Genomic DNA, 110,388 nt, shown 5'->3' with positions numbered 1-110,388 from the left:
AACTTATATTTGAAGTTTCACGTATCACTGGACATCTGGGATATATGTAATGTCGATTCTAATATTCGCAAATTCCGAATATTTTACTGTGAGTACCTTTAAGAAATTCCATTCGTCAAGTGAAATACTTAGTATTATTAAATCGTGTCAGAATTTTCAAAATAATGTCTTCTTAAAATTTTAACAGTCGATTAGAAATCTTTAGATATGTCTTCGTTATTTTTGAATTGTTACTTATTATAAAAATAATAATGTTTAATTAACTAAATTAAAATATTCAATTTTTCTTAAATTAAAGACACTTCTTTTTATCATTTCATGAGTTCCTCGTTGCAAAACTATAGTTTACACAACAATAGTTATTAGATATAAGGCAAAATGATTAATGCTGCCTGTAATTATAAACCAGTCTATTGATCCTACTGGTCTCCATTGCCCTTTCTCTTCTTGGTGTATCGTAATATGAACTGTCATAGCTTGCATATCGTCGATGGCTGGGTTGAATATCAAGATGCAAATAATCGCCTTCCTCACGTCTTAACTGACCTTGACTGCTGCCGTCGTATCTCGGATCTTCGTAAATTGTTATTGTTTGTTTTCTTTGGGCCAAAACGGGCGGATCCGAAGGAATGTGTGCTACCGGTTTTGCTTGAGATTCATCGAAGCCATATCCGTAGTTTAAACCATAACCGTACCCGTTATCGTAACCAAAACCACGATCATCATAACCGGGATCCCTATAATCCGCATTCCAACCACGATTCCTATCCCACTTAGGTCGTTCCCATTGGTTTCGGTCATCCCAGCTTTGCCAATCCCAACCTCGATTTTGACTTTGTGGCACATGATATTCGTGACGATTGCGACTTTTATCTCTTCTATGAGTTCCATGATTGTTTCGATGTTTATTGTAATTTTCATGATCATCTAAGTAATGGTTTTTCGCGTAATCTTGATGTTCTATTTGTTTGTTGCCGTTATTTTTGTAATTATTATGACCTCTACTGTTGTAATTGTCTAGACTATATTCTTGCCCGTTGTTATGGCCTCCCTTATAACTTCTACGACCTTCATTATCGTTGGTATTCAATCTTGTGTTATAAGACGACTGATCATTTTCATCGTTAAAATCATCGTAATAAGTACTTTTGTTTGATGATTCGTCCTTGTGATACGAATTTTGGAATCCTTGTTTATGGTGACCCTTTTTGTGGCCTCTCTTAAATCCTGTAGTTTCATTATCTTCAGCTTTGTCTTGTTTACTATTGTAGCCTGCATATACATCATTATCTGTTGACTTTTTGCTGTCATGTTCTTTTTTTGAATACTTAGAATCATCAACAGCTTTAGCGTATTGACTTATTTGACTGTCATTAATTTGGCTTTCGATTTGATGATTCTTATCGCCCTTTTCTTTATCGTGTTTTATTGATTCTACAGCTTCATCCTGTGATATATCTTTTAAATGATCTTCTAAAACTTCCTTAAGCACTGATGCTCTTCCTGAACTAATTATTACCACACATAGAACAACACAGACGTAATCTTGAAATCGAACAAACATTATAATGGTATGCAACTTGAAGTTATTGCAACTCGTTTAGTGTTTAAAAGATTAATGAGTCAAACTTTTATTACATAAGCCATTTTATAGTATTTGGTTTTACTTCATGGTTATTTACAAAACAATAACAGGAACTACTAATACTCTGGGTGCATTGTAACGACAATGAATAATTGACACCATGGTTATCCTTGACGTGACGTCATTAAAACGAAGTAGCATCTAGGCAGAGTAGGGCAGACGAATCGAGGTCAATGTTTGGGTTTAGGACATTGACTGAAGCTTGTTTGATTGACCAGATGGACAGGTATCGTCTAGACTAGTAAATTACTCAAGATGGTTGATACTTAGTGCAAATGCAGTCGTGAATAGTCGTAGAATGTGGACGAAGCAAGAAAGGTGACAGTACCTCGACAAATGAGCCTCAGGTATGTGTCTATCCTTCTGCGTACGAGCGTGAAGGTTGACGTTGTTTCAATTCACTATAGATGCTAATAATAATCAAAATCTGTATCAATAATTATAGCTAATTTTTTAATCGAATTTTTCTCAATTAGTACACCAATTCGAGCACAATAGCATTAAACTCGTTTGTATAAGCATGACTATGAGTAAAAGACATTTGCAATTGTTACTGCAATTTCTCTTTCAAATAAATATTCAATCACTCAAATTTACTAAATCACTGCTTATGCTAATCATTTTCATAAGCGAATTGAAAACTTTGTATTCCTTCTTTGTTAAATTGCGTGAACTGATGAAAGTAAAAGTTAAAGCATACTTTTAATGAAAAATTAAAAATCTTAAATTATGAATTGATGTAATTTAATTTAATTTATGAATTATGGATGAATTTCGACGAATGAGCGAACACTTGTAAATATAATTCTATCCTTAAGCTTAACCCACTGAAAATTGTTGAAATAAATAATACAAATATAAAAACTTCATCTGTTTATTTAAATAATTGCACACATACAAATAACGGTTGATAAAAAGAACGATAATTTTTAAAAAAACGAGCAGAAAATTCAAAGAAAACTAAAAAATTTAACCATACTTCAATGTTTATTCTTAAAGAAATTATACTAAAAATAAATTACTATATGATACTAACTCAATTAAATACTATTTAGTTTTGTATAGGAATTTCCTACTGAAGGAAACAACCTAGGATTTTCCTATTGAAGGAAACAATCTTTAAAATCAAGATTTCCATTATCAAAGCATTTATACTGAAACATATTATCTTTTTTTTAGTATCTCTACAATAATATTTTTACATTGGAATTATCACTCAATCTCAGAATATTGCTTCATATACAAATAACCTCACAACAAAAATGCAGTAAAAAAATTGAATTTGCTACTTGCATGTTTGTCTTTTACCTACTTCAATCGTTCGTGTAAATGCCTTCACATTTTTTGGAAAAACATAAAAGATTAAATATTTCATAGGACGACAAACCACTTACAGCTAATTTGTATTTTGTATGTATTTTTATCATATACAAAGAGTACTCATGTATTAAATAGTTTTACTTAATTTGTTAGAAAAAACTAATCACATATTTGTAGTCCTGCAAAATTTATTTTATGTCTAAAGAATGTCCATTAAAAATGCATAACCAATAATAACTTAATCCGTTGATATCCACTCTATGGTAATTAAATAGGCTTTCATTTTTAAATAGCATGAACTAAATTGTAAAATAATAGTGAAAAATATACCAATAGGGTCATCAAATCAAAGATTATGCAGAATTACTTATCCAAACTCTTTCGTGGACATAGATTAAACATTCTGCCAAAGTAGTGGAATTCTGGCCACTGAGAACCTTCGCCTTATTTATTACGGAAAAAAGATGAAAAAAATATAGGAGTATCGCGCGGGAATTCGAACAGTTAACAATGAGATGAAGTTGTTATCAGAGTTTGATGGAATTATTGATGTAAATGTGCAGTAGAACCTAGATATCTAGACCTAGATATATACTGAATCTTCGAATTTACAAGAAGTTCAAGATATAAAATATTTGAGGGGGAATAATTAGTAAGACATCGTTATATTTTACTAACTTCAAGGTACACAGTCTGATTTTTTAAATACGAGTTATCGAATATAAATATGTACCATAATGCATATACATAGATATAACATTTTGTTAGAGTTAAAGTCTAAAGATACTAAGTATTGGAGGTTTTAGAAAAACGGAACAGCATTTTTTTTTACTTATTGAAAATTACAAGGTTCTAGTAATAGGGATTTTACTGTAAGCAGTTTTATAATTAATATTCAAACAACGGAATAAATTAATTTGGGCTGCAGTAAGTTTTGTAAGTTCTCAAATCACCTCTTTGTATATGCTTTGTTATATTCACGCTGAACCGTTAATCTCTTTAACATTTAAATCATTTAATCTTGTTCTTAGTTCTTCTATAAGATTGTCCCGTGGCACTTCTTGTTCCTCTCTTGTGGTAATGTTCCTGATTTTGACAACACCTCGTTTTAACTCCGACTCACCAAGTACTACTGCTAAAGGTATACCATTCTCCTCACAGTGTTGTAATTGATTCAACATTTTTGGATTCTTCTTGTATGATTGTTCCGTCTGAAAATAATCGTTTCAACAAATAAATATAAAGAATGCATGGAATAAAAGTGTTGAGGTTATAGAGGTAAGGTAAAGGACCTTACCACATAACTGTTTGTATTAAACAATTTTCCTAGGAATAGATCTATCATTTAATTTGCTGTCAATAAAATTTACAAATATTTCTCTTTATCATTTAAACTAAGCTAGACTTATGCTAGGATATAGATCACGATAATAGTCTTTTGTCGGGAATAGAACCCACGACTGTTTCGACGTAACCATCAGACTATTGTGTCAATAAACTGATGTAATTAAGACAATAAACTTAGTATTATTGTAAGTTCGTATTTGAAGACTAACCTTAATCCCCGCATTCCATAGTTCAGCGCAAATCTTCATGCGTTCCTCGAGGAAGTTCTTCTGTGCGGAGGCGACGTAAACTTCTATATCATTTGTACGCACATTTATATCACCGGATGCCAACTTCGCTTCTAATATTGAGAATATTCGTTCAACACCAATACTGACACCTACACATGGCACCTGAAAAAGCAATAAAAAATAATTAATGAAAAAAATTTTAGGTAACAATTTACAATTGTTTTAAATAAAAAAAAAATTATGAATATTTTTTTAGTTAGCAGTTACCTGTTTGTTCTTGGAATCGAACATGCCAACAAGGTTATCGTATCTGCCACCCCCTGCTATCGATCCTACTGCAAGCTCTTCGTTGCCCACTTTAATTGGTTCTGTAATTTTAAACAAAAACAAATTACATACAATCAGTTATTATCATGTAATGATTTAAATTACAAGCAATTAACTTGTAAATGCTAGTATTTTTCATTTAAAATAAAAAAATAGACATGAAAAAATAAACTACGCCAAACCGACAAAACAATAGTTCTTTACAGTGAGTTACTAATGCCAAAACGCGTGTGGAAACGTTTGCAGTTTAACGGTTCAAGATCATCTGCGCTCTGCTCAATGCCCTCCCCCGCATCCCTTTTCGCCCCACTAAACCTAAAATTTTGTTTTGTCCAGCAATACATGCGGAACTCCGAGCCCTCAAGATGTTTGACCTATATCTGTTTTTTTTATATATAGTAGAAGGGGGCAACCGACCAACAGACCGCCTAAAGTTATTTGATCCGACGCCCATGGACATCCGCAACGCCAGAGGAATCGCAGATGCGTTGCCTGCTTTTAAGGAAGGTATACGCTCTTTTCTTGAAGTCTTATTCAAAGACTACCTTATGTCCGCAACTACATCGGCGAGGAACAAAAAAAAAGCTTGTGAAGTAGCCTATGTGTTCTTCCACATAGTATTGTAAATCTATATCAAATTTCATCCAGATCCATGCAAACGGTTCTGGAGATACCTTCTAACAAATATCCATCGATCCACACATCCAAACATTCGCATTTATAATATTAGTAAGATTTAACGTTTATATATATAGATGTATTACTGAAGGTTACGTTAACATGATAGAAAAGCAAGTTAATGAAAACGTATTTACTTTGATAGTCAATGTGACATAATTTGTAATTACTCGATTTTTGCTACCGGTTATGTGGCAGTGGAATAATGTCCATGACCAAACAGACTGGCAAAATTGCGAAACGTAACCGGTTTCCTAACATCTACTAGTAAGAGGGCTTGTCTAGTTCTAGTCGGCATTGAAACATAAAATTCAATATATCCCGTTATTCTAAACTAGTTTGTACACGATCTTGATTTTCGTAATTAAGGTTTTAAGTTTGAGAAGAAAAGATAATGTATGAAACTTGACATTGAATGAAAACCACAATACGCCGAACCATACCAAAAACAAATCACTAATAATATAGGTAACATGAAACATATCGAATTAAGAAGCTTTGAGTATAATTTTATGAGTAATAACAATTAAAAAATTCAAGAAGTTTTCATATTAAAAAGTATAATGTAACTATTACATTATGAAAACATAGTTGTGTTGAATTCAACTTGCTACAGTCGACAAAAGTGAAAGTACATCGTCGTAATCCATCACAATTTGTAAAAAGTGTAACAATTACAACACGATACAGCAATGACATTAAAATAAGATTACCTACTCGATTTCACTATCTGCCGTATTGTCGTTGACGGAAAGCAGTAATCGTTTGGTCCAGTAAATTATTTATTATTTAAAAAAATAATAGTGAAATTCGAGATATATATAAAAAAAATATTAATTTGAGACAACTTTTGCCTATTTTTTTATAAATAAAAAATCAATCTTACTTAATATTATAAATGGACAGATGGATGGATGTTTTTTAGAAGGTATCTCGAGAACGGCTAAGCGGATTTTGGTGAAATTTGGCATAGATGTAGAACATAGTCTGGAAGAACACATAGACTACTAATTAATTTTTTTTAAATTCCACGCGGACAGTGTTTATACATTTATACTTTCTACATTTCTGATGGCTTTGCTCTGAGAAAGTTTACTAGTTCATGTTGTTTATGATTCTGATGTAATTAAAAATGAAAACAGATTAATAAATCACTTACGTGTCAAAACTGCTTCATAAATAACTCCAGTGTAGTAATCCAATCCTCTCGCTAAACTCAAGTCAAAAGAAATCTTTTCCTTTATACCCATCAATTCACTATACTTCAGCAGTAACTTAATACCTTCTAACCCTTCCACTGCTGCTTTGGATTTAGACAACTTCTCGTCTTTTAATAATTTCTCAGCCAACTCCGCACCACCATTCAATCGTACATATTCTCCTATTCTATCTGCAGCTTCCGGAGTTATGCCTTTCTCATTTATCATTTCCGTTCTAACTTCTTCCCATGGTGACTAAAAAAACATTTTAACTAATTACCAGGAACGAGGATTTCCGCTAATTACATCCACAAAAGAATATGGATAATGACTTTCAGTTCAGGTATTCAAGTTATAGAAAATATCCTTGCACGTCGCAATTCAAACAAATGTAACTTTAAAGGTAGAATACAACCAACAAACATGACTGTACATCAACCTTGTCTGTGATTAAGTAATAATTATAACCTTGTCCTATTTAAAAATAAAACTATTTGAAACTTAGTCAATATTATGTTTACAGATTGAAAATTTACCTTATCCAATTTATCAACAGTGGAACATGTTGAACGGAATTTGTCAACAGGAACACCGCAAACCTCAAACATTCCATCAAGCAGTCTCCTATGGTTGACCTTCAGAACATACTTTCCAATATCAAGGGCATCTAAAATCTCAGTAACCACTTTGAGACATTCTACATCTGGCACCATCAAATCATATTGACCAGCAATATCAAAATCCTGAAAATAAATCAAACATTCTAATCTTTAATTCATCTCACAATATCATCTCAATACTGCATGATTAGTTAGATGCACAATTTTTTTTATCACTCAATCATTTATCATAAGAGTCACAAACTCAATTTGCCAACTTCTTTTTTTTATTAAGCGACAGCTGCCTGTAGATATCTGTAACTGCATATACATTGCCTACCTTCCAATGGAAGAAGAGACAAACAAAAAGGGATACTTCATCTTCCTATGCACCCCTTACTACATCAAATCCACTTCCCACATTTTTTTTCTTATAAGAAAAGGGTGAGATGGGAAAGACAACTAAAATAAGGCCTCCAGCATACACCCTCATCAGTCAAATTACAGTAAAAATAGGTCTACTTGATAAAATATGGTTATATTGTACTTACACATTGATAAAACTCTCTATATCTGCCTCTTGTCATAGCTGGATTATCTCTCCTATACACTTTAGCTATGTGATATCTCTTTAGAGTGTTGATCTTGCTCATTGCCAAATATCTGGCTAAAGGCACAGTCAAATCATATCTCAAGGCAAGGATTTCACCGCCCTGATCTTTTAAGTCATAGATTAATTTTGAATCTTCACCATATTTGCCTGTAAGGACTTCCTGTAATGCAAAAAAAATTAAATAGTCAAAATATTACCAGCCTTCTTAAGCACCCTCATGACGACAACCATGGACCTAGCCTGGGGTGGATGGGGAGGTAAAAATGCCCCTAGCCCCTTAGAAAATTTTAATGGTATTAATAGTAAAAGGCCATATTTATGGTAGCTGCCCCCTAACCCCTGGACCTAGCCTATATTGTTGGTTGGTGAAAACCCTTAATGCCAACATTTTGTGAAAAAGATAATTTTCAAGAAATACAGATGGATGTTAATGTATAAAAAACATTAATTTTAATTTTTTTTATTCATTCTTGTGCCTATTAACAATTTATTTGAAATTGTAGAAGAAAAAGTAACAAAAGTAGTGTCTTAATTGTAATAGGAAAGAAACTGTCACTAAATTAATAGAGTTTAATTCAATTTATTCCATAATATATAATAAGATATTTTAAAAAGTTACCTTTAACTCAAAAACTGGTGTATCAATACATTCAGCTCCGTGGTTTTTGAACACTGTTATAATTTTTTGTAATACATTGTTTCGTATCATCATTTGTTGTGGATTATAATCTCTTGTTCCTTTCGGGGTTTTGAGAACAAACTTTTGTGTTGATGCATCTTCAGTTCCAAGCTGTGCTTTCAAAGCCAACAATTTACTAACTTCAATTTGAATCTATAAAACAATAAATTAGTTGTAAATATGAAGAAAACTGAAAGTTAAAGTATTATTTAGTTTTTGTCTTCTACAAGCTAGCTTTCTAATACCTTGCATTGAGATGAAGTTGCAAAACATTTTTTGTAAACATTGTTGCTTAGCAAATGGCACAATTGCAATTTCATAGCTTTAAAAAACATGTTTATATTTGGCTTCAAATTAATCCACTATGGTTCCTTGTCACCACTGATGGTAAACATTTTACAACCGGAAAAAGAAATATTTTAAGAATTAGGTTAATACTCATTTAAGATCAAAAAAAAAAAACAATAATGTTGCCTATCTATGGTAACTCAGAACCATATGGGGAGGTTCACATTAAAAAACGTTTAGGGCTAAAATATGGTGCAAGATGATAATAAATAAGAGTTAAAATATCTCATGTGCTTAAAAAAATAATCTACTATAAATATATCTGCAACAACACAAACCTGCTGATCATAGGACTTATCATTGCCTATTTGCAGATTTTTAAATGCATTCGGAGAGCAAGATACAGGGAAAAGATTTATTTCTGACTCATTGAAACTCCGCATATGGTACCACCACCTCTTTATGTATTTATATTTTTGAAAATCTATATCTTGACCTAATTTATTTAAAATCTCTATATCTAATTGGGTGGGAGTATATCCACTCAAGTAACTAAACTGAGACAAATGTTTATCTATATCTTCAAGATTGTAAATACATTTTTGCGCTTTCTTCTGCTACAAAACCAATAGATAAATTATTAAATAATACATGATGCAACTCATAGACAACTTACATGTGTGTACAAGTTGAAGTTTTTACGGACAAACATTACTATTTTAAGAACAATAAAATAATATTTATAAAACAAACCTTATCGCCAGATTCTTTCGCAGATTTCAACTTCCTTACTATATCACCCTGTTCCTTAATTTGTTGAAGCAAAATTTCCTGAGATTCAGCCATTATAGCACAGATAAAATAAGTGTTCTAAGATTTTAGTACTTTCAGTCACAACCAGTCAAGGCTAGTAAAGTAAAAGTAAGAACGGTATCTAATAAATAATTGTAGGTTAACCTCACGCTACACGGAACCTTTCATTTCGTTTCTCTGCTTCGCAATTTGTCAATGACAAATGTCAATCACAAATTGGCGATGTTTTGGTTTTCGGCAAAGAGTACGGTTTTAGGTGTTTGAAAATCACATCAAAAAGTCAAGACTAAAGTACAAAAATTATTTTCAAATCTGTTGTTGAAATGTTTTTGCAGTAATTTCTAATTAATTGATTTCAAAATCTTTTCACTTTTAGGTTTCAACGCATTTTTTGAAAACTCAAATTGTTGACATTAGAACAACAATTGTTGCATTTGAATGACATTGACATTTGATATCTGAAAACACGAAAACATAGGAAAAAGAGCCCAAGAAACAAAAATTGATAATTATTAATTTACTGTACTAATTTCATTACAAATAATTAACTTCAGAGTATTATTGAACTATGGACAGATTTGAATACATTGAAGCTCGACTATTTGAAGGGGAAAACTATTTAAAACGAGAGAAAAATGTGAAAATATACGATGGCGAAGATAAGGTTTGTTTTCACTTGTATATTTTCCCAAAAAATTAGCTTCTTATTAATCTTTTTAAATTTTTTAGACACAATATGTTGATGGCGAAGTTGTACTTACATCACATAGAATTTTATGGGGCAAGCCGGGAGACATACCAAAAGGACTAACATGTTTATCTCTTCCATTATATTATGTATTTTGTTTGGAAGAAGAGAGTAGTGGTGTGTTCGGTCTTGGTGGACCAAAGAGGATTATTTTGCATTTAGGTCCAGCACTTCCAGGTATAGTTACAACTTACAAGGTTTTTAATTAAAAAAAATAACTTCAAATCTCGCTATTATATTAGAGTTCAGAGATGATGATATTTTACAGGTAAAAGACCAGGCCCTGCAGTAGTAAGTCCATACCACTTTGTGAAGTTCTCATTCAAAGATGGTATAGACCCTCTTTTTTATAAAGCATTGTCTGAGGCTGTGAATGCTAAAGCATGGGAGAGATCAACTCCATTGACATCACCAAGCTCAGAATCTGCAGTAACATCCACAAGACCTCCGGTGGCACCTGTGAACTCAAAGATTCGGTCAGGTATTGTTGGCATTGAAAGAAGTATAGAGGAACAGCATAGAGCTACAGATGAAAGTATAAGTGTAGCATTTCAAGATCTAAGAAAACTTATGGAGAAGGCTAAGGAAATGGTGTCAATATCGAAAACCATATCAACTAAAATTAGGGTATGTTAGTATTGCAAAGATATACAGTATCAATTTTAGTAAACTAGCTGTCGCTATGACTCTAGTTTTTTTTATTAGTAGCCTATGTGTTCATCCAGATTGCTCATTCATCTATGCCAAATTTCATCAAGATCCGTTCAGTCATTCTAGAGATACCTTCAAACAAACATCCATCCATCCATCCAACCAAACATTTGCATAATACTAGTAAGATGTGTCTTTAACTATTGAAAACATCTACAAAATCGAAATTTACTTCTATGCAAATTTATCTGATGATATTTGAGTCACTGCTGAAACAATTTTGCTGAAACATTGTTATCTCTGTTTTGTACAAAGAAAATAAGAGAGATGACTATCTTTTTGTTAAGAGTTTTAATCACTGGAAACCAATAATAATAAGGTTGTAATAATCTTGTCACTATTTACAGGAGAAACAGGGAGATATATCTGAAGATGATACAGTTAGATTCAAATCATACCTCATGAGCTTGGGTATTGATGATCCAGTTACTAGAGATACATTCCGATCAGACTCAGATTACTATGTAGGCTTAGCCCAGCAGATTTCAGACATGATGGTTGCAGTATTAATGGTAAGGATTTAAATATCAAATTTATTATGAATATTCCAGAAATCTTTCCTTGCACATTGTAATGAAGTCCTAAATAAATTCCGCTCTATAACTTCTAAACTAAAGCTTATCTCAATTTATATTGTGTTAGATAGATTATATGAAATGTAAAGAATTATGCCTGGTTTACATTTTACTAGTACAGTTAGAAAGTACTGCTCTATATCAGCACTGGAATACACCTGGCATAACATTAACACTGACACTAGTGTGCCCAAAGAGTTTATGTCAGGCCAGCTCAGGCGTAATGTAAACCAGGTTTTAGATTCTAATTTTAAAACCTAATTGACAGTATGTTGATAGTCTATGCTACGGTACTGTACTCTTTTATGATTGTTAAAAAAAACATTTTTGTTCTTAAAATATTATTCAATAAGGGAAAGATGTAAAATGACTCTGCTAAAATTAAATTAAGTAAAATTATAATACATTTTATTTGTTTTTCAGGACTGTGGTGGTATTATGTCACTTGCCGATGTATGGTGTAGGGTTAATAGAGCAAGGGGTTTGGAGCTTGTATCACCGGAGGACTTATTAAATGCTTGCAAGTATGCAATTTATCATAGATGTTAGTTTTGTAGTGTCGGTGGCGAAGTTGCTAAATGCTTGACAGGATTGGACCAAAATCTATATGCCCAAGTTCAATCCCCGCCATGTACTAAAGTTTTTTGAATTTCACATATACATTTATCTGAGATTATTCAGCGGAGGAAAACATCGTGATTCAATTCAAATTAGTGAAGAAATTCAAAGATATGTGTAAAGTCAACCAACCTGCATTGAGCCAGCGTGGTTGACTATGGCATATTTACCCTATTAGGGTAGCCTCCCTCTTAGTGGGGAAATATATGAGCTGACAATGATTAGTTTATGATTTAATTCAGTGTTTTAATGAAAGGATTCAAAATTTTAATGTTTTTCATTAAGATTTTGTACAAAATGTACCTTAGGCCTTTTATAGTGTTTTATGTTTTTTATAAGCTTATAAAATACATTTACTTCATACTGATAAAAATATAGTTTCCTCCTACATTTTCAGGTTACTACAATCAATTGGTGCTCCAATGTCACTTCGCAAGTTTCCTAGTGGTGCATGTGTTCTACAACTGAACAGTCAGAGAGACGAGGAGGTTGCTAGAAGTACAAGTCAATTGGTAAGTTCTATGTATGAAATTAAAAAAAAAAAAAATTTCATCTAACACTATTAGGTAAAAAGAGAACATAATATATGCCATTATGATATTTATTTTGTGAAAGTTCTGGTATAAAATTAAGTTAGATCGTAAAACTAGCTGTTTCCGTGCGGCTTCATCCACGTGCAATTCCATTTTAGTTAAATAGAAAATCTTTGTTTTATCGTTTACATCGCGTAACTTTCAATTGCAAATGTCAAAATTCAAATGGCAACAAAGGCCTTCACCATTGGCTGAGAATTACCGTTACCATGGCAACCATCCATCTTTGCTGATTCCTCGCATAACAATTTACTAGACTTTATGTTTAATGTGAAAATACATAGCCTATATTGTGACGAAGTATAAGGTTTTTTTTTATTACAAAAAGGATTATTTCAAAAGTCATCTAATATTTAATTTTCAGCTTGAAGAAAATGGAAATCTTACACCTGTGAAGTTATCCCAGCTAGCCAATGTTTCTGTGTTACTGGCTCGAGAGAGACTGTACACTACGGAGCGTCTTGGCCTAGCATGTAGAGACGAATCTATCGAGGGACTAGCTTTCTATCCGAATTTGTTCCTAACTAAGTCATCATAAGTGTAATTATACGTTAAATAAATAATATTAAATCAATTGTTTTGTTTAAATCGTCGTTTAAAAAATGTACTAACAGTACTGGATTCTAACACCTAGTTAACTATACCACAAATTTGAAATTCAAGATAAACGGCGGTCCGTTGATCGTATATAAAAAAACATAACGAGATAAAGCACAAAATTTTAATCATCCAGCTTAATACTTTCACAAAATTCAAATGTTATACCTATATAATTGTAAGCAATTTAGCAACGTAAGCATCCTTCACTTAATACTCAATACTGTAAAAACCATTTCTCAAAATATCTCACTCTTTATTATTAATAGCAAATAGATATGAGCAACTTCTAATACAATTATACGATTAAAGCCAAACTTTTTATCATTCATACAAAAATAAATATTTCAAAGGTTAAGTTAATTATATAAGATAAAGGTTTTGAAAATATATAATTATTATAAATGGGTAGAAAAAACAGTCACAGTGAAAAACAATTTTCATTCAAAAGCATTAAGTATTAAATTCACAATCAAATCAGTGCTCAAAGCTATGAGAAAGCATTTATCACCTCTAGTTATAACTTTTAAAAGCATATCAAACATTAATACTAAGTTTTAAATGTCAATCTATGGATATTATGTCCACAATTAACTTCACTTGTACAACTTCCGAGAAATAGCAATTGAATGCTTTCCAAAGTAGTAGGTTATCTTCTTCTTTCTGATGTTTTCAAATGTCATATCCCCAAATGTTATGTTTTAAGTACATCAGGATATAACATAAATTGCATAGCCTTTATAACCAATCACGTAAGTACATCATCGTGATAAAAAATGTGGAACTGTAGCTTCTCAAATGATATTCAATTTAATTAGTTCCCATACACCATAGAGGGTTTAGAAGAAGTCCATAAGTATAAGATTACCATTTTGAGGTCTATCTAAACCTCATCTAGTTTTTTAACATGCAAATACCTTCTCAAATGTCTATGATTCTTGTCACTTTGTTCTCTTTTTATTTTATTTTGTACATGGCAGAAACACGCCACCTTTAGTCACTTTACCTTCTAGCTTTAGCCTTTTTCTGTTCAGTTTGTGCTGTTTTCTTCCTAACATTCGATTTATTGAATTGCCATTTAAACATACCAACCAACCATATAAATGATTGCATAATCATTTTTTGTGTATTATTGTTAAAATTCACTTATCCATGGGAGTAATGTTCCAAAAATTTAAATAAAAACTCCAATAAGAAACTCAAATCTGAATTACTTATAAATTATATAAAATGTGTGAAAACAAAAGAAGATTTAAAACAACATAAAGTGAAATTAATAACAAAAAGGTGCTTTGAAAAAAAAAAAAAAAGAACTATTTCTACTTTTTATTACTCTGTGGAATGTAACCTAAAAGCATACAAACATTTAATACTCAATTGCACTTTTAAAATCCTTTGGTGTTTGCTTAGACTTGCCACATAATTCCCAAGCTTTGAAGTCATCACATGCTCTTATATTTTCAATATAACATTCTACACCTCTTTGGAATGGTAACATCATTTCATCATTAATCATTTCTGATAGACGGTGTAAGAATGCTATGTTTTTAGCAAGGTTTTCTTTAATATTTGTGGATAATGGCCTTTCAGTGCATTGCACAATATCAAGCTGAAAAATTTAAAAACACCTTAGAAATATTATAAACATATATTTTTAATGGATAGATGTTTCCAACTAATGATATTATATGGTATCACAATAGCTCCGGTTGAAATTTGGTAGAGAAAAATTAGAGGACTCATTTCTTTTTATTTAATTCCTTGCAGACAAAATCACACATAATAGCTTGTTAACATTATTTATATAATTGTAATTAAATTTTTAAAATGATTACCTCTTCAATCATATTATTTTTAATGCCAAGATAAGTAGACAGACTTTCTGCCAATGTTTTAACAGTTGTTGGTATGCGGCCAGATTTGTTTCTTGACACAATGAGATGTCCAACCTGAAAAGTGAAATAAACCTAAATATATTTATCCTGTTTCATGCAAGTTTTAGCTAAGATTGTTATTATTTTATTGAAATTCAGTTTTTTTTTATATCAAAAGTTGGCAAACAAGCAAACGGCCACCTCGATTCGCTGAAATAGTGAGGCAACCATTGCCTATAGACATCCACAAATGCAGATGCATTGCCTACATATAATCAACAGAGAATGCACAGAAAGAGGATATTTCCCCTTCCTATGCGTCCCCTTTTCTGCCAAATCTACTGTAATCCAAATACATCCGAATTGTTTTCACTGTGTTTTGAAAAGTAAAACAATAATGATTTTATACATACTTGAGTATCAAATACTGAATTCAGCTTAACATTATGTTTGTGATACAAACAGTCTGAAATTTTCCTGCAGTCATGTACTATTTTTTTAGGGCTTTCACATTCTAGTAATTTCTTTAAGCCAGCATCAAATGCATGATATTGCATAACTTGAACATCAAATATGTAGATTTGTTGAGGAGTTGATAATACAATGAATGGCATTTTACACTTTCTACCCATGTTAGCCCCATCTGTGCTCAGTGCAATATAGTTGTACTGTGCCAAATCATCAATTGCAGCATGAAAATTCTTATCAACTTGATTTATGTAAATATATTTCTTTGTAGTTTTAATTATTTCTTCACATTCTTTTTGTGTTAATTTCAAATATATTTGCTCATTTTCTTCATGAATTTTAGTTATGTTTCTGACTTCAGAATCATAATAGTGGCAAACACCTTTATCCCCCTCACCTTGAGGTAATTCCTTAACATTGTATAAAGATATTTTAGATTTGTCTGTAGTCATACTGTAAAAACGGCCTTCAATAACTTCTGAATTCTTTGTTTGTATTTGTAAAAGTTCTCCTTTCATGTAAAGATTATCCATTTTTAAAGTTTATCTTATAGTTAAAATAATAAGTTATTGTTATGCAATTTTTAATCTTTTTTCACTGGCTTAGGTGATTTTTCTGCCTCACCATACGCCTTATAAATATACATGCCTAATGTAACATGTAAGGCAATTACTGCAACTATAGCAGAATAGACGCTGCTTGTAACGTTATCAAGTCTCAACACTCCATCAAATACAAGACTTTTAACAAAGAAGAAGGATACAACGGGTACTACAATAATAAAGAGACAGTACTTGATCACTGTCTGAAAGACAAGAAAGTCTGGTAGGTCCTAAAAAAGATTAAAGTATAAATAAGTACTTGAGGTGTCTGCTAAATCAATCTATTAGGCTATTAACGTTTCAATCGGCACTTACATTGGCTCGTCCTTCGATCATCATAAAGTAAAAAAAAACAAATGGTAACAAATTTAAGTTAAAAAGCACACCCACTTCATCAGTCACCTTCAAGCTAGTCAAGTTCCTATTCGAAACGGATTTGAAACACTTATCGACTTATCTTACGAAATAATGCATGACAAAATTTCTCTCACAGGATTTTTGACATTTGCGTTCCAAAGTTGCCAATGGTCGAGTTTCGAGTTGTTATATAAAAAAAAATTATAGACGACTTGGGAACCACCTCCTTTTTAGTCGGTTAAAAATTAAAATAAGCTGTTGACGAAATAGAACTTAAGAGTAAAGTAGTAGTATTCTCTTGTAATAAAACATCCACACAAACACCTAACGAATCGTTAGTACCACTTTACCTTTTAATGAAAGTTTAAAAAAGAGGAGGTGTATTGTGTTCAGTATTGACGTTTTCAATGTGTTGTGGTAAGTTATAAAATATGTGGGTAGGCGAATTTTTAATTTTTTTCATAATCCCTTCAAAGATTTTCTGTTTACAATTTAAAAAATGTTATTTTTTATATAAGAGAAGGGGCAAACGAGCAGCGGGAACACCAAGGTGTTCATCGACGCCCATGGACATCCGCAATACCAGAGGAATCGCAGATGCGTTGCCGGCCTTTGAGATGGTGATATGCTCGCTTCTTGAAGGACCCTAAGTCGTAGCGGTTTGGAAATACCGTCGAGGACAAACCATTCCACAACGCGGCGCTACGCGGTAGGAAGCTACGCGAAAACCGCACGGTTGTGGATTGCCAGCCATCGAGATGGTGTGGATGGAACTTGGCGGTCTGTCGTGTCGTCCGATGATGGAACTCGGCGGCAGGAATTGTTCCAAACAATTATTTTGAGCACTCCCCGTGGTAGATACGATAGAAAATGCAGAGGGAACTAACGTCCCTCCGCAACGCCAGAGTGTCGAGCCGATCAGTAAGAACTCGGTTGTTGACGATTCGAATCGCTCTCCGTTATATGCGGTCAAATGGAAGAAGCTGGTACTGGGGTGCTCCAGCCCAGCAGGATGCGAGCAGTATTTATTTCCAGACTTCTTTAAATCAATGTTCAAACTTTCACCAAAAGATTTAGTAAAAAAAACTTGTATATTGTCACAAATAAGGCGTCACACTGTTATGGTTATGAATAGGAGCTATTAAATATCCGCGATGACCCTATACAATAGAGGTGCGAAGTTCATGTTATTACATTTAAAATCTGACTCGTATTCGGTCATTTCAACCCAGCACTTTGTTGAAGTAACAGCAATAATTAACCTGTAGAGCGGTACTCATAGTGAAATTGCAATGAATAAAATTCATTATGGATTTATATTTACTTTTCTTGTGAGTTTTTTCTTTACTGTCATGAATATAACAGTTTGAAATTGTAACTTCAAATTTAATGAATTTAACAGATGGAGATAAACGCTACCTTTGTTGATCTTAAAGAAATACAAAAAGATATTTTGCAGTGGAAGAGTCAGAATTCATTTAATTTTGGCGAGGTTAGAGATGATTAAAAAAGGATTAAAAATATATGTTAATTTTAACAATTTCTATCCATATCAAAATAAAATAGTTTACGTTGTTATTATTTTCAGATTGGTGTTACGAGTAACGGTATATTTGATTTCGGTGATGTGAAAAATAAATTGTTACAATGGAAAACTCACAAATTATCACAATTGTGTCCAACAAATGGGTAAGTAATGGGAGTTACAGACTTTGTAGACAGAGCAAAAATCATGTTTTTTTCATAATCGGAATATTTTTTGTAGACCACAACTGCAGAATTTATTAAATTTGGTTTGTAGTACAGCGCAACCCACTAATGTTACTCTAAGAGACGGATGTATAACATGTTTTTCAAGAGTCACATCTATGCCTGAGGTTGGTTAAAATGTTTGATATTAATGAATGAAATTTGCATAAATATTATGTGAATACGTTTACTCATATTTCAGGGACCACAAGAGCTTAGTGCATTAAGTGCATGTGCTGTACAATATTTCACGAACACATCTTATGCGAGCTGTGCTACGGCGTTAATGGTAAGAATCATTGATTAATGCCCCTAGATGGAGTTTTTAAGAACAAAAGTGACGCTAGTTAGAAGGCTTCCGATGGTCTTCTTTGGGGTAAATTTCCCCTGTTAATTGAATACAACTTCTTCTCTTATGTTTATTTGTTAAAGTTTAATAATGGAGTCGTGATATTTTTAAAACAATAATGCCTCGGCCATAGGTGGGCACAGTTAATCAAAAAGTTAACTTCGTTAATCGTTAATTCGTTAAATAAAAATTTAACTTCGTTAATCGTTAAAGCGTTTAATTTACGAAAATTTAACGCAAGTTAAAGTTAACAGTTAAAGTTAATTTTGGATCGAAGTTCCTTATCGCGCGTTGTGAAAGGGGGCTAGACGGAAAAAATTCTTACGAAAAGTTGTCACGACACTTTTTGCTATAGTAATTATGTTAACGACGAATGAGCGCTACTTCACCATGGCAACGACGTGACAATATATAAGCGGGAAACGGCCATACGAATAATCTCCGAATCGTATGGACCGATTTTGTCGAGATTTTCAATAGAACTTAGGCAATTTTTTTTACTGCGCTTACGAAATCTCGGGCGATCGCTAATTCTATCTATAGTTTAGTTATATAATATACTAAAATAAAATTTAGACAATAGGAGCGATGTACTAATGCCTGTACCATAATAATGACATAGCATGCACTAGTTACACACACTTATATACTACACTGACAATGATGGACAATTGACTTTTTCAGTCAATTTTTTTATCGACAATCCGACGTCACGGAATTAGAGAGCTAACTAAATTTAGACAAAACAAATTTTCTATTAAACATTAAGACATGTGATAATATTCAAAAGAAAACAATCAAAACTTTTGTGCAGTATTTACATTTATCTGTTACTATTTGCACCCGGATATTCATTTGCTCATACTCCAACAACATTTAAATTTATGTATAATTTGGTAATGTAATATTTTTTTTATATTTTAGCTAAGGACCCACGAACAGACTTATCATTTTTTATTTACTTTTTATTTATTAATATACTCGTAGATTTATTAATAAAACTTCTAACATCAGAGGAAACTTATTATAACATTGATAAATAAACTATATAACCAATCCAGTGATACATCTCAACGCATCAAACTATACAACTGAGATGCCTTCGATAACTTCTATCATCTAATAGTCTATCGTCCGATCTCTTGTTAAATGTTAAATCAAGTTAAATTACTCTCAGTGCATAGAGCATACGTTACACGACATAACGAAAACAACCGATCGCGGGTGATGTCTTCTCTTTTTATTATCACCTATAAAATCGTTATAGTTAATTAGTAAGAATATGTATTGAATTATTTTCAACGACATTCGATTAATTTTAAAATAAACTTTCGATATACGTAAAAAAACACATATAACATTTCACATATTAATTTTAGTATAACACAATTTAACATTATTTCACTAACATAATTATTTTATCTTTTTCCTCATTCTTTCTCGTTTTGTCGTATACTTTTTTTTTGTAAACAAACAAATTATCTTGGTTATTGTCTTTGCGCAGCGCACGTGCATCCCCGACCATTAGCAGGGTTGGGGCCATAAATACGTGCGGCTGTCCATTTCATCCTTTGTTCATATTTTTGTTGTTGTTAAAATTATTTTTCGTTGACTATGAAGAAGCCCCAAAAAAACAAACGACGGTAATAAACACCTAAATCCCTTTTGTTTTAGAGGAACGTTTATTGCGTGCACATTTCGTCTTTCGAATTTTTAAATTTGTTTTTCATTGTTTGTTTCTTATCTACGCAATGACAAAAAAATCCTATTTGTACGCTTTTTCAAATGAACCATAAACTATATTTTTTTTTGTTGTCTTTAAACTCCAACCAAAATAAACATTTTTGTCTGCAACAAAGTTTAGTTGTATTTTAGGTACGACATTGAAGAGTAATGCACACTCGATTATTTTGATTGCAATTCAACGCAGTGTTTATCTTTTTTAATAGATTTTGCGTCTCCCGTATAACAATTATTGTATTAAGAGTAAAGTGTTTTCGCACCTTATGTTGATTTTATAACAAAGTCTTGTTCTAAAAAAAAAGTGATGTATAAATAAATGAAAACCAGTTTTAATGTGAATAAAATGTAATAAAGACTTTTCAAGATATTTGTGTAAATGTGAAATAATTAATAAACTTTGAAGGTGTCTAACGCCTAAACTTCGCAATATTTGATAGAGGTAAGTTTGTTAAGGATTCTGTGGTACTCTTTTAATCATCACGTCTATCCCGGCCGCTTGTATAACATGCATCACACTCGCTCGTTCTCTCTCGTTCTCGTTCACCATTCGACTCGCCGACGGTCGCCGAACATAGCCGAACTTACGAATGTAGCCTGATGCATAATTTAAATAAAATTACAACAAGTCAATAAGTGTCTATTGTAACAATTAACGGACTAAATTAACGGAAGTAGAATTTAACGGTAGTTAACAAGAGCGTTAACACTTTTTGAATTTAACTTAAAAGTTAATCCGTTAAGGAAAATGTTAACTTCGTTAATTAACGATTAACGGATTAACGAGTTAATGCCCACCTTTGGCCTCGGCATTATTGCCGCCCCTTCTCTTAAAAAACAACTTTTTAACTTATGTAAAACACAATCTTGTGTTCATTAAAATTTTCTTGGTTTTTAATTTGTTTTAGGTAAATATAATAATAAAATAACAATAATTCTCATTTTAACAATTGTTTTAATTTATTCTACTTTTTTTCATTTTTCCGAAGTTTTTCATTAAACTGGTTATACATTTGTGTCACACTCAATAGTGACATTTCGAAAACCGTCTTACGATAAATGTCAAACTTGTTTGAAACACTTCATCTAGATGTCTTATATCTATGGTAAAAATTTTATCATAGTAAAATTGATTACCACACATTGATCGTTTAATTAAGCGAAGTTTCTTTGCTTTTTACTCGGTCAACATTTCTCTTCTCACTTTTAACCGAATTTACTGTACTTAGTAATTCACGCTAATAACAAAATTTTACAGGCATTGTCAACATCTGCTCTTAATGTTCAACCATCGGGATGCTACATGGGATATTGCGATTTTGTACGGTGCTTACGAAGAGTTAATTCTATTAACTTGGTAAAAATAAATATAAAAAGAATAAATCCTTACGAACAATCGTTTCAATACTTAACAATTTGTAATTTTTTAGGTAACGCAATGCACCCGTGAAGCGAGGACTGGCGTAAATATAACTTTAGATAGCGATAATGTTCGATTTTATACTAATGTAACGTCGTGTATTCTTGCAAAAACACGTTGTGGACCTTTTAATCCTATAACCGGAGAACCTCAAACTCCCGGATACACTGCATCAGGAGCAAGAGTTAGTAATGCCCTTCAGTTTTCAAGTACAGGTGAACTTAGGGTATTAGCCTTTTCAACGTCTACACCTGTAAAGTCATCATTTTGTTCAACGACATCGAACTTAACACAAACTAATTGGTTAACTAACGTTTGTTAAATTAAACTCTTAACTGTTGACGTTTTCATGTGACTATTTTTATAATTTTTTGTTTTAAAAAAGTTTTTCTTTTTACCTGAACTAATAACTTTTGCTTCTGCGTGGCTTTTAAAAAAGTAAGTTTATGTCAATGTCACTGTCATTGTCTTTTTTTTCAGAAGTATCATTTTGAAATGTTTACATTTTATTTAAATTAATTTTATTTGGTAATTTAATCTTCGTGACTCTTTTTTTTATGCAAATCCTGACTCCTGATATAAATCGTAAGTAGTTTTTTCTATTAGTTTAAAATGATTAAAATCCAATTTATGAAAACATTGAACCAAAGGTCTTTCCCATAAATAATGACTTAATCCCAAATTTTTTGCTGCCTGTTATTGGGATTAACCTTAAAGTCTAACTTATTATAGACTTAAAATTATTTGAGCATTACTATAATTTTTTTATGGGGTCACAAAATAAAAGTAGAAATTTTCCATTGCTATATGTTAGTACAACATTTTGCATATAAATAAAGTTATTTGAATAATCGGTGGAAAACTAAAAAAAAACAGTTTAATTTTAATATAAATTATTTTAAAACCAATTTTGGGTGTTTTTTTTATTGTAGATTCTAGAACTTATTTATTTTAGTTGCAAGGTAAAAATGTTAATACTTTTTTAACATTTTACTAATTATTCCTTACCTACATTAGTACATATTATAACTGAGGGTGTGTGTTATACTATTTTTTTGTTATTATAATTTAACTACTGTGGCTGCTTTTTGTAATTTATTTTTTGTGGTTTTTGATCTTTTCTTTATTTTTTTTCTTGCATCAATTAAATCATCAGAATCAGAATTATCTGAAATTGGAACAGAATTGACTTTGCTAGTTTTCTTATTTTGAACAACACTTGCTACAAAAACACTTTTTCTAAATGTTTTGATATTTTTGCTTTGTGTTGGATTTGTAATTCTAGGTATATCCGTGAAACTTGTATTATTGATGTGATGTAGACTTTCTGACTTTGCATGTTTTAATCTGAAAAAATAGATTGTGTTAAATTATTATTTAAAAAATGTACTCAAGCATAATGTATAGAACTCCATTAGTTATACTTACTTTCCTTTCTTCTTGTTACATTTTACAGTCTTACTTTCTGTTATATCATCATTATTTGGCACTTTTGTTTGAACCTTTTTTATCTTAGATTTTTTCTTTTTCTTTTCATCTTTCGGTTTTTTTAAATCACTTTCCAGTACTTCTAATTTTTTTGAACAGGATCTGGATAAATACAATGTAATTTAATATACTATTAAACACATAATATAGTATGTTAGAGTTTTTTGAATTATTTACCTAAGTAATGATTCACTATCAGTGAAATAGGAGTTCATGGCAAAACTTGAGATCCCCCATGATAATGGTCCCTTGTCATCACTCTGTACACCAGTCCATACATTTTTCTTTAGAGAATTCAATTTTACCTGTAGCTCTGATGGCTGTTTGTGTTTATTCTTTATTTCTGATAGATACCTTTGATAAATTTGTCCAATTTTAGAATAACAGATTTACTCAGACTTCGCAAGAAGAAAGAACTATTAACTTACTTAGGTGGGGGTAAATGTCTGAATTGATGCCAAGATGCTGGACTCAACCTAGGTTTCCCAGTAGAATCATTAAACATGGACACACTACGTGGCCGGCTATATTTCGAGGATTTCTTTTCCCGATCAGAATTATATGGAGAATCACTTGTCTAAAAAAACAGATTCTTTCAACTTCCAACTCAATACATGTGTTTATATAAACTTAAAGTATATTGTATAAAAATAAATTTACCAGCACAGGAAATATTTTTAGTTCCGGTGGCATTTTCTTTTTTCTCTTTGGGTTTACTTTGGCAGTTGAAAGTAATTTGTGGACTCTCCGCACTGGGCTTAATTTCTCTCCAAAAGATTCATCTGATGAGCAATCGGTAATTGCGTCTGACGTAAGATCAACAATAGTTCTGGATACCTGAAATTAATAAGTCAGTGTTATTTACCCATGTTCTGATGAAATCCCGGATTTGGTATGTAATTTACTTGCACACCTGCATTGTTTCTCGTTTCGTCCTTCTCTTGTCTATATTTAATTTCTCTAACCTGATGCGTTGTCTAACTGGTTTCTGTAAATTGAGGTTTATTATGTAAAATATGACTATCTAAAGTTAATTAGTCCACATACTTTCCTTACATTATACTTAGTTTTGATTTCTCTAGGGAACAAAGGCGAGGGAGGTGGTGCCATTTGGTTTGCTTCAACTCTATCTCTACTGACTCCAGCCTCTGAACTGCTGCTAGATGTATCTCCTTCATCACTGTCAAAGTTAATAAAAAAAAAATGAATTTTCCAGTATTAGTTACAAATTTCCATTATTAGAAGAAAATCAAACCTCGAATAATCTGAAAGTTCAATATTTGTTGGTTCGTCAGCATTCGAGCCTTCTTTTAGTAATCTGGTAACGATTTTATTCCTCAATCGTTCTTTACTCGGATCTTCGTCATAAAAATCTAATAGCGTTTCACAAAAAGTCCGTCCAAGACTTTCGTAATCTTGAACTGAAAAATGCGTTGACATTCTGCTTCCTAATTCTGTTCCGCCGAATGACGCTTCCATTGTATAACTGTTGGAGACTCCAAGCATCCAAACCACGACTCTGCCAGTACCTTCTTTGCTGCGTTGTATACGAAATTTACAATTTTCGAAGGAAAACTAAAATAAGATTAAGAGTATTTCGAAAACTGTTATATCTGCTATTCTAATATATTTGTAAGTCCTAAATTTACCTTATCTGCTGCGTTTTTATGTAGCATCAAAGGAAAAACCTGTTCTTGCAAATATCTATCCGAATTTCTTCGGCTTTCACAGCCATAAATAAATACGTTGTGTTTTCGTGAATGTGCGTGTAAGTCTACATACATGGCCACTCCACATTCTTCCTGTAATCTGTTCGAATTAAAATGAAATTGTCATAAAAATAGTATCAAGCGAAATTAAAAATATTATATTAGTAATTTTAAGTTTACAGTATCTTACCTCCGTATCATTACTTTGGTATGCCAAACCGGAGGATATGTTTCTCTTATCACCGTCCTATATTGCCTATTCAGGTCTTTTCCGGTCAACGAACAACGGTTGTTGCCGACAATTACCTTTAATAATAGTAAAAATAACTATTTTCGAATAACGCTTATATTAAAATGTAAAATATCTAGAGCGTCACTTACACCATCCGGATTCAGCATTGGCACTAATTTGAAAATGAATTTTTCCCTTAGTTCGCGTGCTTGATTCGTATCGCCCGTCAAATAGTCCATGAAACCTTTCATCATCCATGACGCTGGCGTTTCGCCGGGGTGTACTCTGGCTGTTATTATCACGGCCTTCTTTTTCTATAAAATTTTACAAGTTTTTAAATCATGTGACTACAGGCATGTGTATGGAATGTGGTAATATTTTTATATCGTAGCCGTATGTAGTCGCAATGTGTTAAGGCTTACTCGTTAACAACTTACTTTTTGTTCCATTTCGTTAGTATTCTGTGGAGCTGTGATTGTAAGGTAGTAGACATTATTTCCAGCTAATGTTCGACAGAGCAGCCTGAGTTTTGAGTAAGTCGACTTGACGGGATGTGCTTGTAGCCTGGACAAGTATTCTTGTAAATCCGAGTACGTATAGGGATAGCAGTGAGCAATGTAAACGGCATCGTCAGTGTGTGGAAACTCTATGTTGAATGTTAATGTATAGCTTGGGAATTGTTCATCTTCTTCGCATCTGTGAAATAAATAAGTTAAATAGTATCTTAGTTATAGAAAGAATATTGTACCTGAATGTTTTGTCTATTTTATGTACTTACGTAGAATCGTTTTTATAATAAGCAATGTTGTCGCCACATCTTCTCCAACCAATTGAATGTAGCTGAGCATCTTTGGTAGAGTACAACAGAGGTCGCATACCTTCGTTATATAAACTCTCAGCTTTGGATAAATTAACGATTGAAAACCTATAAAAAGACTTTGAAACTTAAAGTAAATCCAACTTTTATACGATGCAAAAAATGAAGTAAGCTCAAACAAACCTGTACATCATTTGTTTCTTTGTATTCGTCACTCGAAAATAAAACCATTGCATGTGCCTGTTTGTATAAAGATCCGTTCGTATATGCAATTCATAATATGCGGATGTGATACGGATCGCCTTAGCCAGGTTGCCGCTTTCAAATCTAGATTCGAATCTTAGCTCATCGCCACAGCTCGCACTGGTGCAGGCGGACAAGAACAACCTTGAACCGCCAACTGTAGAACGACTAAACTGAAAATTAGTGCATTTATGTCACCAACCTTCGCAGAAATCATTCGGATTTAAAAACCATTCCTGACAAAGTTATTACTTAATCCTTGCAGTTTTTCTTAATAGTAGTTTCAATTTACTCAAACTTTTGTTTCTATGTATCTTAATTTAATATGTTACACAAATCGAAAGTACATAAGAAACTAACATAATTAACTGCACTCATAGGATAATATTGAAATATCACTGTGCCCGCGTCTTCTCCGACTGGCTGGGGCCGCAGTTCTTTTCCTGTAGGTACGTAGTATGGTTCAGGGCTGGCAGGGCTCCACATCAAGTGTTGTATTCTTTCTTCAACAACCTTTAAAAATATTTCTGAGTGAGTCTTAAAAATTTACTGTTTGGTGTTACAAATAAGCTTGGTATTTTTCCGAACATTTTGCAATTTACAATAATGTTTGTATTGAATACAATCAATTTTTCATCTGTGGCCTCTATGGCTCATGTCTTAAACCATGTAAACTGGGTTATATCTGGATAGCGATTACCATGTGTCTGCGCCATAATAATTTAAAAAGATATGAGATTGATAAATTATTCTGACTTGACATTCTGACGGCCATCGTGCTGCTTGTTGCGGGCAGTCCAGCTCTTTGGGCAGCGCGAATAAATCACGAGGCTCCTTTAGCTTAGCAGTTGTACGAAAAGTTTTTATGTCAGTGTTTATTTCCAACTGGTTCGTCTTAATATTATTATGTAGAAAACTCGATATGAAAGTTCCTGAAATAAATATTTTTATTTAAAATAATTATCCATTATTTCTTATTCATAGAGCATCAGAATATCTAAATAGTTTTTGTAATGCAATAGTGTAAAAATAAAAAATGTATAAAAATCAAAACGAATAGTATTTTAATTATTGTAATCGTGAAAAGAAAAGACATTGGTCTCTAAATTTGAACAAGTCGAAACAACAAATTGTGGTGAAAGTTTTAAAATGTTAATTTAAATATTATTCTACAAATTGCTTTTTTCTCTCTAATTTGTGCCAATTACTTGAAGTTACTTTTATGTAAATGTGTTCACGTATAAATTTACCTTTATTGCATATGGGAAAGAGCGACGCTTGTAGTGTCTTAACTTGATCTAGATTGGCGATCAGTAGATTATCTTGCAACACTGGGTCTCTAGTAGGGAGAGTAAGAGTGATTGTAGTGTTGTCGGTGTACTTGTTATTCTGTTCTTCTCTTTCGAACATCATCACATACTCTTGTGCACACTCCAGTTGTCTCCACCATAACATTTTAGAATATTTCAAGACCAATTTACATTGATGCTACTTTCATGTTACTATCCTTTGTTTCATTTAACATTGTCTCCATGGTTGCGTTAGATTACGATCGGAATTTTGGCAAGGCGTGAGGAGCAAGCGGGTCGTACGGCGCTTGGCAGCGGACTGGGGTTGTCGTGCAACTCCCTAAAGTTATGGATATTAGGAAACTGATGCTTCACTGATGTCATGTTCGATTAATTTCTTATCGGCTGATTGGTGACGTCAGAGAACAGCCGTTCTGAAGTGCACTGAGCTTTTCCGGTCGTTAATTTATGTACGGAGAAATCTGTAATTCGGATTTTATTTATAATAACTTAAATTAAATTTCGCTGAAAACATGAATAGCTTGATATAATTATATATTATCTTTCTTCGAATATCGAATCGATTTATATCTTGTTCTTTAAGTTATTTTTATTCTAAAAATGTATGCCTTTATATTTTTTAGATATTATATTTTAAGTTTGATAAGATGTTTCAGAGTTTTATATACTTCTTTGTATACTTATATATCTTTTATGTCTTTCTTGTTCTTAACATGTTTTCACTTTATTCTAGTTCGATATGTTTATCGGTTACTTGAAAATTCAAATTTAAGTTTTCGCTTGCCTTCAGCTAATGAATGTTTTCTTAGTAAACAGAACTAACAATTCCGCGAATGCTTCAAAGGTGACTGCACTTCCACGTAATGTCTGAAACTTGTGAAGCTAATGGAAGTTCACCGCGGCCCCTGTCATGGTCGAAAAACTTTAGCATTATCAAAGACTTTGATATACCGATGAAAGGCATGTTTCTTTTCCGTTTGCTGTTGGCGTGCTTTATTCTTTGGTAGGAATTTAGTCTGATAAAGAATTTTGTAACCCCATTTTTTTTTGCATATTGTATATTTTTTCGCGACTCCGTCCGCGCGGAATTAAAAAAAAAAACTTAATAAGTAGCCTATGTGTTCATAGTAAAATTTCATCAAGATCCGTTAAGTCATTCAAGAGATACTGTCAAACAAACAAACATCCATCCATCCAAACATTCGCATTTATAATATTAGTAAGATTAGTAAGATAAGAATAAAAATATTTCATGTGATTGGCCTAATTTGTGTCAGTTGGGGTTTTAAACAAAAACGTACAAGAGTACTAGAAATTGGAATTGAAAAGAAATGTCGTGTTCGAAATTGACTAGTAGAAAATAGTTCTATTGTATAGACTTGTAATTTCAATGTTAAGACTTGCTATCAGGCTTTCCATTAAAAATTCAAAATACAAAATCCGGTACCATTAAAATGATTGCTAAAGGCACGCAAGTTAACTATTTTTTTATAGTACTAGTTGTCGCTCGCGACTCCTTCCGCTCTGATTAAAAAAAACTTAATAAGTAGCCTATGAGTTCTTCCAGACTATGTCCTACATGTGTGCCAAATTCAAATTCCAAAAGAAAATCATCAAGATTCGTTCAGCCGTTCCGGAGATACCTTCAAACAAACATGTATTCAGCCATCCTTCCATCCATAAAAACATTCGCATTTATATTAGTAAGATTAGTAAGTTATTAGTAAGATTACTGCTCGAGATAGTTTTAGTATTTCTATTTTATTGCTAAAACATAATACAGCAAAATTTGCTACCAAAAACGTGATGTTTTAATTTAAATTTCATTCGTTATCACCCGCTTGTTATAGTACGTAGTACGTAGTAGGAAATGGAACATTTATTGCATTGTCTCTTTAAAGGAAAACTAAATAGTTCATTTTCATTATGACTAGCTATCATTTCTTATACGACATCGGTGTATCGCCTGTATCGTATTTTGAAAACTTCGGTAATTTTATTTCCGAATTTATCTATTCACCTTGATATTTGACATATCAAGGTGAACAGAATGGTAAAACTATTATAACTTTAGTTGTTATAATCCAAATGACTACAAGTGACATCTAAGACCACTACCACGTTATGGAATAAGTAGAGAAAAATTGAAAAAAAATATGTAATTGGCAATCTTGATAGGAATATCTACTAGATTGGTGGCAAACAGCGATATGTGACTGTAATCGATGTTTAGAATATAACCATATCATAAGTAAATAATGATTACATTATTTACCGTTGGTTTCTGAGACCAAAATCTCTGTATAAAACATATCGTCATCCCTCTCATTATCTATAATAAAACAGAGATAACAATATGTTTTAAACTGTTATCTTGGTCACAGAAACCCACTATTTAGTATCACTAGTGACAGTTTAGGTTATCTGTATTTTAGTTTTTGTATTGTAATGTAAGTAAATTTTCGTTTTAATTAGTATATTTAACTTTATGGTAGGAAGTTTAGTTGTATTCGATGTTAGTTGTGTGAACATGCGTTGCCGTAGTTACGCAACCTGTTAAGTCGATAGTTTCCACCAATATCGTCGTGTCAGGATTGCAGGTGAGATATACATTCCTACAAATTGTTTTTACCGTGACTATAGAGATATATTTTTGTATTTTAGTAGATGTTATATTGCTTATTTCATAAAGCAACTTAGAAACAATCGATTTATGTATCACCTGTTTTGTATATTTATACTCTGCCTGCTTTTTGAAATAATTTTATGCTGCAACTTTATCACTTTAGATTTTTTTTATTATGTGTGTTTACTTTTTTGCCATAAGTATGTAGGTACAATTTTCAATACTGCTTGGCATATTTATTAAAGAACAGCTTGTGCCCGCGATTTTGTCTACACGGAATTAAAAAAACTTAATAAGTAACCTATTTCGGACTATGTTCAATGTCTGCGCCAAATTTCATCGAGATCCGTTAAGTCGTTCTGTAGATATGTAGTAACTTCCATCCATCCATCCATACATGTTAACTTTTGCGTTTATAATATTAGTATGATTTCTTTGGTCGACAATTAGCCTTTGGTGTTGATGAGATGATGAGATTTTTTGTCTACTCAGAACTATCTTTTCCTTTTTTTTTAGTGTTTCCATATTTCTACATTTTTCAAGTTTATTTTTGTTACCTAATTTAGCCTGATAGATTTCTTATCATAGTACTATCTAGATGCCGGTTTAAATATCTATCATGACAAGAGTATTCCTAGTTAAAGTGTTTTTTTAGGTAAAATCTTACTTTATATTTTACCATCGAATCTTCTTATTATATAATAATCTAATATTCTATCTAATATTATCTAAATGATAAAGTAATTTAATAGGAAACGTAATTTGTATAGGAATTTGTCCAAACACCTTAAAACAACACGAAGCATCAGTTTCGTCTTTCGCGTTACGTGGGGTCGCAACTTCGTGGTCGGCGACGCAGGGTGATTGCCCTGCTCCTGGCACTGGGTACCTCGGATCGATTCCCACTTGTACACTTGTGCACGTAGCGTGTTATCCATCAATGAACTTTGTAGTAACATTACTACGCAATCCTCATATTACTTACAAGTTTCTAGCATGGTTACTGGAACTTTATACTAAAAAAATTGTTTAAAATAAGTACTTGACATGTTAATTTCATGATAAACCACTGAAATCGTAATGACAATGATTTGAAAATTGATTTTGACTATAAATCTTTCACAAGATAAATACTAGTTGCGTTCCGCGACTTTACTTAAAAGGTTTCTTTTTCTTTGGCTCTTAATATAGTAGCGTTAAATAGCCTAACCTTTTTTCGAATCCCTTCGTCAAAAAATTGATTCGGATAAAATGGCGAATGATCGTCAAATTAAAAAAAAAAGAAACTAAGAATGCTATTAAATTTTAGGATAGAAAAAAATGGGGCGTAAAGTGGTGGTAGCGGTGTGCACTCTGAACCAGTGGGCCCTGGACTTTGAGGGCAATTTGAGCAGAATACTCCAGTCGGTGCAGGAGGCGAAAGAGATGGGGGCTTTGTATCGAACTGGTCCCGAATTGGAAATATGGTAAGTGATTAATATAAAACTTTTATCTCCAGGTTTAAAATGGTTAATCATTGCTGAGAATCAGAAATTTAATTTAAGAGATTCAAGAAGGAAATACTGGAAAGACTACTACTACTGAGTACTGTGGAAGGAATTGAGAAAGGCCTATGCTCAACAGTGAGCAGATAAAGGCTGTTGATGATGAAGATTATGAATAAGTAAATGTATACGTATATGTAGTAAATGTATAATAATATTCAATGTGATTTTTCTTAAACAATTAAAAATAACTTTATTTTTAACCTCGGTACTTCCTTAGGTATTTGAACACAAGACCCAATGTTTGACACATTATTTTATGGCTTAATTTTCAGTGGCTATAGTTGCGAAGATCATTTCCACGAGCCAGATACATACTTGCACAGTTGGCAAGTATTAGCAGAGCTACTAAAGTCGTCGACTTGCAAAGATATGCTCATAGATGTGGGTATGCCTGTACAGCACAGGAATGTATCCTACAACTGTAGAGTCGCATTTCTCAATAAGAAGATTCTGCTAATCCGGCCTAAGATGATGTTGTGTGAAGATGGAAATTACAGGGAGACTAGATGGTTTTCATGTTGGACTAAGGTATAAGGATTGCAGATTATTTTATTGGTTGTTGTTATATTTTAATAAGAATTCGAATGGAGCCACTAGTTTATTATCCATTTTGATAGGTACTTTGTTTTCTTGAATGTCACCAACTGTTACGAGGTAACTCCGATATGGTTAATCGACTCGGATGCAATTTGTCGCATACATAGAACGTCATTTGTAAGAAGTTGACTTCTTTTTGTTCCGGTAAAATATACAGTTCTTATGGGATTTTTATATTGTTTTTTGCATTTAGTTTTTCAAAGACGTATTCAGGGGCAACAGCTAGTATTACAATAACAATATCTTATTCTTATAATATTAAAGGAGCGTCAAGTAGAAGATTACTATCTGCCTCGGATGATAACTGCGATCACGAACCAGACCACAGTACCCATCGGCGACGCGGTCATCGCGACCAAGGATACTTGCATCGGCTTCGAGATATGCGAAGAGTTGTGGAATCCGCAAAGGTTATTCACTCATTATATTATCCTTACGAGTAAGTGTTCAGTCTTCAAAATCAAGCACAATATCGTAGATGAGCAATATAACATTTATTCCTTTAATGAAAAGTTATAAAGTACCACAAACTTAACTGACCCGAATTATCTTGTCTTGTGTGTCTATCTCTATAGAACACTATGTTTTCTGGCAGAAATAATTGCGATAATAGTGCGATTATCACTGACCAAGATGTGTTTGTAGCACTATAAAGGGGTAGACCAGAGAATGAAGCTACCTTTATAACTTTATTTTGCAGTCGGCATGTTCCCTTAAGCCTCGACGGAGTGGAAATCATATCAAACGGTTCAGGAAGCTACATGGAACTGAGAAAAGCTTACGTCACAGTGGATTTAGTAAAGAGTGCCACATTTAAGAGCGGCGGGGCTTACTTATTTAGTAATCTAAGAGGTTGCGATGGTCAGAGGATATATTTTAATGGTTGTTCATGTGTCGCTGTTAACGGGGAAGTGGTCAGTCGAGGACTTCAGTTCGCTTTGCACGATGTTGTAAGTACTCATATTGTAAGGACTTTTACGAAATACGTTGTTATCGGGAGTATTTAATATTTTAATAGTACAATTTTTTTCGGTTTTGAAATTTTTGTTGTGGAAAGTCAGCTTAGAAAAGTGAAAAAAGGATGTATGGGATTGTATGATATGATAGTCATCTTTCTTTACTATTTTTTTTAATAATCAATTACGTTGATTATTTTTTCAGGAGGTAGTTACAGCAACAATAGATCTCGAGGATATCCGCTCTTACCGCACTCAGATTAGATCCAGGTCTCACTTGGCAGCATCTAATACTCCATTTCCGCGGATAAATGTTGACTTCGCATTATCTGATGACGAGGACATACATTTGACTGTAAGTCAGCCTATAGAATGGAAATATTTGACGCCTGAGGAAGAAATTGAATTGGGTAAGAAATCTTTTTTTTTTATAGACGATAGGACCTTGAAACGATGCGAAGATGATTCAACTGCGCGACGTTAACCCGTTGTTCAAACAAGGCCTTGTGGGTGTAAACCTTTATTTCTCATCTCCTTCAAATAGATATATCGGTGTATTTTTATATTTAAAAAAGTCGGTGGCTCCAGGGGTTAAACTCTTACTTGTATTCTGCAGGTCCTGGGTTCGAATTTCGCTATGTACCAATGTGTTTTTCGATTTACATATGTACATTTATCCGTCGTTATAAAGTTAGTGAAGTATTAACCAACCCGCACTAGGCCAGCATGGTTAACTAAAGCCCAATTACCTCTAATTTAGGGTACTTTCCGAGCCCCTCAGTGAAGACGTATAGTGAGCTGATGCTATATATTATCTGGTGAAATGTTCGAAGGTCCCGCATGTTGGCTGTGGGATTACTTGCGGCGCTCTGGTCAGGGCGGCTTCTTCCTGCCGCTGAGTGGGGGCGTGGACTCCACCAGCACCGCCTGCATTGTCTTCTCTATGTGTACGCAGATCTGTGACGCGGTACAAAAAGGAGGTGAGTCAATTAAGAAAACTGACTTTTAAATTCCATTAGTTTCTTTGGGTGTGTATAAATATATAACATGCGGAAATTAACTTTGGTAATTTTTGCTTCTTTATCTCTGTTTAATACAGTGGCTTTTGTTTTTGCGAAGCACAGTAAGAAATTCTAAGTCATTTTTTTTCTTTAATAATTTTTTTTATGATTTATTGTCAGAAAGTCAAGTACTATACGACGTGCGTAAGATACTCTGCCAGTCAGATTACACGCCGTCAGATCCTATGGAGTTGTGCAATCGTCTGCTTGTCACATGTTATATGGCCTCAGAGAACTCCAGTCAGGAAACTAAACAACGCGCTCTGCAAGTACGAACAAATATGTTATACTAGCTGTCGCCCGCGACTCCGTTCTACGTGTTCTTCTAGACTATGTTCTACATCTGTGCCAAATTTCATTAAGATCCATTGCTCCGTTCTGGAGATACTTTCTAAAAACATCCATCCATGTATCTAAACTTTCACATTTATAACATTAGGATATCATAGGACTCTCTTCCACGCCCTATTTAGCTAAGCAAAAAAATAAATAAAATGATCCATAGATCTTTTTTTAATTTGATGAAAATGGATTCAAAATTCTACTTTAGATAAATTAAAATGAAATTGCTTATCTTACATTATTAATTTAAAACAATATGCAACTAATTTTTGTCGTTAAATTTTATTTATAGGGTTTGAAACGTTTAATTGTTCAATAGGGTTTTTTTAAATAGTTTTTTTTAACAGCTTGCAAGTGAGATCGGAAGTTATCATTTTCCGATAGTAATCGACTCAGCAGTTAGCGCAGTTCTAGGCATATTCACTACTGCAACAGGTCTTGTGCCTAAGTTCAGGAGCAAAGGTGGTTGTCCTCGACAAAATCTAGCCTTGCAAAATATACAGGTGGGAATTTGAACTTTTCATAAATATTATCTTAATGACATTTTTTTCCAGTTTATGTGCATGTTTTATTCTAGATAATTAGTTGGATCTAGAATTACACCAGAAAAGTAGTTGAATACATTAAATTTAGATACTAAATATTAGCATACGAATGAAAACTTTGATGAGTACCCAGAATATTATATTTTGATATTTTTCTCGCTTATTTCGCTCGCAGAGATTTCTCTCTCGCTTATAGAGTTTCTCGCTTACGGAGGTTGTCTGTCGAAACTGGACAGTGACTCTCATTTTTTAGGTTCGACTGTAGATATTTTTAAAATTATGTACTTACTAGCTGTCGCCCGCGACTACGTCCGCACGGAATTAAAAAAAAGCCTTTGTGTTCTTCCAGACTATGATCTACATCTATGACAAATTTCATCAAGATCCGTTGAGCCGTTCCGGAGATACCTTCAAACAAACATCCATCCATCCAAATATTCGCGTTTATAATATTAGTAAGATTAAGTTTGTGCCCATATTGAATTTTTGCTTTAAATAGATTGTAATAAAAAAGAAGTTATAATTTTTTTCTTTACTGTTGAGCATTTTTTTGGTGAATAAACTTGAGAGGACTCATAGATATCAAACCAGAAGCAAAGACAAATTAAAATTACCAAAACCTAGAACAAATTTTGGTCACAAAAGTGTAACATTTGAGGGAGTGCAGTTATATAATAATTTGCCTAGAAATATCCGTGATATAAAAACAATGTCATCATTTAAAAACAAACTAAAAAAATTTGTTAGTAAAATGTAAATTTAATATAAAATGTGTATAGAACTTAATATGCCAAATTAGACTACTGGTGTAATTTGATTTGTAAGTTATAATTTTGTTTTCTCGTACAGTGAATTTTGTAAATTCTTAGAGAAATAAAGATCTTAAACCACATTTTTATAGTTTTTGAAATGTAATGTCCATTTTAGGCTCGTCTACGTATGGTGCTATCGTATTTATTCGCCCAGTTAATGCTGTGGGCGCGAGGCAGGCCGGGCGGCTTGCTAGTGTTAGGCTCGTCTAATGTTGACGAAGCACTGCGAGGTTATATGACGAAATACGACTGTTCCAGTGCAGATGTCAATCCTATAGGCGGCATATCTAAAACTGATTTGAAATCTTTCCTACAGTACGCTAAGAATAGGTCAGTGGAATTTATGTATTGATTTTTTGTGAAAACTATATTACTATTTATGTATATTACTTCACTGCAATGAATTTGTTGTAAGTAACAAGCAAGAAATAAGGTTTTACCTATAGTTGATGTATACTAAATTTTATGTACAATGTAGATACTAAATTTAACAAAGAGTTATTGGTATACTAGCTCTCGCACGCGATTCCGCTTGCGCGAAATTAAAAAATCATTTCGTTGATTATGTGTTCTTCTAGACGAGAGATCCCAAAGTGGTCGAACTTAAAGTATTGCTAATTCTCACTTTGTCTTCTTCTATTGACTTAAGTCAGAATGAATAATAATAATTGATCTTAAAGTAGGTAATTTGGCCATGGGGGTCTAAGGTTACAGTTCATTTTGGAAAAGGGGTCATTTGTCCAAAATAGTTTGGGGATCCCTGGTTGAGACTATGTACAACTGTGCCAAATTTCATAGAAATTTGCTCAGCCGTTTTGAAGATACCTTCTAACAAACATACATACATCCATCCAAACATTCGCATTTATATTATTAGTAAGACGTAAGATTAAAGTATACAAGTAGGTGTACAAATTGCAGATTCTTCTTACCATCTCTATCGGAGATCCTGCAAGCGCCGCCGACGGCTGAGCTGGAGCCGCTCGCGGACGGCCAGATTACACAGACCGATGAACAGGATATGGGCATGACTTACGCGGAGCTCTCACAGTTTGGTCGCCTCAGGAAGACACACCATTGCGGACCATTCAGCATGTACCAAAAACTGGTACATTCCTGGAGCAATAAGTGTACACCGCAAGAAGTACGTATTACATACAGACTTAGTATGCCACGTAGGAGACTATATTTTGCAATTTTTTCAAATTAATAGTTGAATTTACCTTCATTTTACTTCCCAAATATTACCTTATTAAGGCTGTAATCACACAATTATTAAAAACAGACTTGTTTGTATCACATTTTATCTAAATTAATATCTAGTATATAAACATCAAAATTTTTCAAAATAAAACCATAGACTGTTAGTCGGTGAATTGTGTAAATATGATTTTCCATTTTCACTGATTCAACACAATTGGTTTCATACTTAATGTGTGTTATTTTATATGTCAAATACTTAAAAAACCTCTTTAATAGAAAATTGAATAAACGACGCAGTTACCTTGATATAAATAAATAATCCTAATTGTTAATTAGGATATTTTTCTAGTAAGCTATTATCCGTTGACTCTGTAGCCTCAAATTAGTGTTATATACATTGCGCACAGTGGAAAAGTGTCTTATGTAACCGTTGTGTTGCCGAACTTTGCATGGGACAAAAGGGATGAATATTAAGAAAAATATATATGTCATCATCAGCTCACTATACGTCACTGAGGGGGTAAGAGCCTACCCTAAGTTAGGGGTGACTAAGCCATAGTCGACCACGTTGGTCCAGTGTGGGTTGACTTCATACATATCACTTATTCTATATATACGGATAAATGTAGGTTGCATTTAAATAGAAAAATACATTTTTACATAGTGGGATTCGAACCTGCAGATTCTCTCTCTGTGTCGGTCCCTCATTTCTGAGGATCGTGGTCAGCATGTATAAGATCGCCCTGCAGATTACAAGATAATAGGTTTAGAGATACAAGTGAAATGTGTTTAGGTTGCGGAGAAAGTGAAGCATTTCTTCCGTTGCTATGCGATCAACCGTCACAAGATGACGGTGTTGACTCCGGCGTACCACGCGGAGACTTACAGCCCCGACGACAACCGCTACGACCATCGCCCCTTCCTCTACCGCGTGCACTGGAACTGGCAGTTCAAGGCCATCGATGACGCCGTAAGTCATACACCACTCATACACCACTCATACACCACTCATACACCACTCATACACCACTCATACACCACTCATACACCACTCATACACCACTCATACACCACTCATACACCACTCATACACCACTCATACACCACTCATACACCACGGAAGCTTGCGGCTCCCCTCGTAGGTTGGAAAACGAATACCTTCGACGCGGACACATTTCACGCCGCATTAGATTGGAACAGTAAGATTGAAGGTAACACCGCAGAGGAGATGGCAGAGAACATCATGACAAAGCTGGCTAGGGCGTGTGATTGTGCAATGGTAAGAACCGGTCACAGAAAAAACAAAAGAGATCCGGTCCACTGGTGGAGCGATAATATCAGAGAAATCAGAGAACAATGCATAAAGGCCCGAAGGTTAGCACAACGGGCAAGAAAGAAAAATTCATTTCCCGCGTTGCAGGCTACCTACAAAGACCTTCGAACTAAATTGAAAAAGGCGATTAAAAAACGAAAAGGAGAAACTTGGACTGAACTACTGGAAGAAGTTAATAATGACCCCTGGGGTAGACCGTACATGGTTGTCATGAAGAAACTAAGGACCACACAACAACCTCGTGAAACAAAACTACTTAGAAGCATTGTCACCACATTATTCCCACAACAAGAAGAGCTGGACTACGAAATACCCGCAAACGCCGCCGAAGTCCCTGCGATCACGAACGAGGAATTCGTAGGCGCATACAACGCAATAAAGAATAAGAAGGCACCGGGTATGGATCGCATTCCTAACGTAGCTCTGAAGGCGGCAATGAAGGGAGAGCAAAATGGGTTTCAGGAGGTATTTAACAAGTGCCTCCAGGAAGGTACTTTCCCCAAAATCTGGAAGAGACAGCGATTAGTACTTTTACCCAAGGGCAATAATAACCCGGAAGACCCAAAGTCTTATCGCCCCCTATGCATGCTGGACACAGCGGGGAAAGTACTGGAGAGAATAATCCACAACAGAATGGAAGCCGCAATCGGAAACGTCATCCACAACAACCAGTACGGTTTTAGAAAAGCCCGCTCTACCCTGGACGCGGTAGAACGAGTAGTAAACATCGCCAAAAACGCCACCAGGGGCCATCGCTGGAAAGGTGGGGGTAAAAAGTACTGCCTGTTAGTAGCGCTCGACATCCAAAATGCCTTCAACTCGGCAAGATGGGACATCATCTGCAAGGCTATGGATAGATTGGAAGTGCCGATGTATCTCAGGAAGATAATACGCAGCTATCTGAGTAACAGGGTCCTTCACTACGACACGGATGATGGACCGGAAAAGTACAAAATTACGGCTGGTGTACCACAGGGCTCCGTGCTCGGACCGCTTTTGTGGAACATTATGTATGACGGACTGCTGAATCTCACACTTCCTGCTGGAGCTGAACTTACTGCTTTCGCAGACGATGCGATGATCTCAATAGTCGCGAAGCACACAGAAGAGATACGAAGAATATTCGAAGAAACGTACCGCCGTATACAAACGTGGATGACATCGACCGGACTGAAACTAGCAGAGCACAAGACAGAGGCAATGCTGGTCACGAGTCGGAAGAACGTAGAAAGGATCACGCTAGCCGTGGGATCAAGTTGCATCACATCTAAAACACAAATTAGGTATCTTGGAGTGTACCTAGATTTCAGGCTAAACTTTAACCACCACGTGGAGCAAGCAGCCGTGAAGACATCGAAGGTTACCATGGCACTCGCCAGGCTCATGCCAAACGTGGGTGGCCCACGGCAAAAGAAGAGGAACCTGTTGATGTCGGTAAGTAATTCCGTTTTGTTGTATGGGGCTCCCATTTGGGCGGACGCTCTAAGTAACAAAATAAATAGGAAAAAGATGGAGTCAGTGTATCGGGTAAGTTCGATCAGAATCATCAGCGCGTTTCGCACTGTATCGTTAGATGCAGCCAGTGTAATCGCCGGCGCTATACCCGTGCATCTACTTGCAGAAGAGAGAAAACTGTTGTTTGACAGAAGAAGTGATCCGAGCGCAACGCGGAGAAAATCACAAAGTATAGCCAGAAGACAGATCATCACCAAATGGCAGCAGGAGTGGGATCACTCAACAAAGGGCCGCTGGACCCACAAACTAATTGGGCAAGTCGAAAAATGGATAAACCGCAAGCATGGGGAAACGAACTTCTACCTCACCCAAATGCTGACGGGCCATGGATGTTACCGTGCGTACCTACACCGTTTTGGGCACGAAATTCTCCCGGATTGTCCACACGGGTGCGGCGAACCAGAGGACGCAGAGCACGTGTTCTTTGTCTGCCCGGCATACTCCAAGGAGCGCGAAGAACTCGAGAACAGTATCGGACCTACTACGGTCGCAAATTTGGTGGATAACATGCTTGCAACAGAAGAAGCATGGAATAAAGTTAGCGAATACGCCGCCTCAGTACTAAAGAAGGTACGGCGGGTCAGCCGTACCTTCTTTAGTACCCTTCTTTAGTACCGTCAGGCTCTTCGCCGTATTTGTTCAGACAAATACGGCGAAGAGCCAATGCAATGGACTCAAGGAGCTAAAAAGCGCAGAGAGCTAGAAGGGAAAGCATGACTGCTGAGACCACCCCTCCGAAGTAATACCGGAAGGTAGTCCCGGAGGGGTACCTAAAAGTCCATAGAGAGGGTTGTTTTAGTCGGTAACGGGACTCATGTTAGGATAGGTGAACACCAATGAGCCTGAGCCCGACACACCAGGCATGTAGCTCCCATGTCTGACGGTGCCCTAAGGCATTTTTTCCCTCTATAAAAAAAAAAACCACTCATACACCACTCATACACCACTCATACACCACTCATACACCACTCATACATTCATAAATAAATAACTGCTTTATTGTAACACTCATATACACAATTATGTGGGACCTTTGGATCCTTAACTAGGGCATAGCCCTGTGTTTCAGGAGCGAATCCTTTCCCCCAAAAGAAACAATTATGTATTTATAATTTTGAAAATGAAGTTGAAAAAAAAACTAACTTTTTTTTACTTCGATTTTTTTTTGCATTTGTTTGTTTTAGATTGGTATAGGTGTTTGCGTGTGTGTGTGTGTGTATTGTGTATGTATGAGCATTTTTGTGTGGGAATATCGCCTCCGATTATGTCCGCGCCGAATTAAAAAAAACTTAGTAAGTAGCCTATGTGTTCTTACCAAATTTTATAAATTTCCAGACAGTGTTCTATATCCATATCTATGTAGATGTTTTCCTGATACCTTCTAACAATCCATCCATCCATCCGTTCACATTTATATTAGTAAGAAGTTTTTTTTTCAACGATATTTTAATTCTACAGGTAGCACAAATGATGAAGGACAAAAGAGCGTCCAGTGTAGATAGACCTGCGAAGGTTGACTCAATGGGAAGCAACAACTCCATTACGTCAACACTGTCCGCACCCTTCAACATGCGCAGAGATAGGAAAGGAGTATTAATTTAATTTGTATTAAATTAGTATTAGAAGTAGTTTAGTACCAGTAGTTAGTATTAAGTATTTCAGTAGTATTCAAAAATCTTGTTTTTTTAATATAGGTTGACCAAAAACTGAGCCTTAAATTAAGACTTAAGCATAAATATTGCATTCAACAGTAGAATTGAACTTTGATTTTTAATAAGCAATCAATGCAATTAATTTGACATCAACGGTTATCCTTTTTTTGTTTTTATTTTTAATTTTGTTATAATAAATCTTAGAAAATTTGCACAAATATTAAATAGATACGTATATAGGTTTAAGATAACATTTTACTCACTCCCATAAATCTTTTACTCATTTTTTTTAAAATGTTGATATTAGACGTTTCACTTCTTCCGTATACCGTATAGCAAGAAAAATATATAAGCAACTTAGTATTTTTCTTAGGATAAGAAAATACTCGTTACACTTTAATTAGTACAATTCACGTAGATACAGACTTAAAAATATGCATAGCTATGTTTTCACTTAAAAACGGTTAAAATATAATTATTGGTTTCAACAATAGGGAACCAAAATAAAAAAAATGTTTTTTTTTTTATTTTTGCAATTTTTACTTGACAGTTGTATATGTGATTTTTGAGTTGTGACTTGTACGTTCTAGTGTTTTTATTAAAGTTTCTTTTTTCTTTACTGACAAAAATATACTGTGAAAAGAATAACGCAAACCGAATAACTTTAAATGCAAAAAGTGTAGTTTTTTTTTGTATAAAAAGGTGAGATTTTTTTGATTAATTTTTAATAATTTATCAAATGCTCATTTTGGTTATTGAATCTAAGTTTAAATATCCTTTTAAATTTTTTTCTTTTTTTTTAATATGATTTTAATGTTTTTTTAATTAGTTTATACATTTTTTAAATAGTAGTTTAAACTAGTTTTCATAAAATTATTTAGTTTTATAATCTTAACGTTTAATGGTTATTATTTTGTATGATAAATTATAAATCAGAAACATTATTGCCACAAATCACAGGGTATTAAAATTTTAGAGTAATCGAATGGGAAGAAAAACTGTCTTTTGCTCACTGTAGATGTCGGCATGATCAGGAGTAACAGAACCAGTAAATAAAGACATACAAAAAAACATTTTACTTTATATATAAAGTGCTCTATGGTCGGTAGTGACAGCAGACTTCCGTAAAATTTCACTCGAAATAATAAAAAATAAGTAATTTTTCAATTATAGTTCATAGATTATAGAAAAAAAGGCTGTTTTTGTATTCTGGCTTCGGTGCTCGTTTCAAACTCCGGCAAAGTTAACAAGGGACAAATTTTTATTAAAATATCTAGAGTGACGTATAAAAACTTTGACAGATGACAGCGGACTCTTGACGCTGCCGATACCTACTTATAGCATTCAGTTTTTCTCCTCATTGATATCTCCTTATCGTTTTTTGTCTTGTTTGTGGGTTCGTGGATGGGTCTTGGGTTTCGCTATCTCTGTCATTTTAAATAGAATGTAAGGGATGACAATCCAATTGTCACAGCAGTGAAAACTCACAGTATATATTGAAAATTTTGAGAGACATGTGCCTAAAATGTTAGTTATAATTTTGTAATTTCTTCTAATTTGTTTTAAATATACAAAGGCACAAAATAAGCTTTACTATTTAATGATCCATTTGTTAAATCAAATCATTATAAGGTTCATGTAAATTTACTTAAAAATATAATTTTTTTTGAAATTTTTCAAACCATTTTTAATCATAAATGAAATTGTTTTTTTTTCATTTTGTTGCTAAGAAATAAAAAAAACAACTTGAATCAGCAGACTTTTATTCTATTAAATAATTAGCGGTTGCAACTTCGCCAGCGTAGAATGAAATAAAAAAAACTAATAGCTTTTAATATTCCCACATACATAAGATTCTGTCAAAGTCCCTTCAAAATGGGCCCCAGCCGTTTTGAAGATTACAAAGAAATTAAAAAATGTTTTTTCGTTATTATCTACGCAAATACGTGTTCACCAAATGTGGATATTTTTCGATTGTCATACTTCCATTTTATTAAATGTAAAGATGTAATTTAAATAACATCTTTACATATAATTTAAATGCCTCTTGTTTTTTTAATTTTCAACGAGCCATTTACATGTGCTTCAGATATAAAATCGGAAGTATTAAATTAGCCGTTGGTAAGATATCTTTTTTTTTAAGTCAATGTGGATAGTATTTGTTTAACATTTTTCTTAGGGTCTTAAAATTAATTAATAAAACTAAAAATTATATCTTCTAACCGTTTAATTTTGTACTATAACATATTAAATTACTTACAGCTGCTTTCTATTACCAGTTACCTGAAAATAATATTAACGTTAAAGCATGACCATTAATATTGAAAATCAATCTGACTAATATTATAAGAAGGTATGTCTGGAATGGATCAACGGATTTTGATGAAATTTAGTCTGGAAGAACACATAGACTACTTAGTAAGTTTTTTAATTTTGCGCGGATGGAGTCGCGGGCGAAAGCTAGAGATAGAGCTAGATAAAGAAATTAAAAGTATAAGGATATTATTAAAGTGGTTCATACTGAATTGGACTGATTTGGTTTGAATTGCCTTCCTGCTAAACTATACAAATATAATAAAACGTAAACACACATTTATAACGTAGAATCGTAGAAATCACGGCATACTTTTGAATAATTCTGTTTCAAAAAGTTCTATACTTATGACACGCTTTAGGGTATATATTTTCACGCCAATAAACTTAGAGGGTAAGTAAATTAAAAAAAATATTGTACGAGAAAGGGATAAAAGATGGATGGTTGCCACGGTAACGGTAATTCTCAGCCAATGACGAGCCTTCGTTGTCATTTGACGTTTGCAATTGAAAGTTTTATAGTTTAGTTTTAGCTAAAATGTCAACAATAACGGAAACTAGTGGAGTTTCATGCGGATGAAACTGCATAGGAACTAGCTAGTTTATCATACATACATTATTATTTGATGAATTAGAATAATTTCTTACCAGGTATTAATTTTTCCATGCCGGTGGTCCAGTCGGCCACGGCCTTTCCAAAGTAGGCCATCGCATTCGGCGACTTTGGTGGCGTGGGCGGATCTTTTTTGTCACCTGAAAAAGATAATATTATTATGAATATTTAGAAAGCAACTCGTTTGCTATTGTTTGGAAATAAAACAATATAACTTAGCCTATCAACTCGATATTGTTCCTATTAGGGGTTATTCTATAGTGTTTGAATTTTTACACCGCAAATAAATATTTTTGCTTTATGATATTAGTTTAAACAGTTTATATTAAAACTTATCGTTGGTACAGAGATCTTTGTGAAAATTCTGTACACTGAAACATCATCTCCCTGTCCTTATCCTACTCAAGTGGGGTCGGTAAGGTTTTATATTTTACGGCCAGCTGCTTGCCTGTTGCCAACCCTACTTGGGAGACAAAGTAAATTTAAATATGTATCTCAATATAAATCAAAAAATATTGTACAAAAACATTAGAATAAAAGGAAGTTATATTTGAAAAGATATATTTTTATTAATTTAACAATATTACTAAAATCACTTACCGTCAGCAGGCATAGCAAACTGAAAAAAAAACAACACAGAAATTAAATCATTGAATTCAATTTAATATTTCAAAAATAATTTTTGTAGCTTCGATAAAATTGTTCATAATTTTGATTGTTAAAAAACTCACCATGCATGCAAACAGTGCCAAGATTACCAAAAAGCAAAGTACGTGTTTCATGGTAGCCAATGAGTTCGACAACCACTAGTCGAATACTAAAAGAATTCGAGAAACAAACATATTATATACTCCTTGTTTCTGAACAAAATCGGACACTGATAAAACACCTGAACTAATATGCTATTGCGCACGAAACCTTTGTTATTCAAATTCGTTTATTTTGCCGCGATGATCAATGACTAATTATGGAGAACCATTTGAAATACTCATCATCTATTGTGTAATTCTTTTTAAAATTATCTATTATATATTATTATTAAATTTATCTTTATATATAAATATTTATGTTTGGTTATCCACCGCTGCAACTGGCGTGCGGATAGTCTTGAGGGTTTTCGCGGAAGATCAGCGCTGAGTGTTCCAGAGAGGAGCACCCAGCATACTAAGCTGAGTGAGGACCCTATCCGGTCAGCATTGCAACGTTAATTATAAATGTTTCTTTATTCTAGTGTAATTTTAATTTTATTCTGTTTTATGTATTTTTAATTATTTTGTAATATGTTAGTTTTTGATTGCGTTGTAATGGTGCGAAGGATTAAATGTTATTTTATTTATTTATTTATTTAATTTTGACTTCCAATAAGTTTTGTATCTTTTTTGTTAGCTACTTCAGCTTTAGCGTTAGTGTAATTAAAAACGCTTACGAAGCGTTTAAGTTTAAGCGCGTATTTTGGCTTAACTATTAGAGGGATCCGCATGAAGGCATTGCATCACAATGACAGCTTACCACATCGCCAAATGCATGTTCCACTACATTCGCACGTCAGCATATGACGCGCCGTCAGCACTCTTTTTTTAAGTTGTTTGGACCAATGTGCAGAGTCAAGGTCGAGTCAATGATAGTTTTTCTAAATGCCATTAAGAAACTCCTTTGAAAGGCGTGACGATTCGTTAGAGTCACGACAGCGGAGAAGTTTGTAACTTTAAATGTGAGAAGGTTTAGAAATGAATCAGAACTGGCTGATATTACTTCGTTTGTACCCAAAATGATTGAAACAAATTGATGGCATTAAATATATTTTAAAACTGTCACAACTGAAAACGAAAAATTGTTTTGAAGAAATGATTCATGAAAACAAAATATTCGAAAACTTTCTTTATTTAAAAACAGTTCTGAAATATGTTAAGGTAGTGTGGTAGACAGGTCGGTTCTATTTTCTTCTATTGCCGGAATTAATATCTGCAGTTGAACAGTGATGTAGACGAAGCTTGAAGCGGCGATGCGCAGTACCAAGCCAGTGTTCATGTAATACATCCCGTACAAAGATAGTCGGGGATCGCGAAACTCTAACGTACGTAGAATTCTTTTGGTCAGTTCCAAAATATCATCTGAAAATTATTACTCTTTAATAAACAACTATTTTGTGGTCAACAAAGATTTTGAACGAACTCGATCTATGAATAGCAAATAACAAAGCATACTGTTTTTAGACGGCATGTTGTCTCGTAACGCTATTATTCTTATGAACAATAACCTTACTGTAATGTATGTGGCTATGTTGGCAGTACTGTTTACTGCCTAGCAGTCCTATCCGAGTCACCAATAGGTTGTATGCTTGTACGCCTGTCAGCATACAGTACACTTACCACTACTGCTCGGTTTGAGTTGTATATAGGAGCAGACTAATTTGGTCTTGTCTATTTGTCGACAAAACAAATCAGTTTGTTGGCTTACTCCGTATTCATATATCCAACCTAAAAGGACCCAGCCAACAATGCATACTATTCGCAAAGTATTGAAATCCTGTGAAGGAAATTATAACAAAATTAAATAAACAGTTCCGTATAGTGGCAAGATTTTTTATTTTTATACTTACCGTAGACTTGTCGTAGGTAATAACAGATGGTACACACAAAAATGTGCCTATTGTGACCGTACACATGCCCACAAACACCTGGAAATACATACACATATCGTAAACAGCAAACCTTAAATGTAACTAACTAGCTGTGCCCGCGACTTCGTCCGCGTGAAACACTGACTTCGAGTACCATTTTATATTGTCATGTAGACAGACAGACGGAGTTACTTTTGGATTTATAATATTACTAGCTGCCACCCGCGACTCCGTCCGCGCGGAAGAAAAAAAAACATAATAAGTAGAATATGTGTTCTTCCAAACTATGATTTACATCTATGACAAATTTCATCAAGATCCTTTGAGCCGTTCTGGAGATACCTTCAAACAAATATCCATCTATCCATCCATCCAGCCATTTAAACATTCGCATTTATAATATAAATAAAATTAAGGATTACATTAATAACTTCTAACATACAACGTACCGTGAATCGATAGCACTTTTCTAACTGTCGTAGTATCTTGAAGATAATTTTAAACCCTTCAACAAAATCATCCGAACTTGCAAAATTGTGAAATGTTACCAAATTGTCGAATTCCTTCTTCCATATTAATCCATCGAATAAGAATTGCTTTGGAAAATGTTCTGAATTTAAATTAGCTCTTTTAATAATAGCTACGTTTATATAATGGACTCTTAAGGCGAGAAAAACATAAAGTGTGAGTAAAAAGCAAACATCGTAAAAGATAAAGAATAAAAGACCAAAGTAAACGGTACCCACAACGTGGATAGAAAACGGAGTAGGATAGGCAAAAATTAAGACAACCACGGTTACACCTTGAAATGAAGCAATAAAAATGGTTACTATTAGATAGGCTTTATCCACTGTATCTCTCATAAACTTCGTCTCCAGTACACCAAAGAGTATATCGATTTCGTAACAATAATCAAGAAGTGTTAAACCAGAATTTCTGTTCGGTATGGCAATGTTTAGTAAAATAACATTTTGTAATAAAGCAAAAAGGGTTAAAATGATTACTTCAGCTATTGTTAAAAAATTAGTTTTCAAGTAGCAAATATAGAACATGTAAAATGCTGAAAAGTTGCCTGAAATTATTGCAAGTACAGCCCTCAATATGCTAGCTGAAGCTTTTTTAGGAGTAATTCTTCCATTTTTCGTTGTGAAGCGAAAAAATCCCGCGAATTTAATAATCCAAAGTAATTTATTATCGAATTTAGTACAGTATTCTCGAGCAAGAATGGACTTAGGATCCATTGTCGCGTTATAACTGTAACAATACTGGTCTTAAATAAACGTTATATCGTTTTTATATCTTATCTATAAAAAAAAACTAATCAGCTATTCATTCTCTAGAGAAATTATTGAATCAATTTGTTTTATTACCAATGTAATCTGATTGAAGTGGTAGATTAAAATTTTATGGTAATTTTCGTTCAGACTCGTTTGTTTAGATTTATTGTATGATTTTAATACACAATAATGTTTTTTCAATTTGATCTGTCCTCAATTTTATGTGAGCTACAAATTCATTACTTATTTTATTAATTTAAGTAAGTTTTTTTCTTCTTTTTGAGTGAATAACTTGAGCACTAGGTATTTATATAATTAAAGTTTTAATAAAACAAAAGAGATATGTTTAATCATGATATATTGCTTATCAGTACAGAGTAACAAAATGTTTGTGTCTAAAATATGAACTTAAGTTTGATAATTCAATGAAAATGCTAGTAAATGCAACTGACAAGTATTTAGTTAGGATCGAGATACAGCGCTACTATTTATTCGTATACAAACAAAACGACGATAAGCCAATATATTTATAATTTTCAGAAATTATGAAATCTTACAAATCGTAAAAAATACATTAACAATTTATTAATTTTTTTAAATCTCATAAACACTAATTAGGTACTACTAAGAAAAGTAGATGATATTTTTACTACTACTCACTATATTCAGACATATTTACAATTTTAAAATTCATCCACAAGCTTCGCTGTGAAAGCGCAAATGTACCGAAAATTGAGCATCTTATTGTTCCTATAATATTTAATTTCGTAGAAGCGCTTCACGTTCTCTCGACGCGACCTCTATGTAAAATTATGCAGTAACAATCAACTCATTAAATAACTTAGTTACACGAATAATTCTCACACTCACTCACAGCACAAACTGTAACCGATCAATTATATAATTTAAATAATATAAATATTTCTAGAAATGCATTTAAAATTGGTACGACATTTAGTGAACCACTCGAGGTCACATTAATTTACAAAAAAAAAAAAAATTCACATCATATTAAGTACCAACAAAGAACAAACATAACATTAAGTACAAAACACATAAAAATTGTGACAAAGTTTTGTGTTAACATATTGACAGATAATTAGAAGCTAGTATCACTAAATCGAGGAAAGAGATTCCTTATTGTGGAGTTAATTTTTCATCAAGCTTAGGGAACGCCTGATACAATAACCTTATGAACCGGACAATAAGTGTCATCCGGTCCATAACGGCTTCATTTTAAATCAGCGGCTACTTGCTCTCCGTCTAGCACCATACTGTAACTACCGCAGTCCAACGCTGAATTAAAATCAAGCTCACAATTACGATTTTAATAACTTCAAATATATCTTAAGACTAAAGCTATCTTTATTTATTCTATGTTACAAACTAAACTTATACATAATCCCGTACCATCACCAAAGATTGCACATCATACCCGATACTTTGATTTTTTAATTGCAGTCATGCCTAACTATAAGGCTAGTATATTTTCATTTGACTGTTAAAAAATAAAGGTATTTTTGGGAACTTTAAATTAATAAAGTTCCATATATCAATACGAATTGATTTAAAACGAGGAATGTTTACAATTAGTTTGGAAGACAATGTTCATTATTACTAAGAAGAGTTTAGTGCATATTGATTTCATAAAGCACTGGGAAATTTAAAGTCAATTTAATCAATTCGATAGGAGTCACTCATAACGGACGGAATAAATTCGTTATACATCGCATAACATAATTCATTGTTATGTTTCCAAATTGGAAAAAAGCGAATAATAAATTATTAAGTACCTAGAGATCTCAATATTAAATTGAGATAATTGTTAAATGTCATCAGTCGAAAATATTTATAATATTCAGTTGTGAACAGGCATCGGCAGTTGTCCCAACAGTTGATTTGCGAACGATGCGTTCGTGAATTTAAAGTGCCTCTTGTCGTAGAATTTGAGTAGTGCAGGCGAGTAAGGGTGTTGCTTCTTAAGGTGCATGTAGTGTTCTTCCGGTTCTGAGGTGGTGTGACCGCATTCTTCGCACACGTACATCTGTAAAAAGTATTATTCAAATTAATAATCAATGGAATAATAGCTTACTTATAAATAAAATGTGTTTAATTCGTATAATTTACTTCGCTACACAAAGACAGTGCCTCTAGTTGACACTATAGTTGGTGTTTGTAGTATCCGACTGTCAACTAGTGCTTTTGCAACGAAAAAAAAATAGAAGTTATAAAAGTATTGCCAAAGCTATTTTATACATTTTGAAAATCTGCACTGAAAATATCGTTAAATTTTGTCATGAAAATCAAATTACCTTAGTTCTTCTCTCCTTGTAAGCATATGTGTGCTGTACGCCATGTACTTTCAGGCAGTGAGATTCTAGTGAGCATCTTTGTGTAAATGACTTCTCACAGAGGTTGCATTTGTAAGGTCGGACTCCCGTGTGGGTTCGTGTGTGTCTCTTCAAGTCGAAGGTGTCATTGAATCCCTTGCCGCAGAATGTGCACAGGTATCGCTTAACATCCGAGTGACATTTCATGTGCCGGTTCAGTAGCCTCTGTAAACTGAAGTTCTTCGAGCAAACCCTGCAGATAAACTTCGTAGGGTCGTCCTCGCTCACTAATACTTGTTTATTCTTTTCCTCTTCTCTTTGTCTCGCATTCGCTTCTGTGGCAAGGGGATTCTTCACACCGTGCCCACCGTTGATAAATTCCAATGGAAGCTCTGCCGGTAAACCCAACTGTAACAGAAATTTATCGTCTTATTTTTATTGTAAAATAACTATTATTTACAAATTGTGTATGTATGGATACAAAAAGACAAAACTCGATAAAGCTGAGCTTAATCAATGTATCAAATAAATGAATAAATGTATAATATAAAATAATGATTTAAATGATATATGAAATAAATAACATTTGTAATTTTAAAAAAACAAATCGCAGCAGGTTGAAGCATAAGTTGATTAAGGCTCAGCGTTACGTAATAACGATTTCTTTCTAATTTGAATATTCAATGTCATCTTTGTAAATGAAAATCAGTTTCAGAATGACATTGAAAAAAGAAAGTAAAAGCTTCGCCTTAAAATCAATGAATGCTTACCCTTTGTTGCAAGATTTGAATTTTGCTATCGGCGACAGAGCCTTTCTTCAGACTTACAGCGGCAGCGGGGCTGAGCGATGAACTCTCGATGTGGCTGTTGCCGTCCAAGGAATTGTTCCCGCCGGGCGACGGCAGCGACACGCCCGTCGGTGAATCCAGCTCCAGTGAGTGACTAGGGAAGGGGAATCCGGGAGATAGCATTTGCTGTCTCTGTTGCAGTTGCACGTGGATTTGAAGTTGCTGCATCTGGCCTTCATTGTGTTGAAGGAGCGCCGGATTTAAATGCATTAACAGATCTGGGCGTTCTTTAGGAAAATTATATGATGGGCTTTGCTCGTGACTCGCAAACGCTAAGTAGTTTGCTTTCTCGTAATACTGTCTGCTTAGATTTATTTGCTCTGCCAGCGATGGGATGTCCGATGGATTGTGAACTGAGTCTGGAGTTATTGATGAAGATTCCCTTATTTCAGAATCAGTTATGGATTCAACATGATTATTTAATAAATTGGCAAAGTCTTCCGCAGAATCAGATAAATTTCCTAAAATTCCTTCGTTAGATCCGGTAAAGGATAATGTAGTTGAAAATTGTATATTATCTATAACGTCTTCACCCATATCAACAACCATAGAAACATCGAAATTACTTCCGTAATTACCAATTGCACCTAAATTTTCTAACTTATTCTCATAGTCTATTTCTTCGTCTTTTAAAGCTAATCCGTAATGTGCGTTCTGCATTAAGGAATATTGTTTACCCTGTTCTGGGAAATTAGTTGCGTTTTCATTATTCTCACATTCCATGTTAAATCCATTCATCATGTTAAACTCATTGGAGAAGTTACTGTTGGCATTGAATGAGTTTTGGCCACTTTTCGTTGAAGGACCAAGAGTTTCGTAAAAAGGAGGCAGACTGCCTGTCGGTGGACTGTTCGGTCCATAATTTGATCGTCCATCTCGACCGTTTCCACCACTTCCAGATCCGCCTCCGAGAGCACCTCCGCCTCCTGAGCTCGGGGCCGTACTTCCACCACCTGAGCTAAAATTTCCTGACCCTCCGCTGCTCTGTGAACTAGAGTTGGTCCCATTGCCACCAGTTGATCGACCATGTCCAGCAGCAGCATTAATAATTCCTGGAACTTTATTTGCTGGACAATTCCGCAAAACCAAAACTGGCCTAGCCAAGATGCTATTAGCAATTTTTGAGCTACTTGTCCTCCTTTGTTCTCTTATCTTCTTTTCTGTTTCTTCGTCTTCGGATTCTCCTCGTTTCTTCGCTATAGCGTAATCTATTGGCTGGTCCTGTTCTGGTTCTGGTGTAGGCAGCGTTGGTGGGACAGTAACTTCCGACAATTCTTTCTTACCATCGCGAAATTGCGACTGTGATGGTGTTCTTTGAATTACTGATACTTTTTGGCATGTTACATTATGATCGATACTAGGAGACGGTACGGACTCTGGTGATGGTGAGTTTCTGGTTGGTAGGATTACGGGTTCACTTTCCAATGGATCTTTCTCTTCTTTAATGAGAGGTTTGTCATCTCCCTTCTTCTCTTCGACCGGCAAATATTGCTTCCTTTCAGCTTGTGTAAGGACGTGACCCCTGTGACTTCCGTAAGGAATATCGCCGCCAAGTATGGATGATATAAATCTCCTCGGTTCTTTCGTGCGACGTTCATGCATAAGTCTTGATCCATTGCTTTCTCCGAACACATCTCGATCTGAAAAAAAGAATAAAAATCCTATGTTAATTCAATTGGAAATCATAATATGTATTAACATTTTCTAACTAATTGAAGAAAATTGGTCGTTATATAAATCTATTGGATAAAAGTAATTATTCTAGTTGGTTTATAACGTATTCGTAATGCGTCGTAGCCATAAGGCCTCGCTGACGTCACTGGTATGTGCCTCCATAACGGTAACACTCGCCTCCGCATACACAACTACAACTCTACTGCATGTGTGCGTGTCATTATTATAATAATTGACGCGCACCGTAGTGACAGATTCAATCTCGAGCTAAATGTGCCAACCAATAGTGCGACCGGCTGTCATCCAATGGGTTTTAAACGCTTCCTGTCTACGGTTGTATTATTAACGAATTAATTTGGTATTTCTCATTATTATTTAATATATTTTATTTTAGTAGAAAAAAGTTTTATATATTATTAATAAATTTCATAGGACTATTATCATTAGAACAAATAGATCGCTGAAATATTTTGTTGTTTTGATTAATTATATTAGTGAAAATTTATTCAAATAAGTGCTATTAAAAATAATAAAAACCGAAAACGACAACATTATTAGATATAGAAAAACATGAGTAGGTAGCAAGTGAAAGTCCCAAGGTTGGACCAAACGAGTTCCTTTGCCCTTTCTCGGCTTTTGTTAGGGACCCAAGGACGAGGCCTGCATTGTTGGGATCTCTTTTTTATATCCCTCGTAATTGTATGCGTCTGCGCAGCTAGGCGTGACGGCACGGAGTTAAATTTGAGAACTTTTCCACCATACAGCACCAATAAAGTAATACAAAAAGTTGTCGGCTCCGTAAATGTTTACAAATTTTATAGCGATATTTAAACTCCAAAAATAGGCTAGCAAATACTTTTATGTTAGGTTATAAACAATCCTAAACGTTTCTTAGAAGTGTCCTCTAGACGTCTCTTTACATAATGGCTACAAGTTTAGTCAGTAGGAAAATATTTGAATGTTCAATGAAGTGACGTGAACTTTGCAGTTAAAGTATAATTAAATGTATGCGTACGTACATTTTCTTTCAGAAGCAGTCATCAAAAATTCTTAAAAATATAATTTTGAAGGAAATTAATAAAGCAGCATATATATATCTTGAAGTCTTTGCCATTGAAAACCTCTTTATAATTCAGTTTTCTTATTTGTTATCAAAATTATATCTTCTAAACAGCAGTATAAAAAGAAAATCAGAAATTAGTATATTTTTTATAAAAGGTCATTAGTTTTTTTTACTATAAAAGTAAAATATAACTCCAATGTAATAAATATTTAAATGCTCAAAAGCAGTTGACAAAAAAAAAATGACAAACGTTTTATTAGCTCACGAATTTAGAATTACGTGTAGCGCAGATGTAGCGGTCTTGAATACCAACGCCGACTTGCCTTTTGCGGTGAGATAGAAACGATAACGCTAATTGCGCGACTGAGATAATATCCCACAGACCAACAAAATAAAAAAGGATTATAGCAAATAAAAGTATACTATTACACTTGACGGTGTGGATTTTTTGACATAAATAATGATACTTTATTATAAATTGTTTTTTTTTTTTTACAATAGAAATAAAGAAAAGTTTTGTAAAAACGTTTAGCGGCTCCGACTTGCCTCATGTGTTCATTTTCATACGAAAGAAATGAAAGCAGCATGAAACGTGTTAAGTCTAAAACACGAATCGATGTTGAGCTCCATTTGACCAATTATTTTAAGAGAATAATTTTATATTAGCTTTTGCCCGCGACTTCATCCATGCGGAATTTATTTAGAAATAAATATAGCCTATGTTACTAGGTGTTAATGTTGCTTTCAAATGGCAAAATCATTTTTGAAATCGTAGAAGTAGTTTTGGAGTTTATTAGTTACATACAAAAATATCAATTTTTCTTTAGACTGTTCTATACTCTATAGTCTATATTATTGTATAGACTTATATTAATCTATTAAAAGTATGTTACTTTGTATTTTTTAATCATGTGTATTACCTTCCTAAATTTTTAATAATTTGAAGGTAATATTTAACAATTCAAAACTAATAAAAAAATAACAGATGGGTGAAATGTATTTAATAATATTGAAATGTTATTTCCATAACAGCATCTTAATTAAAATGACATACTGTATTCTTTGTTTTTTCATGGTGTCTGCTGACATTTAGAAACCTGATAAGATGGTCGTATAATATTATATTGTGTTTATTTGAGTCACCATTGTGAAAAAAGGTCTCTTAAGACATTCTAATTTCCAATACTGCTACCAAAACATAGCATAACTTCATTACCGTGGATTTCCACTGCAGAAAAACCCGTACAAAAACATATTGTTATATCTATTTTTTCAAAGACAATGACAGTGATGATGTTATGTTCTTATACGTGTATTTAGGTATTAAACCCGCGGATAATAATAACATGAATACTAGAATGTTCTGAAGCTATCGAAGTCAACTTTAAATTTGGTCATAATTTCCTTTGTTACACTATTCCCTTACAATGATACTTTGTATTTTTAAGCATGATAACATTACGTTATTGCATAATTTAATTCAAGTACCATTAACATTAAATTGTTTTAAAGGTAACACGTATTGATAATATTGAAAATTACCATACCGCCGTGAGTACCGCATTCAGACAGCATTGAAATCATCGTTAACGAATTCTATTTAAATTGTGCTGTTTTACTCTGTGATACGGTTAAGCAAGGCCTCCTAATTACCATGTTCATATCTATTCAGTCTTTGTTTCCTGTACAGGAATAGTAACACGTTACCTTGAATTGCCGTAATAAGGGTCCATTCAGACGGACCGGGGCAGAGAGCAGTTTATTTTATGTTGCAAATAAAATTCAACATAATACGATTGGAATAAGATTTAATTTGCACGGTTTTCATCAAGAGCAAGGGTAAAAAGTCTTTAAAAGTAAAATTAAACTTTGTGTCAATTTTGTAAAGTTCAATTTTATTTGCGATAAAAATTTGCTCTGTTCTTCGTCCCGGTCTGTGTGAACGGACCTTAATTCGGACAAAATGGTCATAACTTATATCAGTTAAATCAAGTGATGTAAAGATATTGATCAAAAATATGAAATTAATAATTAATAAAGTTTGTTATTGTATTCTGTCCTTTTAAAGTTAAATCATAAAGACAATTTATTGCTTTTTGAATCAGATGCGATATGATAAATTCAGTCGTGTAGTTTCTGTATTAAATCTAAAATGTAAATAGTAACCACAAAATTCCGTTATTTCGCAATATTTTGCTCAGAAACTATGACGCGTAATTCTTTTTAAACGGTAATTTACTTATAATTTGTATAAATTAACGATGATTAAGATTGTGGTTCAACAAGTATTTGACTTTACTTTTAAGACTTTTCAATGCATTGTTTTAGCACATCGAAGATATTCTAGTAAATTATTGAAATAACTTTTAGGCTTATGCACATTCTAAGCCTTGAAGCGGCCTCCTCAATTACGTCGGTTTTCTAAGTTATAGAACTAATTGTAGTACATTGGTAATTTTTATTCCATTTCATTATAAGCTTGCTTTAATCCATGAAAAGAAAAATAAATTTATAAATACTCTCAAGTCTACGTACATTTTTAATATATCTCTAGTGTTATATTATGTAGAAGAAACGGTGCGATCGCGCAGCGACTATCGTGTCCTTGCGGCCGGGGTTATCGGACGCTGTTAGCATTTAACGCATTAAATAAAACGTAAGACAGCTATGAAGAACCGCTTCGGACACAGAACACATAAAACTCCGTTGAAGCCTTTTTTATCGACTTAAATACCGATAGTACACGGTACACGATGAGTCGGGAGTGGCCGAGCTAAGGATCGGTTGAAAGGTCGTCGAGAAGGACACTTTTTGTTCTGAATTATTTATTTTTCGTACGCTTTGCTGACATATGGGGACCGTACGTGCCATGTGAATATTAAACGTTGTTCTTTTTTGTCAGCTTATTTATATAACTGTGAATATAATAAATTATATCGACAATTAAAATAACACTTAACACGAATGTTCATCAAATTAGTTTTTCGATAAATTGCGTGCAAAACGGTCGTATGTATAACACATGTTTTTATCATTTCTTTTGCTTGGAAACACAGTTACGAAGGTCAAGGTTAAAATGTTAATTAGTAAATGTAATGAACCTGTTTATTAGCCGGGTTTGAATGAAAAATATTTTTAACCTGACAGATGGCACCAAATAACTTTCAAAGCGACGCATACAAAAGTAATTACTAAATCTTCCGGATATTTTTCAGTTGCTTTGGTGTAACAAAAAACTTCGATTTAAAACTTCGTGTCTCTAAACGAACGGCCACAAAAACTGTTTGGAGTCTTTATTATTACTTTGATCGTGGTGTGAATCACAACCAGATTTGGCGAGGGTTAATGACCCAAATATGTTTGGCGAAGTGTTCAAGGCTACAGTCAACTAATTTGGTTAGCTTACAGAAAAAAAATCTCGTATCTAAGATGGCGATCATTTGATTTGTTTTCGCATTGCGTCTCCGGTTTGACAACAACTCGCTCGAATATATTTTGTTTAAAATATTTGTTACAGTTATTTTAACTTCGTTATAAATATGCATTTACGTAATATGAAAGAATAATAGATATTTGCTAACATTTCTTAGTGTTTATGTTAAGATTATATATGTTTCGCTAACATTACTTTCTAAAATATATTTAGATACTTAGAATCATTTCAAGTTATGTTATCCAACATTATATTACCTTCAAGAACTTAAAAACCGTTTTAGGGATGTCAAAATGTTGATAAAGGCATCATTTAGTCTTCTTCACTAATGCCTTTCGATAAAAAAGGGTTGCTTTATAATATTGGAATCATATTGACATCGAAATCATGATAAGTAGTTAATTGGTGCACTTAAATGTATAAATCTTACTTCTAATTACTATTACTAATATTATAAACGCGAATGTTTCGATGGATGGATAGATGGATGTTTGTTTGAAGGTACCTCCGGAACGGCTCAACGGATCTTGATGAAACACATAGGCTACTTTTTATGTTTTTTTATATTCTGCGCGGACGGAGTCGCGGGAAAACCTTGTATTTAAATAAAATTTTATTCAACACCTTCAACATGATAAAAACCTCACGATAAAAAAATGTAAAGAATGTGAAATTCTAAAAAAATAATAATTTTAAGAGCATGAGTGAGGGCAAGGCAAGAAGTGAGTGCGTCACACGGTGGCTTATTAATAATATTTTTTGTCACTAGTTTATTTCTGCTTATTATCAATTAGGATCTATTCTACATCATATAGCAACTAATAAAGACAAATCACGGTTGCCAGGGTTATTTCCATTCAATTGTTATTAACTCCAACAACTTCAGATACATTTCATATTGTACTTGAATTGCATCTTTGATCATTAGTTATAAGTATGCATAAAGGAAATCAGTCACATGGAGTAATGCGTAGTAAATATTTTGTTATGCATTTAACTGTTCGCAACGAATTTAAATATACTATAAAATCGTGTTCGTTGCGACTAACGAATTTTTTTTTGACACGTGTAACTTACACTAATCGCAAATTCTAATGAATGACCGTATACGCTGATTTTACTCACGCCGTTTACGCATGACTTGATTAATTTAATTAAGCACACGCCCATTGTTTAAAGGAAATTATATTTTTACGTTAATACAATTAAAAGTCGTTGATTTATACGTCGTTAAACTATTGTATTTAATTTTCATAATTTAAGGTCATTTTACTCAATTAAATTTTAAATAAACATTCGAACTGAAGAGTTAAAAACTGTGCGTGTTTAGACAAAGTTTTATAGTTTTACCTATACACGCCCAGTTTTAACTGAACAATTGGACTACTAAGTTAAAACTAAACTAAACTAGCGGCCATATTAATCATGTATGTTGTACACTATCGTTATGATAGGCGCAATGGTTTTGCCGTCCCAAAAAGACAATTTATTGATGGATTGTCTTCGATACAAATAATCATAATTGTTGGTATAAAATACTTTGTCAACCTAATCGTCTATGAAAGAAATATTTTACCCCTAAACAATACAACGAGCTTATCCGACGTTGGCGCCAATATTCGAATGGAAATAGGATCAGGTGGGATTAGATTTAAACAAAAGCTGACGTTTTTTGTGCCTTCGTTTAAGTAGAAAGTAATACGCCTCACTGGACAAGGGATGAGAAAAATTCTTTTCTGGATTTAACAAGTTGAGTTGAGATTGTACGCTTTTTAGAATAGATAACATTTTGGAGAACTTATTTTGAAATTTTTGAATGCCCTTTAGTTTATACTTAGAAAATAGCTTAATCCTAAAGAAGAGTACTTTAATGTATATGCATGTATATTTTACAGTGAATAATTAAGTCTAATTTCTTATCTATATGCCAATAAAATGAACTATATTAGGCAATGTATACTCAGCTACTAGTATTTTTTTCTTTTAAAACAACGGCAGATGTAAATTCTAAAAGTGGCGTGTGCGATTAAAAACCGACCGGACCCGCATATAATGATCGTTGCGAAACTGGTGCGTTGTCGCGAAGTTTGTACCGGGACATGTGTCGTTGGATGTGTTCCTAGAAACAAATGCCTGCACGTCACGTGTATCGCATCTTGCCAGGGGACATGGCAAAAAAATTAATGGCAACACTCGAATGTGACTCTATAGATATGTGGACTTTCAAGTTCTTCCATTTGATCACAATTTTTTTGCATTCATTCAAGAGAGTTTGAGTTGCGTCTGAAATTTAAAAATTTTAAATGTATGTAATTTAAAATAAATAAAGGAATAAAGGAATAAAAAAAGCTAACGGGAAATGTGCAAAATTTAAATTCTCGATCTTCCTAACTATGGCTCAAGAAAGGCTGTATTCAAGCGAAATAATTAAAAGATTAAATTTAAATGAATGTACGGTGATAAATTTCTTTGTTCGAGTAGAAATCTTTCCGAGAACAGTTTTGCAGTTCCATTATGAATGCAATCGGAGTATTTTTTATGATCTTTGCAAAAGCAAAACCTTAAAAAGGTAGCTGAAACACAATGGGCAAAGGATACAATAGCGCTGCCGGCCACATGGTGAAATGAGTTCTTCGTTTTACAACAAAAAGTAAACTGTTTGTGCACGACGATGCTTGATAAAGATTATTGCTAACTTACAAATACATGACATGCCTATGTAACTTCTTAATTTATTGTGTAACTATGAATCCTCTCCGGTATTTAACCTAACTTAAATATAGTTTAAAAAAAAAAAGAACCGTTATATGAAAACCTTGACATGCTTAAGCTTATCCGCATATAAACTAAAGCCTTTGTATACAAAATTTATGGAATAGTGTTCTCTCATTCAACATAATTTTTAAGTTTGAAAAAAAGTATGTGAAAATAATGAAAAAGAGAACACTTGTGACAGACATCTATGAAACATTTCACAATTGAAGTAATAAACTCTTGATATGGGATTGAAGTTGTCCCATTCAACCCTATCAACTTGAAGCCTTTTGTAAGAACATGACGACGATGCAACATTCCGTATAAGGCCAAGTCAATACAAGCAGACCCTTGTCCCCAATGGTAGTGTCAACATGACACGCGGGATCAGTAATTGATGCGCACGCGCACTTGTTAAGACACTATCATTTTGTATACTAAGCTGTTAAATTCTCTACGAATTTTGTAGTAATTTCCTAAACACAATATTCAGATTTTCTTTTAACTCTTACTGTATTATAAGCAAGATTATTTTTGGTCATAGTTCCCAGAGACATATAAATTTAATTAATAACGTTTCTGACTTATCGTAGGCAACTTAATTACTAGTAGCAAAACTACGTCTTCTTAAAAGTTAGTAAGTATATCTAAACTGTCTTTTTACTGGCTGTGGTTTTTTGTCTATCAGAGCAAAGGAACAAGGGATTTCTTCGCACTTAATTTACTACGACAAGGGTTTACACCTCAATGCTTCTATGACAGTTAAGTCTTATGCACCGACATACGATCCCCTGTGATAACCGTAGTCGCTGCGCTTCGCAACTCCCTCAGACCGGTTAAGTGTATAAAGATATACCGACAAGTATGTAGGTCCATAATTTTAATTTCTTCGTTATAACAAAATTAATTAACGTTTAGTTTTCTAAGTACGAGAATCATAACTTTACTGTTGTATTATGCGTTTATTTGTTTCTTTTAAGTACAAGACATTGTTTGCGTTTTTTTTTTTTAAGATAACGCTAATCGAAATAGTCGAGCTTCGACTAAAAATTTTGTTCTATTGTTGCTGCTACTAATAGCCTAATTTTATACACTTAAACAAATTTTGAGAATGTCTATCATTAGAAAACAAGCGTCCGAATTCAATTTATACTTACAATTAAAAAAACATATGCGTTTTGTTTTATTATCTTCAAGTTCAATTGTAAACCTTCATGTAGTAAAATAGGCTTCTTAATGAATTTTACAAGAAGCAGTAAACGCGATTGCTTTGACCTACTACGACGTAATTAGCAAAACCTGTTTGTATAACTTCATTAATTTCTTTGTAGTTAATTTCTAAACTTTAACAATTTGTGTTAACGTCCACTTACCCAATATTACATTAATAACGTTATTATCAAATTATTTGTAACTGTAATTTTTATTACGACTGACTTATTGATAAAATATTTAAGAATGATATACTTAAATAACCAAAAATGCAACGTTTTTATCATTAAAAATACTGTAGTTTTTGTTAAGTTATATGATTCCTTGAAACGTTTAAAATGTTCGATATTTTTATAACAGGATAAGTAACGCGTTGAAATCTTTTGTACTATTGTTATCTCATATTTTTACAAAGTTCAAAGACGTTGACTTGGTTTGTTTTTACCTAAAGATTAGATAGATGATTTTTTTTAATTTATATTTGAATTGTAATTTAAAAATGATTTTTAAATCAACCGAATTACATTGATCAATTTGTTCCTATTACCTTGGGCGTTTAATGTATCTGCACCCTTTGTGTACAGGTGACATTTCACCTGTTATTATACAATGAACCCTTTTGTGTCCCCTTACGCATTAGAAATTGCGCGAAAACGTCCTTTATGCGGGCGAAGCCTGCTTCTAACGGTGCCATTAATCGTTTTTATTGTAGTCGTTATCTTAGTAAATTTTTACTTTGTTAAAAAACTTATAAGTAATGCCGTACTTATGTTACTGTGGTTTGAAATTAGACTTACTGCTAATTGCTTGCTAAATGAGGGTAACATTTTTCCGGCATATTTGTGGAATTAATTAGTACTCTAAAAGGCTAGACTATTTTTTCCTCTAAAGTATCGCCTACCGTATAACATGTTCATGCGATAAATTATCAAAATTATATATATATTTTTTGGTTTTTATGATTAACAATAACTTATTAACATTGCTTGACAAAAACATGTGATGTTAACATTGCACGTAATACACATACAACAGCTAAGCCAATTAGTTTAAAAGGACAATTGGTATTGCGGTGACTAACCTAAATACAAAGCGAATAGTAATGGCTGCCGGAAACAGCGCCATTGTGCTGCAATCATTGACACCTCGCTGCCATCATCCGGTCAATTCTGGCCTCGTGCTGTGACTCTCAACTTGACCGTACATATACGTCCTCATATAATGCGATAGCATATACAATATACATGCACGTCTATCTTACACACCGGTACAAGTCTATCTTAGTGGGATAGAATTTCGTACGTGTCGAAACTTGATTAAGATTCTGCGGTCATTTTATAGGATCTAGCATATTTTATAGGAATTGTCATATTTATGTTTTAGTAAATTATCAACTATGGAAAAATTTGTACAAAATAAATATCTTGGAGTTAAATTTGTCTAACATGTACTGAAAGTAATTTGCACAAATATTTGGTCTGATATCGTTAATTGTACTGTTTATTTTCCCAATTATTTTATACATTATATATGCAATGTATGAAAAACAAAATAAAATCATTTGGTCAAATTTTAGCACATCTTTAAGAGTAAACATTCAATGGAAAGACGCAAAAACTCGACAGTTATTTCAATGATTCACACATTGTAACCATCCGAGACCGTTAAAATCTCGGGTGACCATTCTCATAGATTGACAACTATTATTTGATTTGTCTCTTCAAATGTTAGGTATTAAAAGACTGATGCATTACTAAAGTTTGGTACCGTTTGCAATTGTTTTATTTTGCAACAAGAATATTTTCCGTTTAATTTACAAATACCTTATCTTTTTGCTTACAAAATGATAACACTATAATAATTCACTTCAATAGCCTGACATTATTTGTGTAGGTAACAAAACCTTCAATTAAAAAAGTATTTCATATTATCCCAACTGAAAAGTTTTAATATGAGTCTGCGGACAAATGACACTAAAAAATTAAGGATCACGCAACTCCCACATGATCTCAGGTAGATTTCTGTTGTGTGGTGCGCCGTGGACGAAAACTGGATTCTGGGCAAGTGCGAGATCCTTTTTTTGGCGAGCAAGTGGCCGTTATGGAGGAAGTGATAAATAAAACGTTATATTTAAATCAGGTTCCGCTTAAATAAATAAAACAAACAGTGACGAGTAGAAAAAACAAAACCATTTTGCATGAAAGAAAGTACTTTAGATGAGCAAAATGTCAAAGTAAGGAGCGTATAATTTTAATGTAGAAGACTCATAAAGAGATTTAGGAAGATATTTGAGGAAATAACAAGATTAAATCTATATGATAGGATGTGTAGAACTTACCGATGCATTCCTTATCCTTCTTGGACAACAGAGCAATGGGTCCGTCATCAAGAGGCGAGCCGGGGCAGAGTGTGTCGGCTTTGCTGGCGAGCAACTCCTGCCCCTCCTGCAGCCCCAGTTGCTGCTCGTGCAACCGCTTCTTAATCAGGAAGATCTTCGGCATCTTCGAGCTTTAAGTAGCACTGCACTCAATCCTTGCTATGCGATCAGTCTAAAAGTATTCACCCCGTCCAGGCACGATCAACACAAGTTTGCATCATAACACTGCACGGTAAGTTTCCTCGCGTGGCTGTTTGTTTGTAGCGGAGCAGCTAGCGGCACATGCGGTACCGTTGGCCGCTGCGAGAGGACTGAGAGGTAGTGTGCGTGCGGCGCTCGCGACACCGTTGCCCGGACAGGTCCGCCCGCGCCCGCGCCGCCGGCGCCGCCCGCCCCGTGCGCCCGAGCGCCTGAGCGCCCCGTGCGCCCGCGCAGACATCGCAACCCACCCGCCGACCGCTGACTCCCATACACATACAGATTCCAGTAAAAGTGCTTGCGCACAGACGTTCCTCCCGACATCATTTAACAATACCGCTTTTGTTTCCTTGTCTATTGTGTATCGTCTGGTATTAATTTCAATGAAACAAAAATACCTTTACTTAATTTTAGAATTATGAGTTTCCTTTTCAAGCTTACATAGGAGTTAAATTTAACGTGTGCGTATAACTTTTGAAGGAAAATTTCTGAGACTAAAGTTGTATGTAATTCCAAGAACAATTTACTTTAAATCTGTGTCAAACGAATCACTAAAATGACTCATCAAAATTTTATAAATCTTAAAATGTATTCTTAGGAAATGAAGGAGAACGGTATAAAATGCATGTTATACTAAATGTAGATACTGCGCAATGATTTTAAGGTCAATATAACTATAATTCTTTATGCATGTGTCGCTGCGAAGTGCACTCATACATATTCATTATTCAGACAAAAATCTTAGAACGTAGACCGCTCGCATGGCGGCAGTCTTTCAATTAGTGAGAAGAATTTAACAAATGAAAGGAACAAATAGAGTGCAATTAACTACGGATATTTTACAACTAAACAAACGGGGATTTCCAAATTAAGTTTTAAAGTTACTTCAATAAACTTTACGGTCCTTATTGTTAGTAAAATTTCCATTTTAATCTACATCTCTTTGTTTAAACCCAAACGTTGTGTGGACTGCCACTGCCGGGCCCTTTATAGATCTTTCCTGGTCTTTCAAATATCGCCGCACAAATTTGATTGCACCATTTCTTTTTAACAGTTTCTTGTTTAGAGGAACCGAAATATTTTTTCACACATGTAAACAATATACAAATGCTTTATGTTGAGTGTTATAGAAATCGCATATAAGTATTCCTTATATCCGGTTTAAAAGTATTACCGTAACCGGAGTTTGAGTCTTAAGAATTTCATAAAACATAAATATAAGCATTAAACCGTATTTTGTTAGATACAAATCATTTCTTGGAATCACAAGATAACACTACTACCCTGGGCATCGGCGTCTTTGTAAAGAGATTTGGATGTCTTAGCGGAGCTGTAATACCCTATTGGAGTTTTCTTTATGTTTTGTATTGTTGTATAAGGAGAAAGTATGTTTTAAAAAAGTTGAAAAAATGCAATGAAGCGTAAATTAAATGTGAAAGAAATGTATCCTTAAACAAATATTGTACTTATGACTTGAAGAGTTTCTAATACATATTTAAAAAAAAATCTGGATCGTTGTTACTTCATTTATCTATAGTATATTTTAAAGATTTTAGAGGACCTTCCCGCCCACTTACATTTTGTATGCAACTCGGTGAAAGATTACAACTTTTAAATTTGGAACAAAGGGTTTTAAAATTCCTTTCATCATACCATGAAAAACAGTTTTATTTCGTAGTCTAAATTAACGGTTATCCTTCAACTATTTATATTAGGTAATATTTACTGTAATGGTGTCATTATACATTTACTTTTAAAACATGTATTAATAAGGCCGTAAAACATCCAAAATATTATTTTGATCAAAAACGTACAAAAACAAACAATATTGTACTGCCGAAACCGTACAAAATGTACTGTACTTTCCTACAGAAATTATTTCTTAAAATTCCATATTTTTAACTTTTTTTTTACTTAAACTTAAAAAATACTTCTTATTTCTTATTGTTGATATCGATATTGTCATCAAAATCGGATTTTTACTGCTTACTAGCTTAAGTTAACATTAGAATCGGAAGCGAACTATGTTAACGTCAAGTTAGAAGAAGGAGGTTGCCTAGAACTTGAGCGCGCCGGCGGACCGGAACACACCGCCTCGTCGCATAGCCGCATCGCTGCCTTGCTGCAGGTTGCGTTGCGTAATCAACGCACACGCTGATTTATTAATTCGTTTTTTTTTCGAGAAATAGGTTATAAACAAAACGAGTTTAACCTCTTATTTTATACGTTAGGTAGAATTCTCTAAACGTTGGTGTTGGACCAAAAAATGACTTCAATTATCTTGATTGAAAGTACCAAAAAGTTAAATTTAAAACAATTACAATAGAAAAATCTATGTTTGACATCGTAAATACATTTAATTTTACGGAAAAAATGGAATTATGAAAATAACTTAAGAAACACAACCTTGCACTATAAAAATATAACTTATGATTGGTTGGAATAAATATGTACTTTAAATATTAACTTCTCAACTATTCCCACGCATTGCGTAATTTGTTAAGCAAATGATATGTTGATATCATAATATTAAAGCGTACTAACATTGGTCCAAAGGTAGCCGCCTCATCCACAAATGCATCATGTGTTCGATAGTCATCAGAGCAACGGTACACTCCGTGCATTCGCGATGATTGCTACCAAGCACGCGTAATGTAACAACGGCCTGGAATAAATTGCAATGGTATATTAATAGTTCGAACCGGTCCGATGATTGCACTCCACTAAACACACGTATTATTCAATTAGTCGCACGAGCCATACTCTTTATTAGGTAAAGTCATTCTAAGACTTATCAGTATCAGTTATTTTTATAAGAAATTCATTTAAGCTTTCATGAGACATTATTAGAAAACTAAGAAGTGTTTGCCCGCGACTTCGTTAGCGCAGAATTTAAAAATAAAGGATGAAAATGTATCTCATGTGTTAATCAAGACTATGTTCTATCTCTGTGCCAAATTCCAATAACATCTGTTGAATCATTGCGGACTTATTCAGTAAATATATATATTAAGTAAATTAACACAGTAACCGGCGCTTGACCACGATCCCAACTGATTTGAAATGATGATGTGGTGGAAATTTTCACTATACTCTTGAACTTGTCCTAATCCTTTGCTGTACGCAAAATGAACAGGCACCACAACAATTAAAACAGGCTTTTACTAATGACTGCGCCTTTTCAGTGAACGGAAAAACTAGACCAGCTCATATTTTGTATTAGGACGCAAACCCTCGTATCTCCGTCATCTTTATAAATCCTTAAGTATTCTAGGGTTTCTATATTTATACATCGAGGACAAATTAAACACAATAATAATTTTGCGTTCAGGGCTATGTTAGAAGTCGTGATTTTTGAATTAAATAAAAAACGAAATACCTACTGTCTAACTAGCATCAATATACAACTTTTAAATATTAAGTTATACCAATAGTGTGGTTGCTTTTTTACACAAAAGAGCTTATTAATTGAATAACTATAGCTCGCTACTCCGTCTGCGTGGAATTAAAAAACAAAACTTTATTAGCAGCCTATGTGTTCTTCCAGACTACGTTCTACATCTATGCCAAATTCGTTTAGCTATTCTGGAGATACATTGTAACAAACATCCATCCATCTAAATTTTCGCATGATATTAATAGTAAGATTAAACTTTTAAATTCACGATGTTTCCGTAGTTATACAAATTAGTATCCATAAAATTTTTGGGCACTTGGTTTACGACCTATTAATTTTTAAAAGTTGTGGTCTGATTATGGGATTTACCAAAAGTAAGACCACCGCATTACTAATGATTATTAAGTTTCGATCCGGTGTAAGCTTCTTAAATATTTGGCCTGACACTAATACCGTTTATACCTCTACATATGCATGGTAGGCATGATATGTTATATATAACAAACCGAGTCTTTGGGCTGCCGTACACGGTCTGTAACAAGCAGGCTGTAGACCACTTCCAAAGCTCGGCATACACTGAACTGTTTTTAGCGGTGACTGAAAACTGTAGTCCACAACTACGATCAGCTAAACAACCTCCCAACGCAGACAGCTTGAAGCTGTTGGTACCGATTGCTAGAACGACTCCGTGTATGGAAGCCATTAAAAGTTTTTACATATATGCACTCGATTACGTTGGCCGTTTTATTTAAATAGATACTACTAAATATTGCTAAAGTGAATGGCAGTGTTGACAGTTGTAGACCGACGATGTAAAAAACTATGTTGGTGACATATCAGAAGTGTAGGAACATGATCGTTAGGTATTAAAATTAACGAATATATTTTAGCGAGATCATGACATCTTCTACTTTAAATTACAGAAGGATTTTCGTCCAATGAATAGATTGATTGATGGAATGGCTATCGAAAATGTCTTGCTATTAATTTTATTTTAAAAGATGGTAATAACGTGAAATAATATGACCATTTAAAATTTACCATAGGCCTAAGCAATGGTAGTCAACGTTTCAGTCAATTGTCAAACAAAGATTCTTAAACTAATTTACTCAAGCGGGCGTGCCGTGGTGGAATGCCGTAACGTTTGTGATTAGGAAATCTTTTTGACTATGTGAATCGTGCGTCTGAAAATTCTCAAGCGTCCGTATATGTTTATACCTATACCGGTTGTCAAAAGGCTGCGCCGGCGCGGCGCGGTGGTGAGAGGTGTGCGAGGGGCGAGGTTAGGCGGGGAGGGCGGGAGAGTGGCATGGCCGGGTACAGCGACCGCAATAGCGCTGCCGCGTCGGCGCTCGGCGCCCAGCCATTGCCAAGATCACGGCTCGCGCATGCGCGGCGAATGTCAGCCACGTCACGATCTCAAGCTCAGCGCACTCCGCAATCAATAGCGTACGTTCACCACGATCACAAAACATTGGTAGTTGCGCCCCGACAACGAAACAATTTTACAATCTAGATACAAGATAAATTTAATCTTGATAAATCAATTGCCAGTAGTAATTGATGAGCTTATGAATTAAGACCACCTTTTGAAATTAATGATCTTCGACAAAACCATAATAATTCTTCTTTAAATGCCATAATATTTAGTCTACAAGGTTTTTGAAGAAAAAATAATAAGCTGAGTATTTTTTCCAGTATTTAATGAATTAGAAGTAAATATTACCACTCCAAAAGACCAAAAAAATTCAAATCAATCAGTACGTTTATACGTAAGTTCATATTAACAAATTATAAAGACAATTTTATCACAATATCGGTAAATTGGCAGTGTATTACGACTGGTGTACTGCATGACGTACATACGTGGGTCTGTGCTCGGTACGTATTGTATCATTTGTTTACCAATCACGCACTAAAGCCGCTCCCCAAACGAGTTGCTATTATGCAATCCTCTCACATCAATACGGACGTTTTTTGCCCGAGCATCCCCACAGTAAATAACGCCGTAGTCTCGACGAGTTCTGCTTCGTCCGTCACTTTAGTATAATAGCCCTCGCCCTATCTTTATATGGGCCGGGCCGTAGCCTCCCGCGATCCTCATTCAATTCACGTAAGGTAGCGGCTCTAAGGACCGGGTTTTTGTAATGGCGCAACAGGTAGAAAGGAAAGGATTGCGAGCATACCGAGAGCGGGACGGCGCGATACCATCTTCAGAGGCGGGCCCGTTCTCGCGCGCCGACGGCCAAGCGGAGCGGCAGCGCAGGCGCAGGAATGCCGTACGATTTGTGCTTCGCTCGCTGCGGACGTTTCGTATAGTTCGCTTTTGCTGTACGTATGTCTACAGGTTAGCGCATAACCAACACACACTGCCCTAATGCGTATGGGTCATATAGCGGGATCCTCAGTTTAGCCAGTGAAATTAAATTGAAAGGGAATCTGATCATTTTTGTCCATTTTAGACGCATTGGTAACACAGACCCTTGATTGTCTTTTTCTTTGTTTTGATTATTATATATTTTTTCAAATAGATAAATTAGTTAGAAAGTTTTAGGTTACGGAACAATTTAATTACATAATTTTAAGGATAATTCTCATTCCCGTTAAGTCTCTGAATTATAAAATATTTTGTTTGTTTCTTTTCTATAAAATACGAGGTCTTCGCGATCATCTTTTTATAGCTCTGTGGATTAGCCCATGTCATAAATACTCAGTTTGGTAATTTGCGTAAAGGGTAAGATAATTTACAGTACATACGACATAAAGTTTAAATTTGTGATATTTAAACACTAATCATTTAATACTCACTAACCCGGCAAAAACACGTTTTGTTTTCGGTTATTTGATTGCAAAAAAACTTTGCGGTAATTTGCAGTTGTTTTTATCAGTTTGTTAATATTTATAATACTAAATATTCTGGATTAGCAGTTATGATATACAAACCACTTTTACATATACGTTAGATATTTTAACGTCAATTTTTTGTAATGAAGTGAAATTAATTTCGACAGAAGTCATAATTTTTGCATATTTTATTTTAGAAACATCTTTGTTTTCAGACATTTATGAACAAAATATATTTTTGAATTGATTGACATCAATTATTATTATATTAGCGTTTTGTCTGTACACAATGCAAAATACAAATAGATAGCGTGTACTAAATAAACCTCAACAACCTAATATGTTAATGAAATATTGGAACATAAGTTAAAATACATTTAGTATGAGAAATCTACAGTAAGGTCTCACTAAGTGTCCAATTAACGATCCTGAGTACGATAGTTAGTGTACTTGGTAGTAACCATTGGCCAGTTCTGATCAAAATTTGATAAGGTCAAAGATAAATGTAAGGGAACATAAAACTGATCTTTATCGTTATCCTTAATTCCAGCAGTAGAAGATATAATCATTTATTAACAAGCCAAATAAGTGCTTGACAATAGTGATATTAAATATCTTCAAGTAATCACTCATTTTAAAATAAACAAACGTGACTATACATAAATCTGTCTGTCGTAGGAGGAACTTAAGAGCGAGCGTTTATTATCCAAAAGTGAATCCGATTTTCGCTGCGTTATCTCGAATAGCTGTAATACAATGAGAGTGTTGGGGACGTTGTTTTAATGCTACGAACATTTATTTAAAGCACCGATGTATGCTCTATGGGATACTGGCAGTTTTTTCAGCGTCCCTCAAGTTAGCTTAACTAAATAAGCTTCTGTATCTTTCTAGAAACTGAGACTTTCACTCTATATCCCAAAGGCGCGGTGATTTTTTATCTCTGTCTAACCAATTGAATTTTAAAATAACATGTTTTTTAAAGACTGTGTCCACAGATCGCCATAATTTACCATATGCACATGATAGATTGGCCGTGCGAGCAGTTCTGGTCGTGTTTCTTGAGTAAACAAGACGCCAAGTCGCCGGTCACATAAAAAGTTTCCTCCGAGATCCGGTCCCACTGGTCCGTAAGATCGACGACCTCCGTTCGCCGTTTGACTTAATGGAAATTGCTTTTCTTGCTTCATCCGACTCTTTGTGGGACCATTTAATTGATAAACATTTAAATTGAACATTTGCCATTTTTGTTACACCACGGTTTGACGCTTATTCATTGCTCTTACACTAACAATAGAATACTTTAAGTTTATAAGTTATTTAAAAAAGAAATAGGTTCTTTTTATAATTAATACAAAGTTGTTTGATAGTGCATGTTTATAAGAGTTAATATGAAAATGAGAATGTAACATAACATGTCGTATAACTTTAAGGTAAGCATTTTTCTTCTTTAAACTTGAAGTTAATGCATCAGATAAATATATGACAAAAGTGTGATCAGAATATTCGATAATCACGGACAAACACTTCAACTAAACTTGTCTGTAGTGATGCACTGTTTTAATCAGAGGATTGTAGAAGCTATGAGCTTATAATAAGGTTTATTATTCCGTGATACGGTGAGGTCGCGAAGCTCGGCGTGCACTTACATCAGTGGCGATAACGTTATGCGACTTACGACCGGTTACGTGGCACCTCGAGGTTCTTTTCTTTAACATGTTTCTGATTTAACCGGTAAAACAATTAACAATTTTTACACGTGCTGCGCAAATTTTACACTTTGTTAACTGCAGTATTTTTCAGATTGTACCAAAAATATGTTAAACTTAGTGTTGGAGGATCAAAGAATACTCGTATATATGTTTTTATACTTTTATTTTAAATACTATTAAGGCGAATGAATCTTAAAATGGTAGTTTTGCTGATAGTCGACAAACTAGGATATTAATAAATACGGTTGTTGAAATACTATGCTGTAATTGTAGAAAGGTATTTTTGTGTGGATAGTCTGTGGAGACAGCGAGGGTCTTTTGAAAATTGTAATACATACATAATCATATCAGTTAACGTTTTAAACTTAAAAACTTATCCATTTATTGTAATTTTGTTATCAATCAATCAAACGCAGCATCCAATGCAACGTGTTAAACTTGGCCTTACACAAGTACAAGTTCATCAAATACAAGAGCGAAGTGAGCGTGTTACAAAACCGAAGCGATGTTGCAATGCAAGACTCTGGTTTGGCGGTCGCGCTCGGCGGTGCAGCACGATCTGGCGTTCCGCTTTGCGCTATCCACTCCCCCTCCCTGTTCCCTCATCTACCTTCCCCTCCTTCACCCTGACAAGTCGAACTCGGGTCTGGCCGCAGACACGGCCGCCCGGCCCTGACCGAGACACGGAGTACCCTCAGTATATTACAGATTTATCTCATCTGTAGCAATATTTAGTTGTGTCGTATGTTTCGTAATATAAAATTATGGATGTAATGTAAGATAATATGATAGTAGATAAAATATAAAAGAAACGTAGGTGCTTTATACGTTTCTTACTGGTTTTCTGATTACAAACTCGTTTGATAAATAACAAGGAAAGTCTTAAAACGTATGTACATGGTTAAAATAGATTATGAAAAGGAATACGATTATTTCGTCTTATTATATTTCAGATTAATTAGTAATGATAAATGCAGTAACTTCAGCTTAAGTATTGTTCATTTGGATATCCTAGACATTAGTGAAATGTTTTGTTTTTTACATTAAGCTCATCCAACTATTATTAAAGTTTGAAATCACCAATTTATATTAAGTAGAATGATGATGTAGATGCATATTTGTGGGTAGATTTGCAGGTGCCTCGATAATTCCAAGATAATTTGTAGCAAATTTTGGCAATGTGCGCAACTTATGATTGCCACCCTCGTGATGAGGGCGCGACATTGAGGCTTTTTGCACCTGCATCGATTATTTTAAATCTAACATTGTGTTCAGGATCACCTGTCTTAAGTCATAATGGGTTCTTTTTTGAATAACATAATTATGACTTTAAAAAATCGAGTAGGAAGATGAGGTAAGTAACCATATGCATGTATGCTGTTGTCGTTTAACATTATTAAAGTAAAGGATCTTTAAGCACTTTTAAGCGATTTACCCTATAGAGAAAGAATACTATCAGTAGTATTTCTAGACAGTGGATTATAATTAGTTTCACCAAAAAATAGTTTTTCAACTCAATAACTAATGTCATTTATAGTGAAATAAAACGAATGCTCTAGAAAATTTTGGAAGGTATTTGAAAGCAACAAATTTACATTGTACAATTGTTATAGTCTGCAGTAAGATATACATTATGCTGCTGCTTTATTTTCCATCTATCTAAATGTTACATAGACTTTTAAAAGTTTTCGCAAAAATATGAGCTTCTCATCAAAGTTTTGTCAATTCTCAGACGACTGACAATTGTTCCTTTTTATATAGCAAAAAACATTCTGCTTGTGCCTACATCTTGTTCTTCAGTCCAGGAGTTACTTGTAAGTTTGCACATAATATACGTATGTGAATAAATAAATATCGTATGTAAATTAAGGTTTATTTATTGTTTTATAGTTTATAATATAGTGCAATAAACTCGATAACTTAAAGCATTGAAGTACTACAATGTATGTGATGATACTTTGTATAATTATTTTATCGATTTAACCTATTACTTATTTTATTACAGCCAATAATAAATAGTAAATCTTGTCTGTTATTATATATCAGCTTAATTACTGTCGTTGATGTTTTATGCTGTAGCGTACATATATTTAAAATAGCGTGGATCTCTGTGTAGACTGGTGTTATTTGTTACAATGTTTCTGATCTGTAATACAGAATCTGTTTGTAACTAGTCCTACAGTTATCTGCTTCAGGTACCTTATTAGTACTGGTTAGTATAGGTTACATCTAACTGTTCTCTGTCTTCTAACTCTTCTTCCAATTGAAGTTTCAAGAGTTCGAAAATTTCAATAGACAGGAAATAAAACAAACAGAGCAATACTGTAGTCGTCGCCGTCAGCTACGTTCTTACACATGAGATCAGAGGCTACCCAATTTAAGGGTGACTAGGCCATAATCAACCGATATGTGTAGGTTGCGTCACGATGTTGTCCTTCACCGTAAGGACGTCGTATAAATGAACATATGAAATTCTAAAATCGACAAACCTACTGGTACATCGCGGGGATCGTCCTTTTAGTTTATTTGTATTTATTAGTAGTTGATAGTGTTCTTATCCAATCGGTATGTGCGTATGTGCGTCAAGTGTGGCGAATGTGTTAGGAGTTCAAGATATCGGTCTGTGACAAAGAGCGTATGCATATTCATGTGTCGTGGCCCCTTTACAAACTGTCGGGGCTAATGCTGCGCCGACGCTGACACGGTTTCGTTGTACTCGGTCCATTCGAGACGCTAATTTGTATATACATAACACATTTGTTGAACGATTATTGTATCTGTAAGAGTTGGTCGAATGGCCTAGCTTTGTGATCTGCGCGACGCGACGGGGTCAATATTTTTGTGTGACAAATTATTTGACGTACACCGAATGTAAATATATTCTAAGAACTGTGGGCCTAGCATGAATATTTGTGACAATCGCCTTCGAATCGTCATCGACAATTATGTCAAAATTAAGATTTTTAAGTGTACTTTAAGACAAACGCCGAATGCTGCTTAAATTTAAATTCAAATTTTGTCTCACAAGATAGTGTGACAGTTAGCTCTGAGTTCTTGAAACTCGCATAGCATTGTAAAGGTGACAAGTAATCCATTTTGCGATTTCGAGATACAATGTTCTTATTATCCAATCTCTTTATCTTGAATAGCTCTTCGTAAAACAGTATTGAAGGTCTTAAATTTATATAAATTGCCAAAGTAAAGAGTTAAATCGTCACAATACAACAATGAAATTGTATGTAAACGTTTAAATTTGCTCTTTGGACACGATAATAAAATAGATGTTATATGATAAAATAGTTCTAATATGTGACGTGTTCAATGTAAATATGTTTATTAACTGTTAGACAAGCGGTTGCTGTGTGCAAAGAATAAATATTATGGTCACAAGTCAAATGTTTAAAAAAACATTTTGTGACTAGGTAAATTTTTAGAAAAAAAAACTAATAATAGCCAAAAATTACAATTTTAATTGGCAATCGGCATGTGTAGTGGGGTAGTGTTCAAAAGTATATAGAATACTGGTATTAGTCAAGAATTAAACATATGTTTGATAAATTCTATTGTATTCTTTAATTACGATAAAACAATTGAAGATTTTGAAATAAGCTTAGGTCAATTGTACCAACGTATTTGTAACCAAACAAACAAAGGTGTTAGTGAAGTTATTTTGTAATTATTCGCTCATTACGATTTCTAGTTTTAAAATTGCTTAATAATTGCCTATTGGAATGTTGATCTGATTAAAAGGCCACTAAAGTTCTCGGCAGCATCTTGTATTGAACCTGAACTCTGCAATTTTCTGCAATTCTCTCAAAAATAAAATGAAATGAAAATATTTATTTATTCACAAAAATATACCCAAACTACGATGATTATCTTTAATGATTCGATTGTAAATATATTATTGTAATCTATTAAAAACACACCACGGCAATTAAATAATGTTCAATCAAATTATTATTTTATTATTAGTTTCCTGTTTTACGAAGTGTAATCGTTTTACAAAATCAGGGTAATCGTACAACATTACGGTAAAAGATTATTTACGAGGCCGACTCGTCCTAATATTGCGTTTTCTGCAGTCACGCATGGCTCCGCGACGCCGCCAATTTAACGACACGCGCCATAATTACGTTAAATAATATTACATTTGTTTGGAATTACTATCTACCTTGTAATATTATGGTGAAGTTTTAAATCTGAAGACTAAAATAGATATACATTTTATTTATATTGTTATAATATCTGTTTTTGTAAAGGTGTTCGGTAACGTAAAATCAAGTTGCGTTATGAATTGGGATATTAGCTCGTCTATAACATCGTCAGTGATGTGACACGTGACATGTGACTATTATTTGACTGCTTCTCTTATATTACCATATTTGTAAATCCAAACTCATTAGGTAATAACTATTCGTTTTACATCTTATCAATTACCCAAAGTCAGGGTGCGATGACCCTATCGTAATACCGGTACCACCGGTGTCAGATTTAAATTAATTATCAATTTATAAGCAAAGTAACCAATTACCAATATAACTTTAGATAAATCTTACGTTTATTTCCAATAGTAATTAATTTAACACTTTATTTCCGCTACTAAAAGGGACCGAAATCAAATAAATCTTGACTCATACTGTATAAAAACAAATCAATTCATAGTTAGTACAACGCCCGCTTTGTTACCGGAAAGTCACCGGTCCATCCTAAAAATAGCACTACGATAATTGATGATGCAAAACTGACTTCATAAAAGAAGTACTTGATAGTGGACTGAAACGTTTTAATCTGTAATTCAGACACTTTATCGTAATTTTCCGTTGCCAGAACAAAATACAAAAATATATCATCCTATCTTCCTTCACATTCTTTTACGTCACAAATTTCGACAGAGTTTCATAACTCTAATTCAGTTGCACAGTTTGTGTGTTTCCTATTGGACCGATCGACCGAATGGGAAACACTGCTTTTTATGTCTTGAAGACACTTTACAATCATTCAAAGCGATTTAAATGACTTATGGGGTTCTGATTATAAATTGATGAACTACACTTAATCTGTTTACCTCCCCACCAAATATAATTACAAGTACAAATAACAATATAAAACAATTATAAAACTAGCGTAAACAGTGCATAGATATTTGATAACAATCAATTGGCGCCGGTGCAGTAATGGCGCAGCCAGACGTCGCGTATCTAGGTTGCATCGGCCGTATACGTTGAATTGGCTCACTACATGCATTATGCATTACGTTATCCTGATATAAGAGGTGGACCTCATCCAGGTAAGTCTAGCGGCTAGTTTTTAAACTCGCGCTAACGGTGGCTTTGTAAAAGGATGCTGTTAACTTAAGTAACACAGCTTGTTTAGAAAATTGATTTTCTTATTGCCTCTTAGAATCGATTAATTGATTCTTAATTCCTTAGTGTAAATTTCTCCGTTTTAATTTATACTAAGGATCTCACATAGTACCTAAAATGGGTAGAATAGAAGTCACGGGGAGGATAGACAGAAAACTAAAAAGATCTTTCTTTGGTAAATAAACTATTTAATACGATAATTTTACTACACAGTTAAAATCAGTGTATTGTCAACGAAGATTATTGCATATTACGTTATATATAGCCTTTTTAAGTTTTATTTCTATTAACGAATATACAGTTTGAAAGTGGCAGTTAATATATTAAGTTCTTAGTTATATGTTAAAATGTCTATTGATATTGAATATACTTTATGTACTAATTAGACTTTAATTTTGCTATTCAAAGAAAACAAAAGACAGTAAATACATAAGGCAAAAGAGGTCAGTCAGGGTAACCATTAAGACGGGAAACCTAAAAACAAACACAAAGGTTGTATGTTTATATTTCTATTTTAATGTTTCCTTTACAGTTATTCACGATTCGTTCTTCCGAAGCGCCTTCCTCTGACTAACGAGATGTGATTCATAGTATTGTTCTTAAAGTCGTTAATACGTTTTCGGACGTAATATTAATAACTTCTGCAACGGCGAAATGTTAATTTGGAAAAATAAAATGATGATTTGGGATTTTTATGCCGAATGTCTTTAAAGAAGAAGAATATTTATGAAAACTTGCATAAACCTAATTTTAAAACTTTATGTTATCAACGTATAATTTTAAATTGAATTGTTGAAATTTGAAAGATTAATAAAAAATATACTTAATGCGTGTGAAAATATTCTCCAGCCTCGTGGATTAATAGAGTATGGGAACTGTAATAATGAGTATACATATTAAATATATAGTATAAAAAGAGTGATAAGCGGCCGCTAAAATGTATGATAAAATCTCTACTTGAAGCGCTGCACGTTTCTAACACAATGGTTACCGGAAGTGCCACCAGACCGCTCGTCCGGCCGCCATCGGACATCGAGCACTTTAATTTAGCCACACGTGCATTTTAAATTAATATCACATAATATTCCGCGTGTAGAAAAAAGTATCATCATATTTTTGATAATTTAAATGTGTTGATTATTTTTTTAATTAATTATGTAATCTAATATATAAAATTCTCGTGTCACAGTTTTCGTTGCTATACTCCTCCGAAACGGCTTGACCGATTCTCATGAAATTTTGTGAGCATATTCAGTAGGTCTGAGAATCGGCCAACATCTATTTTTCATTTTTTTTTTAACTGCGCGCGGATGGAGTCGCGGGCGATAGCAAGTTTCTTATAAATTATTAAAATATACCTAGTATATTTATTGGTGTCCAGTGAATTTTCATTAAAGCTCTTTCTATGACCTTTAATGTTATTTAAAGGCAAAGCTTCTTTTTAACTAGCATGTCAGTATTACAGGTCTAGAGATTCATGAAAAATGGAAAAAAATATAGGTAAATATGTCTCGCTTACTTCAAATATATCGACAACGTAATTTACTGGTTTACTTTTACCTGAGAACCATACTTATCACTTGAAGTTTTTGTAACTTCGCGGTTACTGTTAAGAACAATAACAACTCAATACAATGTTTACGTCATAACAATGTATTTTATTAGAGTGCAGTATGACAAATGTTAACTATCAAGACTAATAAAATTGTATCAGTGAAACGACAATGCGGGCGCCCACACGGAGCGGCGGAAGTGTTTATGCAGATATTAGTACCATGCAGATACTTCGTTAGGCTGGATAAGTACGTGCGGGGAATATTAATTACAAAGAACTATGATATTTTCCTTTAGCTTGATAGTACTGTTCCAAATTAAGGCGCTTAATTTGATGAAAACTACTGGTAAACATTTGTTTGGTTGAACGTGATAGAACATGTGGTGAACTACTGCGAATTGGATATACAGAATTCTTTTTGCATTTCATAGCCCGTAAGTTATAATACATAAAAGTATAGTTATAAATATTTAAAATCACTGTACGATAATTAGGAATCCTATAAAATTAGATGTAAGTTGTAATTTGAAAAAATTGATAGGCAAAAATGGTTTTGATAAAATTAAAACCTAAAGCTTCTGTTGTATGTTTTCGAAGTTTTTAAAAGTTATTTGGGTATAAAATACATAAAACACATCAATGTTATTGTTTAAATTCAAGGACGGTCGCATGACGCCATCGAGGACGTGTCAGAGTTGCACAACATTGGGTCTCGTCTCTGCAACGGTAAACTACAACTTCGTATTACTCGGTAGTCGTCTCATCGATTTCCTCGAACTAAAAGCTTGTATTAAACGCTTAAGATCGGATTGTGATGAATATAATAATCACAAATCTACACCTTATTAAATATGTGCTAAGACTTTATAAATTTGGTATAAAGATTAGTCAACTATTAGGCGGTTTACGCTGCATTTTTTGATAAAAAATATAATAGTTATAATATCGCTAAGCATACGTATATTTTTGTTTACATTTCCTTGTCGTAGTTTTATTTTCGTATTAATAAAAGGATTACATTAATAATAATAATATATCAGTACGTTTAAAGGTCTCTTAAATGTTATTAAATTTCGTGTAAATAACATTAAAAATCGGTCAACAGGACATCGACATCGCAATTTAATCTGTTTTGGATAAAATTTTATAGATATTGCTTTTGAAATTTTTATTAAGGTAGAATATATTTATTTCATTTCAGTTATAAGCTATACCGATGCGGAAGGCGAAGCACTCATTTCTCCACAACCCTAATCAATTTCATACAATTTATGTTTTTTTTAACTCGCCATAACTTGGCAACAGGCCGCGAAGCTAACTGTAAACTTGACTTAGCTCGATGGAGATAGGAAAAAACTAAATCGGTAACAACTGGACCAAATCGGACGCTCGCGCTAATTACGATGCGCCAATTAAAAAGTATTGTACAACGCTTTATGGATATGTTGTCACGGAAGGACAGACAGAGCTTTTGATTTACTCGTATTTGAAAAGCTTTGAATTTTTGATTTACTAATCTATTATTATTGAAAGAAAAATATATATTGTTTAAGCCATTGTTTAAGTTTAAGTGGTAAGTATATTTTTATTTTAATATTATAATATTCATTAAAATTAAGCAACCAAAGTAAATGGGGAAAATTAAATTCTAAAATTTTGTCTGCATTTCAAAATAATTTATAGAAGAAATAATATTAGACAGTGAGAAACATCAAGTCCTACATGTTATCATCATGAAACATTTGAATCATATCTCGATTGTAACAAAGGCTATTGAGTTTATACGAGATAAAGCTATTGATATGAGATGGTAGGTGGTGAGCATGGCAGTGGCTCAAGTTTACGATTTGATATGGTTGGATTGCGTTGAAAAGAGGTCGCGGGGACGCACGGGGCGGCGGCGAGGCGGCCGATGACCGTTGACAACCTTATTGCGTCGTACCAATGTCTAGGGTAAAGTCCTCTTAAATAACCATAAATTCACAAAATCTCCAATACCAAATCTTTTAGACTATATCAGATTACACTAACTCGATACTTATAATTGAAAGTACTAAAATTGTTTGTTTGTTCCAGTCAAATGTAAAAATTACTAAGTTGATTTAAAATTGATTCATCATACCACTACGATCGCAGATCGCAGATCATAAAATATTGTATATATTATGTCTTTTTCTCCCTTAAAGCTAGTGACGAATAATTTTAATTTGCAAGTAAACTTTTCAACACTCTATCAAATTTATAAGTCCATTAAATCACTTTAACACACGACCTATGAAAACTTGGATACGCATGTTTGACGGTAGTTAAAAAATTTAACTATTTTTTGGGTTTTTTGAACGTTACGGGCAATAGTTTGGTCATTCGCCTCTGCTAGATGTTTTCATCAGAGTGAAAGAGAGAGGGTAATGCCCTCTAAAGTTGTTTGTGGCAAAAAATGAGGACGCAGAGACCGGCTCACTTATTTTGGTTAAGTTATGAATCAGCATGAGAAACAATATTGTTGGCTGCCTAATTAAAGCCTTTTCGAGGAAATAGGACAGTGACAACAGCATTAATAAATTTCACTGAAATCGCAAAATTTTAATTTCCTCGTTTAAACAAAATATCAGAATAGTCGTATCAAAATTACATTTATAATTAAACTTATAAATTGTCTACAGTTACGTTGGATTTAAATTGACTACAATTTACGTCTAACTTCAGTTCAGTGAACGATTTCCATTAAACTTAAACAATGAATGAATCATCAAAATTTATGACTAAAATTAAACTTGATTCTGAATACATTTTGAAAATTTAATTTAGAAAATTCAAGATGACTTTTTATTATAGTTCTGTACAAATAATTGAATTTAAAAGTTATTGAACATGATTAGTTCATTGCAGAAAAATGCACAACTTATATTTATACATTAACAAAAAATTTAATACAATGATGATTAACTATACCCCGATCAAGCTGCAGATAAAAATAGACTAAGATTCATGAATACGCGTATTGAAATTCAATATTTGCTCTCAGCCAAAACACTGACGTAGGGATACGTGTTGTTTCACTTGACACCCTTACGACTCGACTTAGTTTCATGACATCGACCTTTAAGCAAATTCAGAACGTAAACGAATTGTCCCCGCAGTGAACAGGAGCGCGCCACAAAAACCTTGGTGAAACTGGGAATATTTCAAGGCCATTGTTACTTGAAAAATAATAATTAAAGATGTTTTTATTAAATTATCTAAGAAAATAAAGTTTTTACTTCAATGTGAAGTGAAAAAAAAATGAAAAAATAGCAGCAAAATTATATGAGGCAATTTTTGGTATCATTCAATTGCACATAATTTTAATAGACTATTATTGTTTGTTTTTTATTTTGACACGGGAAAGATATCAAAAACATTAACAGTTATGCAACGTTTTATACATAAAATTTTTTGCAAAAACTTTTTCTTTAACAATATTTGTATTTTTAGTTAGTTTAATTTCCTTTCTATATTATTTTAGTGATTTTCCTTTCCATGTGTTGGTTGGCTCGAGCGTGTGGCTAACGGTTCGCTCACGTGTCTTCATGAAGGCATCGACCCTCGGCGGCCTCCGCGCAATATTCTACGCACAATACAACATCAACCACGTAAATTGTCCTATGTCTCTTTATACTTAAACTCAATATCCACCTTAAAGTGTACTAACTGAGTCGATAATACCATTTTCAGTAAACTATATAAGATACTTCAGACTTAAGACTACAAGCGTTCCGGAATATACGTCTTACTGTGGAACTCGAGAAACCTGTTTTAAAATTTAAATCAATTGAAATAAAGTACAATTTTGATAAACAAATAATTGTACCAAAGGGCCAAATGAAAGGTATTTAGAATTAAATTATTTACTTATTAAAAAAGTCATAATATAATATGTTTCACTTGTAAGACAATTAACTTCGCGAATTTGGTTTTGGAACTATATGTTTTTCTTTCGACAGCGTTGTTGTAAGGATTAATAAAGAAATAAAAAATATTTAGAAAAAGATTCGTTACGTTACTTTTTAAAGACGTTTTATTCATTCCTACGGTTTGATTTAAAATACAATAAATTTTCTATCTCTCGGGTCTCTGGAATGATTTTAATTAATTAGCATTATGTCACGTGAAGTCCAGAAAATCTTAAATCAGTAGCCATTACTAATGTGATGTATACATGTTAAATACAATAGAAATGGTTGCTTTAACTAAATACATAAACATTTATTAAAATGTAGAATTTGAAGAAATAGGTTTCCGAAATAGGGTTCACTAATTTGGATGAGAACTGGATAAGTTTCTCAACATCACTGAAAAATAATTGCTTCTCATTGTTATTGATTTTCAGTCAAATTAATAAATTACTTTATTAAATTCTAGCAAAATTAAATAGTCGTTTATGTGATTATGATACATGTATTATTTTTAAGTCGTCGTCCAATAGTTCATATCAATTATTGTACGTAAATAAGAGTTAAATGAATTATATTTAAACGTTAAGTAACTGATAAATACGGCTAAAGGTTTATTACTAATTCAAAATTATTATTAGATTCAGTTAAATAAAATATTATCTCAAATCGAAATCTGCTTTTATATTGATTGTATGCATGTAACTTCCATAGAAAAGATTTCAACGCATTTTATAGCAACAAATATGATTATTCTAAGTGTTTGTTATAGAACGTGTTCACTTTAAAATTTTATACCATAAATTTAATTTATTTACTTAATCTTTTATGTTTGTGTCTAGCGGAAATGTTTTCGCCTTTAAAATGCATTCATTCTTTGACCAAAAATGTTTTTTAAATAGCATTTGGTAAGTCACTGAACATATATGTATGTTTACATAATAAACTGTATTACCTAATCTAAATCTAATAGGTGTCGGTCACGTGGATATTATCTCACCGATTTGTATTAATTTGGTGAAGAATAATGTTGACTTAAAGGAAAGTATAAAATGGCGCTTCGAGACTAAAACAACACAAACATTTTTAACCCCTTTATTTAATATAAATAGATACACTACTTAAAATATCATCATCAGCCGCCCTTTTACCTACGGAGGGTATCCGAAAATGAGAATTTACTTCTTCCTTGCGCATATCCTCTTTCACAAAATCTATCCATTCTTACTACGGTATTACTCTACCTTTAATAATAAAAAATATTTTGATAAAGTAGTTGTGATGATGCCCATGACGCATGGTTTTAATTGATTGGTGGAAATTCGTTAAAATGTCGCTATTTGGTACATGAAATAAATGAACAATGTATACGTTCTTAAAGTAAGCTTACTCCGGTAACGGGTTATCGATATATTAAATTCATTTCGTTGAAAATTTAATGTTTAAAGGAAAGTAAGACCATGGAATATATCGATCAAAAACATCCAATGTTGGTTTTACATTGTCACAGCATTGTTCCATTTAGTTGAAGTTACAAAAATTACTATTTTCTCTTAATTTGGTTGAATTTATATATGCATTTATTACTTGTTTTAGTAGAAGAGTGGAATTGTTCGTTGAAATAACGTCTTAATGTAATGTCTCGCAAATACATTAGAATTGTAGAGAACACGTGAACTTATACAGAAGATAGCGCAGTCGTGCTCGCTTTAAATTCTGTTGCATCATCACTACAATTCGTAGTCGAAATTATGTAACTATTATAATTTCACGCTTGTATTTCAGGGAGTTTATGATCATGAATTCTGGACGAGAAGCGGACGCCAACGAATTACATCTGCACTGTTTTAGTTGGTTATTATTTAATTTATTTATATAGCGTATTTCTGAAAACGTCACACATTTATTTGTTTATTTACTTTGCTTTTACTACACACCATATTTTTATTATTTGCCAAAAAATAATTATAGATTTTTTAGACCACAGGAATTTAGAAACACTAATTTCAACATGTCATGCGAATTAGTTTTAATAACTTTTATGATTGAATTCGTGTGGAATAATAATGATTTAAGGCTAAGATTGAGTTAAGGCAAGTACATTTAATTTTTGCTCGTAAAAATAATTAAGGACAGATAGCATGTAAATTAAAGTGGTCTTCACTGTATGTAACAATAAATAATAATAATCCGAAATTGTAAAATATGAAGATAAACTATTATACAACTAGTTGTCGCCCGCGATTCCATCCGCGCGGAATTAAAAAACGTATTAAGAAGTCTATGTGTTCTTCCAGGTTATGTTTTACATCTGCGCCAAGATCTGTTGAGTCGTTCCGGAGGCACCTTCAAACAAACATCCATCTATCCATCTAGACATTCGCATTTATGATATTAGTAAGATGATCTTAAATATTGTATCACAAAATAACTTTACAAATATTCAACATTCGAGTGCCAAAAGCGATATCTATTACAATGAAATAAATTCATTACAATTTCACAGAAAGGAAAAATTGATGCTGATTTTTCATGTGTTTGTCTAAAAATCCAGAGTTTTCGTGAAACATCGTTACATTTTCAATTTAAATTTGAATAGAACGTGATCTAACGAGTTTTTTTCTCGGTGTTAGTAGTAACATATTAAAGTTGAACAATCAAAACAACTGGAAACTTTTCACAAAATTGACAAACAAGCGGTTTTCTTTCTGTACGGTTCGGGTTCTGTATGTAGAAAGAGTTGGGAAATCTACGTAGTAGCTCTAATTTTTCACACAATAACTCATTATGATTAAACTTTTACCTACCGTTTTTATCCTTGACTGAGAGACAAAGCCAAAATCTTTAAACACACATATATTGATTTATATTAATAGGAGACAGGAAATTTGCTATGTTGATTTTCCGAACCGTGCTAGTTATTAAATGGCGTCTCTTACCATGAATTTTATGACACATTTACTTAATTCATGATCTCTGTTTTTTCAGTCTTTTTCTAACAATAGTAAAGTTGATATCGATGTTATGCCGTAACATTTATTACTCCAGTATATTATTTTGGTTTTTGTTTAGTGAGAATCCTAAATAACTTGTCCATGAACTCTCTTTTACGTAACTGGTATCATTGACTTCCAAATTATTTCTTATTCATGTCATATGGATAGTAGAGATTGCGCCTCGCAGTTGTTTATTCCAAAAGTAGCTTTGTCCTGAATCACTTTACTTGATTAGATAACATTATTTGGAATAATTCTGTTAATTTTGCACGACTGATTTGTTATTGTATTCCAAGGTTAAGAAAGGGTAATTTAAATTTGTAAGAGTATTTGTTTGTAAGTTCGTGTAATGATAACCTCTTGTAGTATAAACGATTTTACCGATTTTAAAGTGTTAGGGATAATTCATTTAAGTTTTTCTTCTTTTTTAATTCATTATTATTAACTTTTAGAATATTTTGATATGGCTCCATATCGAAGTATAATTTCTTGGTATTCACTTCGCTTGTTTTATTTTGCAAGTTGAATGACTAAAGGTCAACAGCTGTTTACATATTTATTCTTTTTCTGTCGAGAAAAGAATTATTGGCACATTATAGTAGTTGATGTGTTTTTTTCTTTTGTACATTTTTAATTTATAGTCATTTAAAAGGTGATTTGTTTTATCATAGCTATAAAGATACAGGTATTTTAATTTAACACTAGTTATAACGTTAAATATTTATTGTTAGCAAAACTATTAATATATCTTTTTCATGCTATTTTAAATTCTACTAACCGATTAATCGATAGTACTTCAAAAGTTAGGACTTAAGTTATGAAGGTATTGATAGTACAATCAGTACTGCACGATAATATTTTACTTGGTTATGAATGGATTGGAGACGGAAAAAGAGGCAGTCATAAAAAAGATCATAGATATAGTAGATTATGCGAAATACTATCGGATACAATATCTGCCAGTTACTTTTTTTTTATAAATTGTTGATGAGTTTTGTAAACTGCCACTGCCTCCGCACCATTGTGTTCTTACAGGTGCCACATGCTTTATTTTCTCATCGATTCAGTACTATAGTTCCCACGGTCCGGCCACAATCCCCCCGTAATGTGAAGCAACCCCTGCGATTCATGAATTCACAAAAAGATTTAGGGTGAATCTGGCGCACAGGTAGTGTGGGTGTATGTCAAAAAGCCTTCTTTAATATTCGTAAGGATTTTTACTAATTTATACTTTATTCTAATGGGAATAAAGGTCTAATTTACTGTGTAAAAGGTCTCAATGTGATTACACCGCTATACAATATGGGTCAAAAGATAGGTTTGCTCATTGATAGAAATACGTTATGACCGTTGCTCGAGTCTTTTTTTATAGCTATTAAATTTTATGCGGCATATTGTATTTTTTAATTAAAGTATTTTTAATATAGAATTATATTATGTAGGTTCAAAGGCGACGTAAATTCATTTGTATTAAGATATTTTTATGTCCATTTATATTAAAAAGAGGAATAATTTGTTTGTTTTTGGAGTAAATCTAAAAAATTGTAAATTGATTTCGAAATAACTCTTCTCCCGTTGTTACATTATTTATAATCGAGTAATATAAGTTGTTTGTTTAATATAATATTATTCGAAATTTAAATTAAACAATCGTGGCTGAATACAAATTCGAAAATGTACTTTTCGTCAAATGAAATAAATTTTCCGATTTACGTGTCGGTATTTGGATTTAAATATTCCGATGCTCAAGTTAATGATCCTTTTCAGTTGTATCCGCAGACATGGTCATAATAATATTATTATTTAGTATAATATTGTAACTCATTCTTATTTGCTGCGTCTGTTTAAAATATATTACAAATATTTAAAAAAACGGATGAAATATAATGGAACCTATGTTATATTAAAATTTTCTATACCATTCATGTTTTGTAGGTATGTAACTTACCGGTTATATTGTATTTTGTAGCTTAAATGGTTTGACTGATTTTGAAAGGATATTGTACCCACATTGCTTGCTTCGAATGATAATAATATGCAAAAAAGTTAAGTGTGACAATACGAGTAATGTTTTTTTCTTAATTTAACAACAATTTTATCAATATGAGATAGAAAACGTTACACTTTAACACCTTGCTTCTTTTTCTTCCGTCAATTAAAAGATAGTTCTTGAATATTAAGCAGCAATAGTTAAGAAATATTCATAATAGCAGAAGGAAGTTGAATATAATAAAAGCGGAAACGGAAATCATTCCGGGCTCCGGGCGGCGGCCAATAAGATGCCAAGTTAGTACAGGTGCCGCGACCTCGAATATTAAGCTCTCTTACTACAAGTGTAACATATTTCTCAATAGATGTGTATATTTAGAGTTTCATCCAAACTAAAAAAGACAGCAATCGGAACACATATGAAAAAAACATTTTTGGCTCTTCATTTTAAAGAGGATTAAAGGTATAATAATATGTTTCAGTTTGTAGGTTTGACATTTTACGAATCCCGTGTTTTTTTTTTGTTTTTATGGGACAAATATGACAAAATCTATAACCCTAAGTAATCTAACATATCGAAACTGACTCATATCCCGGAAATGGACTATGTTTCTCATAAAACTATTTTACTTATACTCTATTAACTTGGCGTCGAAACACAAATGTTGCTGCAAAAAATAAACTTAATGACAGTTAAATGTCGAACCAACTTTATCTAGGAACACAGATTGCAAATTTTAATTAATAGCTTTAATATAGTTTCGCGTTAACAAAGTAATTAATTTAATGTTACCTGCGAGAGACCACACAATGTGTAGGTTTTGTTTCAGTAAAGTTCAACATATTTTAAACTAGTATTTTAAACCTGACTTCGCATGGCTCAAAATTTTATTTTAAACTATAGTAATCTTTTAAGATGTTCCCAGTCGTAAGTATCTTACACAGCAGTTTCTATAGCAGTTTATATCTTTATATTTAAGTAAATATAGTTAAGTTTGATGTTATTGAACACTAGTTTTTACTCGCGTCTCCTCCCGCGCGGAATTAAAAATAGAGTTAATAAGTAACCTATGTGTTCTTTCAGACTATGTTCTAAATCTATGTCAAATTTCATCAAGATCTGTTGAGCCGTTCTAAATATACCTTCAAACAAACATCCATCTATCCATTCGCATTTATAATATTAGTAAGATTTCATACAAAATATGCCGTCTATGGTTGATCTAATCTTGCATTCATAGATATCGGTATCACGGAACAACCACATAGCAACTAAAAACATCGGACATAGCAAAAAAAAAATATAAATGAAAGAGATTTAGATATGTAACATAACTAAAGAGTTAAATTGTTAAATTACAAATCATGACGCGGAAATCATGGTCGGGGTCGTGATAAATAAAATAGGAACGATCCGAGTGGAACAATGGCGGGGGTTATCGAACCCCAGTACCATTTCGGTGAAGGTCTCTAGACCCGAGGCCGGACACTTGCGATTGGAATTTTTAAAACATTCTTAACAAAACAATGTTATCGATTTCGAAACATTTCTTTAATTGAAGTGAACAGATCCAACTTAAAATAATTGTTTCCTAAGAATTATTTAGAAGTTTAACACTCACTGTCGTTTGATGGTTGCTTCACTAAGTGTTGCTTTTTAAAAAAAAAACTAAGCGGCTCCCTTAGGGACCATAGAGACTCTGAGTACACATTATATTCAGTCTTTGAAAGTGACACTTCACTTAATATGATACAAATCAGTATGTGAATATAGCAACTACACATTTAGCTAAGAATGATTTTTGGGTACATTTTGGAAAAAGGAGTAAACTCAGATATGGAAAAAAAGGAAGATATCAAAGGAAAAAGCTGTCTTCCTTTTTTCTTACTACAGTATTAGTTATTAACAGAAGTCCAAGTACAGTAGTACCAATTGATGAGCCCCCATAGACAGCACCTGTTCACAATTATGCCGCATTCCTGCCGTCCTCGAGTAACGGAGCAGTGGACGGCCTGTCCGTCGGGTTATTAATGTCCTCACATAACGCTATTGATGTGTTTCCTAACATTAGTTATTCTTACATCTACATCTAAAATAGACTTCAGGAAGTCGTTGAATCTTAAATTTACCGAGATAAAATGTGTCCAAATGTGTTTTGAAAATTATGTTGAAAAGGAGATGGATTTCCAATTTTAGGGTAAAACTTTCCAAAATGGATACCAATTTTCAAAATTAAGATTTAAATTAATAAAGCTCGGTAATTTAATTTTGCTATTTATTAATTCTTAGTTGGGTTTTCCTCGCGAATAATAATATATCGATTTCTGGCATGAAGTGTAAAATATTCAATTCTTATTGTTATTACTTATAATTAAAATGGGATGTATTCTTTAATAATTATAAAACGTTGGCAGGCGGCAAAACTATAAACATTTATAGGATGTTTTATTAAAAACCACTTTAGTGAGCTTGTTTTTGTCTATTTTATTGATTTTTAAATACAAAACTATGCAGTTTAAATTGATGAATATTGAAACATAGTCAAATCTATTTTATTTAGTTTTTAAGATACTGCGAAGCAAAAAAACTAAGATGTTTTAGACAAAAATGTTTTAAAAGTAACATATGAACCTAACTATACATGATGATTATTTTTACAAAAAAAACAAAAACATGGATAATCAAAGAAATATCAAGGATAACATTAATTTAATTTTGTCTTTAAATATTAAATATTTGATCATTTGTTCGTAGAAACTTGCCGGTGATGTGCTGGTTATCCGTATTCGCGGATGTCCGCACGAAAAATGTCAGATCTGTATCCTTATTAGAGAACATACATTTTTAAGAATCCGGCACATCTCTAAATTATTATCATCTTGTTATATGTTACTTTATCCCTTTTACCACCGGTGTCACTGTCGCAACGGACACTGACATCTACCGCATGAAACATAACTCTATGTTTTCTTTACCTCATTCGCTTCAATGAAACAAGTTACGTGGCGTTCTATCGTGGACCATCTTCCACAAATACATAATGTGTTACACTAAATACGACTACATTTTCGTTTAAAATATATTCAGAAAATGATTAAAAAGACTATTAAAGAAAAATAATAATAGAAAATAATATAAATAATAGAAAAATCAGGGCCTTACTCTGAACGGTTAAATGTGCAAATTACTTTAGCAAAATTAATAATTCAATTTATTGTATTTAGGACTTAATAAAAGAGTAGAATGTCAGATTAGCAATATCAAATTTTAATTCAAACATATTTGGAACTAAAAATGGTCTAATACATAGTAAAAGTAGTTTAAATTCTTTATTACATTTGTCTTACAATGGTAAGCGAAAATAGTCACAATTAAGTAAAAAAATAACGCAATTGCGCAATAATAAAGAAAAAAACCTTAACGTGATAACCGTTAAAGTTTTTTTGTTACTTAATATAAATGGACAGCAATAGGATTTACATTAAAGTGTCTAATGTGCCATCTAGTACTGTTCTGTGGGAAACCACAAAACCTACTGAGCTGGCACACAAATAGAGCCGCAACGAACGCGTACACACATTCACTTCTTACAACTCACACACATACACAGTGACATAGAAAAACGAACATTACCGTACGCACACAGGCGCAGAGTTACAGCCTCTTACGTGAAGAACGTAAGCGGCTGCGGAACTCAAGATGGCTGACATTGGCAATGGTCGTTGACCCAGCGCGCGCGCAGCCTTCAAAGCTTAGCTCTGACATTAGAGAGGTTGTTATTTTCCGACGGGTTTTTGTTTTATTAGTAGACTATTCGGTGTATGAGCGAATTTAAAAAAGTTCCAGCGTTGTACTTTCATAATGCGCTTGTAGTTTGTGATACAAAATGTTATCTAGTTTACATTTATTTTTACGTCACTAACGTAATTATCAACGTATTTTAACGACACGTTATCGTTTGCCATTCACAATTTCATTTCGTTTCGCTTTTGTAGAGTTAAATTATACGCAGAAATAGGACAAACTACATACATCGAGAACACGTTTTTAAAAAGGATTCAAAATATTTAGTATATTAAGTTTAAAAATTTTTGTTCCCTGTTTTCATTTTGGTTTATTGATATATTTTATGAAAATGAACATTTAGTAAAAAAAAAAACTGAAACATTTTCATACAAGTCAAGTTCAATCATTTATTTATGAAATAAAAAACAATACTTTAAATCGTGGCTAACAAATCCTATTTATGTATTTATTAGAATATTTTTTTTTTCAATAAAAGCATTTTATACATTTCAAATCGATATAAAAATATCCAGTAGTCGTAACATCATTGAGGCTCACTAGCGCTGCGCGCGGCGGAGCGCGTCAACTACGGAATGTAGCTCAAGCTAACGGTGCGCGCGCGCGCGAAAAAACTCAAGTTCACTACCATGGAAGATTGCGCGGCACCGCATTACCGCGCGGTTACGTTGTCGCGACGTCTACTTACCAGCTATTATGTCGATACTGTAACTATGTATTATATAACGATAAAAATGTTATATGGCAGTTTTTTTCGTTAAGATTTTACATTGTTATTCTTTATTAAATTTTATTTGATACTAGAGGTCGCTCGCGACTTCGTCAGCGCAGAATTAAAAAAAAAGTAGCCTGTAATATGTGTGCCCGCATGTATCAGCTACCTTCCTGCCAAAGTCAGTCCAGCCGTTCCGGAGGCGGACAGACAGACAGACAAAAATGTTAATAAATGGTTTTTAGTTATACATTATAATACTACATACAGACAATCCAATTTTATTAATATGGATAGATCAAATACAATATCAGAGCAATTTTTTGCTATAGAGGTTACTATTAGGATTTGATGAGCTGTGATTTTATTTTAAAATATAAGTATAAATTTAGTATTTTATGCTATTTTATATTTTTATTTCACGAAGAAATTATTTACTGGCAGTTTTATTTCATGCTGCAAGTTAATTTTAGAATTTCATTTTAATGTCATTAGTTAAATGGAAAATGTACAAAATATTGTAGCATTTTAATACTGATTAAAATAATTGTGTATTTTCTTTTGCACTTAGTACTACTATAGTACATTCATTTTCGTTGGATATTGTAATGTACTCAACGTCGAGTTAGTATAACGATATATGAGCAATACAATGATGGCAGAATGTTCCGGCATTCTGCCATCATCACTGTTATGACGTGAGAAATCTAATTGTTGAAATCTTCAGTCGTGGGTAAAACGTTAGTCCAATTCTTAAAATGTTAATTACCCTCTACTACAATCGCTACTGATTTTCGTGCGAACATTATTTAGAACAATGTTTTTAATTATGTATGTAGTTATTTTAAGTAGTTTTATAGGGTCTACTGTAAAATGCAAACTAGAAATATAAATGAGAATTTTTTTCTTACGTAAAATATTTTTAAATCATGGGCTTGTAAAGGTTTTTAGGAGCGCAACACTTTTATAAATTGATTTAGGAATATGAAATCTCATATTATTTATGTTGTTGTTAGACAAATTTAATTCTTGAATACTTTTGGATACGCTAGAACTAACAGTTACAATATTTTATATAACTTACCAATGATATACCAATGTTTTTATAAAATTACTAACTGTCGCCCGTTATTCCGTCCACGCGGAATTATAAAAAAACATCATAAGTTTGTAACATCATTTGTATTCTTCCAGATTATGTTCTACATCTGTGCTATATTTCAGCAAGATCCGTTGACTCGTTACAGAGATATCTTCATACAAACGTCTTGTCTACAACTGTTTTGTAAAATTCTTAAGTGATACTTAGCAAGGAACTACTATATCCAAAGATATATCTACTGAAAATTAAGTCAACTTGATAACGTTGTTAAGATTGTATATACACTAAAACATTCCTTATGATGTATGCAATACAATCTGTTATTGCGTGTATATTCAGGTACTAATTGACCTATATTGTAAGAAGGTCGGGGAAGCAGCTGAGTCAGTAGAGGCATCATTTTAGAAGTTATTACAGAGCATTTCTTTTGTTTTGTTTTCGGAGCGAAAAGGGTTAGCCGTAGGGTGATAGTAGTTTGCACCTTGTGCTATCAAATCTTTTTCATCGACAAAGGCTTCGTAGAAAAAATCAATGGAACAGGTGAGAGGAAGGTTTGCAAATTTTATTTTATTTTTAATGTGTGTTTCAAACTGATTCGGAATTAAAAGATATTTCAGAATGCAATAGATTTTTTTCCTTTTCTAAATACAGTTTATGCAAGTTAAATTGTTCTAAATAATGTTTTATCACAAACTAAACGTAAAGTTTTTAATGACATAAAATGTAAAAAAAAATAAACAAATTGAACAAACTTACATCCATTAAATCATTATTATTAACCGCCAAAACTTATAAAATGTTTATTATTTTAACATAATACCTTTTTATCCGAATAATTGTAAATAGTATAAGAAAATAAAATTAGTTGAGTCAGAGTTGGAATTGAAATAGCAATCCTATTAAAAAGCAATTGCTGTTACACGTAATGAACGCACTTCTATCGCAGCCAAGCAAAAAACCTGCGAGATTCATCTTATGTAGACACAATAGATTTATAGACCTCGTATACCAAAATGATTTGTTATTCAATTTATGTTACTGTGTGTTTCTATTGTAACATACACTTACGTATTATAAAAAAGAATTTGCCATTACTCTCCTTCTCTTAAAATGAGAGACGATATATTGTTACACAAGTGTCCGGTAGAGGACGTTCTATATATAACCCTATTATATTCAATGAAACAAGTGCACTCTTATCTAGCAAACGGCATTAACACTAAATGTAGAGTTGACTAATTGTTTCATAATAGTGTATCCAGAAATTTACATCGAAAATCAACCATAAGAAATTGTAAATATGTATATATTTTTACAAATACTTTTAGGATGTCGCCATCTCTATATCTTTGAGGTCTGTGGCAGTGCATCTGCGCGTAGGAAACATATTGGCTTTGTACCGCCACACCTGCGGCGCACTCCCACGCTCTGTGCTGAATTACTGTTCATACTTTAAGTTCGTAGTACAACGTATAGTGCCTTTATTACTTCGCTACATATCTTGCGGTACGATCGCCTAGCGAACTTTACCTTACGATTCAAATAAAACATCAACTGGAATTTAAAACATCCTTTATTATAATATACTAGCTTTTACCCGCGACTCCGTCCGCGCGGAATAAAAAATAGAAAACGGGGTAAAAAATTATCCTATGTCCGTTTCCTGGTTCTAAGCTACCTGCCCACAAATTTTCAGTCATATCGATTCAGCCGTTCGTGAGTAATAAATAGTGTAACTAACACGACTTTCTTTTATATATATAGATGTCTATACATGTTAATAAAATTGAAGAATTGATAAGTAATATTGACAAAATAAGCATATTTCGTACACGTATTTGCGTAGGTAATAACGAAAAAAATCTTCTGTCTGTCAGCAAGGCTGCGTTTGTCCCGATTTACCAATTTCACGAGTCTTGGACTGGAGGGTAGCTGCTAATCACGCAAGATATTATAGACTACTTATATATTTTTTATTTTTTGTTGAAGAAGTCGCGGGCGCCCGCTAGTATAGTATTTTTATAGGATAAGAGAAACGAGTAGTGTTCGGTAATGTTCGACGATCCCCGCTTAAAAACGTCTACTTCTCGAATATTCCAGAGTAATTGTAGGTGTGCTTCCGGTCTTAAAGGACAAGTAACCTTCTTACAAATACATCAATAAAACGTCCACATTAGGTGGACGTGATGAGATAAAATTTAGATCGGCAGATATTTACTGCCGCTTTAAAAAGAAAATCTTTAAAAAAATGTTGAATTAATACAATTTATGTTAACATGTGAGATGACAGTATAGAAATTGGTATCTAGCTAAAAAACACAGGTTTCGGCTTTCACTTAAACAGAAAAAAACGTTCCCATGTCTTTTTTGCTACCAATAAAATGCACAAAAAAATCCTTTCGATTTCCGTTCAAGTTGGAGAGGCGCCATCTGCCATTATTCTTTTCACGTGTTTGTTTTGATTAGGTTTTTGTTTGCCTGGATTTCACCGGAAGTCTTTGGTACACGTTGGTTGCTCATTTGAGTATTAATTTAAAGTGTGAATGCGGGCAGGTTTGTATTTTTATGTCATTGCACCCATTTCTTAAGTAATCATAAAATTTACTTACAACGAGCAAAATAATCATAATTTAATTTAGATTAAAAAATTGATCAATTATTGTCAAAAAAAATGGACTTGGACTTGATTCAAATCTTAAATTGTAATGTGTACCTAAATCCGCTATACAAATTAGGACATTGTTCTTTGTTACATTATAATACCAAATAACATCCTATTTATTTTAGATGCATTACTTTCTTTGGAACTACCTTTATATGAGTGTTGTACAAAAACCATTCAGAAAAAAGATTCATGAACAGAAAACAACAGTTTGAAAGAGCATTTATCTAAACGGATCAATACAATATGTTACTTGAAAAGGAAAGATCTATTGTTTAAACATCAAAGATACCTTTACTCGTACCTTTACTTTCTTTGCGGTGTTCCTATATTTTCTTTTATCTTTTCACTATTACGATAAACTTTTGTTTATACTATAGTCGAGTACGTTTGTAAAGTATAACGTAAGTTTACAATTAAGGATAATAATATTTTTTAACATGAAAGCCGCCGAACAAACACTTCTTGGTTTCGTATTCACATTATAACCCTTGTATAGTAATATACGTATAAAAAAAAAATATTATTTAACGTCGGAAGTTACTCTATTTTTGGGTAGTATTTTGCAATGAATTGCAAAATTCCCACCCGTATAATGTTAACCGGATGCAACATAACTCTCCAAACTTTACGCACATATCGTTTCCGAAAGTTGGGAGTAATGAAAATCATGCATCCTGTTCTATTGATAAATTGGTATTTGTATGGTAACCATACTTGGATGTGTTTATGGGATTTTGTTCTAAGTGTTCGTTTATAGATATTCTAAGTTATATAACATATTAGCTATTGCCCGCGACTTCGTCTGCGCAGAATTATAAAAATGTCAAAGTATCTTATGTCTTACTCGAGTCTATGTTCTGTATCTGTGAAAATTTCAATAAGATGTGTTAAACCGTTGCCGAGTTATCGAGTATATATGTAAATCAACGTATCCCACGGGAGCCATAACTATTTACTGAATCAAAGAAAGCCTATATGTTCCTTCAGACTATGCTTTACATCTATGCCAAATTTCATCGTGATCCGTTGAACCGTTTTGGAGATACGTTCTAACAAATATCCATCCATCTAACCATTTGTAAGATATTTTGTAAACATAATATTAGTAAGATTATTTTGTAACATGACCAAATAGTCATGATAATGTCTTTTTTTCCGTCAAAGTTCTCAGTTTTAGAAATAACTACTTTAAATAGTTGTCTTGTTATTGCATACGGAAAATTTCTTATTGAATTATTTTACTTTCTGTGTGTTTAGTTTCTTTTTAATTGTCCTTAATTTCTTTATGAATATAGTAGTCTGTGATAAAATCAAAATGATACTGTTCATATTAGAAGAATTATAGAAAAAAAGGCTTCGTCCCGAATAGAAACACATCTGTCGCGGTTCCCACGGCGGCAGGAAAGGATTGCGGACCCTTCATAGGTTAAGATAATTTACTTTATTTCTTCTCTTATAAAATTAAAATGGGCAATTATTCGTTTAACAAGGATAAAAAATTATCACATTGACGTTAACATTTTTTTTAAAGTCCTTAGTTAGTTCTAGTTTAGTTTTTATTTAGATTATTTGATAGTTGATAAAAGCTTAACAACGATCTATAATTTTTTCTATTAACTAATATAGTTTTTGTCGATACATATTATGTTCCACGAGAGCAGGAGTTTGCTAGTATTGATGGTTTTTTTTTGTTTGTTTTAAATGTTTGGACTAAGTCAAAAATCATTAGCTATCAAAGTACCAGAAAGTATTTCTGTAGAAAAAAGAATTGCTATTAATATTGGATAACTGTTAACAAAGTTACTGGAACAAATATTATTTGCGTGTGAGCCGGATTTAGCATAACTTCACGTATATGTAGCTAACTGTGATGTCATGATTTGTTACATCTTTTTTTAATAATAATTTTCAAAATTGACTAACTAACTTGTAAATAGAAAAAAAATTTAAGAAATTTTGTAACCAAGTTTGCCGATTTAGTTACTGCTCGTAAAAGACATCAACGCGTTAATTCTAGTTATAAATGTTAATACAAAAAGAAAGAGTGTTATTTAAAGAAGTTACAGTTGCAAGAAAACGTAAAATAATTTTATTACGTGTGCAAATATATATATGTATAATGTTTATATGTGCAAACCGAAAATTATATATTTTCAAGACATAACATACACAAGTCTAAAAGGAAGAGAAAAATAATAGAGTTTTGCCAGTTTAACATAATTTAAAGAAATTAAAGATGTTTAACTTAATTATTTGCATCTGCTTCTCAAATACCAAATTTTCCGAGAGCCTTAAGTGCATATAATGCACTTAACCACTATACTGAGGCTGAACCAAATTTAGTAAACCGCCACTTGCGGTGGAGCTTGTATTCTCCTGGTCCATAGAAAGCACCATATGTCATATGTTACTATAATTTTTTGAATGATTTATTTCGGAAACAAAAAATAAGAAAAAATTAAATATTTAAATTACTTACCAAGAAGGTAGGTTATGTTTTATTTATTTATTAACACTTTATTACTCACATTACAACAAACAATTAACTAAACCTAAGATATTACATGTAAATGTGGGCAAGGGTGGCCTTATCGCCATGAACGATTTCTACCAGGAACCCAGTAGGACAGATGAGGTACACTAAGAGCAATAGTAAGGTGACAAGAAAAATGAAAATAAATTATTTAGAGCAAGAATTCTTAAAAATATATGTATGTAATTAAACTTATAATAAAACATAACAAGACATACAAATATATAAAAATATATGCAACTTGATATTGTTATTCAGTATTGCCGGATGCTTAATTTTAGTCCTCTTTTCCTTCCAACCCACTTCTATTAAGGAACGGATGGGAGGAGCAAGAGGATATATATTCTTTCTGTGTGTCCTCTCTTTCGTCGATTCGATATTTCGGCGAATTAGGTGGCCACTTGCTCGTTAGCCCCCTTATAGTGTACAAAAAATGTACATTATTAAAATTTTAAATAAACCAATACTAAATAAATAGAACATTACTTCTAAGCAATGCTAAGTATTTGTGTATATTTCTTGACATAAAATATACATAAGTTGCTAATAATAATATTTTTTCTCATATTGAATGCGTGTAATCAGTATATTATGTAGAAATAATACGAAAATAGAAGAACTGATTCACATAAAAGTGTGCATAAGCTATGTATAAACAACTCAAGGTGGGCTGTAGTTATGATAAATGGTTCAATAACGCGAACCCTTTGACGGCTTTTGTGCAAACGCATACCACATGACTTGCACTTCTTGCATTTCAGTTGTAACCGCAAACACAGATTGCGTACATCGGATACAATCGCTTATTTTTTCTTTGCGGCCATTGTTATTGCCAGATGATTTAAATTTCGAACAATTCTCAGTCAGACAATTGGCCGCGGTTAACTTTCCATACAAATTCATTGCGTGACATCTTTGAATATTTCGCAATAGCACATGTGTTTAGTACGCATGTGGCCTAAAAGGTGTTTATTGAATGCGACTTATCCATCATAATTTGAGTCACCATTTCAATTCGTCAAAATGTAAACGTATCCTATAAAATATGATAATATTCGCCACTGGCTTTATATAAAATTCACAAATCGAACTGCATAAAAAAGTAAATATCATCTTTATTTCGATGAACCCTTGTATTCATTATATTCGTGGTAAAAGTTTATATTACTACAAGAATACATTTGAAAGTCAGTAAACTAATTATTTCACACATACGTTTTTTAAAGAACAGATAGTGTGTTATAAAAATGTTTCCTGATTTATTAAAAAAAATTAACGCTTCAATCGTACCTTTAAAGCTTAGTCGTGAGTTCAATGACCTAATTGCAAGGTTGTCGATACTTTTCTTTATTTTGTCGTTCACTCTGCGTTACAATCGACGTGATCGATCATTGCACAGACAGTAAAATGAAGTACTCACTCACACAGTTGAAAGACCCAACGTTTAAATAGCCTTAATTGAATAACAAACACTCGTCGCACTCGCGTGAATCTGGTATTGCGAAATGTTTGACTATATCCAGTATCCCACGTTGGTTTTCAAACGATATTTGTCAAGTCCGGTATCGTGAAGAATTTGTACTGAGCTTGTCTGGTTCATGGGAGAAAATTAATTGTTTTATGATTGTTTGAATCGGACCTATTGGTTTGTGTGATGAAACCTTAAATCTACAAAAACAAGTTCCTATTTAAATTATTCTCAGGAAGTTAACAAATCAAATGCTAAACGTTAACGTCCAACCTTTTATATATAATTGCTTTGTTGCTTTTAATGCTTCAAAGTTAATATTTAATTTAATTTATTATGTCTTTTGATAAAAGTTTTTTTCAATATAATAAGTACATATACTTAAAAATTAAAATCTAATATGAAACGTACAACTGTATTTTGTCCGTCACTATTTATAAACACTTTAAAAGTGATCTTTACTTGTCCATAACTTGACTAAGCAACCTACGTGTGTTTAAACACGCAAGCACTAAGCACAAGGATAAATAGTGTTGCTAGAACTGAGTCTGGTTTTTCAATCGTAGGATACATCAGCTCTTTTTTTACAATTGTAGACTTCTGCCTCTTACTCTGATAGTTGACAAGTGTTTCCAGAGAAGTTCAATATAATATGGATCTGCCAAAAGTTTATTATCATTTTTTATTTCTAATCATGAAATAACAATTATCAAATAGTAGATTTAATATAATTAGCAGTATCCTTATACATATTTTAAATGCAATTGACAATAAACAATAACGGCAATAATATTCAGGTTGTGTTTTTTTTAATTCCTTTAAAACTGGAGTTTCTTTTAGCGATATTTCGTCGATGAACACATTGGTGTTCCCGCTGCTCGTTTGCAACCTTCTCTTATATAAAAAAGTAAAGTTTTAAATTTGTAAATTGATTAGTACCTAAATTGAAGTATGTACTCATATGTCTATAAATTATCACTCTGACAACAAAGATGGAAGGTTTCGTTACATAGGCGTAACTAACGGTAGGGTGTTATTTCACACCTATATTCTAAGACCATGGTTTCTATTTACTTATGCTACTAAGCATATTTCTTCGTTGCAAAATATTCTTAATTTCAAAGTTATTTTGCATTAATTAAAAATTAATAAAACCTCAACGATGGTCATTTATTTTGTTTGCTGTGAAATGGAAATAAATTTTATTTCTTTCTACTAATGCCAATATTATATTAGTTGTATTCCATACATTTCCAACGTTCACAGCTCGGGGTGAACGACCTCTCATGTCCTCCGCAAGAGTTATGTCTTAGATGTCTGTCGCTGAAATCTTTTCTATTTCTTTCATATCTTTTAAGAACTTATGTAATAATGTTATAGATTAATCTGGCAATTCAAAAATAATTCCACTTAAAGAGCCAACATGTTTCGGTATAAGAATTTATTTTATACTAGCTTTTGCCCTCCACCCCCTCCAGCAGGATTCCAATTCTAAATTCCGTCAAAATCCGTTCAGTTCTTTTAATTACGTGATATCAAACATCCATCCATACAAACTTTTGCATATATATAATTTTAGTAATATTTCTTGCTTCATAACACGATAGAGTGGTCGTTTTCTTAAAAATTATTTTTTGGCTTTACAAAATGCTTTCATCTTACCGTCAAATTGGGTCGTTTAATTTTATTACTTAAAAATCTACGTATATAAAAATAAGTGAGTATTAAAGTCGGTTATTGAGGAAAGGCCAGTAAAGTCGAGGTAGGAGCAGGTCCATGGGCCTCCGCATTGAGGCTGACCTACTGCCGGAGTATTGACCCCCACGCGCTCACTCCCTCACTTTTAATATTTCGATGCCTCCTACGAATATTGTCCTAAGATATATAATGCGATTTTTTAGAAGATTTTTTTTGTCTACGTTACTAACAGAAATGTTCTTATGTTAAAACTATATTACAGTAAAATCCCATAACTTAAGACAATAAATTAACAATAAAATTTTAAGAACTGTAAAGATTTTGTTTTGTGGAGTTCGAAAAGCATAAATAGTTATTTTACTCAAAAAACGAGTTACATCCTTATGCGTAGGACCCGTCAATATGTATCGTTTTCTCTAGATGAACTTGTATATCATATCTTTAAGGAGAGTAATTAGCGACTAATCAAAAATTTAATTACATTTAATTTACAGTATAATAATCAGAAACTAAAACACCAATAATGCCCAAAGAACTTGACGACGTGTTTACATTACATTTTTGTTTTTGAAACAAGAAAATTACAGATACATGTTGCAGTGATAATTAAATTAAAATTGAGGCCAGTTTTAATTCAAATTGAGAATTTATATATAAAAAAAATCCGCCACCACAGGGCCCACGTAGCTAACCCACATTTTGCCGGAGTATTGACCTCTCAATTCATTCCATATAAAATTAACCAGCCATGAATATCTATTGTACCTTTGCGTGCAAAGCATACCTTCACTACGCAGTTTTTTCTTTTTCTCAACGGAAATTTTCGTAAAACTAACTATTAAAGACACGAGATTGAAGATACCACTTAGAAATATACAAAAATTTAAATTTTTTTTCGTCATTGCTTGCTAAGAGAAGAATTTTATGGAAAAACTCATACGAGTATAGTAATATCATAAAGAAGAAATATTTGATAGTTTCATTGTTTTTATTGAATAGGTTTCGAAACTACTAAACCAATTTAAAAGATCATTATTGGGAAGCTACATTATCTCTGGATGAGATAGGCTATATTCATTACTAGATTTATTCAATTCTGTACGGACGAAGTTGCAAGCAACTGCTATTTATCATAAAATCAACAGAAAATCACAAATAACATAATATTGTAATAAGGTAGACATAAAATAGTTGTACTGTATTTTTAGTAGTTGAACCATTAACATACTAAATCTTAAACTCTTTCATAGTTCATGGTAATATTAACATAGATTTATTTGTTCTTTGTGCTTAAATACAATGGCATAATGTAACCTGAATTAGAATGTTATTAGCTTTGAAGCCACGAATTTACACTTTTAATTACACACTGTTTAGTTTCGGCTTTTATTTTCCCATGTCTGAAGTAACGAAGCGTATTAAATAAGTTTTTAATTATGAAAATTTAATATTCTTGCGGTAATTGTGGTAATAGAAATATTTCTCTCTCCGGATGTAAGTATATTAACATGATATTTAATAAATAAATAAAATATTCTCATGTGTTTGGGCGAGTTTAAAGGGTAAACTTAACGGGTAAAAGGTTTTCTCTACCGTTGGTTGGATGGAAGATAAGATTTAACGTGGTATAATATGAATGGAAAACAAGAGAACAACTAGAAATGTATTTGTTTTTTTTTTTATCATCCCCGATGAAAAGCATAATCCTTCGATTTTTTTTTGAGAGCAAAAGACAGTCGCAATATCACAAATAAAATATCAATCAATATATTCTGTCATCTGCACTATCTTTATAAGTTACAATAAGTAAGTATAATCAATAAAAACCTTTACCAGAACACCTGCTAGTTGAGCAACAACTTCTTGTGGACGAGTCAAGAGCAAACCCGTCAATATCCCAGTTATGACATACAGTAAAATGTTTACTTTGAAGCCTCTTGTCTATTTCATGTTCGGTAGTTCAAACAACTTATTAGTGGCTTGTCACGCATTACACGGCAGCGTTCGAATTTAGCACATTTAATTCTCTGTCGTGAGCTAAAGGTTGAAGACATCTCCTGCTATGCTTTCTCATTAGAGCGTTACGTTTCTGTATTCTAGTTGACCCTTTTCGTCAACGAATATGTATAAACATATTTATTTTTGAATATTTAAAAGCGAGTTTTTAAAATAGGTAAAAAAGAACAACAACAATTCAAAATCAATCATTTCAGTTTTATAAATACATATATTTGGTCTTGTAAAGTATTTTTCTTTAAAGAATTAAATTAACTTGAAAAATGTCAAATTTCTCTTTTTTTACTCCTATTTATCATCGGTGACATCTTTTAATTTAAACGTTGAAAAATGAAAGTGAATTAAATGAAATAGTATTCTTACATCTTTATCAATAGGGCATCATTGTTTTAGCCACGGTATATTTAATTGGCTGCAGTGCTCAGCCGATAAATGGCTCAGGTTGGCATTTCATACGCAAGTACCTGGCATTAACAATGTTGCCTTTCTCGTTCTTAGGCACGGGACAAGCAGGATGCGAACCGGTCCTTCGCAGCCTTCCCTCGATAAAAACTAACATCCTACCCATAACTCGTAACTTCTTCTAGTGAATGTGCCTAGACGGGACGCAGTAGTCTATTGCGAACCATTTATGTTTGCCGATCGACATAACACTTCCTGATAACTGTCTCGGCTGTAACTTAACTAACTTACATAAATTTAATTTAAACAATACGTATCTGGACTACAATTAACAAATTTAAGCCCAAACAACGTTTAAAAAACCTTGTGTGCGAACTCCACATGAGTTCGATAAGGCCAGGGAGATTATGACTATATTTTTAAAGACACGATGGGAAGTTCAAATTTCTTATTAATATGAAAGCTATCATTAATTTTATGTATAAAGCGTAGATATTTATTTATATTTGACTAAATAGTTCGTATATTGAAGGATAGTTCAATTAGGTGAAAATACAATTACTTATAATAAGAAATACTATTGTAACTGTTATTTGATAAAATGCACTACACGTTTGTTAATCATATTTCTTCATAAATGTTAAGACTATTCCATTATTTACTACATAAAAGGTGACGTAAGTACAAATAGTTCAAGTACAATATAAAGCGGTATAACATGTTACTTTAGACTAGAACTATAATTAAGAAATAAATTGCGAATAAAGTATAACATTGAAGTCGTTTCTTCCAAAGAGCAACTTAATTTTTATACGATGTGCGAACTTGAAATCGTTAACACGTAAAATAGTAACGTAAAGGCTATTTGACTTCTAATCTATGGTCACTTAGTAAAAAAAAATAGCGATAGTAAAAGAATGAGAACCTTCATTAATTTAAGGCCTTCAAGTATGAGCTGTCAACTTTTGTGTGGCGTACTTAGAAATCTGCATTAAATAATAAAATATTCCGAAGCATAGTACTTTATAAATTAACAAACAATCACAATTTAAAAACTTATTATTTAATATCTAATTTAATATGTATTGGGACTCTTAAAAGTTACGATTAGTTTGGCATTAAACTAGCCTCAATGTTTTTATAATCTTTGCCAATGGTGACATAGGCGCGAGGTGCGCGGGAGTGCCACCGCTGTTCAGTCACGGTCAAGGTCTTAATTGCTGTTATATACTTGACTGTGCGGCTTATGTATACTGTACGCCTTTGTTTTTGTTTTATGGATTGTGTTTGTTTAGATTTAGATGCTTAGAATCCTGCTACTTTATTTTTAAAGCCAATATTATTTGTGCTATGATATCATTTGATTTAATATTATTAAATACGTCAAAACTAAAATAAGATTGGTATTTAGTTGATAATATAGTGCTTTTGAAGTTGTGTTATACAATGAATACACAGCTATTTACCCCCTATAATTAAAGAAAATCTATCTAATACCACTACTTCTTGCTTTTATTACAATGTTTTTCTTTCGTTAACTAAAACGATAAGACGTTAAGCGTATCGTTTAATATTGTTTCAAAGATTAAAGATTACGTTCAATATGTCTTTTCGCAATTGTTAGATAAAAAAGCAAGACATTAGGAACAAATGTATCATTACACGACTACCGTATTTCTATCTTATATGTAATGACGGTGACTGTGGTGAGCAATCTTAGTGAGATGCCACAAGAGACCAACACTGGCTGATTTTACAATAGAAACTAGAAATACTTTTGCTAGTAAGTAGTAAGAGTATGAAATTCTTAGTTAAGTGACCATAAAACTGTAAACATTTTGGGCTAGCATAAAGCTCTCTTTGCTCGACTTGATCAACTTCCTAAAAGGACCTCAACACAATGTACCTTAACAGAATGCATGACTAAATCCAAAGTCTTAGCAGTATCAACGCAACATAGTTACGTATATTTTTAAAACAATAAAATTAAACTCTCGTAGTAAAATTTGAATTTAAAAACTGATTTAACGACGCTGTCCCGTCATGGAGTGCAACGCAATGTCTACGCACCGCAGCCGTAACGGCCATGTGGCATCTCTCTATGATGTAAAGTATGACATCGGCTACCGTTAGCCGCGACAATCGCGCCTCTGCGGTGTATACTGTACACTCTCACACTCAAGGAATTACCCGTAAAAGATGTAATTGTAGCTCGTAAGAAAAACGCCCTTCGCGTTATGGTCTGTGGGAGTTTTGTTCATTTATTTTTTGTTGCTTTAGTAACCGCTTCTCGTCTGCGAACAAATCACAGAATGAAGTACAATGTAAAGCGTTAATGTTGCAATTTGTGATAACACTGGATTCTATTACCTGATACACGTTGCCAGTATCAGGCTTTACCTTAATTAGTGATACGTACCCTAAATTACAGCATCTGATATATAATAGAAAAACGTATAATCTGTATATAAAAGAAAAACGTGTTGTTACCATCTTTATAACTCAAGAACGGCTCAATCAATTTGGCTGTAAATCGGTCAAATTGATTTAAAAAAAAAAACAATTTCTCTGATATTAGGTGGGAAGCTCAGAACCCGGAGACGGACATAGGACACTTTTTATCCTGTTTCCGTGTGGTGTGGCATAAAAAGTTTTATTTTTAATTCCGCGACGATGAAGCAACGCAAAAGCTATATTATATCAAATGTCTAAGAAATTTAAGAATTGAAAAGGTATCAACCAAGTTGATATTTGAATTTGGTGTTTTCTACAAAAATAGTATTTTGTTCATATGCGAAAGTTTTAAAGAAAAAGCCAATGACCGTCGTATGAATTTTTTAGATAAAATTAATGGCAAATTTGCATTTGTTGAAATGTAATATTATCTATTGGCTGATGACTTAGTTAGTAGTTTTATTGTTTAACATTTCGTGTTTTTGTGATTTATAATTTCGTAGGATAATTGATAAAGAAAATGAAAAAACAAATTGTGTTATAAAAAAGTAGGGAATTCAGAAATTCAATGAATTATTTTAATATTTAAACTTCGTGAAATTTTATTTTAACGTCTAATCGTCGTAAAAGTGGTGGCCGTGTATTAATTTCAATTGCTAATACTAACCCTTATTATAATAGCAATCACATGCGATCTCATGTGCCTGTTTATCTAATGTATTTTGTCATTGAAGCACCTTGCATACATCGATTCGGGTTCGAAGTCGTATAATAACTTATTTTGAAATGGTAATGACGGAGTGAGGATAACGTGGACTTCAATGTTGCTCGTTAGTTTTTTTTCTCTTTGTCCTTCATCAATAAATATTTCAACATAGAATTTAAAGGTAATTTATTCATCATCATCAGCTCACTATACGTCCCCACCGAGGGGCTCGGAGCCTACCCTAAATTAGGGGTGACTAGACCATAGTCAAGCACGCTGGCCCAGTGCATGTTGGTTGACTTTACACATATCATTGAATTTCTTTTCAGATATTTGCGGGTTGCATCACGATGTTTTCCTTTACCGTAAGAACGTTGGATAAATATACATATGTACATCAAAAATCGAAAAACACATTGGTACATGGCGGGATTCGAATTCGTATCCAGGACCTGCAAATTGCCAGTCAAGTGATTGCTTAACTCCGGAGCCACCGACACTCAATTACAAAAATTATTAAAATGAAAGAAAATAAAGAATCAAGTTTGAATAATTTATACCTTTAACATATTAATTCCAACAATAATAAACGAATCATTGACCTTCAAATTGATTAATGTTATTTTACTAAATTAAAAATTCTTTACATTTACGTGTTATTAATTGCAAAGTTTAAAAATCGGTTTTACCAATAAATCAGGACAGTTAGAAAAAAAAATAATGCATATAATTTTCCACCAGAATAACCCAAAAATAAAATGATTAAAATTAGTTTTTATACGAATTTATAACTGGAAGATCATGAAGCATCATCATTTATAATTTATGTGCAATGAAACTTTATAATGACTAAAGGCGTGTTATTCTCAACAACTGTATAAAGTCATATTGTTATCTCTGTTTGTTTTCAAGAAAATGAGTGGGACGGTAATATGTTAGTACAAGTGCTTCGACACTGGAAACACATAACAAGAATAATGTTTCATCGTAAAACAAATACGGTAAGAACACAACAGTAGAGATTTGTAAGCCATCCATCAGTCGTTTTTTTTTGTATGTTTTTTATTGTTTGTAAACGTAGGTGTGTTATAAAGAACAATACGTGAACCTTGAATATGATTTATAATCTTAATGATACATATTATTTTTGTAACAGATATATTTCAACTGCCTTTTTTGATATTTGTTTAAATGATGCGCAGAATATAGTTTCTTTGTACTTGACGGGTATGTATATATCTTCATAGAGTTTGGATAAAGAGTCGCTTATTGTTCCCTTAGTGTTGATTTCTCACATAAAATGAACATTAATGCGACTATTAAATAACTGTGAGTCTACCATTGAAAGAAATAATGTTTAATAGTTTAGGAATAATCTTAATTCCTAAAGTTTTATAAAACAAGACCTTGCGCGAAAACATTAAAATGAATGTAAATTAAAATAATAATCAATAATTTTGGGTTATCACGAGAGTCAAACTCAACCTTAAATCCATGCGTAATGAATTAAAGTCGTAAGGATAATTTCCTGGTAGACGCATTTACTCATCCTTGTCCTACTTAGCTTTATGGAGGCTACCTCGGACCACGGCGAGGAACGGATGCGTTGTAACACTTCATGAATTTTAAAGATGTATAAATTTTCCTTACGATCTTTTAGTGGTCATTTTAAATAATGATATTAAAATATAAATAGATAATTGTACTATAAAATTTAGTAAATGTGAATCTATGCATTATTTCGTATTTGCACCCGAATGGTTGACAAATAACATGGCATTAAATTTATTAGTGAATTCATTAGTCATATGTCTTACAAATACAGTTCCTTAAAATTATTGTAAATATCTTAATTTTCTCGTGTTTTATTAATTATTAAAGTTAGTCATCTGGAAGATGTATATAATATGTCAAATTAACCGTACAACTATTTTAATATAACATCAACAATAACAGGTAATAACAGGTAACCCATTCGTTATATCATAACATTAATTAAATTCTTCAATTAAATTATCTGTTATGTTTTCACTTCCTCTGTTACAAAACGGCGTAGACATAGTGAATGAACGAAAACGGTGCGTCCCGTTGTTGTGAGGCAAGAGCAGCAGGCGAGGCAAGGTGCTAGGCCAAGGCCGCGTGACATAACGAGTTACGTGCTACGCCGTGCCGTTAGCAGCGCCTGCGCAGCCCGCCTGCG

General features: G+C 33.0%; 9 protein-coding genes and 1 long non-coding RNA gene across 14 annotated transcripts; 3 read left to right on the top strand and 7 right to left on the bottom strand.

Moving 5' to 3' along the window:
* Positions 1–3,879: 3,879 nt before the first annotated feature.
* Positions 3,880–9,960, bottom strand: LOC106713540 (histidine--tRNA ligase, cytoplasmic). Of its 3 annotated transcripts, none has more exons than XM_014506353.2 (9): positions 9,679–9,960; positions 9,264–9,542; positions 8,578–8,790; positions 7,897–8,118; positions 7,283–7,489; positions 6,707–7,001; positions 4,810–4,910; positions 4,522–4,704; positions 3,880–4,176 (listed from the first exon to the last, which is right to left on the bottom strand). In XM_014506353.2, the coding sequence occupies exons 1-9, from the start codon at positions 9,769–9,771 to the stop codon at positions 3,943–3,945; spliced, it is 1,827 nt and encodes a 608-aa protein (XP_014361839.2). In that variant the 5' UTR covers positions 9,772–9,960; the 3' UTR covers positions 3,880–3,942. The 3 variants fall into 3 exon arrangements, with proteins under 3 accessions (XP_014361839.2, XP_014361841.2, XP_014361840.2); XM_014506355.2 differs by lacking the exon at positions 9,264–9,542 and adding an exon at positions 8,883–9,018 and having other exon boundaries at positions 9,679–9,757; XM_014506354.2 differs by lacking the exon at positions 9,264–9,542 and having other exon boundaries at positions 9,679–9,959.
* Positions 9,961–10,172: 212 nt separating this feature from the next.
* On the top strand, positions 10,173–13,527 carry LOC106713525 (vacuolar protein-sorting-associated protein 36). Its single transcript, XM_014506337.2, has 7 exons — positions 10,173–10,402; positions 10,468–10,663; positions 10,755–11,113; positions 11,545–11,709; positions 12,196–12,296; positions 12,788–12,902; positions 13,348–13,527. Exons 1-7 carry the CDS (start codon positions 10,307–10,309, stop codon positions 13,519–13,521), a joined length of 1,206 nt encoding a protein of 401 aa, XP_014361823.1. The 5' UTR covers positions 10,173–10,306; the 3' UTR covers positions 13,522–13,527.
* A 1,361-nt stretch (positions 13,528–14,888) lies between these two features.
* On the bottom strand, positions 14,889–16,529 carry LOC106713519 (piRNA biogenesis protein EXD1). Its single transcript, XM_014506332.2, has 3 exons — positions 15,868–16,529; positions 15,416–15,529; positions 14,889–15,189 (listed from the first exon to the last, which is right to left on the bottom strand). The coding sequence occupies exons 1-3, from the start codon at positions 16,453–16,455 to the stop codon at positions 14,947–14,949; spliced, it is 945 nt and encodes a 314-aa protein (XP_014361818.2). The 5' UTR covers positions 16,456–16,529; the 3' UTR covers positions 14,889–14,946.
* On the bottom strand, positions 16,432–17,055 carry LOC106713520 (vacuolar ATPase assembly integral membrane protein VMA21 homolog). Its single transcript, XM_014506333.2, has 2 exons — positions 16,840–17,055; positions 16,432–16,754 (listed from the first exon to the last, which is right to left on the bottom strand). Exons 1-2 carry the CDS (start codon positions 16,861–16,863, stop codon positions 16,506–16,508), a joined length of 273 nt encoding a protein of 90 aa, XP_014361819.1. The 5' UTR covers positions 16,864–17,055; the 3' UTR covers positions 16,432–16,505.
* Positions 17,056–18,128: 1,073 nt separating this feature from the next.
* LOC106713507 lies at positions 18,129–22,461 on the top strand. The gene is made up of 6 exons (XM_014506317.2): positions 18,129–18,212; positions 18,470–18,570; positions 18,647–18,758; positions 18,833–18,919; positions 21,978–22,076; positions 22,150–22,461. The coding sequence occupies exons 1-6, from the start codon at positions 18,174–18,176 to the stop codon at positions 22,459–22,461; spliced, it is 750 nt and encodes a 249-aa protein (XP_014361803.2). The 5' UTR covers positions 18,129–18,173.
* A 156-nt stretch (positions 22,462–22,617) lies between these two features.
* On the top strand, positions 22,618–42,205 carry LOC106713547 (glutamine-dependent NAD(+) synthetase). 2 transcript variants are annotated; one of them, XM_045677901.1, is made up of 13 exons: positions 22,618–22,724; positions 31,874–32,030; positions 32,384–32,639; positions 32,973–33,118; positions 33,409–33,658; positions 33,870–34,074; positions 34,498–34,644; positions 34,846–34,994; positions 35,415–35,570; positions 36,540–36,754; positions 37,346–37,568; positions 38,421–38,597; positions 41,934–42,205. In XM_045677901.1, the coding sequence occupies exons 2-13, from the start codon at positions 31,885–31,887 to the stop codon at positions 42,075–42,077; spliced, it is 2,214 nt and encodes a 737-aa protein (XP_045533857.1). In that variant the 5' UTR covers positions 22,618–22,724; positions 31,874–31,884; the 3' UTR covers positions 42,078–42,205. The 2 variants fall into 2 exon arrangements, with proteins under 2 accessions (XP_045533857.1, XP_045533856.1); XM_045677900.1 differs by lacking the exon at positions 22,618–22,724 and adding an exon at positions 30,401–30,538.
* LOC106713508 (cytosolic carboxypeptidase 2) lies at positions 23,201–28,378 on the bottom strand. Its single transcript, XM_045678035.1, is given in 16 exon segments — positions 23,201–23,486; positions 23,568–23,981; positions 24,056–24,204; positions 24,288–24,464; positions 24,541–24,615; positions 24,684–24,807; positions 24,883–25,202; positions 25,277–25,436; positions 25,527–25,642; positions 25,718–25,882; positions 26,006–26,264; positions 26,347–26,493; positions 26,569–26,801; positions 26,989–27,141; positions 27,385–27,560; positions 27,879–28,378. Coding segments are annotated over 16 exon segments (3,159 nt in total). The 5' UTR covers positions 28,084–28,378.
* A 2,132-nt stretch (positions 42,206–44,337) lies between the features above and the next one.
* On the bottom strand, positions 44,338–45,885 carry LOC123721037. The gene is made up of 4 exons (XR_006756128.1): positions 45,785–45,885; positions 45,654–45,672; positions 45,089–45,193; positions 44,338–44,410 (listed from the first exon to the last, which is right to left on the bottom strand). It is a non-coding gene; the product is annotated as an uncharacterized LOC123721037 (long non-coding RNA).
* Positions 45,886–46,958: 1,073 nt separating this feature from the next.
* LOC123721024 lies at positions 46,959–48,193 on the bottom strand. The gene is made up of 4 exons (XM_045678034.1): positions 48,123–48,193; positions 47,653–47,730; positions 47,423–47,579; positions 46,959–47,164 (listed from the first exon to the last, which is right to left on the bottom strand). The coding sequence occupies exons 2-4, from the start codon at positions 47,716–47,718 to the stop codon at positions 46,959–46,961; spliced, it is 429 nt and encodes a 142-aa protein (XP_045533990.1). The 5' UTR covers positions 47,719–47,730; positions 48,123–48,193.
* A 1,169-nt stretch (positions 48,194–49,362) lies between these two features.
* Positions 49,363–64,968, bottom strand: LOC106713546 (transcriptional regulator ovo). Of its 2 annotated transcripts, none has more exons than XM_014506363.2 (4): positions 64,603–64,968; positions 52,051–53,768; positions 51,263–51,688; positions 49,363–50,994 (listed from the first exon to the last, which is right to left on the bottom strand). In XM_014506363.2, exons 1-4 carry the CDS (start codon positions 64,763–64,765, stop codon positions 50,809–50,811), a joined length of 2,493 nt encoding a protein of 830 aa, XP_014361849.2. In that variant the 5' UTR covers positions 64,766–64,968; the 3' UTR covers positions 49,363–50,808. The 2 variants fall into 2 exon arrangements, with proteins under 2 accessions (XP_014361849.2, XP_014361850.2); XM_014506364.2 differs by having other exon boundaries at positions 49,364–50,994; positions 52,108–53,768.
* Positions 64,969–110,388: the final 45,420 nt, after the last annotated feature.

The sequence above is a fragment of the Papilio machaon genome, chromosome 5, assembly GCF_912999745.1.
Source record: "Papilio machaon chromosome 5, ilPapMach1.1, whole genome shotgun sequence".
Taxonomy (NCBI): domain Eukaryota; kingdom Metazoa; phylum Arthropoda; class Insecta; order Lepidoptera; family Papilionidae; genus Papilio; species Papilio machaon.
This window is presented reverse-complemented; position numbering and strand designations above follow the sequence as displayed.

What these genes read in the sequence shown, in the direction of transcription:
- LOC106713540 (XM_014506353.2), bottom strand. Translation starts at nt 9,771, where the DNA reads ATGGCTGAATCTCAGGAAATTTTGCTTCAACAAATTAAGGAACAGGGT. An exon ending in CGAAAGAATCTGGCGATAAG is followed by an intron (nt 9,543 to 9,678) that starts GTTTGTTTTATA and finishes TTGGTTTTGTAG; the next exon opens with CAGAAGAAAGCGCAAAAATG. An exon ending in CACCAGTTTTTGAGTTAAAG is followed by an intron (nt 8,119 to 8,577) that starts GTAACTTTTTAA and finishes TTTGCATTACAG; the next exon opens with GAAGTCCTTACAGGCAAATA.
- LOC106713525 (XM_014506337.2), top strand. Translation starts at nt 10,307, where the DNA reads ATGGACAGATTTGAATACATTGAAGCTCGACTATTTGAAGGGGAAAAC. An exon ending in TATACGATGGCGAAGATAAG is followed by an intron (nt 10,403 to 10,467) that starts GTTTGTTTTCAC and finishes TAAATTTTTTAG; the next exon opens with ACACAATATGTTGATGGCGA. An exon ending in CCATATCAACTAAAATTAGG is followed by an intron (nt 11,114 to 11,544) that starts GTATGTTAGTAT and finishes CACTATTTACAG; the next exon opens with GAGAAACAGGGAGATATATC.
- LOC106713519 (XM_014506332.2), bottom strand. Translation starts at nt 16,455, where the DNA reads ATGGATAATCTTTACATGAAAGGAGAACTTTTACAAATACAAACAAAG. An exon ending in ATTCAGTATTTGATACTCAA is followed by an intron (nt 15,530 to 15,867) that starts GTATGTATAAAA and finishes TTCACTTTTCAG; the next exon opens with GTTGGACATCTCATTGTGTC. An exon ending in AAAATAATATGATTGAAGAG is followed by an intron (nt 15,190 to 15,415) that starts GTAATCATTTTA and finishes TAAATTTTTCAG; the next exon opens with CTTGATATTGTGCAATGCAC.
- LOC106713520 (XM_014506333.2), bottom strand. Translation starts at nt 16,863, where the DNA reads ATGATGATCGAAGGACGAGCCAAT. An exon ending in TGATCGAAGGACGAGCCAAT is followed by an intron (nt 16,755 to 16,839) that starts GTAAGTGCCGAT and finishes AATCTTTTTTAG; the next exon opens with GACCTACCAGACTTTCTTGT.
- LOC106713507 (XM_014506317.2), top strand. Translation starts at nt 18,174, where the DNA reads ATGAATAAAATTCATTATGGATTTATATTTACTTTTCTT. An exon ending in GATTTATATTTACTTTTCTT is followed by an intron (nt 18,213 to 18,469) that starts GTGAGTTTTTTC and finishes TATTATTTTCAG; the next exon opens with ATTGGTGTTACGAGTAACGG. An exon ending in GAGTCACATCTATGCCTGAG is followed by an intron (nt 18,759 to 18,832) that starts GTTGGTTAAAAT and finishes CTCATATTTCAG; the next exon opens with GGACCACAAGAGCTTAGTGC.
- LOC106713547 (XM_045677901.1), top strand. Translation starts at nt 31,885, where the DNA reads ATGGGGCGTAAAGTGGTGGTAGCGGTGTGCACTCTGAACCAGTGGGCC. An exon ending in GGTTTTCATGTTGGACTAAG is followed by an intron (nt 32,640 to 32,972) that starts GTATAAGGATTG and finishes ATAATATTAAAG; the next exon opens with GAGCGTCAAGTAGAAGATTA. An exon ending in GAGTTGTGGAATCCGCAAAG is followed by an intron (nt 33,119 to 33,408) that starts GTTATTCACTCA and finishes TTTATTTTGCAG; the next exon opens with TCGGCATGTTCCCTTAAGCC.
- LOC123721024 (XM_045678034.1), bottom strand. Translation starts at nt 47,718, where the DNA reads ATGTGTACGGTCACAATAGGCACATTTTTGTGTGTACCATCTGTTATT. An exon ending in TTACCTACGACAAGTCTACG is followed by an intron (nt 47,580 to 47,652) that starts GTAAGTATAAAA and finishes TTTCCTTCACAG; the next exon opens with GATTTCAATACTTTGCGAAT. An exon ending in ACTCAAACCGAGCAGTAGTG is followed by an intron (nt 47,165 to 47,422) that starts GTAAGTGTACTG and finishes AATAATTTTCAG; the next exon opens with ATGATATTTTGGAACTGACC.
- LOC106713546 (XM_014506363.2), bottom strand. Translation starts at nt 64,765, where the DNA reads ATGCCGAAGATCTTCCTGATTAAGAAGCGGTTGCACGAGCAGCAACTG. An exon ending in GAAGGATAAGGAATGCATCG is followed by an intron (nt 53,769 to 64,602) that starts GTAAGTTCTACA and finishes TCTTTTTTTCAG; the next exon opens with ATCGAGATGTGTTCGGAGAA. An exon ending in TTCAAATCTTGCAACAAAGG is followed by an intron (nt 51,689 to 52,050) that starts GTAAGCATTCAT and finishes TTTCTGTTACAG; the next exon opens with TTGGGTTTACCGGCAGAGCT.